The 144,179-nt window shown below is 33.4% G+C and overlaps 2 protein-coding genes across 3 annotated transcripts; one reads left to right on the top strand and one right to left on the bottom strand.

Annotated features, from left to right (window-relative positions):
* The first annotated feature begins 52,140 nt into the window (after window positions 1–52,140).
* Window positions 52,141–97,421, top strand: LOC114344529 (gamma-secretase subunit pen-2). The gene is made up of 3 exons (XM_028295361.2): window positions 52,141–52,368; window positions 52,433–52,537; window positions 97,198–97,421. The coding sequence occupies exons 1-3, from the start codon at window positions 52,308–52,310 to the stop codon at window positions 97,335–97,337; spliced, it is 306 nt and encodes a 101-aa protein (XP_028151162.1). The 5' UTR covers window positions 52,141–52,307; the 3' UTR covers window positions 97,338–97,421.
* A 2,325-nt stretch (window positions 97,422–99,746) lies between these two features.
* Window positions 99,747–135,779, bottom strand: LOC114344528 (zinc finger protein 501-like). Of its 2 annotated transcripts, none has more exons than XM_050647175.1 (2): window positions 134,385–135,779; window positions 99,747–104,063 (listed from the first exon to the last, which is right to left on the bottom strand). In XM_050647175.1, exons 1-2 carry the CDS (start codon window positions 134,632–134,634, stop codon window positions 103,951–103,953), a joined length of 363 nt encoding a protein of 120 aa, XP_050503132.1. In that variant the 5' UTR covers window positions 134,635–135,779; the 3' UTR covers window positions 99,747–103,950. The 2 variants fall into 2 exon arrangements, with proteins under 2 accessions (XP_050503132.1, XP_028151161.1); XM_028295360.2 differs by lacking the exon at window positions 99,747–104,063 and adding an exon at window positions 118,611–123,216.
* Between the last annotated feature and the right edge of the window lie 8,400 nt (window positions 135,780–144,179).

Raw genomic sequence — 144,179 nt, 5'->3', positions numbered from 1 at the left:
AAAGGTTTAAGATATTTACAGACAAGAAATATATTGAATGTTTGTATCGGGACCGGAAGGCTCAACCTAAAATAAGCCGATGCCTTTAGTAATATTGGTTCTCAAAACTAACTGTAAAATTATGAGTCAGGCATTTCGTGTAAACTCAAGGGTTTTTGTTATTGCGAAGTTTAAGTATTTGTAATTGGTTGAAAGTAAACCATCATGGCGTTCGAGGGATGTCTTGAGAGTTTTTCTGACCATTTGATTGGTAGAGAAATATCTGGTATGATTCCTATTGGTCTAAGTAGGAAGTCACTTTTTTTTTGGGAGTCGAGTTCCACCAGGGCCACCATCAAGTGAAGTTGAGTGATGAGTTCTCCCAGGGCCATCATCGAGTTAAGTTGAGTTTTGGTTCCCTTAGGGCCATCGTCATAGGAGTTAAGTTCCATTGAGTGTTTCGGAATGTAGTTTTCCAGTTTCCCAGCCCGGCGAATGTGATGGTGTATCGTGAACTCCGGCGATTTTCCCGCTGTTTCTAAGCAAATCGTCGTTATCATTTTATACCAATTTTGGTATCCACTAATTTCTTTTAAGCAGTCAGAACCAGAAGTAGGAGAGAGGAGTTTCAATTTTCTCATTACTATGTTTAACAGTGCAGTTAAAACATGTAGTATGCTCACATACTTTATTTTGGTCAAAGTTAATGAACTTTCAATAATCACGTTCGAGTCTAACTAAATAATTTTATTCGAGTAAAAGTAAATTTGATCCAGTTTAACGAACTTTTAAACTATTTATCTTCAAGTGAAAGCTGAATTTTTCTATAATAATGTTTGTTTATAAACAATGTACTGTTTGCTGTAACTAACGACAGTGAAGTGTTTCGCGAATGCAATAGCGCCTTGGACTTTCGAATCAAGCTACGAGGAAGAAGCCAGGACACTAATTGTTAAGGTATAATTTTTATATTTGTAAAACTGTTCGTTTCATCTTTGATTAATTGGTAATCTGGTCTCTAATTATAACAGAGAGATCAGAGATTATTTTTTTTTGTTTTGAATAAATAATGTTTGATTTTCAACATATAATTTATTTTCTTCCCTTCTCTCTTGAATCGTAAGAACGATAAAACATTGACTGAGTATATAATTTTGAGTATAGAGTAAAGGAGGTAAGTTACGTTATAATATTCTGTATATTATGTATATTTTTTTATTTGACTATTTTCTGTTTCATTTTGATTTAATACCATTTTTCTTTTAATATTTGTTTTTTTTTGTATAAATTCTGGTTCCTTACGTAACCAGTGGCGCCCAATATTTTATTTTTTTTTCTTTATTTTTTATTTCACATCCATATTCCGATTTTTCTATCTTTCTAATTGTTCTAAGCTAATAAGAGTATATCATAACATCTATTAAAGAATCCACTCCCTTTAAATCTCTTGATGACTTGAGCAACCGAGGTACTTAATAAATTTATATATATATATCTTCATGTTTATCTAATTTGTCGCGTTACATTAAAATGGCTTCCATTCGTGGGGCTGTTTCATAAAATTAATCGTGCTTCAGTCCTTGTGATGTCAGAGCTGGTCCTATCAGGTTTCCTTGATCGTCTTTGATGAAGATTTTTCTATTGTCTACGAACTGAAATGTTAGATTTATTAAATCTATGGGAATGTTGAATTCTTGCATGATTTTGTATAATAGAAAAATGTTCACATGATCATATGCAGCCTTAATGTCAAGGAAAATTGCTAACACTTGATTTTTCTCTATAAAAGCTGCTTGAATATAGGATGTAAGATATGCAAGGTTATCATTTATACCTATGCCCTTCCTAAAAGCAGTTTGAAATAAGTTAAAGATTTTTCTATTTTCTACTACCCATTCAATTCTATTTTTTATTATTTGTTCTAGAATTTTCCCTATACATGATGAAAGTGCTATAGGTCGGTAGCTATCTGGTAAGGTTGGGTCTTTTTGTAATTTTAAGAAAGGTACAATAATTATCTGGGTTTTCCTAAAAGGGAAGCATTATACATATTCAACAAAAATTTAATACCGATATCTGGAAGGTTTTTAATCATTGAGTATGTTATTTTGTCTATACCTGGGGCTGTGTCTTTTTTATGTGAGATGCTGAATAGGAGTTCATGAATGGAAATTTCATTGGAATTTACATTGGGGAAACTTAATTGAAAAGTAGGATCAATTTGACATGAGGACAATGTCATTAGCAAGTTATTACATAGACTCCGTGAAGGTAGTTTTTTAGTTTGAGAAGTGTTTTTATTGTAGAATTTTTTGATGGTTGACCAGATATATCTCGTATCTGACTCCCTGTTTAGAGTACCACAAAACTCTTTAAATTTATATTTCTTTTTTTGTTTTAGAAATTTTCTTGTAGCGGCTATGGTTTTCTTTGCATCTATATAATTTTGTAGGTTAAAGTTTTGCTTTAACTTGGCTAGTGCTTGTTTTCTTTCTTTTACTTTTGCTGTGCACTCTGTATCCCACCAGATACAATCTGCCTTATGTGTATGTGTTTTCTTGGCGTTAGAGTTTAGATATGCTGCTTCTTCTATACTATTAACAAATGTTTCATAACTGCTGTTAAATGCAATTAGTGATTTTTCAATATTATTACGATAATTGTCCCAATTCTTTATTTTGAGTCTTGCGTTAGTGTTGGCATTTTGTTTTTTAGGTACATCAATATTTAGTATTAATATTGTCGGAAAATTATCGCTAAAGCCAACATCATTGAAAACCTGCCAATTAGAGGTCGATATAAGATTATCTGATATTATTGCTAGGTCAACTGCACTACGGTTCTGATTTGGGGGGTGCAACCTAGTCGGAGTTCCATCATTTAGAATGATTAAGTTATTTTCATTTATAAAGTCTATTATAACGTTGCCATTACGATTGTTTATGTCACTTCCTCATAGTTGATGATGAGCATTTAGATCTCCCATTATAATAATGGGGCCATGTAAATTGTTAATTATATTGGTTAATATATTTTGATTAATTTTATTTGTGGGGTGAGAGTATACATTTACCACATTAACATTTCCTATTTTTATTATTATTAATCTAAAACTTTTTGTCTGCCAGTTTTTGGTTGCAGTTAATTGTGTTATAATGTACAAGAATAAAAAACCACTAAACTCCGTAAAAATGAGTGGCGCATAAAATATTCCAGCTACAAAAGATCTGATATGAATGTTACGTGGCGCGAAAATGGATTTTCATTTGATGCAAAACAAAATTCTAGTTTTATTTTAAAAGATTTTTCCATAATATTTGCTAAATTTGAAGTAAACGCGCCACAAAAGAGTAACTTTGATACAGTTTGAATTTTGAAACTCTTTTGTGGCGCGTTTACTTCAAATTTAGCAAATATTATGGAAAAATATTTTAAAATAAAACTAGAATTTTGTTTTGCATCAAATGAAAATCCATTTTCGCGCCACGTAACATTCATATCAGATCTTTTGTAGCTGGAATATTTTATGCGCCACTCATTTTTACGGCGTTTAGCGGTTTTTTATTCTTGTATCAGGAGTTTTTCAAAGTTAGTTATAAATTAAATGTATGAAGTTGAATGCAATGTTCCTTTATTACACGTCAAGCTTTATAAATGGTCACCTTTGTTGCATTATCTCCCAAATGATCTAGTGTCCATCGAATGTACACTAGATTTTTTTCTATTCGAAATAGATTGAAAAAAAATATATTGAGATGGCAGGTAAATGAAGTCGGATTGCCCATTGCCAGATCAAATTTAGCGTCGTAACCACATAAACCCATTTAGCCTACATAAACCATTTGGGGAATAATCGTTAATTGGATTATACTTTTGTATCTTAATAACTTCTAAACGGCTTAACCGATTTTAATCAGTAAACATGAGTTTGAAATGTATTGACCAGTAGTAACTGATGGATCTAAGGTCAAGTATGATAACTGAAGCTATTACAGCAATTATTGAGCTTGAGAAACCGTTTTTTCCACAGGAAATAGATTTTATCATATTTATGAAGCCTATAACCTAAAAATTCGAATTTTCCCGGATATGAGGTATACACCGTTAGATTAGTCTTGAGTCCTTCTACAAACGCTAAGTTATTGGCGCAATAGGGATGTTCACAAAAAATTAAAAAGTCATTTCAAACATGTAAAACGATTAAGAAACACCCTAGGAATAATTGTCCAAAATTTCAACAAAATTGAAAAAGTCTTTCTATAAAAAATCTTTACTAGAAATCTAACATTATTTTAAATTTCAAGAACGCTTCTCTATTGGCCTGACGTCACTAGTTGCATACCCCAAGCGCGCGCCATTCTCATAGTGTTATTGTTTACCTGTTTGACATTTCAGGTCATTTTATTTTGTTCTCTTCTTGTTTTATCAGGGTTAAAGTGGAGTTTTATAGTGAATTTGTTTATTTTAAAGTGGATAGACTGTTTGTAAGAACATATTTTGGGTGGTACAAAAATAAACAAATAAAATGGAAGAAGGTTTTCAGAAAGCCGATTCGTATAAACTACTGACTGTAGTGTAGATGTAACAATGGTGTATGATTTATTGGCATCTTGTAAAAAAATAAATCTACCACAGCTTTACTGAGTATATATTCCATATAATTTTCCATGTCTTCTTTAAGCTAAAAAAATAAATGCTTAATACTCCACAAAAAAATAGAGAAAGTTGTATGCATGCATTGTACGCATGCATATTGTATACATACATTGGCTGGTTATTACCTTACCTTGGTTAGGTGTATTAAAACTATTTTTATTCTTCTTCATGTGCATTGTCTGTTGTGGACGTTGGCTATCATCATGGCAATTTTAATTTCAAATGCGGCGTTTCTGAATAACTCGATCGACTTTTGTCCAAATCATTGGAGTAAGTTTTTAAGTCATGAGTGTCTTTTCTTCCGGGTCCGCGTTTGCTCTCTATTTTACCTTGCGTTATCAGTTGGAGTATACGATATTTATCATGCCTCATGAGATGACCGAAATATTTAAGATTTCGTTTCTTAATTGTAAAAGAGATTTCTTTTTGTTTTCCCATTCGATGCAATACCTGTACGTTGGTGTGGGTCGCCAGGATATTTTGAGGATACGTGGGTACACACACATCTCGAATGCCTCTAGCTTTTTCATTAACGTTTCCATTATTGTCCAGGCCTCTGCGCCATATAGCAAGACCGGAAATAATAACATTTTAGCAGCCGCATTTTTAGTGAAAGAGATATTATATGTCGCAATGGGTGAAAATATTTCTCATGCATGTTGTTAAATGTTACTCTGTCCTTTTCAACTCTAGATCTTATTTCGGTTGTTTCGTATTTAGAGTTGACAACTGTTCCAAGGTAAAAAATATTTTTGAACTTGGGTATTATACATTTTCATTTCAACCAATCTTTTCACTAAATTATTAATGATTTTAATATAATATAAAGTCATACCTACATCCACATGTAGTTATTTCAAGGTTTACTTTTACTGTCTGTATTATTAGAGTCTCGTTTTTAGGAATATCCCAGTTTAAGGAATACAAATTTGAGGTCCCGAAACTTTTTCATTTACTCCTTAAGGGGGTAGGTGCAAAATCTTGGTCTAATGCTATTTAAATTCATTAATTTTTTTCGAATTCTGAGAAAACTAGTAAGTATTTTTGAAAAATGTAAATGCAGAAAGAACAATTACATTATTACCAAGGGCCGAAAGTCTCTGGAAAACTTGTATAGTGTTTATTTTATTAAGTTAGTTCTATAAGTTAGTTATTTTAAGATATAGCTGCAACAAACCATTTCTTTTTCTGTTTTAAATTGGCTGGAACGGTCTTAAAAATCTTGTCAGAACTGTTTTTTTGATGTATTTACACACCCAGGAACAAAACACCACTTATTTGGCTTCATTTTTAATAATCAAGTACGTAAAAAACTGCGCACATTTAAATACACTTCGTAAATAAGTATACAAAACTAGTCGTCGATCAAAGACGTTACGACTGCTGACGTCACAGACCGTAGCCTCCCTGCAGGGTACCGTTTTTCTAGCCTCCAAGAAAATCAACATTATGAACTCATTTATCTTAAAAAATATACATTTTTAAACAGTTTTATAATTGTTACGTTTTTATATACCTTGTAATCTATTGAATTTAACTATATTTAAAAATTAGTGAACATGCCTATTCGTAGGTTGAAATGTTGAGTAATTGTCGAAAAACCAAAATTTTCGAAGTTTAGTTTTTCAGTTTTTCGGCTATACTGAGCCGTGTGTATGTCTGATCCTGACGGCTTAAACACTATTTGAAAGCTTAAGTCAACATTATTGATTTGATGTATTTGCGGTTCTCCTGCCTCTTCTTGATCCGAATATATATACCCCCAAAAAATATGCCGTTTTGAACCTACCGTCCTATAGCTGGCTTATGGGTGGTCAAAAGTCACAAACTATACCGGTTCTAAATCGGCCTTGACCCCCTCTTTAAACACAGAGAAAAAATATCAAATCAGTTTAACTTTCAAACACACCTACATACATATCCACAAACATTTTCCCTTTTTTAAATAAAAATTGAGTCACATTTCTAAGCTCTATAACTTTTGAATGGTATAACCGATTTTCAAAATTAGACATGCGTTGGAAATGTAATGATCAGTTCTATTAGAAGCTGCAAAGGTTGGACTTAAATTTTTAAACTTTTTGGGAGTTTTGGGGACGAGAACGAAAAACAGACCCTAAATAGGAAGGGCCGTAAAATCTACACCCTTGGACCAAAATCGATGGTTGACATATAAATGGGTGAGTCTTTTTTTGAACTTTAAGATGGAAGTTGGCCCAATTTTCAATTCAGTCAGATTTAGAAAATCGAAATTTTTGTGTATATATAGTGTCGCGTGTAGGGGGGTGTGGGTGTGCGCCACTGGCGAGAACTGCCGTTCTCTGGTAATGTTCAAAATTAGACATTCGTTGGAAAGGTAATGATCAGTACTGTTAGAAGCCGCAAAGGTCGGACTTAAATTTTCGAAGTTTTTGGGAGTTTTGGGGATCAGAACGAAAAACAGACCCCAAATAGGAAGGGCCGTAAAATCGACACCCTTGGACCAAAATGGATGGTTGATATATGAATGGGTGAGTATTTTTCTGAACTTGAAGATGGTAGCTGGCACAATTTTCAATTCAGTCAGATTTAGAAAATTGAAAATTTCATGTATATAATAGTGTCACGTGTAGGGGGTGTATTTCTACGCCACTGGCGAGAACTGCCGTTATCTGGTAATCTTTTCGATATAAAACTAACAGCTTCGATAACTAATAAATCGAAAACTATTAATTTTATCAAAAAAATCTATAATGAACATTTTTTGCTAGTAATTAATATTTTTACCAGCATTTGCGGTCAAAATAAAAAAAATTTCCACCTTCGAGATGAGGTGGCAACCACCTCATGGTAAAATCGTCTTTCGGCATCATATAGATTTTGATCCTTGGACTATCCGCTACTTATTGTCACATTTTCAAGCAAATCTATCCATTCTGTAAAAATTGCGAAGTGAAAAATTTCAGTTCCTGGACTAATTATACTTTTGGAGCTCTATAACTTCTGAACGGCTTACCTGATATTGATCACTAAACATGAATTTGAAACGTATTGACAAGTAGTATCTGATGCATCCAAGATCGAGTATGATAACTGAACGTATTACAGGAATTATTGACCTTGAAAAACCGTTTTTCCCATAAGAAATAGATTTGATCATACTTATGAAGCCTATAACTTTTTCGAATTTTCCCAGATATAAGGTATATACCGTTAGAAGCGTCCTAAGTCCTTCTACAAACGCTCAGTTATTGGCGCAATTCGTAGGTTGAAATTTTGAGTAATTGTCGAAAAACCAAAATTTTCAAAGTTTCATTTTTCCGTTTTTAGCTATGGTGAGCAGTGTGTATGTCTCAGCTTGATCGCTTAGGCGCCATTTGAAAGCTTAACTCAATCCTATTGATTTGGTGTATTTACGGTTTTCCTGTCTTTCCTTGAACCTAAGATATATACGCCCAAAAAATATGCTATTTTGTATCTACCTAGCCCTCTAGCTGACTTACGGGTAGTCAGAAGTCAAAAATTAGACCGGTTATGAATCGGCCCTCACACCCTCTTGAAACACAGAAAAAAAATTCAGATCGGTTTAACTTTTCCACACACATACATACATACATACATACATACATACATACATACATATCCACAAACATTTTCCATTTTTTAAATAAAAATTGAGTCATATTTCTGAGCTCGATAACTTTTGAATGGTATAACCGATTTTCAAAATTAAACATGCGTTGGAAAGATAATGATATGTGCTATCAGAAGCCGCAAAGGTCGGGCTTAAATTTTTGAAATTTTTGGGAGTTTTGGGGACGAGAACGAAAAACAGGCTTTAAATGGGAAGGGCCGTAAAATCCACACCCTTCGACCAAAATGGAGAAGTAACATATGGATGGACGAGTCTTTTCCTAAACTTTAAGATGAGATTTGGCCCAATTTTCAATTCAGTCAGGTTTAGAAAATCGAAAATTTCGTGTATATATAGTGTCGCATGTAGGGGTGTTGTGCGCCACTGGTGAGAACTGCCGTTCTCTGTGGATATTTTTTTAAACCAATGTAGCAATATTCGTCCCTTGATCTATATCATTTCTTGTAATATGGTAGTTTTTAATTAATAGGTTATGAGTAGGTTTTAAAAAGGTTTCATTTAAAAGTATTACATCTGGTTCTTCATCCCTTATCAGTGAGATGAGGTTATTATAATTACTGTTTACACCTCGTATATTCCACTGTATAATTTTTATTGTTTTGTTATTTATTTTGTATGTATATGCTTTACATAAGATAAGGTATGAAGAATTTTTTGGATAGTTTTCTTTCTGAAACATTAATTAAGTACAATAAATAAAAAATATCAGAAACGACACTGTTAAGCATTGTTTGAACTGTCCAAATCTAAATTGACTTGAGACAATCCAAAGTGAGTATTGATGGTATCTCTGAATTGATATCTGAGTTCAACTGGTAAGTTTAAAAAGGCTTTATAACATTGTTCAACTGTGTTCGAATTTTCGTTACCTTGTATTTGTGTTAAGCTACTGTTATCATCTGTGCTGTAGTGACTAAATGTGGAAGGGCCTGCACGCATTGCTGGTGTTGAGTTTATAAAAAAAGTTCCATCCTTTATATTACAAATTCTACCATTTGTCAGACTGATCATTTCTGATCTGTTTTGTGTATTTGTTTGACTTCTTTTTTGGGGAGGATCATTTGTGGCGTTGGCATAAGTCCGCTTTGACCTTACTGCGAAATTACTTGCAACAAATCTTCTTTGACTAACTTCAATTTGGTTGTCATTAGATTTAACTTTGTTGGGTAGTGTAGGGTAATCTTTTCTATTGGTTATGAACTCATTGCTATATTCTCTTTCTCCTGATTTGTATGTTTTTTTTTTTGTTTAAGAGATTGGCTTCATATTGTGAAACGTTTTCAAATACGATTGTTCTTTTAACATTTTTTTGTCTTTCGTATTCTGGACAGGCTCTATCTGTAGCACAGTGATTTTCAGATCTGCAGAAGAAACACTTTGTTTTGCATGTGAGATGTTCATTTTCGTTATCATTTTTTGGTTCACCACATCTGAAACATCTGACTTTTCCCTTACACTGGACTTTCGTATGTCCGAAAGCTAAGCAGGCATAGCATTGGGTAATTCTTGGAATATATGGCACCAATGGAATTTTTAAATAGCATAACCTTATTTCTTTAGGTATAATTACCCCTTCGAATGTTAACAGCACTGTACTTGTGGGTTTGTATTCTACCGTGTTTGTTTCTTCATTGATTGTTCTTCTGTTTAATCGTTTTGCTTCAATAATTTTAAATGGAGTCTCAATCATTTTTAAAATGTCAGAGTCTGAGTAAACTAGATTAATTTGTTTAGCTATTGCTTTGCATGACACATAATTACGTGGAATATAAGTTTTGTATTTGCTCTTATCAAGATTGTTGCTGTTGTAGAATCTATTGGCAGCTTGTGCTGACAGAAAATATATTCCTAATTTGTTTTTTCCTTTTTCTTTCACATCTTTAATATCTTTTAAATTTAATTGAAACAGATCTCTTGCGATTTTTAAATGATTAAATCTTCCTATTTGATGACATTCTCCCAATCCTTCTACATTTACTACAAAAGGGCATATGGCATTTTCTTGGTATAATAAATTTTCAATTTTGTCGCCTTCATTTTCTAATTTGTCATTTTTTGTTTGGTTTTTTCCGTTTTCCATTTTTTGTTGTTCCATGTTAATATCATTAACTAGGGGCTTATTAACGTTCTGAATGTCGGGAGGTTTTACCTCCCTACCATCTGAATCATTATTCATTGAACTAACTTTTATCTACTAAGTTGTGGAACAGGAAAAATGTAAATTTTTACCAAAACTTGATTTGTTATTTAACTATTTAACGTAGTACGATAAATTAGTCATGAAAAACCTTTAATTGGTACTTTTTTGAAGAATAGGGCTTTTCATTCACAGTCATTTGTTTCGAGCTTCTGTCATGTGTCACATAATATTAAAATATCTACGTCATACGTTATTGGTATATAACAATGATACAAACCAAAGACGTATGGCGTAGATATATTAATATTATGTGACACATGACAGAAGCTCGAAACAAATGACAATGGATGAAAAGCCCTATTATCAAGAATTATCGAAATATTCGTCTTTTCTATTTGACGTTTATTTGACAATCTCTCCATTTAGTCGCTGATCAATTTGACAATCTCTCCAATTCGCTGATACATTTAGTCTTGTCCTAGTTGTCAATTTATTATCATTTTCTAATTTCGTTTTAATTATGTTTAAAGTTTTATCTAATTGCACATTTGTAAATAAATTGTTTATGTCAAAACTTACTAAAATATTATTTGGATTAAATTCAATATTTGATAATTTGTTTAAAAAATGTTGTGTATTTTTTATAAATGTGTCATTATTATTTGCAAATGGTTTTATAATATTTAATAAAAATTTTGATAATTCACTACAAGGAGAATTGATGGTACTACAAATGGGTATAAGTGGAATATTCGCTTTATGAATTTTCGGTACTCCATAAAAATGTGGTGTCTTACTGTAATGAGGTGTCATTAATTTTCTTTGATAGTACGTTAGGTCATTTTTAAATTTGAATAAAGTTTTATAGATTTTGTTTTCTAGTGTCTTCGTTGGATCCTTCGTTAATTTGGTATAATACGAGGAAAATATCAATACCATATATAAAAGGACTATCCGAGAAACTTAAAACAATAGGAAATAAATTCAACATTTCAACAACATTCAAAACAACACATTGAGATCTAAAAATGAATAACCATTTTCAATTTCGTTGCAAAACGAAAATACAGCCGAACCATATTCTAGTCCAATCAGAGAGTGCTGCAAGCACCCCTACCGGTTTCGAAACTTATTAGTCTCTCATCAGGAGGCACATATGCTGCTCTCCCTGATCCAACCAAAACAAACCCCAGCGTGCAGTCCCGGATTGCAACGAACGAAATGGCATAGATGCCCTAGCGGCAACTGCTAGCAAAAAGACTAAGTTTTCAGTCTAATGGAATATAAAACAACATAATGCTCTTTTACATCCCACCAGAGTGAAAACTTAGTCTTTTTTCTAACATTGAGATCTATTTTATCTAAAACTAAACCTAACAATGAACAAGATAGAACAAAGGATTGCATTTATAAAATACCTTGTGAATGCGAACAATTTTATTTAGGTGAAACATCAAGACCATTAACCGTTAGAATAAGTGAACATCAGTCTTATATTAAAAATAGAGAATTCGATAGATCTCAAATATGTCAACACGCATGGGATAATGAACATAGAGTTCAATGGAGAGATTCAAATATAGTCCTGAAAGAATCAGATAGTAAAAAGAGAAGAATCAAAGAAGCGGCTCTAATTATGCTAAATGAAACCAATTGTGTCGCAAATTCCTCGGTAGAATGCAGTAGGATGTGGTTACCCATACTGAAAGAGGAAGTCAATAGAAAGAAAATACCACGATTAGTAAGTCAATAACATATCGAGTTAGTACAAATTTTATATTTTAGTATTACTTATTGTATATCTATATATTATTAATATTATTTATAATTTAAACATATTAAAGTCAGAATTTGGTATTAGTTTTTTGAAAGTAAATTAAATGTAAGACCAAATCTTTGCGATGTCGGGATAGTATCACGAGGTTTTTTCCTGGTTTTCCCTCGTGATTTACTATGGAGTCTCTAACGCGAGAATTTTACTGTCATCGTTGCATTTGGTTGTCTTTTTAAAGACAGATCACATGCTATGATATTTTTTTGTGACGGATATTCTTGAGTTGGGATTGATTTCATGTAATCGAATGAACTATCTTTTAGTAAAGTCGTCCCAGGAACGCAACTCATAAATATTGACGATATAATTTTAAAGTCTTCTACTTTAAAATGTATAATATACGTCTAAATTGCCAATATAAATGAGTCAGATTAAATAAATTATTAGAAGAATTTTTTTACTTAGCAACAACATTTTTGTTTATTTTAGTAGTATTTTGTATTTTGACAACGAAACCCGATTTGGGCTTCGAAACGTTAATAAAATCTTTTTTTTTGTAAAATTGTGGCTTATTTCCCATTATAAGTAGTTGATTGTAAAAATGCCACAAGGAAATAGCTTCAGAACAATAATAAAACAAAAACTCTTGAAAATTACAAAAACTATAAAGAAAGCAACGTCTAAGAACATACCAAGAAAAAAAAAATAATAAAAAAACACTGGTTCGATGAGAAATGTAAAACAGAGTAAAAAAAGATCAGCGTGAGAATTAAAAAGTCTGCGATCACAAAAAAAAAACGACCTAGGAAAGTATGCGGAACAACGAAGGAAAGTAAAGAAAACTCTAAAAGCACGGTCAAGAAAGTATATGGAGGATAAAGTAAAACGTATTGAAGATCTCTCTCTTCAATCTTGACCCCCTGGAGAGAGTGTTGTGGTCGACGTGATGTCGTGTATTGTCCGTCTCCAAAGATCTCTGTCTCTGGTTATTTATTTTAACTCATGCATAGGTCTTTTGCATATTCCTGTAATTTGATCAATCCATCTTGTTGGGGATCTTCCTCGTGATCTTCGGCCTTCCACCTTTCCTTGTATAATGAGTCTTTCCATGTATTCTGTGTTTGCTCTCATAACATGTCCAAAGTATTTTAATTGTTGGAGATAGACTTTACTGGAGAGTCGTTGAATAACTTTTAGCTCTCTTAAAATTGAATTATTTGTCCTATGGTCGGTCGCAAAGGAATTCGTAGCATTCGTCTCCAACAGATCATTTCAGTGCCGTCTATCTTTCTTCTTTCCGAATTTCTCAGGGTGCAAGATTCACATCCGTAGGTCAGTATTGGGAATATTAAGCAGTTGATCAACCTCATCTTTAATGCTCTTGAAATTTGACAGTCCTTCCATATTGTGGTCATTTTCGCTGTGGCGACTTTTGCCAGATCACACCTACGTTTTATTTCTTCCTGTAGTGACCCTGGGTTTGTGATTAATGATCCCAGATATAAGTATGAGCTCACAACATCAAACCGATCAATTATTGTGGTTATGTGTGGATGATTGTTAAGGCCGCGTCTCACCATCAAATAATTTGATCAAACAGTTTGAGCAAACTCCGGAAGTACGTCAAAGTGACGTCATAATTGCAGTTTTTTTGAAATTCTAAAAATCTGTGCTCTCACTATCAGTCTAGTTTGATAAAATTTTTTGTATTGAGTTGTCTAACTTGTTTGTACTTTATTTAAAATTAAAAGTTTTCATTATTATCCACAATGAACACTCAGGATGTGACGTCACTAACTGTCACTTTCAGTTTACTCAAACCAGTTTGATCAAATTATTTGATGGTGGGACGCGGCCTTTATGTAGTCTATCCACTATCATGATGTTTGTCTCTGATATGTTTAATTGCAGACCAAATATTTGACTTTCGTTTCCAACCAGTCGTATAGGATCAATCAGCTCTGCTTGACTATTTGCAAGAAGAGCTGATTGATCTTATACGACTGGTTGGAAACGAAAGTCAAATATTTGGTCTGCAATTAAACATATCAAAGACAAACATCATGATAGTGGATAGACAATCATCCACACATAACCACAATAATTGATCGGTTTGATGTTGTGAGCTCATACTTATATCTGGGATCATTAATCACAAACACAGGGTCACTACAGGAAGAAATAAAACGTAGGTGTGATCTAGCAAAAGTCGCCACAGCGAAAATGACCACAATATGGAAGGACTGTCAAATTTCAAGAGCATTAAAGATGAGGTTGATCAACTGCTTAATATTCCCAATACTGACCTACGGATGTAAATCTTGCACCCTGAGAAATTCGGAAAGAAGAAAGATAGACGGCACTGATAGATACGAATTCCTTTGCGACCGACCATAGGACCAATAATTCAATTTTAAGAGAGCTAAAAGTTATTCAACGACTCTCCAGTAAAGTCTATATCCAACAATTAAAATACTTTGAATTATTTGATGGTGGGAAGCGGCCTTTATGTAGTCTATCCACTATCATGATGTTTGTCTTTAATATGTTTAATTGCAGACCAAATATTTGACTTTCGTTTCCAACCAGTCGTATAAGATCAATCAGCTCTGATTGACTATTTGCAAGAAGAGCTGTGTCATCTGCGAAACGTAGGTTGTTTATTTTATGACCATTTATTGGGATGCCTTTTTCTCATCCTTCAAGTGCTCTTCTCATAATATGCTCCCCATATATATTGAATAATTGTGGAGATAGTATACATCCCTGTCTGACACCCCGTTCTGGATGAAATTCATTTGAAAGTGTGTCAAGCACTTAAACTGATCCAGTAGTGTGAGCATTTCTACTGTTATCATATCTGGACCTGGTGCTTTATTATATTTGAGCTTACTGATCGCCAGTCTTACTTAATTTTCAAGTATATCAGGTTTTTCTTCCACCTCGTCAGGGATTTGGTTAACAGCTTCTTGGCGTTGATCATCTTTATATAGGTCCCTGCAATACGATATCCATATCTCTGCTATATCTTCTCTGTTTGTTCTCAGAGTTCCAGTGTTGTCTTCAATGGCCCAAGTTCTGGCTTTGAAGTATCTTGTTAAGTAGCGTATTTTTCTAAATAGATCTTTCGGCTGATTATTCTGATCATGTCTCTCAATTTCTTTGCATACACTTTAATAGTACTGTTTTTTATCTGACTTGCATCTTCGTTTTGTTTCTTTATTGAAGTTTCTTAAACTAGCTTTTTCCCTTTCAATATGCACACCACTTTGACAAAAATTTCTTCTATTCTCAATGATTTGAAAGGTTTTATCTGTAATCCAGTGATCCAATGTTTCCGTTTCACAGGATTATTTATCTTTGGATGATCAATTGGGGTTGTTACACAATGTTTAAAATTCTTCCATATTTTATATAGGTACTCCCTGGAGAAGGCCGTCCTTCTTTCTTAGTTCTATCCTATTTGTCTCTTTTTGTTTGTTGGGCGCTTTAAATTTAAGCTTTACTACACGAAAAAATAATATAAAAAATTGCTACAAAGACGTAAAATACGTTAAAACTGGGTACCAGGAAAGAGCCATGAATGTAAAAGATAAACAAGGAAACCTGGTGGTGGACGAAGACCAAATATTTGAAAAATGACAAAAATGACACTTAGAAAAACCATTTGTGCTGTGAAATGCAATGCTACAGTCTCAGAAAAATTCGAAATGCAAAAGGGATTCGTCAAGAAGACCCATTGTCAACTTTGTTATTCAATATAACTCTGGGAAAAGTTGTGAGGGACAGTGGGATAAATAGGTCCGGAACTCTGTTCTACAAAGAACACCAATGCTTGGCGTATGCTGATGACGTGGTGCTCATTTCAAGAACTGCAGAAAAACTGGCAAGTAGGGCAAGAAGACTGTTTCGGGTTAGCGCTATGATTGGACTAAAAGTTACCTAATAATAACAAATCAAAGTGCATGAAACATGCGAGGAAAAAAGGAATAAACACTAGGGGACACTTTTAAATTAGATGTGGAGGATGAATCAGAGCTAGAATTTGAGAGGGTGGACGAATATATTATGTATTTGGGTATATTTGTCGATCAGTTATGTAAGGAAAAAGGAAAACTTAAGACTGACCAAGAGTAATAGATGCGCTAGGTCTATGAACAAAATCATTAAGGCTAAAGAAATATCGCGTAATACAAAAATAAAAGTATCCAAGCCATGAAAAAAACAAATTGAAAGTCTCGGAAAAAAATGTTTCGCAGAATATTTGGCGGAAAAGTAGTAGAGGGAGAATGGAGAAGACGAACGAAGAAGTGTAGGTACCAACCCACCGATATCAAAAATAGTGATAAAACTCACACTAGAATGGCTCGGTCGTCTAGAAATAATGCGCAGGAGAGCAGACAAATCAAGAATATTGGTTGAGAGCACTTGAGGGCAAAAAAAGGAGAGGGGACCAAGATGGAAATGGAGAGATGCAGTGATGGAAGATGTCAGTGAGTTGGGAATAAGAGATTTATTAGAGCTGACAGCTAAGATTAGAAAAGGATAGAAATTTATCCATCCAACAATGAAAAGGCCTGTTAACGCTATGCACACATCACTATCGCTTGAGGCAAAAAAAGGAGTATTAAAAATAATTATCACAATATTACAAAAATAAGTTATTTTTCTATGTACGTTTTCCACTAATAAACAATTAGCACTAACGAGCTGGTCTTTAATTGATATTGATATCTCGAAAGTAAGAACGAGAATATATAACAAAGATAATTAAATAGATAACCTTCAAAATGATAGGTCACATGATAGGTACCTACCTCTTTCTATTTAAGATTTTGGGGATGCAAACGATTATATTATTTACAAAATATGTCCCCCTAACAATAAACATTGATTTTAGGATTTTTCTTAAGATAAAAATAAATAAACAATAGGTATTTGTAGATATTTCTATCTTACAAAACATTCATTGAGACCAGGATGTATCGTCGCCCCCGTTAAGTAAATTATTTGATTTTTTTGCACAAATTTATTAAAAAAGAGGTCCCTATAATAACAAATCCACAGGGTGCCGGGAGGTGCCGGGGTCGGAAAATTTTTTGAACAATTTTTTTGACACAAATTCAAAAAATCAATTTTTTTACTTCGAATAATTTTTTACGCCCGGTTTCATAATCAACTTAAGGCAAGCGTCCACAGACCCGCATCTGACGCATAGTACGCAACGGATTTTAGTTTGCCTTGTACAAAAACTTATGTAAGTACCTGCGTCCACTGATCCGCATCGTACGGATCGCATCATCGGGAATGCCGAAGGGTTGCTTCGAGAGGCAACTTTTGCGATGCGTGCCGATGAACCATTCAGAATGCCGATCAGTGGACGCACCCCACGCACTCTGTTCGGAATTTCGCTTGGCCCAGTGGGAGCTAAACTACGGCTATTTGAATTTGACGATTGTCTTCTTCATAATGAAACAAGTAAACTCAGTTTTAACTTTTATTTTATACAATAGGTACCTATACTCAGGTAAAAATATTACAGTCCATGACAAGTTGATTATGGGGATTAAAATATCACAAATATTACTCATTTTTCATGTTTATTGGTCTTTTTTAAGATATCTTGAGTATCCAACTATGAAAATTATTCTCTTTAAAAAAACAACACATTTTGCTATCTTAAATGCAATGAACTTTTTTAAAAAATATTAGAGTTGTTAATGATGTTCCTGAGAGAAGGGTAAAATTATTGATGCAAGACATTTCATTGTCCCTCACAAAAGATGAAAAAGCAAGCAAAGTGTGTTACAAGTACATAGTTTAAAAACACAAAAAGTATTTTACCGATTTCAGAAAGGCAACTTTAATTAATCTTTAAAGAAACTTTTACTGACGTAGTGACGTAGTTACTATTTTCCATTCAAATCAATTTGTAACAGCTTTGTGTATTCCTTTATATCCAAATGTATAATTAGTTAGAAAATGGGTGCTACTACGCAGTCTACCGTCGTGTTTCTGCTTGCGGTCTACCGATAGAATTGGTGCATAAGCTGTAATATTACTATGCCGATAAAGAATGTTTACAAATCATTTTTGAATGTATTTTTTTAAAATATGTAGAGTTTGTGTAAGGTTTTATAGGTCTAAAGTTAATAATTTTCGATATATTTAAAATAACATATGAGAGTTTTATCAGTATAGTGTCATTTTTAAATAATTTAATATCTTTGACATATATGTATGTATTATCAATATAATATACAATGTGATCACTATTTGCAAATACAATTTTTTTAATTTTTTTAAATGGTACACTCTGTATGTTGTATATTAGTAATGCATTTCGTAGTAAAAATATTACAGGCTTTCTTTTGATATTAGGTTGTATGTACCTAGCATGTTTCATTTTGTAGATATTTAAAAAAGAACTATGTATTTTACGTTTTTGCGGATTTTCTATTACTAAACAGATACATTAAATATCATACTAATAAATGTAGATAATATGCATAAATTAATCATTAAATTAAATAAATAACCAATTACTAAACAACCAATAAACAACCAATTTTAAAGTCTACCTTAGTAATTTTTCTACCCTAGCAGGTAGTGGCATGATACTATAAATAACGAGATAAGTATCTTTCCGTTTGCGCAAATACGTCCAAGTTCGCGCATGATTACGTAACTGGAGACCGGCAGTTGAATTTGAATTCTTGTTAAAGTTAAATAGGATTTGTATGCATTTTGTGATGAAATTATTAAATTAGCTAAATAACATTAAACTTCAATGTATTCTCAAAAAAATTTAGTGTCGAGATTCCTGTCAAAATAACTGTCAAAAATAAAATATAAAATACACTTAGCTTACAACCGCGAACAATTCAAACTAATCGGACATTACGAATGACTACGAACCATTACTAACTTGCCGGTCTCCAGTTACGTCACGACTTCCGGATGTGCAATACATTATCTTGTTATTTATAGTATCATGGGTAGTGGCATCGGCAATCCGATCGCTGCCGATACAGTGGACGCAGTATAAAAAATAAATCCGATGCGTACGATCACGGTACACAGAGACAGTGCCGGATTAACCATTAGGCAAAGTAGGCAGTTGCCTAGGGGCCTCGACCCCAAAGGGGGCCTCGCATTCCTCGCAGGGCCCAAAACGAAAACTATAAAATTGTTAAAATATAAAAATTTGCCAAATTTTTACCTTTACCCAACTGACAATATAATCTAAACAATATGTTTCTACGAGTTTTATCTGTTTTGAGTAATACCTACTAAAATATGTTTATACCTAAACCGTCCTAAACTGTTAAAAAACATTTCAGGTAACCTAGTAAATACAAGATTTTAGCAATATAAGTACCTACAATGGGGTAAGGTTATATCAACCATAATAAATTTATTTGAATTTGGACATTTGTCACGTACATTCTATGAAGTTTTATGATTCTATTGTATAGGTATACTAAAACTTAATATTATTGGCGTTTGTTGGTTTTATTTAAACATCGATGGTTCTTTCAATCTAATATTTATGTCGAAGTCATCTTTTCTTAGTTTGGTTTTGTTCTTTGGAAGAGAATAATTGTTATCGTGTAGTTAGGTGCAATAGTTGATTTTATAAATTTGCACATCAGATTGATTAATATTTTATTCTAATAACTCTTCATTTTAAAGCAGTGCCAGGGCACTTTTAAGTGATCGCCAGACACCTCAATTTTTGACTTAATGTATTTATCTGTTGTACTTGGTAATTTGTTTTGATCTCTACAATATTTAAATCAGGTAAGTTATTTTCAATAAAATGTATGTAGTCCAGGGTAATACCTAAGGTTTTTTCCATGACACTTCAAGAGCAAGGACACTGAAGCGTTTTTTCGACAAGTAATGCCTATAAGAGCAAATTGTAACTATTTCCTGCGTAGGATCTGGCGCCCATTTTTATTTATAAACAATTTAGGGCATTTAGCAAAACAGTGAAACTTATGGGTTTTTAGTACAAACATCTTCGAGAGTATGGAAAAAGATTTAAAATGAATTATTACAAAGTTTGATACACTCAATTGATACTCAAAGTTTGATATACTAATGGATTATTACAAAGGTTAATATAATTGCGAAAAAGGTCAAAATTGCAAAAAAATTAATTTCGCATAACTATTGTAAAAATGAATGTACAGCTTTGAAATGATTGTCAAATGAGGGTTCTTTGGTGAGCATTCAAAAAAATGTGACAATAATTTCAAAGCGATTCATTCAATTGTTTAAATTTTATTCAAATTGTTTATCCCAGAGAGCATTTTTTTGCAATAACATGTCAGAAAAAAAAAAGATGTTAGAACCAATCCACAATGAAAGAGCATGAGCTATATTTTCAACTTGGTTTAAAAAAAGTAAATAAAAAATGCATTTATTAGTAATAAATAATTATGCAAAAGTATCATCAATCTTTCCTTATAAACTTTATTTTTTTACAGAATAAATTATATATATTTATTAAAATTTTTTATCAATTAGGTATATATAAATAATATTAATTATTAGTTGTGCATCTAAAACAGAGTAAAAAAATAGATTTTTTTAAAAAAGTTATTCAAAAAGTTTATAAGGAAAAATTGACGATACTTTTGCATAATTATTTATTAATAATAAATGCATTTTTTATTTACTGTTTTTAAACCAATTTGAAAGTCTATGTGTGTGTGTGAGAGAAAAAATGGCTTGGATGCGGGTCCGTTAGCCACCTTTGAAAGTCTAGCTCATGCTTTTTCATTTGACACCTGTAAAATTTTTCACCTACTTATTAAGCAAAAAAGAACCCTCATTTGACAAAAATTTTAAAACTGTACACTAATTTTTATAATAGTTACTGTGAAATTAATTTTTTTGCAATTTAATTTTTTTGCGCAATTATAATAACAATAATTAACTATTTAGATGAGAAATAAGCCACAATTAAATTGAAAAAATAATTGTGGCTTATTATTATATTATGTTATAATATTATAAAAAATAATTTATTAACAATAAATGAGCATATCAAACTTTGCAATACGTCATTTTAAAGCTTTTTCCATGCTCTCGAAGATGTTTATATTAGAAAAACCATATTTTCTATTGATTTGAAAAAAGGAAAAAGGCCGTTTCTTGACACTAAATTTTTTATAACTAAAAATGGCCGCCAGACCCTACGCAGGAAATAGTTACAATTTGTTCTTATAGGTATTACCTGTCGAAAAAACGCTTTAGTACCTTGGATGTTAAAGTGTCACGAACATGGTATATTTTTGTCTTATTACCCTGGCCTAATATACAATCCCTGTAACGCTAATTACACACGCCGATTTTGGACGGTTGATTTTTATATCGACCTTCCAAATTCATATAGTGAACCACATGTGAGAATGGGACATTACACACACGCACGACCGTCGATGCCGATATAAAATCGACCGTCCAAAATCGGTGTATGTGTGTAATTTTCACCATAACTTGCTTAATTTTGATGTTATTATTAAATCTTTTAACTCATTCATTTCATAGGTATACCTGATTACTTTGACAAGTGTTTAATAAGTATATTTTTTTATAAAATACATCGTGTTCCCGATATTTAAGCTTGAATAGGGTAAAGGCACCAGTTGTTGGCCATGTGCTAGTTATTGGCCTACTAATATGTTTTAATTATAATTAGGAAAATGTTGGTATTTTGTTAATTCTAACCACTTTTTTAAGTTTGGCAACATGTCTCCTAGAGTATGACATATCTAGTTTCAAGGTAACCATTACATTTCAGTCAGTATTCGATGTTGAACGAGACACTGTTCTGTGCCGCTAGTTTACAACCGAAATTTTGTTATTTACCTAGAGAAACTTGTGTTGGTCGGTAAGTACTATATACTGCAATTCACTTTCTACTTTAGTTTTATGTTTTTGTGAGAATATAGTGTATGTCCTGCTCCAAACTGCATAACGAGTATAACGTTATTTATTCAAATAACGTAAATTTTAAGGTGGCCAACTACTAATGCATGAAATTATCAATGTATCAGTTATTGGCCTAGATGGCCAATAACTGAAACATCAGATTTTGTAAGAATCTAGTGATTGACATATTGTTAATAACTAGTGTTTTATGTGTGGCCAATAACTAATTATTTTAAATTGTTTTAGAAAATATGCCAAAACGATCTAAAACTGAAAACAATTATAAAAAAAGTATTCCGAAGACGATGTTAAAAAAGCGTTAGAGTTAATTAAAAATGGTATGAGTGACCAAGAAGCCTCAAGAATTTTTAATATTCCCAGAGCCACCATAAGTTACCGGAAAAGTGAAAAATTTCATAACAAGATTTCGCATGGACCAGATCCATTTCTTTCGAAGGATGAAGAGGAACAACTGAAACGCTGGATTTTTCATTGTCAAAATAGAGGATTTGCTGTTCGTGTTGACGACATTAAGGACTCCGTTAAATCATTTTTAGAGAGTTACCCTAGAGTTAATCCATTTGTTGAAAATAGACCAGGTAGAACATGGCTATCAGCATTTCTAAAGCGCAATCCCAACATTTCGCTAAGGACTTCAGGGGGAGTGACATCAGCAAGTTCAAACATTAACCAAAGAGATATTACCAAATGGTTTGACAACATAAAATCGTATCTAGATAAAAAAGGAATTTTAGACGTTCTTCAGGACCCAACAAGAATCTTTAATGGTGACGAGACATGTTTTTATTTATATCCCAAAAATAAAAAGGTTTTGGCTATGAAGGGTTCCAGAAACGTCTATGAAATTGAACATAACCCAAAGGTTAACTTAACAGTTATGTTCACATTTTCTGCAATAGGCAATAGTTTACCTCCTATGATAATTTATCCCTATAAAAGATTGCCAAATGATTATATTAAGTGCTGTGTCGAATTCGTGGGGTATTGGTTTAACAGAAAATGGTTGGATGGACAACAAAAACTTTTATGAATATAAACCCATTCATTATTTTATGAATATATTGGAAATATATTTAACCCTTATTTAGATCGAAATAATATTACACGTCCGGTGATACTTTTTGTTGATGGGCATAAAACCCATTTAACTGTACAGACAAGTCAACTTTGTACAGATTTGAAAATTATTTTAGTAGCTTTATATCCTAATGCCACGAGATTAATGCAACCAGCGGATGTGGCTGCATTTAAGCCTTTAAAAACTTTTTGGAACAAAGCTGTGCTTCAGTTTAGGAGATAACCCCCAAAAAGTGTTAACGAAAGTACAGTTTGCCTCTGTTTTAAAATCTGCTATAGATAGGTTAAATCCAGATGTTATCAGAAGTGGGTTTAGGGCATGCGGTATATTTCCTAGGAATTCTTCTGCTCTTGACTATTCAAAATGTCTTGGGAAAGAATTTGAAACTGAAGATAATCTGGATGAGCACAATGATTTACCAACACTTATTGATCCAAATACAACAATTTCTTATAAACAATTTTGTGAAATAATTGGCAATGACAAAATTAAACATCTATGTCGAAATAATTGTAAAACTCAATCTGATGATTACCAAATATTGAAACAAATCTTTTCAGCATTTACAGAAAAATCCTCGGTAGAAATATCTACAAAGGACGAACAAGAAAAAATTTTAGACGAAGAAGTAAAATTTTTAGACATACATAATAATAGATGATACTGAAATTGTAAACATTCCTGAAATGGAGAACGAAACCTTGATAGTACCCGAGAACGAAATTTTCAACATGCAAGGAATAGAAGAATATACAAATCAAGCCGAATCAAGTGTGACGAAAACGGTTAAAGAAGATCAAAAAACCAAAAAACCCGAGAAATCCCTAAACATTTCTGAAAATTTATCTGTAAATGCTATAAATAAATCTATTGCGACTTACTTAATATGGCCAGATACTCTAGCACGAAAAGGAAAAAAGCAAACTCAAAAGCTTCCATTTGTTCTAACTTCATCAGATAGAAGAAAAACAGAAAAAGAAAAAATGGAAAAAAAATTAGAAGAGGAGCGTAAAAAGGAAGAGAGGAAACTTAAGAGAAAGGAAAAACAAAGTATTAAAGAAAATCAAAAGAAAATAAAAAGCTCTAATAATAAAAAACCCAAAAAATTAGCTAAAACTTTTAATAAGTCTGAAGAGAAAAGTAGACGACCCATAGAAATGACCTCAACAAAATTAAAAAAGGGTGTAAAAGTTCACTTTCCTATTGAAAAATATCCAGAAAAGACAAAACAAGCATTGAAAGTGTTTTCTCCTCTAAACCAGGAAAGTAGAAGTAACAATACTGCGGTTTTTGAGCCACCACTACCTGAATTTGTCAAAGTTCCTACACCAGAATTTCATTCTCACACAAAATTATCAAGCTCTGTAAATAACCAAGATAATACTGACATTTTCAAGCATGCACCTACACCAGAAGCGAATTTGAGATTATCTCCGAAAATATTTCTCGCCCACACTAAATCTCCAAGCCATGAGAAAAAAATTTTACCCACACGGAAATTATTTGATGATAATACAAATCAGTCCTCAACAAAAATTACAATTTTATCTGATAATTTATTATCAAATATTCCTTCACACTTCGAAAATCGAAACTTGGTATCAAACGTTCTTCCGCGTTTTAAAAATACAAACATGGTATCAAACATTCCATCACATTTTAAAAATCAAAAAGTCTCTAAAGGTGTGTGTTATCTATGTGTACTAAATATTACAGAGTGTAAGGAAGGCATTAAATGCCAAATGTGTCTTAGAACATATCATGTAACTTGCATAACAAGATTCTATGGCGACACAGATCAAGTATATGTTTGCGAATCTTGTCAGAATAAAAAATAAAAGTTTACTTTGACATATCGTTTTTTTTTGTGTCCACACTCATCACAAAATCCTTGCTTACCCAAACACCTACCTATCTACTTATTTTAACTTAAGGATTATTTGGTAACATATCACTTTAAAAAATGATGGCCAATCACTAACACATATGGTGTCAATAACTAGATCAGGGTGGCCAATAACTGGTTCATTTGCACGTTTACAAAAGAACACATATAAAATATTTTCAGACATGAAAGATTAACATAATAAAATTTTGCAATATGTAGAAATAATAATAAAATTCCATGATGTTAAAAATAGTTATAATAGGCCACAGTGACAAAACATTCCATATATACATCGACGTGCTCTCCTTAAGAGGCCAATAACTGGTGCTTTTACCCTATGTACCTATAATCCGTTTGAAAATTATTGATTGTACAGTTTTTACGTTTTTGTACCTATTTACGGACAATAGATTGTCTACTGCAAGTACTTGCAGGAAAAAAATAGACTTTCAATTAACTATAACTTACTTTGAATTAATATTATTATTAAAAGGTTTTTAATTAAGGAATTTATTGTATTTTTTATTCAATAGTATTCAAATTAATTTTTTTCACAAAAAATTAAAATCTTTGATCTTTTTCAAAATAACTTTAAAAAAATGCTCTTTTTCAAAATAACTTAAAAATTATTAGAGTTACCAAAAATCTCAAACCATAAAAAAGTAACTTTTTCTTAAGGGGCCTCATAGCTTTGGTTGCCTAGGTGCCTCAAGATCCTTAATCCGGCACTGCACAGAGAACCGGTATGTTCGCACGCATGGAAGGCGAACGCGTGACGTCATATGGGAACCTTAACACGTTGACGGACAGTGCGCCAAATGTATAAGCAAGTGTTGTGACACTATATGTATTTTTCAAAGTAGAATAGGGCAAAATGCAACGTCTATAGACGTTGTGTCACATTACATCAATGGAAATTAGACGTCTATAGACGTTTTGTCCGTCAACGTGTTAATTTTCATCCGGCAATGCTAAATAAAGCGGTAATATTGTTCGAATTTTAAAAATTATGTACCTACCTATCATCGCTTTTTAAGTAAGAAATTGTATTTTATATTTTTTACTGTCATTTTCCAATATGCATTTAATTTAAACATGAATTTTCATTGAAAAATAAAGATTTTAGGTATCTGTTCTCCAATATACATTTACCATTATATTAAAAAAATAAAACAGAAATAATATAAACATTCATACTTCTGGGTCTGTAAAAATGTTTCACATAAAATTGTGTCTACTTACTGTTATTCTAAATTGTTGAAAAATATTTGACTAAAAATAAAAACTTAACTACAAATCAATTAAGAAATTTTAAGTTTTAGACGAAGTACTTAGAACCAATTACTTGATGACTTTCAAATTTTATTTATAAAATATAAAACGCTGTGTCTAGGTACACGCTAACGTGTACGCAAGTAAAAAAGTTAGGTACAAGCGAAACGTCATCAATTCAGTGACGTCACTATTTAGCGTGCACTGTTACGGGTTTTTTGCATACACGCTAACTTGAGCCGCGTGTATGCTGTGGTAAGTATATACCGCGAGTGTCAGAGTGTTGGAATTTGTCTAATCGCGTTGTGTTCACATTTTAATATTGAATAGTAAAGAATTTCTTATTTTTTATTTGTTTAGTATTTTTTAAAATTAACTATGGAATGTGGACAATTATTTAGTTCTTTTAGGCCCGGTCTTTTCACCTCCGAATAACTATTTATTAGGAAGTTTATCCGGCAGATTACATGTAAATCTGTCAAATAAACCTCCGAATAACTTTTATTCGGAGGTGAAAAGACCGGGCCTTAATGAGTTTAACATTATTTTAAAACAGTATGAAAAAGATAAGAGACAAAAATTCATGATTAACGGTAGCAGAAGTATTAAGATAAAAGATACAGGGCGATTGATTAGTGTGATAAAGCTCAGTATACCCGCTATAGTAATAGAGATAGCAATAAGTTAATAACAAAAATTGTAGCAAACTTTGAGCTTCATATTACAAAATTAGTTCAAATGTTACAGGGCGTTCGATAACATAGTGGCAGACCAAACTTATGTTTTTTTAAATGGAACACCCTATATTTTATTTTATGTTCCAAATCTTCTTAACTTCCCCATCACAAAAATATAAAGGTTTATTATGTTATATAGGGTATTTACAAAGGTATAACATATTTTCTATGACAATCGTAACAAGTTCAATTCCCTGTATAAACAGAAATAAACACAACAGCATTGGTTTATAGTTTATAAACTGGTATAATTAACTTACGTAGTAAACCAATATTTAACAATATTTTGTATATTTCATGTCAACTAAAATTTATTTCGCTAACGTGAATATAATACTTTTATATACACATTGATTTATTACATTATTAAGTTTGAAACATCTGAATAGTTCTGCTTCCCGTCCCCTCTCCTTAATAACAAATATTTTTCTATCAAACAAACAATAAACATATCAAAATAGCGTGTACCAAAACATAAAGTCACTGCGTACGCTAAATAATGACGTCACTGGCTTGATGAAGTTTAAGGCCCGGTACTTTATGTCTCGATTAACACTCCGTTAGTTAACGGAGGTTTAATCGGGACCTCTTTAGGGTCTCTTGCGTTATTATACTTATTTATAATTATAATCCTTGTAATTGCATTTATTACAACGCAAGAGACCCTAATGAGGTCCCGATTAAACCTCCGTTAACTAACGGGGTGTTAATCGAGACATAAAGTACCGGGCCTAATTCGCGTGTACATAACTTTTTTATTTGCGTACACGTTAGCGTGTACCTAGACACAGCGTTATTTAAAAACACTCTTTTTGCAGAATGGTAAAAAACAGTAAATTGTTATTCTGATTTAACAATAGGGAGTTTTTGTTGCTACGTAACGTAACGCATCTCCGTATACGTAAAGCAACTAACGTGTCGTAGAGGATGAATGTTAAAATAGGTAGTTTTTGTAACTGCCTTAAGGTAACGTAAAGCAAATCGTCATTTTTAAATTCCGTTGACATTAAAAAAATAAAACAATGTTCACACAATATACAATTACATAATATACAAATGTAAAAAAAGATAAATGAATGATGAAATTGTATGGTTTTAATTGCTTCTATTTAAATAAAAAAATATTATTTTTCCTTAGGTTAAAATTTTTTATTTTTGTTTATACCTACTTTTTAGTTGTAAATTATTGTACCTACATCAGAATTTCCGTATAATGTAAATAGTTTGGTAATATTTATTTGAAAATTTTACTGAAACTAGGTCATTTGTTTATCTAGTTATTAATTGTGGTGATCACTGTATTTCTTAAATTAATACAAGATTTGTTTGTTTTGCTTTATTAATAGACAACTTAAAAACAATAAAATTTTAAATCTATTAATGAAGTTCCAATTTCCAATTACAAACAGAATAATTTTACTCAAATAGACTAAACCAATATAACCAGGGCCGGACTGGCTCATAAAAAAGGCGCCAACCCAAATTATAAAAAAGGCGCCAGCCTAATATCTAAACAATGGCGCCAGACCTCCCTCTTAAGCTTTGGCATCAAACTTTTTTGAAATCCTAACGCGTGTAAAGTAAATCATTATTTCTAATTTTAATTTAAATCCATAAAATAATTTACTATTTTTATTTGGGAATAGTAAATTATATTAAGATTCCACAACAATATAGCTTCAGTTTCCCAGTATCCGTCTTTGATACTCTCTGAAGACTTCAAAACAATTTTCGAAAAGTGTGAGTAATTTTCACTTGCTACTACAAAAGAATCTATTGATTCAAAAACATTTAACAAAAATCATGATGATTTGTGTTCAATAGAAGTCACCTTTTGAATTTTTTCAAATTTTTTACTAAATTCCATATAGCATAAGAGTAAACCTCGATAAAAAATCCGCAACCACACACGGTGTCAGGCGATCCATGCCTAAGTGGTGAATGGCCTAACGTCAGACGGTCGCAAACGAAGCCCTCGGAGAACTGGTGAAACTCCTTTGTAATTCAAGCCTAAGCGTTGGCAAGGGCGCACTGCCTCGCCAGACAGTATAATTCGCCCCTACTCGTGGAAACTATATGGATAAGTATTTAATTTAATTAATTTAAGTAATTAATTTAAGAAGGGGATTAGCGTTAAAAGCACTAAAGAAGGCATAAGAGGGGACCTCATCCTCGAAGTGACAGAGAAAGAACAGACCGAGCGCCTGAAGAAGACTTTCGTGGCCCGCACGGGACGGAGAGAAACGCAGTAGAGGTTGTCCGGGGCTATCAGGTCCAGGTGTACCTATTTGACATAGACGGAGGAGTCCCAAGGTAGAAATCCTGAGACAAGTTCGGAGGTATACCGGCAGCAGGAAGCCTGACGACGTCAAACTCATTTGTATAAGGGAAAATAGAGAACACAAACGTCACGGTTGGACTGACACGTATCGCAGCCAAGAAGGCACTGGAAAGAGAACATATACCTATTGGCTGGCATAGGCGTAACCAGGATGATCCTAAGGGGGGGTTACATCTACCTGAAAGGGGGGGGTTACAACTACTGGAAATATCTGAGGGATATGATGTTAAGCGTATAGAGCTGAAAGTACATCCCAATGGGGGGGGTTACAACCCCCAAAACCCCCCCCTGGTTACGCCTATGTTGGCTGGAACTCATGCAAGATACGGGAGAGACTGCGTGTTCAGGTGTGCTTTAGATGCCTGCATTTCAGGCATAGTAAAACGGACTACAAGAGAGAAAACAGGGAGGACTCCTACTACATATGTGATAAGGAGTGGGCACCAGTCACGAGAGTGCAGTAGTGAGACGACTTTTTCCCTCACTTTTAGAGAATCCGGTCACAGTGCCCGGAGTGTAAAAAACTGATCCTGGAAAAGCGGGGCCTCAAGAAACAACATCCTGCCACAAGCGATGAGAAAAGGATGGGTGAAAACATCTAGGGCCAGGAATCAGACAGCGTATGGGTAAGTAAGTTAGGAAGATAAGGACCATCTAATACGCAGTTCCTTTAAATAAATGTGGGAAGGGCGAGGGCCGCTCACGACGTTGCAGAGGCATTCGCACGAAGGAAAGGTATGACATTTGGTCTTTCGACAGAGAATCGTTAAAGATAGGGGATGTGACGTGACGGTATACGTAGTGAACGGAGGTATTGGAATCACCAGACACTCTGTTAAGAATGTTAATAGATATGTTAAGGCATAAGTTGTAGACCGCCTGGTGTACAATTGTTATGTTTCACCAAACGTCCCGCTTCGAGAGGGGAATACCTATCAGAATGGATCCACGCCATGGGGCTTACCGTGCTAAATGACCTACGTTCGTAAGAAGTAATAGTGAATCCTTTCTGGACCTCTCGCAGGTTTCAACATTACTTCTAAACAGTGCCATAAGCTGGACTGGTTTGGAAGAACAATCGCTCAGCTTACATAAGTATGTGAGTTTTGAACTAAGGAGCAAAAGGAAGAAACGGAAAGATGAATCGATCTAAAAAGATTTTCAAATCAGGAAGCTTTTGTGGGTACTCTTGGCTTGATTGGTCCGATATGCGAGGATTTGAAGGAGTTGATCGAGAGATCAGGTATCAGATAACCAAATAGCTTAGATGCGACGCGTAGTGCTTTCGCGTATAAATATCCATTATTTGATAAACAGCGGAAATTGATACCCATGAAAGGTGCTCCAGTCGTAAAAATGGTCTTCGAGGGCGCCGCTCGTTGCATCTAAGCTATTGTTTATAATAGAAACAGTGGAAATTGATACCCACGAAAGGCGCCCGAATCATAAAAATAGTCTTTGAAGGCGCTGCGCGTCGCATCTAAGCTATTTGATTATCTGATACCTGATACAAGTTGTATTTTATTGTACCCACTGGCTTTATTATTTAGGAGTTTGGGACACAACAATCCTGCATGTATAATGTGGTTTTGGAGCACTGAAAACCAAACCTGTATATTTTAGTCCAATTGTGGAATGTAACACTCTTTGTATCAGGTATCAGATAATCAAATAGCTTAGATGCGACGCGCAGCGCCCTCGGAGATCATTTTTCGATTTGGGCGCCTTCCATAGGTATAAATATCCGTTATTTGATAAACAGTGGAAATTGATACCCACGAAAGGTGCACCAATCGTAAAAATGGTCTTCGAGGGCTCCACTCGTTGCATCTAAGCTATTTTTATAATAGAAACAGCGGACATTGATACCCACGAAAGGCGCCCGAATCACAAACATAGTTTTCGAGGGCGCCGCGCGTCGCATCTAAACTATTTATTACAATAGAAACAGAGGATATTGAACCTACGAAAGGCGCCCGAATAGTAAAAATGGTCTTCGAGGGCGCCGCGTATCGTATCTAAGCTATTTGATTATCTGATATCTGGTATTTTGTTGTACCCACTAGCTTTATTATGTAGGTTTCTGGTGCGCCTTCGGTGCCAAACGGCGAAATCAGAAGCAAGTAAAAACATTTTTTAGGCGAATGAGAGCTGCATCATTTTTGTGTAAAGGTTCAAAAAAATTTTTTTTCAGCGTTTAATTTTTTTAATGGATAGATACTAACCAAGGCAAAAGGCGCACCGGCCCGTGGGCCGGTGGGCCGGCGGCCCAGTCCGGGCCTGAATATAACCTTAAAATGTTTATAAACGGGTAGTAAATACGCTGATGAAATGTTCATTTGGTAGTGGTAGGTAATCGGGCAAGATCCTCGTGTGCATTCGGTGACTTTCGTCTCGATAGGGATGCGTTCTCACGTACGTATCAGAGCGTTTAGGGAGTTTTTGTTGCTACGTAACGTAACGCATCTCCGTATTGGGACCGTGCAAGTTCGGCAAAGCGACCCCTATTTCTACGCTCTATACTAAAATTCGCACTTTTAATTATATTGGCCAATTATATTAGTCCTGGTTACTGGATAATTGTCAAGGCCAAAGTCCAAAAAAATAATAAGAAGAAAAAATAAGATTCAGGTTATGTTATGAAAACGTCAACAATTGTATGTAGTAAATAAAATTAGTTATTAAAATGCAGTACTGCAAGCAAAATAAAATTAATTAAATTTACCTTTATATAATAATTGCATATCATATCAATATTGTGGAGCAATATATATTTTTTCTGCTTCATTGACAGAAGGTATGAAATATACGTCAATTTGACAATTTCAATTGACAATATGAATTATTTAAGATAGTTGCAATATTTCTCCGCGACTCGCGCACGGTCGTTTCTCGTTTCCCCTTCCAAGTACTTGCACACCGCGAATACGTAAAGCAACTGACGTGTCGTAGAGGATGAATGTTGTGAAGTGTGTGTGTGTGTGTGTGTGTGTGTGTGTGTGTGTGTGTGTGTGTGTGTGTGTGTGTGTGTGTGTGTGTGTGTGTGTGTGTGTGTGTGTGTGTGTGTGTGTGTGTGTGTGTGTGTGTGTGTGTGTGTGTGTGTGTGTGTGTGTGTGTGTGTGTGTGTGTGTGTGTGTGTGTGTGTGTGTGTGTGTGTGTGTGTGTGTGTGTGTGTGTGTGTGTGTGTGTGTGTGTGTGTGTGTGTGTGTGTGTGTGTGTGTGTGTGTGTGTGTGTGTGTGTGTGTGTGTGTGTGTGTGTGTGTGTGTGTGTGTGTGTGTGTGTGTGTGTGTGTGTGTGTGTGTGTGTGTGTGTGTGTGTGTGTGTGTGTGTGTGTGTGTGTGTGTGTGTGTGTGTGTGTGTGTGTGTGTGTGTGTGTGTGTGTGTGTGTGTGTGTGTGTGTGTGTGTGTGTGTGTGTGTGTGTGTGTGTGTGTGTGTGTGTGTGTGTGTGTGTGTGTGTGTGTGTGTGTGTGTGTGTGTGTGTGTGTGTGTGTGTGTGTGTGTGTGTGTGTGTGTGTGTGTGTGTGTGTGTGTGTGTGTGTGTGTGTGTGTGTGTGTGTGTGTGTGTGTGTGTGTGTGTGTGTGTGTGTGTGTGTGTGTGTGTGTGTGTGTGTGTGTGTGTGTGTGTGTGTGTGTGTGTGTGTGTGTGTGTGTGTGTGTGTGTGTGTGTGTGTGTGTGTGTGTGTGTGTGTGTGTGTGTGTGTGTGTGTGTGTGTGTGTGTGTGTGTGTGTGTGTGTGTGTGTGTGTGTGTGTGTGTGTGTGTGTGTGTGTGTGTGTGTGTGTGTGTGTGTGTGTGTGTGTGTGTGTGTGTGTGTGTGTGTGTGTGTGTGTGTGTGTGTGTGTGTGTGTGTGTGTGTGTGTGTGTGTGTGTGTGTGTGTGTGTGTGTGTGTGTGTGTGTGTGTGTGTGTGTGTGTGTGTGTGTGTGTGTGTGTGTGTGTGTGTGTGTGTGTGTGTGTGTGTGTGTGTGTGTGTGTGTGTGTGTGTGTGTGTGTGTGTGTGTGTGTGTGTGTGTGTGTGTGTGTGTGTGTGTGTGTGTGTGTGTGTGTGTGTGTGTGTGTGTGTGTGTGTGTGTGTGTGTGTGTGTGTGTGTGTGTGTGTGTGTGTGTGTGTGTGTGTGTGTGTGTGTGTGTGTGTGTGTGTGTGTGTGTGTGTGTGTGTGTGTGTGTGTGTGTGTGTGTGTGTGTGTGTGTGTGTGTGTGTGTGTGTGTGTGTGTGTGTGTGTGTGTGTGTGTGTGTGTGTGTGTGTGTGTGTGTGTGTGTGTGTGTGTGTGTGTGTGTGTGTGTGTGTGTGTGTGTGTGTGTGTGTGTGTGTGTGTGTGTGTGTGTGTGTGTGTGTGTGTGTGTGTGTGTGTGTGTGTGTGTGTGTGTGTGTGTGTGTGTGTGTGTGTGTGTGTGTGTGTGTGTGTGTGTGTGTGTGTGTGTGTGTGTGTGTGTGTGTGTGTGTGTGTGTGTGTGTGTGTGTGTGTGTGTGTGTGTGTGTGTGTGTGTGTGTGTGTGTGTGTGTGTGTGTGTGTGTGTGTGTGTGTGTGTGTGTGTGTGTGTGTGTGTGTGTGTGTGTGTGTGTGTGTGTGTGTGTGTGTGTGTGTGTGTGTGTGTGTGTGTGTGTGTGTGTGTGTGTGTGTGTGAGATCCTGGCATCAGACAAAATCTATTTGCCACAAAACATGTAAATTCTTAATTACACTAAATGATTTCATATTGTCTATTTCTAAACTATACCGCTATTTTTGAATTTCTGATAAAATTAATGATGGAATCTAGTACCGCTTTATCTGAGGAAGAAAGGAGAGCTGTAATATTTAGTGGCAATGGACACTCGTGATGAATTAGTTCTTGATACAGAATTGAAGAAGATTGAGAGTTCAGAGAACATTCTAGAAATATATGATTTAGATCACCAATGGATATATTGTCACAACTACAGACAGGGGAGTTAAGTATTCCGATTTTATATAAGTGAGATGGAAAGCGAGCATGGTTCAATTTTAAACGAGTCAATACTGACATGTGTGCTCTATTATAATTAAAGGTGAAATGAGGAATGTTTTTTGGAAGTGTAGGGTGAATTCTGAAATAATGGTTTGTAGATTTACTTGCAATTCTTTTGTAATCAGTTTCCCATTTCCTTCTGATATTAGGTTTGAGAGCATTATTCAAATCTTTTAAATTAAATACTTTGTCAATATGGTGGCAACTGTGACTACTTTTTGCGGCTATATCCGCAATTTCATTACCTTCGAGTCCGTAATGTCCTTTCGTCCAAATAAACGAAACAGTTACATTATTTTGTTTAAGATCCATAATTAATTTTTTAATGTTCAAAATTAAGGCATTTCGGAATTGGTTTATTGGGTGACCGCTATAGCTTGTAATGCTGATTTTGAGTCTGAAATTATTGCCACATTCGTGCATGTTTGAGTTGCACACCATTTTAGTGCCTTTTCAATAGCAAAGGACTCGGCGGTAAAAATGGAACAATAATTTGAGATTCTGTACTTTTCAATATGATTTATGTTTGAAACAAAAAATGCCGAACCTGTATTTAGCTCCGTTTTTGACCCATCTGTATATATTTTAGTTAAGTTCGACCCGAGACCATTCACAATGGATTTTATCTATCATGGCTTGGTTTAAGATATTACAATCTGAATACCGAGGGAATATGATGATAGGTTTGTCAATTATAGAATCGAAACTGTGTGCATACAATGGTATTTTATTAAGTTTAACAATATCATTTTGAAATAAGTTTGTATCAATAAATGCATCTGCCAAAGGAGGAGAGTTTTTCTTTTTCCAATAATGATTTGTCAAATTCTCAATTACAAGAAAGTTAATTTTTGCGATCAAATCACTGTTGTAACATCCATATTTTAATAGACTTTTATTTGCTAAAAACTGTCTTCGAAAACTAAGAGGAAGTTCTTGAGACTCTGCCAGAATGGCATGATTTGGTGAAGATGCCATGGCTCCCAAACATATTTTCAGAGCTCTATATTGTATTCGATCAAGAGTAAGTTGGTTCGTATTGGAGGTAGAACCATAGAGAGTACACCCAAAATCCAAAATCGAGCGAATATAAGACTTGTAGAACATTAAGGAAATTTGTTGATCCGCGCCCCAGCTCTGTTTGGAGAGGAAGCGCAGAAGATTAATTCCCTTTTCACATCTTTGTTTGACATACTTAATGTGACTGGTCCATAGAAGTTTACTATCTACAATTATACTATATACTTTACTATATATATTTATATTCTTTTACGATAGGAATAGTGTATTTACCTATAGAGAAATTATCGACTAACTGATATCTGTGCCTTGTGAAACACATCACAGCTGTTTTTTCTGGTTAAACACTAAAACCCATATCGTCGAACCAGTTTTGTAACCTGTCAAAAGTACGTCTTAAGTCTATCATGCAGCGATCGTAGGTATTATGGGTGACATAAATGCATAAATCGTCCGCGTATTGAATAATTTGTATGTCATCGCTCATCAAATCATGCAAGTCTGCAGTGTATAAGTTAAACAAAAGGGGACTTAAAATAGAGCCTTGTGGAAGCCCGTTGTAAAGTACTCTTGGACCATGTAAAACGTTATGACTATCTGGCAAAAATATTTTTCTATTAGCAAACAAATTTAAAATATTTATAGAGACTCTTTTGTTGATACCAAACGTTACCATTTTTGAATATAATATTTCCAAATCTACCACATCCTAAGCCCCTTTAAGATCCACAAAAAGACACAACATGTAATTATTTTTTAATAGACACAATTGAGCATCTGTAACTAAATGGGAGATTGCATCAATTGTACCTATACCTCTATGAAATCCATACTGATTTTTTGGTAAAATTGATCTGTTTTCGACAAAATGTTCGAGTCTAAATTTTATAAGCCTTTCGAAAGTTTTTGTAATACACGATAACAATGAAATAGGTCGGTAGGACGAAGGTAAGTCAGGTGGTTTCTTAGGTTTCCCTAGAAGACACACAATTATATTTTTAAGACTATCTGAATACTTTTGTTTCAACCACCAATCATTAAAAATTTCTAATAGAAAAAGTTTACCACTTTCAGGCAATTTATTTATTATCGTATAAGTGAACCCGTCAAGTCCAGGTGCAGTATTTTTTGATTTTTTTAAGGCTAATTCTAATTCCGAAAAGCTAAAATTTTTTTGGGGTGTCTGAGTCTTGATGGAAGTGAAATTGATTAATGTTGTCGTTAAAAATTGGACCTGCAGTAGATGAAGGAGAAAATGTATCAAGAACTTTTTGAATAAGGCTTTCGTCTAATTGTGATTTTCTTTTTTGATGGTGTTTATTGCAAATAGATCTTACAGTGTTCCATATCTCAGTCAGAGGAGTGTTTTTATTTAGTTTATTCAAAAACATTTTCCAACTGTTTTTTGTTTAAGTTTAAACGTACGTTTGACATTAGCAGAAATGTTTTGATATTGTAGATAATTGATAAAATTACCTTGTTTTTTAAACTCGCTGAGAGCTTCTTTTCGTTTTTTAACAATCGCAGAACATTCCTCATCCCACCAATAAGGTCTTGGTACAGAAGGTGTGAAAGATTTCTTAATAGGCATAGATTTCGATGCTGCGATTGTGATTGCATTGAGGAAAAATTCGATTTTGTCTACTGAATTTGAATTCCTATCTAAATTATTGAGCTCACTAATTTCTAATTCAAAAATATTTCCAAAAACAGACCAGTCAGCACGAGAGTCATTCCATTTTGTTGATGGGTTGATGACAAAGGAGGAGGGATTGATTTGAATTTCTATATTGATTGGGTAGTGATCTGAACCTAATGAATCTGAATCTACTGACCAAGCTATACGGTCGGCTAAGAAGGGAGATGTTAGAGTTAAGTCAACGGCTAAATGATTACTAGTTGGGGATATTCTTGTTGGTGTTCCGCCATTTAATGTAATTATTTCACAATAATCAATGGCCTCCACTAATATTCTACCATTTCTGTCGTCTGCAATTGGCCCCCACATGCCGTGGTGAGCATTAAAATCTCCCAGAAAAATAGTTTTTGCAATATTAAACTGAAGGAATAGGTTGATCCAGTCATTTATTTCTATTCTAACATCTGATGATCTATAGATTGATACTAATGAGAGATTAATTTTGTTCAAAAAAACTGCGCATACTTGGTAATCTATTCCCTGTCTGATGAAAATACCTACGCCACCGTAACCATCTTCACGACATTTATTGATAAAGTTATATCCTTTAAGTCTAAAATAATGACCGGATGTGAGCCATATTTCTGATAGAACTATTATATCTGTATGGTAGTTGTTAATATGATGCATAAGACTGTCTTTGTTACTATAAATGGATCTACAATTCCATTGTAATATGGTTAGTTTTTCTGTAATATTTTTAATAGCCATTTTCACTATCTGTGAGAATGGATTCTAAATTATCTTCATTATTATCGAATATTGTAATGATATTGTCCCTGATCTTATTTAATTCAAATTTTCCTTGATTATTAATTATATTTGTAATTAATGAATATATCTGTGAGATAAGTTTATCTCGACAAAACATGAAATTATTCTGTTGTGGAGCGGGTGTATATGGGGGAAGAGAAATTTGTCTTTTTTGATGGGAATTTTCTAAATCTGAATTACTAGTGCTTGGAGTCTGAGAAGAAGTCTCAGTTCTTCGCCTTTTAATTGTTTTTGATTCTAATGCGGTTGAATTTGATTTTGGTTTATTTAAAGGAGCATAATAAATTGTTTTGTTTGCTGGTGCTAAATCGGGAAAGTTTTCAAGATTATTTAATATATCAAACCTATTGTTGGTATTAATTTTGGCATAAGCTGGATTGTTAATCGATAATTCGGCATCCTTAAAACTTTTATTTTCGAAAGCCATTACTTTTTTTATGTCTTGTTGTTTTTTATACATTGGGCAGTCTCTTGAAATTGAAGGATGATCAGAAGATTTACAGTGAACGCACATTTGCAACTCGGAATTACATTCAGCGGAAGAATGCTCATTTGCACATCGAGAACAACGTGATTTGTCTTTACATTGAACGATATTGTGACCGTAACGTAAACATTTTACACATTGAACAACGGGATGGATGTATGGTTCTACAGGAAAATTAACCATATTTATATTAATAAAGGACGGAATTTTATTACCTTTAAAATTTATTACTACCAATTGTCTATTGACAAATTCTTCTTTTTTGGTTTCAGCGTTTATAATTTTTCGTTTCATTCTTCTCACTTCCGCCACTGGAACTATGGAATTAATTGCTCCTTTCAAGTATTCTTCAGTAAAAAAGGTATCAACGCCGCGTATTATGCCTCATTTATGCGTGAAAAATTTTGGAATATAAGCAATCAACTTATTTTTTGTTAATATTTCGTGATTAATTAATAAATTGGCGATTTTGTATGTTCTAAAAATTACCTTAACACGTTTTAAACCTACAGAATGAATATCAATAACATCATTTCTAAATTCAATTACTTGTTGTAAATAAAAGCCAATTCTGATAGGAAAAAGACTACCAAGATTCTTATCGGTATGTTCCAAAAATACCTGATACGGACCTGCATCCGTCGGTTGATATTTATTATCAAAGTCATATTTTTCGAAATTTGAGGATACTGTATCCATTGAAGAAACATTAATTTGACTATCATTATTATTCATTTGATTATTAGTATTTAAATTAACCGAGGGCGGGCCAGGACCGCCCCCGTTACCTGACATTTTCTGTAAAACAAAGCTGTCTTCTAGTTTTCCACAAAGTACCACAAAACAGAAACTATTGATAACACTCTGCACGTGGAAACAAGGCCGGAATGTACCAAAACACTGCCAAAATTAATAATTCTTTGGGACGAACTCCAAAAAACGAACACGACTTTGACAGTTATTTTGACGTTGTAGGGGGATGAATGTTAAAATAGGTAGTTTTTGTAACTGCCTTAACGTAACGTAAAGCAAATCTTAAAGTCATTTTTAAATTCCGTTGACATTAAAAAAATAAAACAATGTTCACACAATATACAATTAATATACAAATGTAAAAAAGATAAATGAATGATGAAATTGTATGGTTTTAATTGCTTCTATTTAAATATAAAAATATTATTTTTCCTTAGGTTAATTTTTTTTTATTTTTGTTTATACCTACTTTTTAGTTGTAATTATACCTACATCAGAATTCCAGTATAATGTAAATAGTTTGGCAATATTTATTTGAAAATTTTACTGAAACTAGGTCATTTGTTTATCTAGTTATTAATTGTGGTGATCACTGTATTTCTTAAATTAATATAAGATTTGTTTGTTTTGATTTATTAATAGACAACTTAAAAACAATAAAATTTTAAATCTATTATGAAGTTCCAATTTCCAATTACAAACACAGAATAATTTTACTCAAATAGACTAAACCAATAACCAATATAACCTTAAAATGTTTATAAACGGGTAGTACGCTGATGAAATGTTCATTTGGTAGGTAATCGGGCCAGATCCTCGTGTGCATTCGGTGACTTTCGTCTCGATAGGGATGCGTTCTCACGTACGTATCAGAGCGTTACTTTAGGTAATACGTATCGAGATACGGGAGTTCAACCATTAATGCGCAAGTGTACATGTCAAAAAGATGCGTTACGTTTACGTATTTGTGTGCACAAAAACTCCCTACTTTAGGTAATACGTATCGAGATACGGGAGTTCAACCATTAATGCGCAAGCGTATATGTCAAAAAGATGCGTTACGTTTACGTATTTGTGTGCACAAAAACTCCCTAATGTTTACATTAATAATTTGACTTATATTTGACAGTTGACAGTTATATTGTACCTACTTGTTAGTTTTAGTTCTAATAAATTTTGTTGGTTAGTTACATAAATAAATTAAGTAAAAAATGAAAAAATGACAATATTGTTTTTTGATAATGAAATGAACAAGAAATAATTTTTAGTGCTACTGGCTGTGCTGGACTTGGCAGAACCATTGGATGATAATGAAGTATTCCCACCATGAATAAATAATAATTGTCACGACAAATATGAATTATGTGGAATAGATATTTGTATAACAAGGAAGGAAAGTGCTGCTTTTCCTCCCGAGAATGAAGTAATCATTCAAGGGAGGAAAATAGGCACTTTACTCCCATGTTATACATACCATGAAAAATACCATTCACCAGACTGAACGTAGTTTTAAAGCGCTGAAACACAGCTGTTCAGTTGAAACTTAAACCGATTGTACAAGAATTCATCTGTACTCATTAGATATCTTTAAAAAAACACCCTTTAATTATCTACGCTAATTTCTTTCGGTTATTTAAATGTCATCATAAACAATTCCAACCTTCTTTCGTTACATAAACATTGTTGACCTAGATCGTGAGGTGTAATTATACATACAGCCACTATAAACACTTTTCAGGGTCGACGCTGACTTTGCACTTTTAAATATATTTATACAACCAAAACATAATACGGGAATCCTCATTACACATTCCACATTCGTCATTCTATTTTATTAGATGTAAGATTATTCACATTAAAAGATAGTGTCATCTACACTCCGCGAGACGACGTTACGTAGGTTGCTACCAGCTTGTACTCATGCGAGTATAATAAAACAACTTCAACAGTGAAACGACTATTAATCATTCCACCCCTCGGATAAGGGTTAACCACCCTTACCGGGAGAAGATAGCCCTAGTAATCCTGGACTATCATATGGCGATCCAAGACCAGGGAAGAAACTGAAGTAAACTGGAACGAGAAATGGAAAGAAAAACGTCTATGGCTGAGGATCTGGTACCTCGACCACCCTAGAATACAGTGTGGTATGTAGAAAGGATGGAGACAGCAGGCCTGACATAGAGCTAAATGGACAATGGTATGGAGATGGAACATCGTGGGACAATGGACAATGCCATGGAACGTGCATCGAGAACTTTTGGTGATACGAACACAAACGTTTAAAGTGGTGAGTCTATATTTTGTTCTTATGGTATTTCCACGATATTTCTTAACAAATGAATGATATAGCAGTAATGTAAGGTATATTTCTAGTATTTTTATCTATTTATTTTTAATTATCTTTATGGGTATTATTGGAATTTTTTTTAACACATATTAAAGTTATTCACATGGCATATTACCATTATTATTTGAGGTATATATTATTTATATTATTTATTACGAGGGTACATTTTTGCAATTTTTTTATGATTTTAATATTTTCTATCGTAAATATATACTATCAATATAAATATACGATATAAATATATAACAAATATACGCTATATGCATAATACATTTACATTATTATTCTAACTACTTATTTACAAGGGTTAATATAACGTTATTTATTTTTGAACTATTATTTATTATTATTGCAATTTTTTTTTACATATTTTTACCATATATTGACGTATTATTTTATCTCGTTATTTTTTACTATATATCTATATACTACATATCTATATACACCGTAAGACTATCGAATTTATATTTTCGCTAAGAAGTGCAGGAACTGAGGATAGAAAATTATGTATAAATGAGTAGCAACAAAGTTACTTGGGAAGATTTTGTCAAAATAGTTGAGAAACTTGCACAAGAAGTAGGAAGACAGAGCAGAAGGGTCTTAAAGAAAAAAGTACCGAAATCTAAGGACATACAGGAAGAAGTAACGACACAGCTAATTAAATCCTATAACAAGTTCACGCACTTAACTAAGAAAAACTGGGAAGCACTTTCGGACAAACAGAGGGAAGCGTGCAACAAATATTTTGGAAAAATCAGAGACAAAGTTATACGCTCATTTCAAGCAGTAAATGTAAGAACAGTGGTTCCAAATTCAATACATCAACCAATCGACGAGGAAGTTGAAGAGGAACAAAGCGACGAGGAAGTAGAAGAAAGAAAAAGCGACGAGGAAGTAGAAGAAGAAATAATTAACGACGAAATAAAAGAGGAAAAAGGTGACATAAAACAAGATATAACAATATTAAACATGGCTCTGACAATCAATGAATTTTTGAATATCGCAAGCAAGATATTGCCCAACGAGTTCGATGGAAGCGCAGGGAAATTACAACCATTTTTGGACGCATTAGAACTACTTGGAAAATTGGCAGAAGGTCATGAAGACACAGCTGTAACGCTAATAAAAACACGACTTACCAATAAGGCTAGGAACTTAATAACCACGGAAGATACGATTCCACGGATAGCTGAAGCACTGAAGAAAGAACTAAGAGGTGATAATCCGAAGAATTTAATAGCCAAATTAGCCAAGAAAAGGCAAGGGCATAGAGATGCAGCAGTGTACGCATCTGAAGTGGAAGAGTTAGCAGAACAATTAAAAGTAGCATACATAGCGGAAGGAATGCCACTGGAGTTAGCGAAGAAATATACGACGGAAACAGTAGTAACAACAATGAAACGAAACGTTAATGCAGAGAAAGCTAAGCTAATACTGGAAGCAGGTAACTTTACATCACCGCAGGAAGTAGTATCTAAATTTTTATCGATCGATACGACTGAAGAAAATGCACAAGGAAGAGTCTTAAATTATAGGACAAACTACGAGAATAGGAGAGGACAGCAGCAGTACAGAAGAGGATACCATAACAAATATGACAGAGGAAGAAGAAATAACTTCGGACAACGGAACGAAGGAGAAGCAACGGACAATCAACGAAATTATTCGAACAGAAGATACAGACAATTTAACAGAGGAAACCAGAGAGGAGGACGTAACAGGAACGTAAGGTTACTAGAGATAGAGGACAGTCAAGAAGAACAAGAAAACCAGCAGTTGGGGTTTTGAATGAACAAGAAGTTGGAAGCACACAGGCAGAAATAAAATATAACATTTATAACTTCGACCTGAACCTAACGAACTTTGTACGAATGAAAACAGGAATCCTTGAAAACACAAGCACCTTTATCATAGACACAGGAGCTGATATTTCAATACTAAAATGTTCACAAGATTTTATGAAGAAACAGGTGAAACCAAACACAAAGGCGAAAATAAAAGGAGTCACTAAAGGAGAGTTGCAAACAATGGGAGAAGTTGAGACAACACTAGAAGTAAAAGGAACTCGATTCGAACACATCTTTCAATTGGTAGAACCTAACTTTCCAATTCCAACAGACGGAATCATTGGAAGAGACTTTATTTCTAACTTTCAATGTATACTGGACTACGCAAACCTTAAAATGCACATTAAAGAGGACAACGATTGTTACATTAGTACGAAAATTCTGGATAATATAGATAATGACACCATAATAATACCACCCCGATGTGAAATTTACAGAATAGTCAAAATTTTTCAAACGCTAAGGAACGACAGGATAGTGGAGCAACAAGAAATACAACCAGGAATATTCATAGCAAGAGCAATTATTTCAAGTAATAATCCATACATCAAAATTTTGAACACAACATACGAAACAGTAAATGTAGAGGCAAGCACAATCAGGACGTTGGACATTAAACTATTCAATATATATAGACTAGTCAACGACAGCAAGGATAGGAAAAAAGAATTACGAGAATCACTGAAATTAGACATACCAGAATATATACGAGATAACTTAGTATCGTTATGCGAAGAATATGCAGACATATTCGCCCTAAGGCATGATATGTTAACCTGTAACAATTTCTACGAACAGAAACTAAGAGTTAAAGACCAAACTCCGGTATATATCAAGAATTATAGGACACCTCATGCGCAAACAGAGGAATTAAATCGACAAGTACAAAAACTAAGAGACCAAGGAATCATAGAACCATCTACATCCGAGTACAACAGCCCAGTAGTACTGGTACCGAAAAAAGCTATAGATGGAGGAAAAGCATGGAGATTATCCATAGATTTTAGACAATTGAACAAGAAGATAGTTACAGACAAATTCCCATTACCAAGAATAGATTCGATATTAGATCAACTAGGAAGAGCAAAATGGTTTTCAGTTATAGACTTAATGTCAGGTTTTCATCAAATACCATTAGAAAAGTCATCGAGAAAATACACATCGTTTAGCACGGAAAACGGAGCATTTCAATTTACCAGATTACCTTTTGGATTAAATGTAAGCCCGAATAGCTTTTCAAGAATGATGTCAATAGCATTTTCAGGATTAACACCAGACAAAGCATTTCTTTACATGGACGATATCGTAGTAATTGGAATATCCGAAAAACATCACCTAGACAACCTGAAAAAGACATTTGAGACATGTCGAAAATTCAATTTGAAACTTAACCCAGGAAAATGTCAATTTTTTAGAAGGGAAGTAACATATTTAGGACATGATCTTTCTCAAGAGGGAGTATCACCCGACAAAGCGAAGTATGCAGCAATTGAACAATATCCGACACCTAAGACAGCGGAAGAAACAAAGAGATTTGTAGCATTTTGCAACTATTATAGACGTTTTATTAAAAATTTTGCGGAAATATGCAGACCACTCAACAGATTATCGAGGAAAGGAGTAGAATTTTTTTGGTCTGAGGAGTGTGAAAAAGCATTCAAAAAGCTTAAAGCATCTCTGACGAAACCACCAATTTTAAAATATCCTGATTTCAACAAACAGTTTATCCTAACAACAGACGCATCCAATGAGAGTTGTTCAGCAATCCTAAGTCAAGATTACAACGGAATAGACCTACTTATTGGGACCGTGCAAATTCGGCAAAGCGACCTCTATTTCTACGCTCTGTACTTTTATTCGCACTTTTAATTATATTGGCCAATTATATTAGTCCTGGTTGCTGGATAATTGTCAAGACTATAGTCCAAAAAAATAATAAGAAGAAAAAATAAGATGCAGGTTATGTTTAGCAAACGTAAACAATTGTATGTAATAAATAAAATCAGTTATTAAAATGCAGTACTGCAAGCAAAATACAATTAATTAAATTTACCTTTATACAATAATTGCATATCATATCAATATTGTGGAGCAATATATAATTTTTCTGCGTCAATGACAGAAGGTATGAAATATACGTCAATTTGACAATTTCAATTGACAATATGAATTATTTAAGATAGTTGCAATATTTCTACGCGACTCGCGCACGGTCGTTTCTCGTTTCCCTTTCCAAGTACTTGCACACCGCGAATAGCATATACTATCATATTTCTGGTGAACGCAGCCAATAACTCGGTTAAAAATTATTATTATGAAAGTTTATAACCACAGAAAGTGGCTAAATGAAAATTTAAAGCCCCCCTTATATGATGCTGAAGAAATGTGTGTCATATTAATATATTACTAAGTTACGCTCATTATTATCAATTAAAAATAACCGCTTAGTCGCGAACTCAATCGACTATAGGTGGCAGTACAGTTGCATGAAAAAGGCCGATGTAATTGGGATATCGTATTATTCTATAATTAATATTGTTATTGATGTAATTAATTAATATAAATAAATTATTTATTAAATGAACACATCCGACAAGCTTTCAAACGACGTCCATACATAGGTTAAAGGCGGGTTGACACGATCCAAGTGTACTTTGTCCAAGTCCACTTGGATGCAGCGCACGCAATACTTGGATGCTACTTTGATCGTATGCGCGGGTTGACACTAGAGATCGGAAACTATCGATAGTGCTATCGATAACTATCGATAGTTTTGACTATCGGAAACTATCGATTGTTTTGCTAACTATCGATAACTATCGGTCTATTGTCGTATGTCGAAGATTTGTTGCTGTAAACACAGATTACAGAGGTACAATCGTTGACGTCCTTCCAAATTCATGTCTCATGTCACATTTCATGTGTCATGTCATGTCGATTCTTCTTGGCTTGGGTGTGGTTCGATTAAGTTGTATTTTGTTGTTATTGTTGTTATTGTATATTATAGCGAGTCGAAATTATTTTTTTATTTTGTTAGTTGAATTTATTTTATTTCAAAGAATTTTTCCCTACTAATACATTGTCCAATTAATTACATAATAATGTACTTCCATATTATGTGGTGATTGATATGCATTATGGTATTCTTTAAATGGCAAAATAATTCAATTTAACATTTTTCTCTTTTCAATGATCTTATTTTAATTTTTATTTAGGATCTTATTACACCTCAAATTCAAAAATGTTATGTCATTTGTCAAAATAAAAGATTCTTATACCTGCGTTTGCAATTACGCATGCGCAGGAGTGACCATTAAAAAATACATCACTATCGAAAACTATCGATAGTTATCGATAGTTTGACGCCAACTATCGATAACTATCGATGGCACCGACTATCGATAGTTTCCGATCTCTAGTTGACACGTTCCAAGTGTTTTTCATCTTCATCCAAGTCCACCCTCCTAGTCTACTTGGATGCTGCGCGCGCAACGCTTGGAAGCTCCTTTGAACGTGTCACCACCCTCGTCAAGTATATTTCCATCAACAGGTTCCATCCAAGTCGCATCCAAGTCTAGTAGGACGGTGGCCAACTTTCTTCCAAGTAGCATCAAAGTATAGTTACAATGGCGTGGCATCGGAAAATATACAACGGGATATAAGTACAAATAGAAGAATATATATAGTTAAATACAGCACCTAGAGACTTGCAGTTTTTTTGCATTATGTTCAGGATGACGTCAGGAAAAAGTCTACTATTAAAAAATAAATGGAAATGCATAATTGCACTGTAAAGTGCATAAAATGCACCCAAAATTGCATAAAATAAAAATAAAGTCAAAATCAGTATACTAAGGAACAAAATTTATTATTTGGGGGCGTTTTTGGTGTCAAGGCCCCGTCTCACCATCAAATAATTGACAGTTATTTGATCAAACTTGACAGTCAAACTTGACTAGTGACACAAACTATACATACTAACTGTCACTCTGTGTCACTAACTGTCAAGTTTGATCAAATTAACTGTCAATTATTTGATGGTGAGACGGGGCCTTCACTGAATACGATTAAGCCATCAGAACTGAACCCTGGATCACCTGGTGCCCAAGGTCACGGCAAGAGACGTCATCTTCTGGAGTTTCGATGGTTTTCGGCATTAAATCGATGCAAACGGATTACTAACGAGTTTTAGGGGGTCGCTAAAATACATTGTCAGATATACATAAAGTTTATATAAATTTGATATATACAGCTGGTTCCTAAAAAAACTGATACGACTCTTAGTAAGATTTGATCATTTTGAGCAGTGTATTTGATTTTTCTGACATTATATTATATTTATTATGACAGACAAATAATAAAATAAACAAACAAACAACAAACAACTAATTACATAATATGTTAATTCAAAATTGTAATAATTATTAAGTAAAAAAAAACAAAAAATTGTAATAATTATTCATAAACAAGTAATTTTTGCTGCAGTTCGGTACCTAAGATCATAATAGACGAGGGCATTTAGCACAAAATTAATCAATTTTTAAATACAGCACCTAGAGACTTGCAGTTTTTTGCTTTATGTTGAGGATGACGTCAGAAAAAAAGTCTACTAATCAAAAATGGATGGAAATGCATAATTGTACTTTAAAGTGCATAAAATGCATCCAAAAGTGCATTAACATGTCAAAATCAGTATACTAAGGACCAAATTTTGTTATTCGGGTTTTTTTTGGGCCACTGAACACGGGTACGCCTCAAAACCGACCCACGGATCATCTGGCGCCCCAGGTCCCTGCAAGGGCGTCGTCTTCTGTAATTTCGAGGATTTTTGGCACTAAATTGATGTGAACGGATTACTCATGGGTTTTTGAGGTCGCTAGACACGAATATGCGATCAGAATTTATCTCCGGAGTACCTGGTGCCCAGGGTCGCTACTAAGGCACGTCGTCTTCTGGGGTTTCGAGAATTTTCAGCATTTAATTAATGCAAATGGATTACTGGAGGGTTTTTGAGGTCTCTAAATACGAACATGTCATCAGAACCGACCCCCTCTGCACCTGGAGCCCAAGGTCACTGCAAGAGACGTCCTATTCTGGAGTTTTAAGGAATTTCGGCATTAAATTAGTAAAAATGAATTACTCGGAGGTTTTTGAGGTCGATAAACACGATTATGCCATCAAAACAGATCACCAGATCACCTGGTTCCCAAGGTCACTGCAAGGGACATCATCTTTTGGAGCTTCTAGGGCATTCGACAAATTGATGCAAACGGATTGCTTACTGGTTTTTGGGGTTGCTAAACACAAATATGCCATCAGAATTGAATTCCGGAGTACCTGGTGCCCAGGATCGCTACTAAGGCACGTCATCTTCTGGATATTTGAGTGTCTACGGCATTAAATTGATGCAAATGGATTACTCAAGGGGTTTGAAGTCGCTAAACCTGAATACGCAATCAGAATCGACCTCCAGAGCACCTAGTGCCTAAGATCATAGCAAGGGACGTCATTTTCTGGAGTTTCAAAGGTATTCGGCATTTAATTGATACAATAAATGAATTACTGAAAGGTTTTTGAGGTCGCTAAAGACGAATATGCTATTAGAACCGCCCCCTGGTGCCAAGGATCACAACAAGGGGCGTCATCTTCTGGAGTTTCGAGTGCCTTTGGTACTACATTGATGCAAATGGATTACTCATACGTTTTTGGGGTTGCTGAATATGAATACGCCATCAGAACAGACACCGGTGTACCTGGTGCCTAAGGCACGTCATCTTCTGTAGTTTCTAGAGTTTTCGGTACTAAATTGATGCAAACAGATACTCTTATATTTTTGGAGTGAATACGAATATGACTTAGATGAAATACTTTGGGAGTATCTAGTGACCACGAAGGATCACACTATCAAAATAAAATATAATAAATCGATTTTGAAATAAATGAAGGAAAAATGCTGTCAGATATAAATTGAGTTTATATTTATAAAGAATTAAAGAAATTGTATAGCACAACATAGTTATTTTAATAAACAGTCCAAGTAAAATATTACCAATTTGAACGTTTTCTTTGAACAGCAACTCAAAAAACTTCCGAGTACTCGGTGTGTACCAATTTAGTGTCGGAATGCCTCAAAATTCTAAAACATGATGTGCATAGCAGCCACTCTGGCCACTAGGAACGCGGGGGTCGGTTCTGATTTGATATTCGCGTTCAGCAAACCCAAAAACCTATGAGCAATTTGTTTGCATCAATTTAGCACCGAAATTTCTCGAAATTCTTAAGATGATATACTTTAGCCACCAGGTGCTCTGGTGTCTGTTCTGATGGTGTATTCGTATTCGAAATGTGTTTTCGATCGAAAACTCTCGAAAATCCAGACGATAACGTGCCTTAGGCTTATAGCTACTCCGATGTCTCTTCTGATGGCGTACATGTGTTCAGCAATCCCAAGAATCCGTTAGTTGATCCGTTTGCATCAACTTAGTACCGAAAACTCTCGAAACTCCAGAAGGTGACCTGCCCTAGTCGCCAGGTGCCCCGGTGTCTGTTCTGGTGGTGCATTCGTGTTTAACAACCCCAAGAACCCATGAGTAATCCGTTTGCATCAATTTAATGCCGAAACCATCCGAAACTCCAGAAGATGAGCTGCCTTAGGCACCAGGTGCTCTGTGGGTTAGATCTCATGGCGTATTCGCGTTCAGCCATTCCAAAAACCATCCAGTAATCCATTTGCATCAATTTAATGCCGAAGTCCCTCGAAACTCCAGAAGATGACGTCTCTTGCAGTGGCCATGGTCACCAGGTGCTCCGTGGGTCTGTTCTAATGGCATATTCGTGTTTGGCGACCTCAAAAACCCCCGAGTAATCCATTTGCATCCATTTTATGCCGAAAACCCTCGAAAATCCAGAAGATGACGTGTCTTAGTAGCGATCCTGGACAACGGGTGCTCCGAAATTAAATTCTGATGACATATTCGTGATTAGCGACCCCAATAACCCAAGTAATCCGTTTGTATCAATTTAATACCGAAAGCCCTCCAGAAGATGACGTCCCTTGCAGTGACTTTGGGCACCAAGTAATCCGGTGGTCTGTCCTGATGGTATATTCGTGTTTAACGACTTAAAAACCCCCGAGTAATCCATTTTTATCAATTTAATGCCGAAATCTCTCGAACTCCAGAAGAGGACCCCCCTGCAGTGACCTTTGGGCTCCAGGTGCACAGAGAGTCGGGTTTGACGGCATAGTCATGTTTAGTGAATTCAAAAACCCGTAAGTAATCCGTTTGCATTATTTGATACCGAAAGCCCTCGAAACTCCAGAAGATGACGTCCTTTACAGTGACCTTGGCTCCAGGTGATCCTAAGGTCTGTCCTGATGCATTTTCACCCATTTTTGAATAGTAGACTTTTTTCTGACATCATCCTGAACATAATTCAAAAACTGCTAGTCTCTAGGTGCGGTATTTAAAAATCTATTTATTCGGGTGTTTTTAGTGCTAAATGGCCTGGTCTATTTACACTTTGTTTATTGTTATGTATGTACAAATATCCGTTACTTGACGTTACATTACGTGAGTTACACTACATGATAATTGAATGATTTATGCACATGTTCATACAATTTTTTTTCTCTCATATTTGTATCAATTTTTTAAATTTTTGGATTGACCATTTGCAATAGTTGTTCAAATTATTCGGTAGTTATTTTTAAATAGTTTTTAATTGAATCTTAATCATCATTTTTACTACTTCACTTAGAAAATTAGACGAAGCTCCAAACGCCTCACGTATCCAATTAAGAATCCAAATTTTCCTTTTTTCTTTTTAATTTCTTTTTTCTGGATCTGAAGCTCATGTATTAACATATCAGCAGTACTTAACCACTTGAGTACCCTCCATAATCACTTTCGCCATCTTTGCAATAGTTATTTGTTATTTTATTTGACATCCAAGTAATTTACACGATCAAAGTAGCTTCCAAGTAGCGCGCGCAGCGTCCAAGTTGACTTGGACTAAGTACACTTGGATGCAACTTGGATCGTGTCAACCCAGCTTAACGAATGATTGGTTTATATTTTGATCCCAATTCCTCTAGTTCCAAATAAGCGGCAGCACCCTCGCTTGAGCTCGCGACAAAATACAATAATGACACAGACACAAATTTCTTCAGGATCATGTAGGGAGGCCTTTAATCTTTGATGCTCTACGCTCTATGTCATTACGCGCGAACTCAGACGTATTTACGCTACGGGAAGATCGTATTTACGCTATCTCGTTATTTATGTATCATTGGTGTAAATACAAAAAAAATGTGTTCGTATTCAGTTTATAATGCACAAATAATTACGGGATCTGGGATTTCAATGTATATTTTTTTTATAATATTCTCGTCATAGAGTTATATATTAGCATAGAGAGAGTGTCATTCAAAGCGAAGTGACGACACCATCTTTTTTATTTGGATTAGTGCTGTTTCACTCTTACGCATAGTAAAACTGCTACAGTTGTCCTCCTCTTCCGTGCCTATATTCACACTGAATGTCATCATAGATTTTCGATACAATGTGTTAGAAAGAGATGCAGCAAACCAGTCCATGAGATCTTGTCGTCAGGAAGCGCGGAAGGTAGGCTCCCTCTATGTTAATATATACCTCTATGTATTCTCGTATCAAAGTTCCGCGTGAAGTTAGGCGTATTAATGACAGTTAGGAAGCTGCGTGTCAAGTCAGTACTGTCAGTGTCAAGTGTCAGGTGTCAGTCAGTCAGAGTTGCTCTTGCACTTTCTCCACAGTACAAAGCAGGATATTGTATTGTGACTTTCTCTTTTTGCTAACTTTGCTTTGATGTTGATTGTTGATGTTGATGAAAACAACAAACTATTATTTTGATTCAAAACCAAAATATTTGTTCCAATTTATTAACAATGGATTTAGCCAAAGTACCAAATGATCAAAAATTAAATTTATGTAAATCATATTATAGAAGTATGTTAATAAATTCATATATTGTATTTATCTAAATAGGTTTTCTTAAAAATTTCTTTTTTAGTTGGGTTTTTTTTCTTGCCCTTTGTTTGGTTTGTAAATGCAATTTGGTTCTTCCGAGAAGCCTTCCAAAAACCAGAATACCAAGAACAAAAGCACATTAAGAAATGTAAGTATTTTAATATAATATCTGAGTACACTGTGAAAAGTGACAGTCAGGTTTGTCATTCATCTTCAATGTCCAATAAATCACATAATTCAAGATTCAATATAAATATGATTCAAGATTCAATATAAATATGATTCAAGATTCAATAAACCTAAATATGTACCTAACACATACATCCATGAATCACAGCTGTGTAATATTAACCCTGCATTAGTGTACATGGCTAAATTAGCACGAGAGGTGTTCCGAGGTATGTCATACCCTAAATTAGGTAAGGCAGAAAGTTAAATTTTTAATCATTTAGAATGATTAATCTTGGTTTCTTGCTTATTTATGATTCAAACATTGTACTGTACAAGTCTTAAGGCTGTATGACACTATGCATTTTCTTGTATCATTTCTAATATCGTTTCTGATATCGATTCTGATATACATTTTCTTGTATCGTTTCTTGTACGTACATTTGTGTCCTGTATGACACTATGCAAGTTCTTGTATCGAAAATTGTATGAAATTCGGCACGTGATTGGTTGAAATTTTGTTTGTCACCCTGTTTCACGTTACATTGGTTTGGTAGTACTGTGTCTACAGCTGATTTTAAGGATTTTATAAAATTTATAAAAAATTTCCTCTATTTAAAAATTATGCAATATGAAACCGAAAGTTATACATAGTTTGAACTTTATTAGGAGCTAAATATATGGTTATTAGTAAAACAGTAGTCCATACCAAACGGTATATTAAGTATCAATAAAAGATTTATAAATAATACCTACAAAAACACAAATAAATTCATCAAGACATAAATCATATGATCTCATTTTCAGCTGCCATTATGACATTTAGAAGTTTTACCAGTGATGTGGGAGGGAGTTCCCTGATATGGGAGTCAGCTCTCTCCCATATCACTGAGTTTTACCAGCAGGATTTACGTTTTTGCTCTTTGCACAGAAATTGGCGCAGTTCTTGTACAAGAATCTGTGTATGACACTATGCATTTTTTTGACATACCAGAAACGATATTAGAAATGATACAAGAAAATGCATAGTGTCATACAGCCTTTATATTTAAAAGTTACACCTTATTTATCCTACATATTGCAATTATGCTAGTTAAAAACATGGGTGAACAATAATACACCCAGATATTGTGAATCATCTTATTGAACACATAACTCTAAAGAATCTTATAGCCTAAAATCATAAATAAATAAATAGTTTATTTACGGCCAAAATACCATTTACAAAAATACCACATATCACAATAGATATAGGTAGTATCACAATCATAAATACATATTAAAATATAGAACAATATCACTATATAAAGACTGAAAAATCAAAAACATATACATATATATATATATATATATATATATATATATATATATATATATATATATATATATATATATATATATCCATAGCACTATATTGCATCCCTCTTATTACTCTGCACATAACATTTTACGTCCGTGACTATTTTGCAACCGTATATCGGAAGCAAAATAGTTTTTCTATTTTTCTCGCTTATTGTTGAAGATAAAGACATCGTTTATACAGAGAACTCTTTTGGATTATATTGTAATTCTTTTACACTTATAGACAGAAATCTCAACCATACCAAATAGCTGTAATCTTAAAACTAAAGGATGCAATTAAGTACTAAAAGTGAAAGATAATATTCACATTTAATTCGGGGAATATCCGCGAGGGAGCGCAAACCAATATACAGAATGTATATTTTTAATTCATTTAATGCATTATTTTGATTCCTCTTTTGAAACCACTGACGGCAACACTGTGCATCTACAAATAAATACTATTAAACTGATTTTCGAAGACTATTCCGGTTATTTGACTTGTGACTGTGGTTGTGAGACAATTTAAGGATGTTACCCAAACGAAGAACAACATATCCCTTTTTTTCAGGTGATGTAAGTATAAATTTTATATAATTTAAAGCTCATAATAAATTATGTATTAAAATTATTCCAAATTTTAAAATAAAACATGACCGAAAACGATACAGTAATGTACTAAGTATTTTAACTTTATACTAAACGATACAGTGAGGTACTAAGTATTTTAACTTTATTAATTTATAAATCTATTCATATTTTTGATATAGAGGATGCTAAAGTTTTTTTAAATAAATAATACCTACCAGAAATTTTAATTTTAAAAATATAATTTTGTGGAACTAAAACGTATCTATTAAATTTTAACTAATTGCTAAATTTAAAATTTTTTACAAACCTAAATTTTAAAATTATTACTAACTTTATTGTTAACAACGTTTCTTTATATTTTGTTTTCACCCAATTTTGAAAAGCATGCGAAAACGTTGAATTATCCACGTCCGTCTGTCCGTAAACACAACTCCTCCTGGATTTTACCAGGAGAATGACAAATGAGGTGTTGAATGAAAGCTTATAATCCAAGGATGGTCCTAAATTTGACCTAAGACTTTCGTTTTAGAAATGCAACCGAAAATACTGTTTTAAAGTCACCGTAATAGTACAAGCGATTTATTGTTCGACGCACCTTAGCAAGACAAGAACAAATATATACTTCCGGTTTCATGACTGTCTGTCCGTCTACCCGCGAATATAATTCCTTCGTCACTATACCAGGTAGAATGATAAATGAGATGTCGAATGAAAGCTTATAATCCAAGAATGGTACTAAAAGTGAGAAATTTGACCTAGGACTTCCAGTTTGAGAAATGTTACTGGAAGTACCTACTGTTTTAGTCACCGGAATAGTACAAGCGATATATTATTCGACGCGCATTCGTAAGACGAGAGCAAATACATACTTCTGGTTTCATGACTGTCTGTCCGTCCGTCCGCGAATATAACTCTTCCGTTATTAATACAGATAGTCAAATGAGGTGTCGAATGAAAGCTTATAACCCAAGGATCGTATAAAAGACGAGAAATTTGACATCAGACTTCCGGTTTGGAGTTGCAACCGGAAGTGCCGTTTTATAGTGATCAAAATAATATAAGCGATAAATTATTCGACGTGCCTTAGCAATATGAGATTACATATAAAGTTACACAAAAAGTTCAAATATCGACTTCCGGTTTTACTCTCGATCACTTTGGGTGAAAACTTAGGACTTAGGAAGTCCAATTACTTGTTTTCTTCTATTACGAAAACTTATATTATACACTAAGCGCCAAAATTAACGCACCACCTTAAAAATGGGACATTTTTGAAGTCTCGTATTTTCTAAACCTGTTGTCCGATTTTAGTGATTTTTTAGTATGTTATAGCTTTATTCTTCAAGAATATCGTTGTAAAATACTGTTGCTAACAGGTAAGTGTCATTGTATACCGAGCGTAAAAATGATAGTGGGTTTTTTCCTCAAAGTTCGGAACACCCTGTGGAATATTCTAGGGTATATAAAATATTGAAATTAAAACCAAACTATATACTTAGGCTTTCTTAACATTTTGCTTTTTGATTCATTCGCCTATGTTGCGTAATAAAAAAGTTGGGTACTTTAACAACTAGTAACGTAATTCATCATTCAAAGACTGTCATGGCTGGGATATGTTCAGCGACAAGAAGACACGAAGACGACAAAGAAGATGTTACAGTGGAAGCCGGTAGGAAGGCGGAAAAAGGGAAGGCCCAGGACGAGATGCTTGGATGACGTGGAAGACGACCTGAAAACCATGAATATAAGACAATGGAGGAGAAGGGCATAAGAGAGATCTGAATGGAAGGACATAGCCAGACAGGCAAAGACCCATCCAGGGTTATGATGCCAAAAGAAGAAGAAGAAGAAGAACGTAATTCATCAATACAGGGTGTTTTTAAATAAGTGCGACAAACTTTAAGGGGTAATTCTGCATGAAAAATAATGATCGTTTGATTTATAAACATATGTCCGCAAATGCTTCGTTTCCGAGATACGGGATGTTGAATTTTTCTTACAAACTGGCGATTTATTTACTGGTCTAAAACCAGTTGCGATATGTAAATGAAACTTGGTAGGTTTTAAGAAGTAGTGATTGCGCATTTTTTGGCTTACAATTAAGAATTTTGTATTCACCATTGGCGTGCATACGGGGATTATGACCGGGTAATATGACCCGTATGCACGCCAATGGTGAATATAAAATTCTTAATTGTAGCCAAAAAATTCGTAATAACTACCTCTTAAAACCTACCAAATTTCATTTGCATATGCCAACCCGATTTAGAGCACTAAATAAATCGTCTGTAAGAAAAAATTTAACATCTTGTATCTCGGAAACGAAGCATTTGCGGACATATGTTTATAAATCAAATGGTCATTATTTTTAATGCAGAATTACCCCTTAAAGTTTGTCGCACTTATTTAGAAACACCCTGTATTGATGAAGCACTTTGCTAGTTGTAAAAGTACCTAACTTTTTTGTTATGCAACAGAAGCGAATGAATCAAAAAGCCAAATTTTAAGAAAACCTAAGGCTATAGTTGAGTTTTAATTTAAATATTTTATAGACTCTAGAATATTCCACAGGGTGTTCCGAACTTTGAGGAAAAAACACACTATCATTGTTACACCCAGTATACAATGACACTTACATATTTAGCAACAATGTTATTACAATGAGATTCTTAAAGAATAAATCTATAACATACTAAAAAACTCACTAAAATCGGACAACAGGTTTAGAAAATACGAGACTTCAAAAAGGTCCCATTTTTAAGGTGGACCGTTAATTTTGGCGCTTAGTGTATTTCAAGAAACGTTTGAATTACACTAATAGTAATTAATAAGGGGTAACTCCTACAGAAATAATTCTTTTAATTTTTAAAATATGTACTTTGGAATTTTAATTAAAACTAAATTGAAAATTCAGTTTTTGCTAGGGCAAAAGAAAATTTAATCTTTACGAGAATAAATAATTATCTGATATGACCCCCTCCGTGGCTCAGTGGTAAGAGCGCCTGCCATTGGATCGAAAAAATCCGAAAGGTTGTGGGTTCGAATCTCACCAGGGTCAGAAATTTTTCATTTATTATAAATTAATAAATGAATATAGTTTCTGTCCTTGTGGGATCGGTACTCACCGGAGGGACCGCAGACGTTCGGATACAATTAGCGTCTCTTTCCAAAGACAATGACGTCGACTTTGCAAAGTAACAAGACAATTACTCAACACACACACTACACATGACACTAGGTACCTAACTGTTCAAAAATTACCGTACCTACCATGCCAATGGCCATTAGTTGTCGAGGCATTAGCTAAATAAAAAAAAAATTATCTGATACGTAAAGTAGAAAACAAGTATCTCTTTAAAAAAATTGCAATCAAGAAAGCTACTTTACTATATTTATTGTCTAAAATACTTGCAATAAAATTATGGAGTTACAGCTTTTTCTAAACTGTTTTGGAGAACATAATTTATTATATATTTCTCTAATTAACGAGAACATTAAAAATTAAGTTTTAAATACATATACTTTTAGCGAGGACTCAAGTTTTTTCAAACGAAAAAGAAAGAAAGATGGTTCTGCAATAGGCCATTATCTCCATTCCCTGAAGAAAGGAAAATCACTGATGACGATATTGGAAAAATAAAGGTATATAACTTTGTGTTGCGAATATCAAATAAAAAAAAATATCACAATATAGTCACTACAGACAAAGTGATTTGTATAAATTATTTTCTAATATATTTAAAAAACTGCACATGTAATTACAAATTTGTAATAATTACAGGATATGAACAGATCTCCAGACTCTCCAACATACGATAGCGATATTGATCCAGAATATTTTCCAGAATCGGATAGTAGTGAAGACGAAATAAAGGCAAGTAAAACTATACATTAAATAATTTTTTGTAAAAACAAATATGTACAACAATTTTAATCTATATTTTTAAGACGTTCACAGTTTATATTGTTAATTTTAATAAATATTATCGGAAAATAATATTTAAATATTTAAGTACAGCGGTTCTGTAGATTTAAATATTATTTTACCTTTTTATTTAAAATAACAGTCCAGCACAATTCAAATAATTTTATTTAATTTTAGGAATATTATAATCACGAAGATGAATTTCTAGAAATTACTGAAAATATCCCTCAGAATTCTAAATATTTGGAAATAAAAGACAGCAATCAAACACATATTAAAAAAAATATTCCAAAGGTAAGTTACCTAATAGTTTAAATATTAAAATATAATTTATAATAATTTCAGATTCTTCAAAATTTAATCATAATGCCGCAAAACTTTATCACTGAAAGTACAGAAAGGCCGCAAATGTTAACAGTAAGTGACATACCTACTTTGTTTTAAACAAAATTAAAGTTTTTAAGAAAACATATTATGTTGAACTAAATTTTTATTGCAATTTTACATATTTCTTCCTAAAGTTTTTTTAATTTATCATACTTACAACATAAGGAAACGTGGCATATTTTATTGACTAAAGTGCTTATAAATCAGATTAAGTTTGTGTATAGAATAGTAATGAAGTAAATTATATTATAAAACTGGATTCTATACCTACATTTCTTCAAGAAATTAACGCATCACCTTAAAAATTGGTCATTTTTAATGTCTCCAATTTCCTAAACCTATTTACTAAGGATATACTAAGGATTTTCACAGTTTTCACTGTATTCCTTCACTCAACAGTTCTCTCCAGCTCTTTCTGTCTTACCAGTCCCCTTCCTGCAGATTTCTTCTCTCCATTACTTCGTCCACTTTATCTCTGAAGGGTCTTCGGGGTCTGCCTCTCTTCATTTTTCCTATCGGGCTCCACTTTGTTATTCGGTTTATCCAACGATTTTACCAGGTTAATCTCTTTTGTTCGATGTAGCCTATTATGTCTGAGTTCACTCCCATTCTTCTGTTAATCTCTATGTTACTTATTCTATCTCTCCTTGTTATTCTGCAGCTTCTCCTTAGGAGTTCCATCTCTGTTGCTCTTATTTTATTTTTGGTTTTCTTATTTATTGTCCCATTTTCACACCCATAAGTGAGGATACTTCTTGTTATGGTATTATATTATATTCTTCTCTTTGTTTTATGCTGATACTCTTATCCCACAGTATCGGGTTCAATTTTCGTATGAAGGCTCTGGTTTGTCCTAGTCTATTTTTTATATCTTCCTCAGTTGTTTCTTTTTTTGATATAAAACCTAAATACTTGTACTTATCTGTTCCTCTAATTTGTTTACTTTCGTTTATTTCCAGTTGTTTTATTTCTGTATTCTCCGTTGTTAGGTATTCAGTTTTCTTTAGGTTTATTTTCATCCCATTCTTTGTATATTCCTGTTCCAGTTTCCTCATCATAAAACTGAGGTCATCTTCGTCTTGTGCGATCACTATTTGGTCGTCAGAAAAACTTAGGGTATATAGATATTTGTTCCTTACTGGTATACCCATTCCTTCGCACTTTATTTTACATGGCTTTACGGTTTTTTCCAGGAATATTTTAAACAGGGTAGGGGATGTGGCCCTGTAGTAGTCCCTTTGTCGTCTTAAATGGACGACAACCTAAATTTCCTAAACCTGTTGTCTGATTTATGTAATTTTTTAATCATCATCATCCAACCAATTCACGTCCACTGCTGGACATAGGTCTCCCCCAATTGTTTCCACACTTCACGGTTTTGTGCTGAATGTTGCCAGTTTTTACTAATCCGCCAGATATCATCGGTCCATCGTCTAGGCGTCCTTCCTCTACTGCGTTTATCTTCTCTTGGTCTCCATTCCATCAGCTTTCGTGTCCATCTTGAATCTTTCAGCCTGGCGACGTGTCCTGCCCAGTTCCTTTGAGCCTGGTGATACGTTCTATAACATCTGCGATACCGGTTCTTTGTCTGAGATCTTCATTTCTTATTTTATCCCATAGGGTTACGCCCAGCATGGATCTTTCCATACGCCTTTGAGTATTCCGCATTTTCGACGCTGTTGCCTTGGTTAGAGTCAGTGTCTCTGCTCCATATGTCATTACCGGCAGCAGACATTGGTCAAACACATTGGTCTTTTTAAACCGATCGGTATACTGCTCCTAAATATGTCTCTCAGAGCTCCGTAGGCTGCCCAAGCAAGAGTTAAGCTTCTTTTTATTTCGCATGTTTGGTTAATTTTTTAATGTGTTTATTCTTATTCTTTAACAATATCGCTGTAATAATATTGTTGCTAGACAGCTAAATTGTCGTTGTATACCGGATGTACCAATCAAACTGTGATTTTCTCTCTCAAAGTTCGTGTCACCATGTGGAATATTCTAACATTTATAAAATTCTGAAATTACAACCCAACTATAGCCTCATGTGTTCCTAACATTCTGATTTTTGATTGATTTGCTTATGTTGAATGATAAAAAAAGTTGAGTCCTTTACTAGTATTCTTTTTCATCAATACAAGGTACTTTTAAATAAGTACGGCACACTTTAAGGTGTAATTCTGCATTAAAAAATAATGACAGTTTGCTTTATAAACGTATGTCCGCAAATGCTTCGTTTCCGAGATAGGGGGGTGTTGAAATTTTTCTTACAAACTGACGATTTATTTATTGCTGTTAAACCAGTTAAGATATGCAAATGAAATTTGGTGGGTGTTAAGAGATAGTAATTGTGCATTTTTTTTATATAAAATTAGGAATTTAATAGTCACCATTGGCGCTCAAACGGGTAATATGCCCCTTATGTGCGCCAATGGTAAATATTAAATTCCTAATTTTATATAAAAAAATTCGAAATTACTATCTCTTAATACCCACCAAATTTCATTTGCACAACCGGGTTTAAGAGCAATAAATAAATCGTCAGTTTGTAAGAAAAATGTTAACATCCCCTATCTTGGAAACGAATCATTTGCGGAAATAAGTTTATAAAGCAAACTGTCATTATTTTTTCATGCAGAATTACCCCTTACAGTTTGCCGTACTTATTTAAAAACACCCTATATTGATGAAAAACAAAGCTATGTGTCAAAGTACCCGAAATGTGAGGCTATAGTTGGGTTTTAATTTCAGTATTTTATAAATGCTAGAATATTCCACATGGTAACACAAACTTTGAGAGCAAAAATCACAGTTTGATTGGTACATCCGGCATACAATGACAATTTACCTGTCTAGTAGCATTATAATTGCAGCGATATTGTTAAAGAATATGGCTATAACCTATTAAAAAAATCACTTAAATCGGACAAGTTTAGGAAAGTAGAGACATCAAAAATGACCCATTTTTAAAGTGGTACGTTAATTTCTTGGAGGATTGTATTATATTTTAAAAAAATCTAATTGTAAAATTTTAATTTTAGGAGCAAACTTCAAGTAGCCCAGGAGAGAATATAAGTACTGAAGTTTACAATAATAATGAAACAATCAATTTTAAAACTGAAAAATATAAAAGAAAAAAAGATATCTGTTATTACTGTGAAACGGATGTGAACAATTTTGTAAGACACTTACAGAGAAATCATTCTTGTGAACTAGAAGTCCAACGTATACTATCAAAGGAAAAGAAATCCAAAGAAAGGAGAGAATTAGTTTCACTTCTAAAGAAAAAAGGAAATTTCATTAAAAATTCACAAGAATGTGTAAAGCCGGTTAAGCAAGGACTTCAACCTTCTCAGTCATTTCTACCATGTTCGAACTGTCTAGGGTTTTACCGATCTAAATTTTTATATAGACATAGAAAAATATGTTTAGGTGGTCAATCATCTAGACATTCTCAAGCGGAAGGCCAAAATTTCTTGTTAAAAAATGTTAAAAAAATTGACCAGCGTTTAAAAGATGAGGTCTTCCCAAGAATGCGGCCAGATAAAATCTCTCTAGAAGCAAAAAATGATTTTCTTATATGTGCATTTGGTGCTAGATACCTTAAGATTCATCGCGAAAAACATCACATTACTGTTACGAGTCGAAAGATGAGAGAGCTATCTAGGATTTTAATAGAATTCAAGAAAATTAAGGCTTGTACAAGTAACCTATTTGAAGCTCTCAAACCGAAATTCTATGACGACTTAGTAGACGCTACGAAATTGGTATCAAAATATGATACAGAAAAAGATTTATTTTTTTCTCCCACCTATGCATTAAACATAGGAACGTCCTTAAAACAATGTTGTGACATTGCGTTACACATGATCTCAAAAATGGAACCAACCATTGAAACAGCTAATTGTGAATCAAATCTGAAAACATTAATAAATTTGTTTCAATCAAATTGGCGATTTGATATATCAAACCGGGCTGGTAATGACCTTAATTTAAAGAAATTTAATAAAATTACTATTGTACCTCTCGCCAGCGACCTAAAATTACTCAAGCAACATTTAGTTACAGAAGCGGATAAGGCATTACAACGACTCAAAATAGATTCACATAATGTTGCTGCTTACAATACTCTATTAGAAACGATATTTTGCAGAGTTATACTTTTAAACAGAAAAAGACCAGGTGAATTGCAAAGAATGCTTTTGGATACCTATGAGAAATCTGAAAAGAAAAATGACAGTTATGAGGAATTTAAAGAAGTTGTTACCGAAACAGAAAAAATATTATTAAAAAATATGAAGCGAATTGTCATAAGGGGTAAACGGGGACGAGGTGTTCCGGTTATATTTAGCACTGACATACAAAATCACATCAAAGAAATATTAAAAGTTAGATCTAATTTTGTAAAAGATGACAACCCTTATTTATTTGGCAGATCAAGTCACTCTACGCCTATCTGTGGATATAAAATAATTGCCAAATATGCTGTTTCTTGTGGTGCTAAAAATCCTCAAGCCATAACTTGCACTAGATTACGAAAACATCTAGCAACGCTTACACAGTTATTTAACTTAAGTGATAATGAAATTGAACAATTGTCCACATTTATGGGACACACATCTGCCGTTCATAAAAACTCTTATCGATTACCAGACGATGTGTACCAAACGGCGAAGATTTCTAAATTACTAATCTTAATGGAAAAGGGTGAAGCCGGAGGGCAGAAAGGAAAAACATTAGACGATATATCTATAGATTTGGACCAAAATCTTTTAGAAGATGAATCTTGTGAGGAAAGTGATGATCCAGAAAAAAATGATTTTAACGATTTTAAAAAAGTTAATGTAACGGAAGATATAAAAAAAGACGAAACAATAGAGACAATACCATTTGTACCCAAAAAGAAAAGACTACTAACTCCCTGGACAACTGAACAAAAAAACATTGTTAAAGCTTACTTTGTTACACCAAAACGGTATGAGTGTGAAGAATTAAGATCTTTGCATCCGCAATTATTTCTTAATAAAAATTGGTTAAAAATAAAAGTGTTTGTGCAAAATCAATATTTAAAAAAAGGTACATAAAAATATGAGTGTAACATGTTTTTGATTAATGCCATTAAATAAATTTTTTTAGCTTATAGTGCTGTTTTTAATTATTCCTAAAACACTTCAAATTATACTTGCTTTAAATAACATAATAATAAAAGAGTACCTACTGTATCTGTATCTGATATCAAATAATATAGATATTTAAGAAATAAGTTAATTTTAAGTTGGTATGTAAACCTTTGTTTTAAAAATTATTGATTAATTACAGTGGAACCCCGATAAGTCGGCCCCCGATAACCCGGAAGTCCGGCTAACCCGGACCGATTTTCATCAGACAAAAATTTAACAAATAAACAATTTAACAATTTTATCAAATAAAAATGTATGTAGGCCAAATAATATTTCAGAGATAATGTGTATTTGTGTAATTTGAACACATAAGTACAATAGTAAAAATGATTCATGCACACGGCGGCAGCCAGAGCGACCGTCTCAGCTTATCGGAAAGAACAGACACCTGTCTGTATTCCTTTTTCTTTATTTATGTCAAACTGTCTTAGCATTGTTTAAAAAAGACGTGACTATTTAAAAATTCTTGTATTGTGTGTAGTACAGCCTATTAATCACTTCCGTTCTGTAATGTAATCGTGCTTCAGATTGTGTTTGCTTTGTCTACGTAATGGTAACAAAACGTAAAAATGTTGCAGTGACAATGGAAAAGAAACTAGAAACATTAAGTAGGATTGATAAAGACGAATCTTTAAAACAAATTTATTGCAGCATCATAATATGATATTATGCTACCATAGGTCTGGATCCCGCGTATGAAAAAAAAGTTGATTAATAGCAAGCTAAAAATTTATTAATAGCTTAAGGGTCTCTAGTCGGATAAACTTTGATATATGAGAACACTGGAACAGGGGCAGTTTTAATTGTGGAACAGGTCAAAAATTTGGAACACAGGTCAAAAATTTGGAACGGTCAGAACACGAAAATGGCACATTTGTTTTGTCCGACAGAACAGACATAAACTCTCCGAACAGAGATTAAACTCTCATGCAAAAATCAGACTGCTATTTATCACCTGTCATAATTCCTGTCATTTGACATATTCTACATGTTCCACTCATTAAAACGCCAATTTGGTGATAAATAGCAGTCTGATTTTTGCATGAGAGTTTAATCTCTGTTCGGAGAGTTTAAGTCTGTTCTGTCGGAAAAAATACATGTGCCGTTTTCGTGGTCTGACCGTTCCAAATTTTTAACCTGTTCCACAGTTAAAACTTCCCCTGTTCCAGTGTTCCCATATATTAATGTCTGTCCGACTAGACACCCTTAAGCTAATAACAAATTTTCAGCTTGCTATTTATCAATTTTTTTTTGTACGCAGGATCCAGACCTACCATATTATGGTGTCGGTACATCTCTACAGTATGACTGAGTTTTTTACCAAGAAATGAACAAAACTCTACACTCTATACAACTATACGTAATTTAGATGTGTACTGTGCATATGTGTTTCATGTTTTTGTAATTGTAATGGAGGTTATTTATTAATTTTTACTATATTCTCCGGCTAACCCGGATTTTCGATAACCCGGATCGGCCGCGGTCCCGATTAATCCGAGTTATCGAGGTTCCACTGTAATTTCATTCAATTGCCTTCTAAAGTCACTGCATTAAATTTTTTCTGGCATCATCCTATTTAATTTTATCTCCTTCCAATTTTTTCTGACACCCTCCATTTTTTCTGACTCTTTTTTTATATATATTTTTATTTGATAACTCGAGAAGGACTGGATTGATTTGGGTACATTTGATTCTTAAATATTTGTAGAAGTCTAAGTAAGAAGATCTTTACAATATACCATCAGATGTAAAATTTTATTAATTGTATAGGAAGTGTGTAAAAATGTGCTCCTTGTTCAAGAATATCTCTATTTTTGACAATAATGAAAAATAATACACAGAAATAGTATATTGTACAACAAGAGAGAAAAAAGACATATTTCTCACGAGCGCAGAAGTTTGTTGACACGAGCCGAGCACGAGGCGAGTGCCGCAAATCAAGCGAGAGAGAAATATGTCATTTTCTCTCGTGTTGTACACTGTACTTTTTCTATGGATGCGTTTTTGTCAAGAGTTCAAACTTCAAAATTAAATAATTTAGGTGCTTTTAGCTATATTATATGCCTAAATTGAAATAAAATACATATATACACATAGGTATTTAATATTCTTAATATTTATATAATTTAATTATTTAAAATTATAATTCACAGTTGAACAGTCTTAAAAGTAGTTTTTGATATTTTGATAAGTTTTGACTAATTGTTTGACATTTTGTTTGAAAAAAATAATTGTGTTTGTATTGTGCATGTTACCATGGAAATGGCGATCGTGTGTATGTAAACCGGCGGTGAACCCGTGAGAAAAAATATTTCTCACTGCAATGGCCGACTTTCACTGCCTGAGAAATTGTTCGTTTTGAATGTATGTAAGTAGTGAGAGAAGTTGCACATTGTATAGCATCCATAGAAAAATATATTTATAATTAAAAATGATTTTAAAACAATCTTTACAATATTATAAAAAACTACTTTTCAATATTTTCTCTGCGATAAAGTTGGAAATTTAAGTTTGTGCATTAATGCAATATATTTTAATAAATATAAATTTAATGAAGCAATTCTAAATTAAACACCATATTTAGATCAAACAAAGTGCCAAAAGCAAGGATTTCGCAGGAAACGTAAAAAAGTAAATCGATGCGAAGTTAGCCGCAGTTTTAGTGACGTAACTCTAATGGAGTATAACGTCTGTGTCTTTCTATGAAATAATACCCCGTAACCTTAAAATCACGATTGTTCAGGAGGCAAGAAAAACTGTTTTTAATGTTTGTGAAATGGTTGATGTTTGATTTTTTATATTGATAAAGAATAATAAAGATACATATTTTACGATTTGATTTTTCCTCATTATATCCAAATATGCCTCGTTATAGAGGTGTTCAGTTCAATAGGAATTTCATGGGATATCTAGTGTACCTCGTTATAAGCGCAACCTCGTAATAACCGTGTTCGTTATAGAGAGAGTCTACTGTATTATTTTGATGTAAGTATGATATCCATATAACTTAAAAAGCAATAACTAAAACAAGTTCGTTATCGCGGCCCGGCCCAGCAACGAATAATTAAAAATGTATCCTTTAAATTACTGTCGTAGTTTAAACCTGTTTGTGCATTTTAACTTGGCAACAATGTTGGACGTAAAATAAATAGAAAAATGAAATATATATTCATATGTGGATGTAAAATAGTAGTGTATATATACGAGATGTATATAAGTGGACTCATATCAGATAATAATATAAAAGGAAGCAAAATAATCTTAAAATAAAAAAATTGAATACATTTTTTTTTCAAAATAATAAAAAGAAAAATACAGTATACATTACCAAATTTTTCATAGATATAGTATACTTCGTTATTTTTCTTCTAGGATCATTGCTTATGGGGGATGCAAAATGTTTGCTTTCTGAACGGACGCAAATTTGTGCCCAGATGTAAATATATATATATATATATATATATATATATATATATATATATATATATATACATATATACACATATACACACATATATACATATATTAAATACAATTTAGCATTTTTTTTTTCAATTTTTTCTTAAAACTAGGCAATGAACAGTCAAAAAAGTCAATATCGATATTATTGGCCCCCTTAGACATTCTTCCAATTGCTTTGTTCTGTGCATAATTGGTGCAATGAAAGTCTACAAAAAATAGTTCTTTACTACGAGTATTACATTGAGGAACTCTATATTTTATCTTCTCAAGAAGTGTTGAGCAATCAACCAATCCATTAGCAATCTTATATAAGAAAACTAAATCAAGAAATGATCTTCTATTTTCCAGTGATGATAAATCTAATAAGTTGAGAATTTCACTATAATTGATGTTTTCAGATGGTATATTTAGTTTATATGCAATGAATCTTAGAAATTTTTTTTGGACTTTCTCTATATTATCGATGTGGCATCTGTAGTAGGGTGTCCATATGCAGCTTGAATATTCTAATATTGATCTAACTAATGCACAATAGACAGATTTAAGACAATTTATATTATTAAAATCAGAAAGACTACGTTTTACAAAACCAAGCATCTTCAAAGCTCTATTAACAACAAACTCAAAGTGCTTAGTAAAACTCAAAGATGAGTCAAAAATAATGCCTAAATCTTTAATGGATGTTAAAATTTCTAAGTTTCTGTTGTCAATCGAATAGTTAAAGAGTGTAGGTTGTAAGATTCTGTGATATCTCATTATTTTACATTTATCAATATTTAAATTCAGTTTATTGTCACAACACCACCTGAAAAAATTATCAAGATTCTCTTGTATTAGAAGACAGTCATTTATATCTTTAACTACCCTATATATCTTTAAATCATCAGCATACAGTAACATTTTACAATCGGAAAAACAGTTTAAAACATCGTTGACAAAACAATTAAAAAGCATTGGAGAGAGATGACTTCCTTGAGGAACTCCTGATAAGACTTTAATTTCTGATGATAAGCAATCATGAATTTTGACAAATTGTCTTCTATTTGTTAAGTAACTTTCAAGCCATGATAATAATGATCCATGAATTCCTAATGCAGATAATTTTTTAACTAATATATCCTTATTCACTCTGTCAAATGCCTTGGAGAAATCGGTGTAGATCACATCAACCTGCCACCGGCTCTCCAAGGCCTCTAAAATGAATTCCTCCAATACAAGTAGGTTTGTAGATGTAGATCTACCTGACATAAAACCATGTTGTTCATTTATTAGTATGGATTTTATTTTTGGATATAATTTTTCAGTTATTAACATTTCAAAGATTTTAGCAAAAATAGAGATTTTTGAAACTGCTCTGTAGTTCTCAATAGATTTCTTATCGTTATTTTTGTGTATCGGGGTAACATAACTATCTTTCCATTTATCAGGAAAAACACCTTGAGACAACGACAAATTAAAAACTTTACATAAAACCTGAGAAAGGATGAATCTACAATTATAAACAAATATGGGTGAAATATTATCAGGGCCGCATTTTAGATTAAGGTTTATTTTTTCTATGCTATTATATACATCTAGTTCACTAATATCACAACTATTAATATCGACATAATTATTATATAGAAATGATTTTGCTGTATCTAAACTAGAATTCGAAATTGTATATGCAGAGGCAAAAAAACTTCCAAAATAGTTACAAATTTGTTGAGGATCATCCGTTGAAATATCTCCATAATTCATAGTACTAGGTAATTCATAATGATTCCGCTTACTATTTACAAATTTCCAAAATTCCTTTTTATTTGACACAATCCCTTCTAGATCCCTAACATATACATTATAGCTATTTACTGATTGAGTTTTACATTCTTTTCTAAGATTTGAAAAAATTTTATAATCTTCAGGTAATTTTGTTAACTTATATTTTTTGTGAGCTTGTTTTTTAGAAAAAATAAGTTCTTTCAATTCGGGTGAGTACCATTTTGGAAATTTGCGGTTTTTACATCTATGTTTTGGTATAAAAACGTCTATAGCATAATGTAATATTTCATATAACATGTGTATAGCTTGATTAATATTATTACTCATAAAAATATCATCCCAATTAAAAGAACCTAAAAATTCATTCACTTGGATATAATTAGCATTTCTAAAATCAGTATAAACATAGTCAAATTTTAGCAAAGATATCTTATCAAGATTTAGATCAAAAATTAAGGCTGGATGATGTCTGTCACATTTAACAATTGGTACGGTCTTGGCTCGTGTTTTTATATTTTCAACATTTGTGAAAATCAAATCAAGGTAGTTACCGAGATAATTAGGTATAGTATTTACTTGAAAAAAATTTAAGTAAGCAAAAAGGTCAGATATGCATTCAACTTTATCCGTTAACATACCAATAGCTCTAGAACCAAATTCATCACTTTCCCATCTTATCTTTGATAGATTAAAGTCACCAGATAAAAATACTGACGAAAAATTCTGACTTGCCAATATTTCTTCCACTGATCTTGCATAGTCTTCATAAATTTCCAATGACGCATCTGGAGGAATGTAGACACACCCAAAAAGAATTTTCTTAGTAGCACATATGATTTGTACAAAAACATTTTCTATATTTGATATAGTAGATTTTAAAACTGAAGATTGTAGTGAGTAGTAAGATCATACAAGTTAAAGAAAAAAATGTTTTCCAAAATACATTGAAAAATAAAAGTTATGACTCCTCAAAATACGAAAAATTTGAACATGTCATTATTGAATGTTGCCAAAAAAATAGAGTATCAGATCGCATGCATATCGCCGCTTCTCAAGAACATAGGCTTAAGTCAAAATTTGACGAAATTGACTTATTAATGCAGATCTACTAAAAATAAAAGTATCGCGTGAATAAAGACCTATGATGCTAATAATAATAATCGCTAAGAGATGACACCAAGTGTATATTTTTTAGCACGAAATTAGTTAAATACTTAACATTTTCGTATGAATACAGACCCAAGCTAGTTACAAAGCAGAATGTGAAGCAATTTGTGTGTTTACTTCTCGTCAAAGACTACTGATCTTATACTTACGATTAGTTTTTGTGAAAATTCTATCTAAAATAAGGACCTTTTTGTAGTTAGGTCAGCGTTTTAACAAAGTTGAAGTAAATGTTTCTGAGGAAAAAAGACTCAAATGTAATAGGGGTTAACAAAAACACTTTATAAATTTATCTAGTTATCACAGTTTGTATTTAGATATATTTCTAACAAAATTGTATAGGTAATTTCTTTAAAGTAACAACTTGTTCGGAGTTATGCTCATAATCATATCCATAAAATTTTAAAATGCCTCTCCTCTAAGATCATCTTTTTTGACTTAACCCGGGAGTAGTTACGCTCACTTCTGTAACGTGAATAGTTGCGTGTTAGATTCTATCTCAAAATACGAATTTACAACAAATTTTTATTTTATAGTATTTTTATTTACTTGTTATGTTAGAAATATTATTTCTAACAATTATTAAAGCTAATTGGTTCTCCCCAAAGCCATAAATTCTACAAAAAAAAGAAGAAAAAAACATTCCTACGCATTACTACACCCTTCCTCGAGGCACTTACGAAATTTTTTCAAAATTGCAAAATTTTTCATCAAGTTATTGCGAAAAAGGATAACATGTGAGATTCTGTCTAACGGCGCGACTACTCGCGGGTTAAGCCTACGTTCTTGCGAAGCGGCGATATGTAAAATGTCCTATCTCTATTTCTTGGACAAACGTAACATCTACTGCTTGTCTTACGTCTCTTAGGTCCCAATTGGTGTACTTATGGTTGCTGATTATCACGTAGTGATTGACGCAAGGAAGGGTTATGTCTTCATTTTTTCAAAAACATTGGTATTTTCAGGTTAAAGCTTTTTGTATCTGTTTTATATATAACTTGAACATTCACTCCAGATGTAAGTATTCAAAAACGAAAAAAAAATAGTGTCAAAATCCAACGAAGTCTGCGGCTGTTTCTTGATATGCTGTAATTAGCAGATAACTCATCCAATGTGCCTACACTGCCTTTGATTAAATTTTAAAAGTTTATTTATTTATTTATTTATTCACGGGCAAGCCCTATTCAGATATAAATGTTACAGTGTTCTAAATTATATAACATTAATATTAACCAATTATATAACATAAATTATCATAATGTAACATAACAAAGTGGTTTGAGAAAAAAATAATTCTATGATTCTTACAAAAAAAAGAAAAAAAAAGAATAAGATAACATATAGGTCAGTACAATTACAAACAGAAGATATCACCTAAATCAATTCAGAAATGTTCCAAGGTGTAACGGTTTTGAGTTATCTAATACATACAGGTCATGTAACACTAATCACAATACAAAAGCTCTGGCCGAAAGTATTAAAAAGTTAGGGAAGAAATATGATTTTTAAAGCGGGAAACTGATATATTAAAAATTTCGAGATTATTTACTGATTTAGCTAATCGAAGAGTTCTAGGAATAAATGTGTTGTAAGAATAATTGAATCTATGAAAAGAGACATAAAAGGTTTGCACCTGCCTAGTCGAACGACTGGGGACAAATAGAGATATTTTGGAGAGAAGCTCGGGGCAATTACACAGCTCGTTGATAATTTTAAATAAAATTATTAAGTCTCTTTGTTTTCTGCGTACCTCAAGAGGTGGTAAGTTCAGTATGCGCTCTAATACAGAATAGTCATAGTATACATGCATCTTAGTAGCAGTATATCGCAGAAAATTGTGTTGGACAGCCTCAAGTTTCAGTTTATGAGTAAAGTAATAGGGGGACCAAATTGTGGAACAGTAATCGAAATGAGATCTAACCAGGGAGAAATAAAGGGATTTAATAGCTGAGATGTTTGTAAAGTCTCTGGTGGTTCTTTTTATAAAGCCAAGCATCTTCATTGACTTCTGTATTGTACTGGAAATGTGTGATTTATAGCTAACGGCGGAGTCAAGGATCACACCTAGATGGAAACGAAGAATATGGCATTTGGATGCATTCAAACACATACCATTTTGCATACACCAGTTAGATAGGCGATCAATTGATAATTTCAAATTATCAAAAGTTGATAATTTCAGGCAATTTCGTTTCACCAGTTTCTTCAATAAATTATAGTATCATCATGATACCATGTAGAAAAGAGGATTACGTTTTTTGATTTTTTCAAAACAGAAATATATAACACAGTCGTCATAGGTATCGTCTTTGAAGGAAAATTTTGAACAGCAAATTTCTTTCTTGTGTGATCAGAAGTGTTGTTGGAGAGTGTGTGTTTAAGAAAAATAAAAATCATAGGACATCTCAATAAAACATCAAAAATATCATGTACTTTTCCTCCAAAAAACAAAACAACTAAAAGTTACAACAGTAGTGTACCGTGGTATGAGATACCCCAACTGTCTTTGACAAACTCTTAATTCAAACTGAAATTATCACGACAAAACATGTATAAAATACAGCTACTAGGCGCTAGAGTATGCTATTTTATCTACTTTCGATTTTATAGCAATAAAAGGAGTACCTGGGGTATGATATACCCCAGAACACTAACAGAGGGTTAAAATGGCATGATTCACTTGGTGTAAGGGTTCGAAAGATATTTATCATGCTATATCAAGATATTTATATGCTGATATATATCATGGATGTTTAAAATATATGGGACATGTTAGAATGAATGCTGTTGATTTATTAGCTCACATGATTGCATGCAAAAAGCAACAGTGTTGAAATATTTTCATCACATTGGAATCTGTTTTAAATACCAACCTATAGAAGCTAAAAAACATTTTTTCGGACGTAGAAGCATGGCCTTGGTAGGTGCTCATTTTTCGTTAATTTTTTCGAAATTATCGTTATTGTATTGGAAAGAGGAGTGAGATGGGGTGTGTACTTTCACGATTACTATTTAATATATACTCTGAAGAGTTATTTACACAAGCACCTGAAAACAGCACAGAAGAGATCAAGATAAATGGTGAAAATATAAATTACATTCGTTATGCCGACGATACAGTCATTATTATCGCTGAAAGTAAGAAAGACCTGCAGACGCTTCTAAGCACAATTTGTCATACTAGGGAACAGTTTGGTTTAACAATAACCAAAAAGAAAACAAAAACCATGGTGATAAGCAAGAGAGGTAAAGTCATAACAAGGATCCAGATAAAAAAATGAAGATTCCCCAAGTTTTTTTATGTATTTTGACCCGTAGAACACGAATTTTTTGGGTAACAGTTGATCCGGATGTCGATACGATTGTTATAAACAAAGAACTTGAGGAATTACATAACAGCGATTTTTCGCAAAACAAAACATTTTTTTTTATTTTTTAGGCGATTCTAAGCAAAAAATGTTCTTACAAGTTTTTTCGTAGGATGCAAGTTTTCGAGATAAACGCGGATGAACTTTCAAAAAATCGAAAAAGTGCAATTTTTTATCCCGAATAACTTTTGATTAAAAAATAAAATACCAATTCTGCTTACTGCATTTGAAAGTTCAAATCAAATTATATCGGTTTTGATTATTTGCATTGCTAAAAATTAATTTTTTTATTGTTAAACAAAGCTATAAACACATAGTGTTTCCCGTGTCCAATGCATGCGTTTTAATGTAGGTACTTAATCTACGTAGAAATTGTATGTATGCGCGCCTACTCGTTCGATTTCAAATGAGAAATGCATTAAAAACATCATTCAAGCACTATGTCTTTATAGCTTTGTTTAACAATAAAAAAATTAATTTTTAGCAATGAAAATAATCAAAACCGATAGAATTTGACTTGAACTTTCAAATGCGGTAAGCATAATTGCTATTTTATTTTTCAATCAAAAGTTATTCGGGTTCAAAAATTGTAATTTTTCGATTTTTTGACAGTTTTACCGCGTTTATGTCGAAAACTATGCATCCTACTTACGAAAAACTTGTAAAAACATTTTTTGCTTAGAATGGCCCAAAAAAGTGTTTTGTTTTGAGAAAAATCGCTGTTATGTGATTCCTCAAGTTCTTTGTTTATAACAATCTTATCGACATCTGGATCAACTGTTACCCAAAAAATTCGTGTTCTACGGGTCAAAATACATCAAAAAACTTGGGTCCGTCCGAATTAAGGAGGCCGTTGTACCCTCCCTGGCGACAGGACTAAATCCGAAATCAGATATTCTATCAAGAATAGAGCAATCAAGAGCAGCCTTTTTGAAGATGAGGACATTTCTGAGTAACGAAAGACTCAATCTGAAAATCCGATATCGGATGGCAAAAGGTTATATCCACTCTATTCTTCTTTATAATGTCGAAGCTTGGACTATTAATGTTGATCTAATGAAAAAGCTAGAAGCTTTTGAGATGTGGCTTTTCAGGAAAATTTTGAAAATACTGTGGACCGATCATATTATGGACGAAATGGTGTTGCTCAAAATGGGAAGAGACAGAGAACTTTTGTCCACTATTAAAAAGAGAAAAACAGCATATTTGGGCCACTGTACTTAAAAATTATAAGTATGAGTTGGTAAGCTGATTATGAAGGGTAAAAGCGAAGTAAAAAGGGGTCCAGGTAGACTGCAAATATCCTGGCTGAAAAACATTCACGACTGGACCGGGTTAAATACACAGACGCTTTTAAGAAAAGCAGAAGATAGAGACTAGATTCTAGGCGACTACCAATGCGGCTTTGGAAGTGGAAGGTCAACAATAGATCAAATATTTACCATCCGACAAATATTAGAAAAAAACTGGGAATTCAACCGAGATGTACACCAAATCTTCGTAGATTTCCAGCAAGCATATGACTCGATAAAAAGAAGCAGATTATGGCTAGCAATGCTAGAAATGGGAATACCAAGAAAATTAGTGCAGCTCACTCAAATGTGCGTGGCAGACTCATATGCATAGGTAAAGATAGGAAACAGAACATCGATGCCATTTAGTATAACATCAGGGCTTAGACAAGGAGACCCTTTATCACCATTGCTATTCAATTTGGCTTTAGAATACGCAATAAGTAAAATATCGTCTGAACTAACAGGGAGATTCGCAAATCGAGGATCAAAACTATTGTTGGCCTTTGCCGATGATCTAGATGCAGTCGCTCATTCTACAAGAGACGTAAGAGAGGTGTTTTCACAGCTCGAGGAGGAAACAGGTAACCTGGGCCTTCGAATAAATGAAGAGAAGACGAAATATATGCTGGTGACCAAAAATCCAAGACCAAGAGTTAGGCAGAACGTAACTATTAATGACCACAACTTTGAAGTAGTAAAAGAGTTTAAATATCTGGGAGCAGTAATCACAGAGGACAATCACATAGAAAAAGAGGTCTCAGCAAGAATAGCTGCGGGAAATAGAGCATTATACTCCCTATCATCATTATTAAGATCTAAGCTGCTGAAAAGACAATCTAAATTAAGACTGTACATGTCAATTATTCGCCCAGTTGTTACATATGGGAGTGAAACATGGACTCTACATCAGCGAGAAATAAATAAATTGCTGATATTTGAAAGGAAAGTCCTCAGAATGATATTTGGTCCTCAAAGAGATGAATTGACAGGAGAGTGGAGAAGGCGCCGCAATGCTGAATTGGTGACTATATATGGTACTGAAAACATCGTCAGACATATAAAAGCTAATCGGATAAGATGGGCAGGTCATGTAGTAAGATCAGAGGAAGACAGAGTGCTAAAGACAGTGTTCTTCGAGAGACCAGACGATAGAAGATCAGTGGGCCATCCCAGAAAAAGATGGAAGGATGATGTTGAAACCGATCTATCTAGGATTGGGGTACAACAATGGCAAATCGAAGCGCAAGATCGCAGACGATGGAGGGCCATAGTGGATGCGGCGAAGACTCACCCCGAGTTGTAAAGCCAGTCAAGAAGAAGAAGAAGATAGAGACGAATTTGCAATGGTTATAGCCAACCTTCATTAGTGGAGTCAGCAGTAGAAGAAGAAGAAGATAGAAATATCACGATATTTTCGAACCATGCGTGGGGTAAACACAGGGCCGTGCCGTGCTATGATACGGCGAGGCAATCGCATTAGGCGGCAACACAAGGGGAGCGGCAAAATCAGTAAAATAAAAAAATGTCAGATTGTGTAAAAATGTCAGAAACTATAGAAAAATGAAAAGTTACAGACAATATGGCTAATGACCAAATGAAAATTTAATGAAATTGCAGAAAATTTTGATATAAGTTCCAAATTTCCAGCTGAAAATGAAATTCGAGCCAGAAGAAAAAAGCGTTTATTTGACTACAAAAAATCTGTGGACGAGCTCTTAACAAATAAAGCTAAATTTAAAATAAATTTGTTCATCTATATTTTAGACATTGCCGTTAATTCTTTGATTGATCGATTTTCGCTTCTAGAAACTCATAATAAAAATTTTTAGATGACATTTTTAAATGGGAAATGATGAAACACTAGAAAAATATTGTATGAATCTTCATTCAATACTTTCAATAGAAAAAGAAAAGAAAATCAGATGATATAATGATATACTCCATGAAACCTTTAGAGGTTTTGAACTATTTGTGCCAAAATGACCTGATTTTTTTATACCCAAACGCAAATGTAGTTGTAAACTAAGAATTTTATTAACACTCCCTGTCTCTGTAGCTAGTGGAAAAACAAGTTTTTAAAAATTAAAAACTATTTACAAAGCTCCATAAGACAAAAAAACTAAAAAATTTAGCACTTATTTCTTATTTCAATAGAATTCTCATTAGCTGCTACACCTAGGGACCGTTCAAGTATTACGTAGGGGGGGTCAAAAATCTTCAAAAATTGCGTTACGCAATAGTTAAACTCCCATAAGAGTGCGTTACGTAGGGAGGGGGTTAAAAATATTCAAAAATCGCGTTGTGCGTTACGTAGGGGTGGGGGTTAAAAATCTTCCAAAATCGCGTTACGTAATACTTGAACGCTCCCCTATCTATCCCCACTAAACTACAACAATTTGATTGACGAGTTTGCCAAAATTAAAGTCAGAAGTGAGTAGATGATCTAAACGGGTGTCACTACAGATATAGGGAATTCTGTGTTAGAGAGAGAGGTATATGATGTCACAGCTGATATAGGGAAGTATGTGTGTTAGAGAGAGAAACATGGTATCTCTGCTGCTATTGGTCCGATTTAAACGTACGACGGCTCGTTGGAATGGGCGGGAGATAACGAATACAAAAAAACATGGCGGCATAGTGCCAAAAGGGCGCTTTCCGATGTGACGACGTCCGATGGGGCGCGTTCCGATGTGACGGCGTTCTAGCGCTGATCGATCGGTGCGCGATACCAGATGTGCGATCGGTACCTTAATTTTTCGCGGAACGCGAAGCAGATGCGCGGTCGATACCTTAAGTTTTTCGCGGAAGGATCTCGTAGATACGAAGCGCGCGGCTGGTAATTTTGGAATTTAAATAAAACAACAACATAATGCAATTTTTTTATGAAAAGAACTTAAAAGGAACACAGCACGTCAACGCGTCACGTAAAACGTCACATCAAAACGTCACGTAGGCTTGTGAAATGTCACGTGAAAACGTCACGTCAAAGCACGTCACGTAATCTTCTTGTCCGTATAGTGCCTGACAGTGCCTAACAGAATGTGACGTGTCTGGTCATCTATAAAAATGTGTCAGGTGAGGGATTCGAACCCTCGCACCCCATCGGTGCTTAAAGCCAACGCCTTAGACCACCCAACCTGACTTGCAAAGAAAAGGAACACAGCACGTCAACGCGTCACGTAAAAACGTCGCATCAAAACGTCACGTAGGCTTGTGAAATGTCACGTGAAAACGTCACGTAAAAACGTCACGTCAAAGCACGTCACGTCAAAGCACGTCACGTAAAAACGTCACGTCAAAGCACGCCACGTAAAAACGTCACGTCAAAGCACGTCACGTCAAAGCACGTCAAAACGTCACGTGGGCTCGTGAAATGTCGCGTAGGCCTTATTGTCATGGGGAGCTCAGTCGCAAGAACTTATTGTCACAGCGCGACGTGAGGTAGTAACATCATGTCTTTGAATGAGTATAGACGTAAATTAGCAGAATTTAGAGAAAAACTGACACAGTTAAGAAGTCAGGTTTTATTTTATGAGGATAAAAATAAGGTTATAAAACAAATAGAGAACCTAACACTGGGAAGCAGCATAGACTGGACACCTAAGGAATTTAGCCAGCAGCTGCGACAAGAATATTCAAGTGCTGCGGATTACTTATTTAGGGAAACTCCAACAAGGCGAATTCATCCAATTACTATTAATGATGTTATCGACGCCGGCGCCAACAACGATGAACAAAGAAAGCATGAAAAGTGAAATAGATAATGTTTTTGCAATGACTTGTATAATATTAGCTTCAGTGTTTATTTTAATTATAAAGATTATATTTAAAATTGTTAAGAGAAAATTTGAATCATCATGTAATATAAGACTTGATCAATAAATAAGGCGTTTAAATAAAAAACCCATAACTTTAAAAAATATTTATTTTGTACACAGAAAAATTACATTGGCATTATTTTATTGACAAACCAGTCACGCAGGCGATTCACATTTGTTTCTGCACATGAAAATAATCCAGCGGCATGACATGGGGGGTTTGCAGTAAAACCAAGATTTCCAGCAGCACGAGGCGTACCATCGAACTTGCAAACATCAATAATATGAGGAAAAATTCCAAAAACGTGGCGTTTCTTATCCAAATATTCTGCTTTTTGTTTCCCTCGAACGTAGATACAGTCAGCTGTATATAACAACTCGGTTTGCAGTATCTTATTTATTTCAGATAGTTCAACTTCTCCATCAGAGTACCGGATGCCTAGCAGATTCTTCTCCACGTATGATGCGGTCTTCTTATCCACATTACTTAGCGCATTGAATGGTTTCGGAGGCAAAAAGATGTAATGACTTCGTTTATAACCTATTTCAATGGAAAGTTCTTTAGGAACAAACCACCCATCCACAACGAATCCCTGAATATCTACGAATGCTATTCTCATGATGATTGCTCGTGTACTACTGACACCTCATGCATCTAATTTAGACTTTTTACAATTTCGGTGAGAGGGAAGTACTCCATTACACAGTCGTGAATAATAATACAATAGGCCTTGGTATTGTCGGGAAAACCGTTATTCGCTTCAATATCGAGTTTTACGTCAACGGTGGATGCTTTCATGCTTTCTTCTTGTTTCGAACAATCGATAACGAACAATGCACGATTCTTAAAAGCTGAGAAATCGAGTAGAGGTCGTTTTTGTTGGGAATGTATGTAGCTAGGATAAAATTCGGTATAGTTAAAATAGGCTTCATTGTAATCGGTTTTGCTAAAATCCAATTGCATTCTCTCGTTTGGCCAGTATTCTCCATTTAACGATAATCTAATACTTTGGATGTTGACATTGTCAAATAAAGTAGGATCAGCTGTAATCTTGTCGCGTTTGTTGGTTTGAAAGAAAACAATAACATAACGAGGTCTTTCAACTGATGTGCTAGTTTTAACAGCCCAAACTTCACGCCTGGCACCTCTCGTAATAGCAGGTAATTCATGTAATTCCCACTTTCTAAACGGAATAACTATAGGTTGATCTTGTTGAATAGATTTCATGAGTTCCAATTTAATATCATCATTGGGGAATATGTGCTTCACTCTAAGCTCAATATTGGTAATGTTAATCTTAGCGGTTGTAACAGTTGTAGTTTTGTCAGCGTTTTGTTTTTCTGTAATAACTATGCAATCGTTATCATTTCGAGCTCGAACTAATCTTATTGTTTGACGACCACACGTAATCAATGGATAATCATTAAAAATGTTGAAAACATGCTTAAGAGGCATCTGTATGCTGAATGAATGATCTGCAGCGTATAGAATTGGATCCTTAGGGTAATTCCATCCAGCCATAACCATATAATTAGAATCTTCTTGCGTATAACATGTCATGGCACGTACAGCACTTACGATGCCAGGATCCCGCACTGTTTCCATCTCCCTTGCGCTTTCGCTGTACGTACACGAATCGAAAAGGAAGGCACCCACATTATTTGCTAGTTTGACGCCACCATTTCCAGTTATTTCGAGTGATCCTTTAATGCATAACAAGGTTTCGCTCATTGCAAAAAACGAGTCAACTTGATTAATGCTAAATTCGACAATATCATTGCAGTTGAATGATTTGATGAATGGTGCATAAGTTCGGTATTCAGCCTTTCGAATCGATTCATCAAATATTGGCTTACGATAAATATCAAATATTGGAGGCATTGTGATGTTGTTTGAACGCGCTCTCTTTCCATACATTGTAGTCATTTTTTCAGTTTAAAACCCAACGTTTGTAAAAACAATTTGTTTGCGGACGTAAGATGTTGCTGCTTAGATGGTTGCACAACTAATGGTGTTCTGTAGGTAGATTGTTTAAGATATTGCTGCTGAGATGGTTGCACAACTAATGGCGTTCTCTGGGTAGATTGTTCTATTACTAATCCCATCTGCTTTTTGATCTAAGTTCCAGCACCAATGTGCTCTCTTCTCCTCTAAAGTTCACAGGTCGTCCTTCTTGATCGACAGCCAACACAGTGATATTGGTAATTTCACGCTGTGGCACAACAGGTAAATACAACAAATTGTGAGGGGTTTCGTCAATTGCGTACCCAGGATTTGATTGTATGACAAATTCGTAGAGCGTGTGAGCAGGTCTGTTACCGTCAAAGGCTCCGGTACTAATGTTGCATTCAAAGCGTATGCTAGATACTTTAATAATCCTAACAGGTAGATCTGAAGAATGTGTCTGTCTAGGATTTAGTATTACGGGAGAAAACCCTAATATTGTACCAAGACTGTCATTTGGTTGAAATGAAATTTTAAATTGACTGAAGATTTCGCACTGCAACGTATTGTGGTTAGGTTTTAGACTAAATATCATGTCAGGTTTAGATGTATTGGCAGCCCCCAATTTCTTTTGTATGTATTCCTCAATATCGATAATTTCATAACATCCATCAGGGAAATCAAAATGTTGCACTCGGTTATTGACATCGTAGTAATAAAACTTGCAATTTTCGATGTTTGGTATACTGTTGTAAGAATGGAAAAATCGAAGAGCTATTTCGTAATCTTTTTTCGGATCTAATACGATCGGTGTGGGAGGTTGAAATGAGAATATGTAATTGGTGCTGTTTACTCTCAACAACTGCGACATGATGACTGATTCAGGTCAATAGATTAATAGGTTTATATACAGTAAAAAACAAATTTATTCACATTTTTTTATTTGTTCTAAAGCAAGTTTACATAAATGACAAGATGCTTGAGAACCGGGTGGGCCATCCCAATGAGTCCTCCAATCAGGTCTGTTGTAATGCACGAAGCAGGGAAGTAGTATCTGCAGGTTAAATTCTTGTCGATATTCCCCAGGCAATTTATGCCATATATATAACAATTCTATAGGTTCTACAGTTCGTATAATATAATCTAGCGGTATTAATTTTAGTTCTTCTTCACTGAATTCTTCAAAACGTGTTTTGCGAAATATATGATCCAGAAGCAGTTCCATGCCTTTAATATGCTCCATTATATAAAAACTTTAGGCATAAATGTCCACAAATGATTTGATTGTAGGTTTGATACTGATGGTTATTATAGAAAATTTTTGTATGTGTACCTAGATATTTAACAAGTTCTTTGGTCGGCTTCAAATTACCAAATGAATCGAAATACTCTACGTCGTTATTTATCTTTCTATATGCTACCCAATGTGTTCCGCTGTGTGTTGATGCATCTAGATTAACTATTGCGCATTCACGTTTTCGAGGACCGTGTCTAGGCAGAGTGTCATTCATGAAAACACCTCGAAAATGTGGGATTTTAAGTGTTTTCGCGTAATGCGCAATCTCTAAGTCGTACAGCGGACGATTGGGTAGCTTTATTGGAAGTTTTTTTTCAGATACAAACCGAATCCGCCTCTTGGTTTCTTACGCAAGTACAGACCTGAGCCGATGTGTTCCATCGCCTTATTATGGCGCATATCCTCTTCCAATTTCTTTTGGGCGTTCTTTGCGTCAACCACAGTCTTCGCCACCCCTGCTGCACCACCGGCTAAAGCCCCCAATGCAGAAAGACCTGCAAATAGGGGTATGAGGGGTAGGAAACCTCCAGATTTTAGTGGCAACACTCGTGGAAGATCAACTGTTTTTCGTCCACCAAGTTTTTTAATTACCGATTTTGCTATTCGTACAGCTGTCAAAGCAGTATCTCTTAACGATGCTCCTCTCTTCATGGACTTTGCAATTTTAGGTACCACATCCCGATTGAAAGAATAACGTCCCTTTCTTCCACGACGACGAGGACATCCCATTCCCAACTTTCTTTTCGTTTTCATTCCACCGGTTACAAGTAAAGCAGCACTTTTTTCGCCAAAGCTAGCGTCCTTAGACTTGAATCGCTCCCAAGCCCTATCTTCCAATTCTTTATCGGCCTTGTGACGTTCTTCGAGAGATGTATGATGCGAATAAGCGATATCGTGTTGTTTACAAGCTGCGTCTAAAGGATTAATTCCTGGATCTCCGCGTGCAAGACGTTTTTTTAGTTTTGTTCCAGGTCCACAATACTGATAACCAGGAATATGAAGCTCAACTGGAAGTTTATTAATTAGAGAGTTCAAAAGACCTTCCCCTTTGAACACCAACATTGGACTGATGGTCATGCATTTGGTGACATTGGTAATATATTGTTCATATTTTTACTATGTTTAACACACGATGAGAGTCATTCAACAAGAGCAGACGTTACCAATTGATAATCTAGATATTGTACAGAAAGCAACCAACAGTAAACATGGAAAATTATTACCAAACTCATTCAGAGCCATTATTTGTGGTCCAAGTGGATGTGGAAAAACTAACGCCATGCTATCACTTTTATTTAGTCCAAATGGCGTCAAGTTTAAAAATGTCTATGTTTATTCAAAATCCCTCTTTCAACCGAAATACCAACTATTGCGAGATGCATTAGCGCAAGTCAAAGGTGTAGGGTATTTTCCATTTAAAGACAATGAAGAAATTATTGATCCCAACAAAGCTCAACCAAACTCTGTGTTTTTATTTGACGATGTCGCATGTGATGGCCAACACAAGATTCGTGAGTATTATTCCATGTGCAGACATAAAGATATCGATGCGGCTTACTTATGCCAAACATATTCAAAAATACCTAAGCAGCTAATAAGAGACAATTGTAACATGATTGTGCTGTTCAAGCAAGACGAGATAAATTTGAAACATATATTTGATGAACACGTATCGCCAGACATGTCATTTGATGAATTTAAAAAATGTGTTCAGAATGTTGGAGAGATAGGTATGGTACTGTGGTAATTATGAAAGATTTTGCTCTCAACAATGGACGATATCGCAAAGGATTTGATAAATATATAAAATTGTAAGGTGTTTGTTTAGTCGCCAGCAAAATGCCAGATGATACGGTCGCCATTGCCCTTCGCAAGAAGAAAGTTACCGAATTGGCTAGATCAATTCGCAAAAAATATTTGGCATTGAAGTTAGGTAGAACAGAGCAAGATGAGTCACTAAATAAACTTTTTAAACCAATCTCGAAGCCTCTCAAGGATATTGCTCAATCATCAAAAACGTTACATCATACTATCACTAACAAGTTTGGACATGTTAAAAAAGAAGAGGTGAAAAAGGAGGAGGATGAGGATGTATTTCTTGATGCACCCGAGGCATCTGATGAAAACATTCAAGAGCCAATCTCCGGTTCTAACGAGATTCCGATGGACGCCACAGACGAATATATCGACCACTATCCTCCAATAAGTCACAAGTACATAAAAGAATATTTGATAAAAGACGATAAAATCGATAAAAACTATGGTCCATTTTACGATAGTATTAGTGGCTGGATATTGGGAAAACGTCGAATAAACTTTGACAAAGACAATGGAGACATAGTAATAATTCGAGAACGGGATTTTGAAGAACGTAGGTTAAGTGGTACGCCAGGCCTATATCACCTTTTATTTTATGCCAACCCAAACCCAGAACAGTATAATGATGAGGATTTACAAAAGTATAAAACACTGCTGATTAACACAGAGATTCATCTGGATACCTTAGGACGCCTTAAAGGTTCCAGCGGAGAAAAATATCATTCTATTATTAAACCTCTATTCAAACCATCTGATGCAACAATGAAAAAGCATGCAACTCGTTCACAAAAAGAACTCGACCACAGAACGAAAACAGCTCGGTCAGCATCTTCATCTACGGTCAAAGGAACGGGGTTGGATGACTCTCGTTTAACATACAACGCTGCACCCTTAGAGTATATTTATTGGGATGACGTCAATGAGTTAGTTGATCGTCTTAAACTCTTGGTGGCTTCGAAAGACGCCGGCAACACATCTCACGACAACGAAATCGTGGCTATCATCAATGAACTAAAAGAAGCCAATATAATAGAGTAACTGAGAATGATGGCATCATTTCCATTATGAGTGTCGACAAATTCGGTCATCACTCTCGTAACAGTATCACCCAAAAGGCAGTACGAGTTACATTTCCACATACTCCTGCCGGAAACATTAATGCCGAAAATGTGAAAATTTGTAATGTTAAGGACCCATCAGAATATAGTGATGCTGCAACGAAAAAATACGTTGATAATCTAATAAATGAGATGCGTAGCGTATACTTTCCAATAATTAAAGCCCATGATGCGATATTAGATCAAAAATCCATTAATATAAAAGATTTAACAATCGGACTAAACGAAGTAAGAAAAGAAGTTCCACTGCTCGAGCAAAAGCTACAAAAAATAATCGCAGATGCTATGAATACACTAAAAAAGGATACGGAGAACAATATAAATAAGTTGTTGCAACAAAAAACTAATGATATACAGGATTTAGCCGTCGGACTAAACGAAGTACAAAAAGAAATTCATAAAACCACAGTTCCACATTTAGCGATCGAACTAAATCAAGTAAGAGAAGAGCTTCATAAAACCACAGTTCCACTTCTCGAGCAAAAATTGAAAAAAATAATCAAAGATGATGTGAATACACTAAAAAAGGATGCGGATAAAAGCATAAAAGAAGCTGCAGAAACACTTGCAAACCATACGATGCACGATATGAAGATGGAACAGAGGTTAAAACAAGTGGAGCAAACATTACAGGATATAGTACGTAATATTGATCTATTGCGCACACATGTTGTAGATGTAGATGCTGGAAGTCGTTAATAAGAAAATGTCTACAGAAAAGGAACAGGTGGTGAACGAATTGCATAAACCAGCACGAAAAATCTATCCTCGTCGACGAACAATAATCAAAGGAATCGATGACTTGTGGCAAATGGATTTGGCCGAAATGCGTCCTTACGCACACCAAAATAAAAATTTTAAACTAATACTAGTCGTAATTGATTGTTTTTCAAAATATGTGTGGACACGCCCTCTAAAGACCAAGACTGGCGAGGAAATTACTCAAGCATTTTCGGATATTCTCGCCCATACTCGACGACTTCCGAAGAACCTCCAATCCGATCAGGGAACAGAATTTTATAACAGAAAATTTCAAAATTTAATGAAAAAACACGAAATTAATCATTACAGCACCTACACGATTAAAAAAGCCGCCATTTGTGAAAGAGTCATTAGAACGTTAAAAGCAAAGTTGTACAAGTATTTCAGTTTACATGGATCATACAAATGGTTAGAAGCTCTACCTGTAATTACCGAGGAATACAACAATACAAGGCACAGTAAAACGGGATACAAACCATCTCAGGTCAACAAATCCAACGAAAAAGCTATTTTAAACAAGAGTTATAGTCATTTAAAAATTGCTGGTCCAAGAAAATATAAAATTGGTGACATTGTACGTGTCTCAAAGACAAAACATTTATTTGAAAAGGCCTACACGCCCAATTGGACGACGGAATTATTTAAAATTGTAAAAGTTAAGATAACAAATCCTATAACGTATTTGCTTGAAGACATGCACGGTATACCGATTAGCGGGGGGTTTTACGAAGAAGAATTACAGAAAACATTAAACCCTGACATTTACTTGGTTGAAAAAGTACTTAGACGAAAAGGCAATAAGATGTATGTGAAATGGCTCGGTATGGACAGCAAACATAACAGCTGGATTAACGTTAATGACGTAGTTTAGGAGGATCTATCTTTTAATCCGCCGCGTAGCAATACATTTTTTGCAAAGAGGTTGTTTTTACCACAAGGAGTAGGGGAATATAAAAGAACTCATGCTTCAGTATCAATGTCAGTACAAGTGAACATGAGCTCTCAAGATAGTGGGTATTCTTCAGGTGGCTCTCAAGATAGTGGGTATTCCTCAGGTGGTTGTGAATTTAGCATCGATATGCCTAGCAACGAAGACTATAATCAAGAATTAGATAGAGCTTTGGAAAATTATGAGGCTGCCGCCAAATCAGAAGTTTTCTACCTGCTTGCAACAAAATACACGTTATCGGGCTATGAAGTACAATGTGGTATAAGCCCTGCAAGATCATTTTCGCCTGCAGTGATTTTATCTCAACAATATAAACCTACCAGAATATCACTCAGCGCATACGAATGATATTCCTTTATTTCAATCATCACACAACAACTAATTGATTTTTTCCAATCAACTGATGACCTCATGCACCCAACTTTTCCATGCGAAGAATACTGCACTGTTACCCCGATAGTTTACGATGATTGTAAATTCATTATTGTTAAGAAGCATGGTGTGGAGTACTATATGGATGAAGAAGAAGTGAAGCAAATTGTTGAACTTAACACTAGTGTGCTATCGCCTCGTATGCAGTTGTTAGAAAATTTGAATTTTTGTGAATATTATTATAATGTTTTAGATTTTTGTAAAAATACTGCAGATAGTTTAAACCCCTTGCAAATATTGTATGCTTTTTGTTCGATAATGCCAGATGATATGACAAACAATGCTCTTAGGGAGTTCATTTATTTTTATAAAATTAAGGTAATTAATGATTTAAATAAATGATAAAAATTGCAAATTTGGAGTTTTATTTCACATAAAACGTGACGTTTTATCGTAAAACATATAAGATTCACATAAAACGTAACGTTTTATCATAAAAAGTATAAGATTTTTATTATGATGTGATAAGGCGCTCAGAGCAACAGTGGTCTAACCCACGCCCCACATTTTTACGAAAACACTCTTATTACGTTAAAGCCATCTCTTAATGGATAACTTTAATGTAATAAAAGGGTTTTGGTAAAATTGTGGGATGTGGATTAGGTCACTGTTGCTTTGAGCGCCTCATATGAGGGAAGTGCTCATAATAAAACAAATAAAAATGTTTACATATATCTTTATTATAGAATAAAATACAGAAAGAAAAATAACATTATATTATCTTTATTATTTACAAAAAAAGAGAGAAAGAGAGATAGTAGCTTATGGATATTCGACACTATCATTCGTCTCAAAAGAATCAATATTACTGCCTACTTCAGACTTCTGGTTCAGAATCATCAAACCTGTTATTTCTAGGCATTTCATGTAATGCATTAACGCAAGACTCGTAATCTTTTAAATCGAATAAAACGTGAGTAAAACAACTATTGCACCAATAATATGGTTGCTGATATACGCATTCAACGATATCATCAGCATCATAAACTTCGTGAGTATGGTCGTAACGCACCAGTAAAAATTTATTTAAGGTCTCATGAGCATTTTTGAATGCAAAAAAACATGATTTACATACGTTTAGGCGATGCTGCTTAAGATAATATCCATTAGCCCATACACAATAACTGGAGTGTTCATCTTCAAATATACTCCCCCAATCTGACTTTCCTAATACGACATTTCTTAAATGTGACGGTATGTGTTTAGAGCAAGCAATAAATTCTATTCCTTTATATGAAGGAATAGGATCATTTTTAGCACTGCTTATCATCGTTTCCCATTTATATAAAGGAAATTTTTTTAATATTATTTTTGTTAATGTCCACGGCAAGGGGGACTGCTCGATGAAATATGATGCTGATACTGTTGTTTCACAGATTTTTTTGATAGATAGGTCGGTCAATGATGGAACATTCATCTACAAAAAAAAAATCTATTCTAAAATACTGTAATGTCCCAATGGTAGGGTTCTAAAACTATTTGGAATTAAATATCTTTTATCGTCATAAGGACTTAGCGCAATTTTTGTTTGTTCTATACTATAAACGTTATGGCTATATGACCGAATGGAGTGTTGAGTAGCAGTTTGTTCCTTAAAATCATTTAAACAGTTTACATAATCATCGAATTTTATAACATTTTTTACTATATTATATTTAGTCCCTTTTGCTTTTTTAGTGATTCGACCAGATTGAACTTTAAAAGTATACATTTTTGATCGTAATCCCACAAATTTTGTCATAATTTCTCCTTTATTTTCATCCTTCATTACTCCTAAAACTTTTTTATTTACTCGAGGGATATTATAGATATTATCTACAGCGTAATCGGATGTATCAAATTTTGATAGATCTTGTTTTATTACTTCCTCATATGCATCATGACAGTACAGTTCATAAATAAAGCTATCGGTATCCATATACATTAAATTACATTTATCTGCGCCCAATTTTGGAAGCATATAGTCGTAATGAAATTGGTACATACATAATTTTGATATATCTAAAACAGTCATGCCAATGTACAAGGATTTATTAAAAACTAGATCTGATTTAATCAGTTCTATAGCTACTAAATTGTCATTGAATATTTTTCTGCTATGAAACCGGGCACTAGAAATTAAATTTTTAGCACCATATCGCCCATTCCATGATCTGACTAGTTTTACTATTCTGTTTCCTTATATTCTCCATAGTCTTTCCAAATACACTATTATTGGCCAATTTGTATAAATTTCTTCCAAAATCGTTCGTAGCTGCAGCTCTAAGTCGAGTATTTAATTCTATGTAGGGTCGCAGCCACGCAGACTGCTTAAATTTCAAAATTTTATGTATCTTTTTTAAAACTAATCCATTAGCCAGCATTTGTTTTAAATTTCTATAATGAACGATATATTCTTTTTTATTATAAAGTGTTGTCATTAGTTTAGTATGATTTGAACCCAAAGCTTTGCGGTGTTCGGCAGCGAATGGAAAATCTGAGTGCAGATCATGTAATTTGCGAGGATAGTCTAAGTCAACTTGTAACATGTACCCTACGGGAGAGTCATCTGGTACAGACATAACATCAATGTCTTTGGCATCCATCCATTCGAACCCTCCGTAGGGTAAGGGTTCTCCCATAGCCCACCCATATAAATTATTGACATCAAAATACATTAAGTATTTTGAGGGCTGTGCGGGGTCATAATTAGGCATGTACTTATTATTGGCCTCCGACATTCTACCGCTACATACTGAAATTCCTCCACGAATTGCTTTCTCCATAAATAGTATCATGTCAACGTCACGCAATAACTCGAGGTTACACCCCACGTATTTCAACATACAATCCCAAGAATAACCGGGCATTGTGTAGTACCAGGCTGGATCTAACCCATAAGTTATAAAGCATTTTTTGCGGAAAGTTTCAAAAACATCTGCTAAAAGCACAATATCGGTTTTTAAGTACAAATCTGAATATTGACCTAAATTTTCAATGTTAAAGGTATCCCAAACTATTTTAGCATGAGCATACTTCTCATCTGTAAGATTCGTATCGTTTAGCTTATTATAAAATGCCTCTATTGGAGGTAAATCGGTAATGTTTAATTTTTCCCAAGAATCAATAAAATCATAGCAAAATACCCCTTTTTTAGTTATTAATTTAAATTCATCGTCACTTAACCTGCTAAATTCTCGCTTGCAAATTTTAAAGTCATTTTTATTTAATGTTGAGACCAATTCATCTAAAGAGGCTCCTAAAAATCTTAATGAATCAATAAATCGAAATTTTATATTAGTAACAGCATCGTTAAGTGTAAATGAAATGTATTTTTCTTTATTGACTGGAAGTAGACTAATATCTCCTTTTTTGCTTAACTCTGAAATTATAAAATGACTGTCGTAGCCACTCATATTGTGAAAAATAACTGGGACGACAAACAATTTTTTAAAATTTAAATTACAGGCTTGGTGGGCGAAATTTCTGAACTCCCCCGTAAAATGGTCGTGGTCTTTAACAATGATATCTGTAGGAGAAAAACATTTTTCGCATATGTGACACCTTGTGGCTTTACTGGTACTCGGGTTTTCCTGCATTGGTATAATTTTCTTAATTTTCAAATGAATACTTTGAGCTAAATTTGGTAATTCATTAGCAAACCACTCCATGCAGTCAATGCCTCTATAACTCTTAAAAAAAGACAACTTTTCATCATAGCTACATTTTACATAGTATCCAGCACTATACGGAATATGTTTTTGATATTTTTTAGTACAACAGGATGTTTGGAGGTCTGTAACTTTTTCTAACATGCACTCAAAATCTGCATATATGACAAATGGCGTTGTTTGTTTATAAGTATAATTTTTAAAACTAACAGCATCATATTTAGGAAAAGACATTTTACAATTATTCATATCTGCACACATTTTTTCATGTTCCGACAATTTCCCTTCAGTTGAAAAATAATTTAAGCATCTATTGCAAAGAAATAATTTGGCCTTTCTTTTATTTAATTGACCAGCAACTAATTTAGACATATCCGTAATGTGGCAGTAGTGGTACTTAATTTCTGAATTATCATTATCCACTGGAGGTGCTTCATAATCGTTTAATTTAGGAAAATAGTGATTCTGAATTAAAAGAAGATTTACATGTTTGGCAACGACTGTTTTAGTTAATCTAGCTGGATATACTGTGAAAAATGACTTTTCATTATTTTCTATTAATTCTAAAGCAAATACATTGACTGATATATTATTTAATTTTTCAAATTTTGAAATTTGATGTAACGGCATTGGTGCCTCTAGGTCTTCTGTTTTTAGTACTGTACTGTACCATGGGTATGAGGATGGGAGTTCTTTATGTGCTTTAGCTGGATAGAGGGCACTAACTATTGCCTAATAAAAACATGCTTGATCAGAATTTTTTACATTAATACAAGCACGCTTTTTTTGAATACTCTCAGGAAGTTTAATATACGAGGAACCATTTCCAATTTCATATCGATTAATATTTACTTCTAAAGATACAATTCTATTTAATGCAAAACCGGAGTCCCTTTCCTGAAACTCGGATAATTTAAGATTTATTTTATCTTTAACATTCTCAAAAAACCACCGCTCTGTATCGGTAGATACGTCTAGTACAGCATTTTTTGTATTAAAATATTTAAAATTTACAATTTCCTCCTCCCCCGATTTTTTAATAAATTCTCCACAAAAACAAACATTAACTTTAACAACTTTATCTGCTTTTAAAATTTTTCTGATTTTATTTTTAAAAATAATATAACAATCATTTAGGAAATGTGCTAAGTCCTTATGCCATAAATTAACTATAACTCCAGTTTTAATTCGACTTTTAAACGCGGAAACTACATTTTCCCATTTAACTCTATGTTTTAGTTTGTTGTCTAGCCCCATACCGACATGTCTATTGAAAATAATCTGTTTAAAATGTTTAAAATGTCCTACATGCGTTTGCAGTTTTCTAATTGTACCTATAGGCAAAGTGCGTTTTTTTATTACTTTATTACAAGTTTTGATTTGTTTCGTTAAGCGTTTCACCCAAATTTCTTTGTCTTTAGCTGTGAATTTATCAAAAACTATCTTTCTGATTCTTTTGATGAATAACAGTAAATTTTTACATTGTTTAACAATATCCATATTGCTTACCTCTCTTTCTCTCAGTATTTTCGCTTAGATAATTTTAAATGATGTCATGGGCTGGTACTTTTGGCCGCAGTCCACCAGGCCGTGATAAACTATCGAATACTTCCCGCTCGAAAACTCCTCAATGACGGGGCTGTAGGTATCTGTCACTCTAGGCGGTAGAAACACCACCTCTTCCCCCAAATCTAACAGAACAGCTTGCCCAAACTTTGTCGTCACAATTTTGGCTCCCGTAATGGGTACTGGAATGTCGATCGGTAATTCTTTGAGTTTCTTCACGGGTTTCCTCGCTACGACAGATGAGGCATTAATTTTTGATAAATCCATCTGAAATGAAGGAGTGATATAAATAACCAAGCAAAAAACATTGAGTTGTATTCAAAATCAAAACCCGAAAAGATTTAACAAAGAATAATTACGAAGAATGACGAATAATTGACATTCAGCATGCTAACATTAAGTCTTTTTTGTTTGTAGACAATCAGATGTCGAAATAATAACTCTCATCTGGAATAAAGGGATAAATAGCAGAGTAGAAAACATTAATTAAAAAAATCAAAGAAAAACAGAACAGATTTAACAAAGAATAATTACGAGAAAATAAAAAAGAATAATTGTCATGCTGGCATGAGGTCTTGTAGACAATCAGGTGCTAAAATAATAAATCTCATCTGGAATAAAGGAATTTTATAAATAGCTGACCAAAAAACCGAACAGATTTAACAACGAATAATTACGAGAAAATAAAAAAATAATTGTCATGCTAGCATGTCTTTTTTGTAGACAATCAGGTGCTAAAATAATAAATCTCATCTGAAATGAAGGAATTTTATAAATAGCTGACCAAAAACTTGAAAAAACCGAACAGATTTAACAAAGAATAATTACGAGAAAATAAAAAATAATTGTCATTCAAAATGCTGACATGAGGTCTTGTAGACAATCAGGTGCTAAAATAATAAATCTCATCTGGAATGAAGGAATTTTATAAATAGCTAACCAAAAACTTGAAAAACCGAAAAGATTTTAACAACGAATAATTACGAGAAAATAAAAAATAAATGTCATTCAAAATGTCGACAATTAGATAATTATTTAATGTCGAAATAATAAATCTCAGCTGGAATGAAGAGATTTTATAAATAGCAGAGCAGAAAACATTAAGTTTTATTCAAAATCAAACAAGAAAAATAAAAAATATTTAACAAAAAATAATTAAGAGAACACTTACCTTGCAAAACTAGTTGAACCACAACGAGCGTACACTAACAGTAAGGAATAGACTATGGAATAGACCGTCCTGAGGTGCATTTTGAAATTTATACGGTTGCGTGCCCCACCCTATGACGTGTTGTAGAAAGTGTGCGTGTGCAAAATTATATTCAGTTTTATCATTGTCATTGGTTTTAAAAATTCCAACATTTTCTATGCACATGATAAGAAATATAACTCAATAACAAAATGTGGGTATGATAACGAAAATTGCATAGTAATGCGATTAGACCCTCAACCGCTATTTCCTATGCGATATGTAAATTATCTGCTAACATTTATTTTCATTATTTTCAACGATTTTTACTTCAAATATTTTCTTAAATAACTTTACCAAAAAATTTTGGGTTTAGTATAAATCGAGATGCTTGTCTGTTTACATGTCTTATTGTTGCTCTCTGTATCTGTGTATGCAGAGAATAGCACTCTGGAGTATGCTAGTTCTTTTCTTAAACGATTTGGATATCTAAATACATCAAGTAATGCTATTTCTAGTATCGATATGGCCTTAGTTGAATTTCAAGAAAGATACAATCTTCCGGTGACCGGAACATTAAATAATGATACTATGAATATGATGATGAATAAGCCTCGATGTTCTGTTGGCGACAATAACTATGCAATTCATTCGAAGTGGAATAAAACAACATTAAGTTGGTATTTTCCTCAAGCTGTTAGTAATCCAGTTTATATACATCTTGCTGAAGACGCTTTCGTTAGATGGGAGAAAATATCTAACTTAAAGTTTAAACGAGTAATAATACCTTCTTCAAAGCCGGATATTACTATAACTGTGGTGTCAAATAATCATAGTTTTCGAGCAAGTTGTCAAGGAACCTCTAAATGTCCATTTAATTTCGATGGTCCTGGAAAAGTATTAGCCCACGCATACTATCCTGGCGTAAACGATTGCATCGAAATCCATCTTGATGCCAATGAACGGTGGTATGCAGGAAATGGCAGAGCTCCTGATGGTGAAGCCAATTTTTTGGCTGTCCTACTGCATGAAATTGGTCATACCCTTGGACTAGAACATAGTAATAGCGATTCGTCTATTATGTATCCTTGGTATCAACAAGATGTGACAAGTTTTGATGATGATGATAAAAAGGCAATGAGCAGGCTATATGGACAAACAGAAGCCCCCACATCGATGTCAACAGCCCCAGTTACGCAAACAATACTTTCGAAAAATAGGATCTATTTGCCGACAACACCTGCAATAAAAAACATCTGTCTACTTCAGTATCCCGATTTCATGTTTCTAGCTACATCTCCACAGTTTCCAAATTATCGCATGTACGTTGGGTCTGACAAATATTTATGGAAGTTTGATTTAAATGAGATGCGTCTTCCACAACATCCAGAATTAATTACTGATTATCTCCCTAAAGAGTTGAGGTTTACGCAAGTTTCACATGTTTTTCAGAATTCCGAGGGACACTTAATAACTGTAAGCAATAATCGGTATTACGACGCATCTTTCCCTAATTTACAACTTCAAAAAAGTTTTGTTTCCTTCTATACCTACGAGAACCAAAATAAATGCCTTATTTCAAACAAACAGCGGTCAAACATATTTATTGTACAATGATAATTCATACATTGAATTTAATGAAGCTGGAGATGTCTTAAACCGCGGCCCAATAAATGATCTCTTCCCCGGAATACCAAATAAAATAACATCAGCATTCCGGTACACGGATGGGTTTATTTACTTTTTTCAAAACAATACCTATTATAAGTACAGCGAATACACACGTAAAGTTGTAGCAGCAGGAACGTTCAGTTGGGGGCTTTTTGGGATACCCTGCCCTGAAGACGGTCTATTAAAACAATTAAAAACTTTGTTAAACAAAATTGTAACTATATACGAATAAAGATTGCTGTGTTCCTTTTAAGTTCTTTTAATAAAAAAATTGTATTATGTTGTTGTTTTATTTAAATTACAAAATTACCAGCCGCGCGCTTCGTATCTACGAGATCCTTCCGCGAAAAACTTAAGGTACCGACCGCGCATCTGCTTCGCGTTCCGCGAAAAATTAAGGTACCGATCGCACATCTGGTATCGCGCACCGCTGCGCCGCTGTGTTCCTTTTTAGTGATAGTTCTTTTAATAAAAAAATTGCATTATGTTGTTGTTTTATTTAAATTCCAAAATTACCAGCCGCGCGCTTCGTATCTACGAGATCCTTCCGCGAAAAACTTAAGGTATCGACCGCGCATCTGCTTCGCGTTCCGCGAAAAATTAAGGTACCGATCGCACATCTGGTATCGCGCACCGATCGATCAGCGCTAGAACGCCGTCACATCGGAACGCGCCCCATCGGACGTCGTCACATCGGAAAGCGCCCTTTTGGCACTATGCCGCCATGTTTTTTTGTATTCGTTATCTCCCGCCCATTCCAACGAGCCGTCGTACGTTTAAATCGGACCAATAGCAGCAGAGATACCATGTTTCTCTCTCTAACACACATACTTCCCTATATCAGCTGTGACATCATATACCTCTCTCTCTAACACACAGAATTCCCTATATCTGTAGTGACACCCGTTTAGATCATCTACTGAAGTGTAACATAACAAGTAGCATTTTTGTAAATGTTACTTAAGAGTATAGGCGCAGAATAATTGGCTTGCAATGCTTTTTAAATGCATTCATTTTTTTTCGAATCCTGAAAATAATACTTACCTAAATATTTTTGAAAAATTTAAACGCGCTGATTAAAAGATTACATTATTACCGAGGGCCGAAAGTCCTTAGAATAAACAAAAGGTTTCTTTTTAATAAAATATTGGAAATTATGTACACTCAATTTTCTCTTTTTTTTACCCTGTAATTTATTCAAATAAACAATATAGAGATTTTCAGGGACTTTCGGCCCTCGGTAATAATTAATCTTTCAATCTGCGCGTTTAAGTTTTTCAAAAATACTAATTAGTTTTCTCTGGATTCGAAAAAAAAATGAATGCATTTAAAAAGCATTGCAAGCAAATTTTGCCCCTACCCATTTAATGTATGTAGTGTTAATACATATAGTCCGTCCGCTATAACTTTTCCCATGCGGTACGATTCATTTTCAATCAAATTAAGTTTAAACAGAAAGTGAAACGTACGCCGATGTGTGTAGTATATAATAATATAGTATACAGTTATACAGTATACAAAATGTATATTATATACATCGACGTTCGTTTCAATTTATGCTTTGACTTAATTTGATTGAAAATGAATCGTACCGCATGGGAAAAGTTATAGCGGACGGACTATATTTCATTTAATTTAAAGTATGTTTTGTTTTTAAAATAAAAGTTTTCGTTCATTTTGTGTAGGTAGTTTCTTTTAAAAAACTAAAACTTAAATTTCAACAGTATTATTAAGGGGCGGCATTTCGAAGACTTGCGCATCATATTGAAAATATGTACCGCACGGCTCTGGGTAAACATATCCATTGACTTTGTCACTTTTCACAGTATATCCACGATATGAGAAACCTTACACAAATTATTATTTTTGGTAGTATCCAAAAAATATTTATTTGGTTAATTAACTAAACACCTACGGGTTCTATTTTATTTTACCGAAGGTTTTTGTTTTGCAGATGTCATTTATTCAGCAATCGGATCTGCAGTATGGTTTCTAATACTCATTGCGTGGGTAATAACATTCCAGTTGAATAGATTTAAGTGGGGAGAGTATGCTGATTACATATCCTTTATTATACCAGTTGGTTCACCTTAAATTTAAACAAAATGATTATTTTTATTACCTTATGTGTTAAAACTTGCAAATATTGTACTTTAACAATTAAAGAATTTTAACCAATTTAAATACTTTAAGCTGCTGTGATATTTTCTATATAAACATAGGGATTCTAATAAAAGGTTTTAGAAGCCAAAATTATAAATTCTACTATGCAGTAAATTGTTCATGTAGCCTCTTTCTTTTTACAAACCCAGAGTACCTACAAAATTTCCAAACTAGCAATCGGTTTCTGTTAATTGTTCGTTCTTTATGCGGTTTATTTAATTTTAATGCTTTTTATCTGTCTTATTTCATTGATCTTTGTATGTATACATGAGTATAAATTTTTTATGTTTAATGTAAAATCCATGTTAATTTAGTCATTTAAGTAGTGATTTCGAGGTTTTAACTAAAAAAAATTAATGAAAAATCCTTTGTAAAAGGCATACAATAATTTATTAAAATCCCTCCAAGGGCTACATCACAGAAAGTTTTCGATTTTTACAAAATCATCATCAGTGTTAAAAAACAGGCTAATTGCAAGCTGTGCCACCAAAGAAATACCAGGATGAGAACCGTTTAAATGGTATATAATTTTATTATAATCGCATATTCTCTTAAAATTCCATAGTAGGATGGATGGTATTTAGAAAGAATTATGCCCTTCGACAAAGTATGACTTTCCCCATCACATGGGTTGCAAAGCGAGTTGATGTGTCTCTACATGATGACAGTTAGATGTCAACACATTTACAAGGTATTTTATAATAGTAATGCATTTATTATTTATGTTTTCAATGCAAGGATTAGTATTAGATAAAATAAATCTTAATGTATTTTTTTCCTCAAAAATGACACAGGATCTTTCTCTTTTATGATGCTCTTTTTTTATTTCTTTTTAAATTACTGATTATAAATGACAAATGATTACAAATGACAAAATTGTTTGTGATAAAATAATTTATTTTGGCTTTTTCATATTACCGATTTAACATTTAATTATAAATATTGTATATTCTTTTACATGAATTAGATCCTTCTAATGCAGAGCTTCCCAACCAGTGTGCCCTGAAGTCCCTGTAGGTGTGTCGCGAAATTTGATTATACTCACTATCACTATTATAGAGAATATTTACCCAAGTGTGCCGTGGCTGAACCAGTTTTTAAGTTAGTGTGCCTCGAGCTAAAAAAGGTTGGAAATCACTGTTCTAATGGCATAAAATGTTATATCCTAATGGGCATATTAACATCACCATACAGTGGGTTTTAAATTTTGTTTAAAAATACTTATTTCAAAGTGTTTTATGAATTATACATAATATTATAAATATATAATATACAGTATGGTGTAAATGAAAGGAATAAATTCGTTATTTCGTAAACCGGCGACATTAAGGAAAAATCCCGAAACAGGTCGATTTTTATTTTTAGATTATGATATTTTAGCATATACATCACACGCGTGATTTTTTATTAAATGAGAATAGGGGTCTTGTGCTAGCTCATTTGAAAGGTTATTCAATTCTCTATTCAGTAATGTAAACATTAACATAATTATTTATACAGGGTGTCCAAAAACAATTTTTTAAATTAAATTAATTGACAAAAAAAGAAGAATGTACCTATGTAATTTATTTAATACAAAATACTTTTTACTGTTATCAGAAAACAGAAAAAAAATGGTTATTTGAATAATAAACATTGCTTTTCGCTTAAATTCAATGTTCAAGCCAACTCCTGCTTGGCACCTACTTTTTGGAAGTTTGAACAATTAATTTAAGCGAAAAGCAATGTTAATTTTTTTAATAAACATTTTTTTCCTGTTTTCTGACAGTAGTAAATGTATTTTGAATTAAATAAATTACATACATTCTTCTTTTTTTGTAAATTAATTTAATATAAAAAAATTGTTTTTAGGCACCCTGTATAAATAACGATGTTAATGTTTATATTACTGAATAGAGAATTGAATAACCTTTCAAATGAGCTAGCATACGACCCCCATTCTCATTTAAAAAAAAGTCATCGATTACGTCATCACGCCCAGGGAGATGACGTCACTTGTGTGATATATCTGCCAAAATATCATAATTTATAAATAAAAATCGACCTTTTTCTTGATTTTTCCGTAAAGTCGCCGGTTTACGAAATACCGAATTTCTTCGTTTCATTTGCACCATACTATGTATATTACAAATATATATTATTATTATCTTTACAGTTAATAATTCCATTATTCGCTTCGTGCGTGACCATGGTGGGGATACACGAAACTATGCCAGCGCCCGTAGCGGCGAAATATGACAACTTTGGCGAATAATGATTGAATAAGAATTTTTTTCAATAGATATTTCGCTTACCTTATTATTGCAGTTTTGTTTTTATTATTTATATTTTCATACTGACTTTCTTTCCTTCCCCTATCTGATGGTATATTCCTATCGTCATCTCTTTCCATTTTGTGTTACACACACACCATAAAATTAATCGTTCAATAGACTCAGCTAATGTTAAAATCTGATAGGTACTAATAATCCACACTGCCTAATTTCTTTCTATGTACACTTAATTAATGTTAACACCGACAACTAAACTATAACGAAAAAAGTGAAGAAAAACCCTTAAAATTGATATTTTTTCAGAAAACTTCCTAATATCTGCTTTTTAATTTGACGTTTATTTGACACTTGAACTTATTGTTTGTATAATACATTTTATCAAAAATGGTAAATAAATATTACATTAACGTCAAATATGTCATATGTGTATCATATGCTTAACGTCAAATTGTGTTCGCCAAAAATTTCAGGCGACTAAGCTAGGTGTCGCGTCAATCATGCACGGAGAGAATAGCTAATGCATTTAATTCAATCGTAAAGGATCCCCCAAACCAACGCGAAACTTTCGCAACCGCAACCTACGCGGAATCGCGGCGAACCGATATTCACGGCGGATTATGAAGGTGTTCAGACCACTTTGCGCGGAATCCGCAACGGTCGCGGCAGAACAGCGTTCCTTTCATGAAACGCTGCATGCACGGTTTTTTCCGCTACCGTTGTAGTTTCGCGTGTTTTAAAATGGTTGTTACAGAAAAACTCATTGAAATTGTTAAACAATATCCTATAATATATGATTTAACGGACGAAGATTATAAAAATATAAGAAAAAAGGATAAAGTCTGGAGTAGTATAGGGTCAGAATTAGGAGAAAATGATAAGTTTTCATTATAATATTATTATTAATTTGATTGCATAGAGATTACGCCCACTTAAAAATTTGGTCATTTTTGATGTCTTGTATTTCCTAAACCTGTTGGCCGATTTAAAAATATAATTTGTTCACATTTGTATGGCGAATAGTCGCGTCGGCTTTCGCGTCAATATGGGGAACCCTTGTCCGCTACCGCTCCGCCAGCGAATGTTCCGCTACGGAAAATTCGCGTCGCAAAACTTTCGCGTCGGTTTGGGGGATCCTTAATGCATATCATTCTCCAATTTGTTCCATATTATTCAAATTGTATCTAATACCTAATTGATATTCAAAATATTTATATCATCAGGATTGAATTGTGTTTCTGATAATTATTTGTAGAAAATGTTTTATTTCACACTGTTTTATTTATGAGTTACTGCATAACATCTACAATTTTTTATTGTTTTGTGTTTGTAAATAATAATGTTTGGAATTTCTAAGTATGTAATACGTATATACTATAATGTCTTACATAATATAAATAAAAAATTGATTTTTTTTGTTACAATATTTGCAAGAATAATTTATTTTTCTGTATTTAATGAACATTAATAAATATTTATTATTATATTTAAAGTATAAAATAATTTTTATGACTTATTTAAGAATACCTAATAAAATAAATTGCAAACAGTTTTTGTATGGAGTTCATTTTAGCAATTTACACTGGTAAATATATACAAACTGTTGTCGGAAATTTTTTCACTAGTTTTCACAAAATACGACGACAGACATACCCATGGGCAGGGGGGCAGTGGCCCCCCTGGCTTTTCGGGTGCCTTAACCTATACAGGGTGTACCGGAAAATAGTGCGTTCTTTAAGGTATGGATAGAATACACAATTTATAACAAAAAAGTCCTATACCATTTTTTTCTAAAGTTAACCGTTTCCAAAAAAAATATATTACATTCCATATACCTGTATTTTAATGTTTAGAAATTTAAATTGCCTGGCAACATCGCGATCGTACGCACTACGGAATAATAACAGCTTAGATAGTAAAAGTAGTAGTAGTAGTAGAATAAGAACTTATTTGTGATTTACAGTCAACGAACTGTCAATACGGATGGAATGGCCCCGTCCCATTCAAACACTGAAGCGAGATTGCGGCCAAAATACAAGTGAGAGGTCCTAGAGAGAGAGACAGAGCATGCCAGGGAAAATTTTCTACAACTAGATACCACCAGAGTTGCCAGATGTGATTTTATAAATCCCCCACTTAGGCCAGCTGGCTCATTCGGAGTTCAACTCTAGTTCATCGCCATTACCGAGTTCAAGACATGAAGTGCGTACCACCGTACAACGCACTTCATGCCTTGAACTCGGTTATGGCGATGAACTAAAGTTGAACTCCGAATGAGCAAGCGGGCCTAAGAAACTGAAATTCCCTCAAATTGAAGCTCAAACCCCTTACATTTAAATTTTTGCCGCATTTTAATAAATTAGTGGTCAAATGTAGAGAACATTAAACCAAAATTGTAGTACTTATCAACAGAAGGCCCTGGAAATAATTCATAGGTCCTATCGTCTTCGATTATATGAGAGTATAATATACAGTTCTATATATATACGCAAATTTAATTTACCATGACCCCTTAAAATCCGTCATTATTGTCCCCCCCCCCCCCACCATTTCTGCTTAGAAAAATTCCTCTAGATGCTTTTAAATTACTCCATAATTATGGGAAAATACCCCAAGCTGGCAACCCTGACTGCCCCTATCAATTTTTTTGTTTACGAAAGATGGCGATTATCTTCTATCCTTCCCTGACTATACTCTCATCCTGGCCGCATTAAATTCACTTATTGCCCATTCCATCCGTATTGACAGTTCGTTGTTTACAGTACATGTATTTAAAATAATCCAACCTAATAGTACTTAATGTATTTACTATTTGTCTTTTTTGTTATATGTTTACTATAATTTTTTTTTAATGTTAAGAAATACCTATTGCACAATTTTAAACGCATTAAGTATACATATTTTAACATAAAAACACATATTTTAACTGAACTAGTTGGTATTATGTATTTAGTAAGCTTTAAATGTGTTGCCGAGGACTTTGACTAAATTACATAGTTTACAGTGGAAATTAAATACATCAGATTGATAATGTGTCAGTAATTTGTTTACTTGTGAACTAAAATAATTAAGTTGTACTTACTTGAAAATAATTATTACACTTTCACGAACACATTCACTCATACGACGAGAAATAACGGCAAAACATTGTGAAAGAAATTATAGTAAGCCTCTCCATTTAGTGATCTGCCATAACTAATCAACATAATAACATAATAGGTAATGAACTCACGATTCTAAAACATTTTCGGCATTGAGACTAAACAGGATTCTTCCAAACTATCTGTTGTATGTTTACTAAAAAGAAGTCTACGTTTAAATTTTCGTACCTCATAGAGTTGTCAGATTTTAATTTTCATACCAAAATGTATTTTAATTTTTTGGTCAAACGATCGCATTTAGAAACAATGTTTTAAGAGTTTTTTGCTTTACATGGTGCCCTCTACCCATACCTTTAAGGAACGCACTATTTTCCGGGTCATCCAAAGTATACAAAATGTAATGTGCACAACATACGAGTCATATTTTGTTAGAAAAAAAAAATCCGGATAATCGGTCTGTTTTTTCCCTTGTCACAGTAGACTTCCCCCTTAAAACAAATTGCACACTTGTTAGGTTCTTCTCCAGTGTGCACTCTCAAATGTCTTTTCAAATGATTTGCTTGATTAAATTGCTTAAAACAAATTTTACACTTGTAAGGTTTTTCTCCTGTGTGCAATCTTAAATGTGTTTTCAAATTACTTGCTTGAATTAACTGCTTCAAACAAATTTCACACTTGTAAGGTTTTTCCTCAGTGTGCAATCTTAAATGTATTTTCAAATTACTTGCAATACTAAACTGTTTTAAACAAATTTCACACTTGTAAGGTTTTTGCCCAGTATGTATCCTCAAATGCTGTTTTAAAACATGGGCTAAAGTGAACTGCTTAAAACAAATTTCACACTTATACGGTTTTTCCCCAGTGTGGACTCTCAAATGTACTTTCAAATTATTTACTTGACTAAATTCCTTAAAACAAATTTCACACTTATAAGGCTTTTCTCCAGTGTGTACTCTCAAATGTTTTTTCAAATCACTTGCTTCACTACATTGCTTTAAACAAATTTCACACTTGTATGGTTTTTCTCTAGTGTGACTTTTAATATGCGCATTTAAAGAACTTTTATGAGTAAACTGCTTCAAGCAAATTTCACACTTATAAAATTTATCTCCAGATTGAATTTTCTTGTGTTGATTGAAATAATTTTTTCTAGAAAATTGCTTTGCAGACATTTTACATTTTAATGGTTTTTTCTTCAAAAGATCTGCTCACAGTTTTTTGTTTATTACATAAATGTATGTCTATTGTTTCCGTCATTTCCAAAGTGTCATTATCTTGGGGAAAGCCTAAAATAAAAAAACCAAATTATATAAAAAAATTGTAAAGGTTGTACGACATTATGCATTTTCTTGTATCGTTTCTGATATTAGAAAGTTGTATACATTTTCTTGTATCGTTTCTTGTACGTACATTTGTGCCCTGTATGACGTATGACACTATGCAAGTTCTTGTATCGAAAATTGTATGAAATTCGGCACGTGATTGGTCGAAATTTTGTTTGTCACCCTGTGTCACGTTCACGTTACATTGGTATGGTAGCACTGCGTCTACAGCTGATTTTAAGGATTTTATAAAATTTATATAAATTTTTAAAAACATAAATTTAACATTTTAATGTTAACTAGAATTTTTACGTTGACTGTTGATTATTTGTGTTTTTTATTTTGTTTTGATATTTGTGCTAAAATATTTGCATTAGAATTATCTTCAGTTTTATCCAAATTAGGAACTATTGTATTTTCCTCTATTAAAAAATTATGCAACATGAAACCCAAAGTTATACATAGTTTAAACTTTACTAGGAGCCAAATATATGGTTATTAGTAGAACAGTAGTCCATATATTAAGTATCAATAAAAGATTTATAAATAATACCTACAAAAACATAAATAAATTCATCAAGACATAAATCATATGATCTCATTTTCAGCCGCCATTATGATATTTAGATGTTTTACCAGCAGATTTTACGTTTTTGCTCTTTGCGCAGAAATTGGCGCAGTTCTTGTACAAGAATCTGTGCCTGACACAAATTCTTGTATCGTTTCTTGTATCTGTGTATGACACTATGCATTTTTTTTGACATATCAGAAACGATACAAGAAAATGCATAGTATCATACAGCCTTAATGCATAAACAGCAGAAAGGAAAATTTTCAAAACTGAGTGGCTATTAGGAGAATTACTTAAGAGGCTACATCGGCGCGTCATCAAAACGGAAAACGCGTTCTAAGATTGCAGCTTTAATTTTGAATATTTTGTTGTTTTATTTTGCACACATATTCGTAAAACAGAAGATGAAAGAATGGCGGTACAGGTACAGAGCCTAAATTAAGAAATATGTTAGTATGTGGAAATTACTCTATAATTCAATAAAATATTACAAAAACGAGCCTGTACCGCCATCAAGAAGAACAAAAAAAATACACTTTCTACAAATAAACTTTTTTATTCCATGTCTACACATTGGAACTACTAAAATTGATTATCTATAACAAGAAATCGAAAATATTATAATTAATAACTGATTAGGCAACATAGAGAAATAGTCACTGTCATTTTGACAAACCTACTTCGGTTTTCAAATGGCTCTGTACTACCATTCTTTACTGTATTACGAATATGTGTAATAGCCATATTAAGGATAGAAAAGCATACTCCGCAAAGAAGTGTAACGCGCGGGCAGTCGATCGGTGGTCTATCTCTTTTAGCCAAGCGATCCCGTGCATGTGACAGACAAAGATGGCAGTGGCGGCTCGTGATTTTTACAATCGGGGAGGCTATACCTAACTGCAAAATATCTAGACAAATTTGCACTAGCAAAAAAATTGTAATTTAAGGCCCCATTTTTTGACCATTTTTTATTTACATTTCATAATATCATCCTAATTCATAATTTCATGATATCATATCATTTTAAAAATAGTTAGTCTAATTGTAAAAGTTTAATACCAAAGTTTGTGTCGTTTATTTGTTAACAATTCCATCTATTTGTAAATAGATACCTCGCATATCAAAATAAATACAGATTTGAAGTTTTGCAGTCCATACATAATGAAGCTTCAAATTTTTTAAGATACTCAACTGAATTTTTTTAATTCTAAACGCGGCCTACTGCGAATTCAAAAACACCATAAATTACCGATATTTTGCTTTGAGTTAGAGATATCGGAAAAAGTTATTTGAGCAAGTTGTTCCAAATATTATTATAACCCCACATACCAAATTTCATAACAAAATTTGCACTTTTAGATTTTTCATTATTTTTAGTCAGGACCCTAAAATTCGTTGTCCCGAGACGCACGCAACCACGCAACGGAGCCGAGAAGCTATGCTGCCTCCCTTGGTATATCTCCGGGCAGCGTGTGATGGCACCGTAGATGCCACTGTTAGGAGACCGGGTCTCCTTAAACGCCTGCTGCGCTGCACGGAGCATTAGCAACGGAGACTGTTGGGCTTCTCGGCTCCGTGCTCCGTTCATGCGTCTCAGGATAACCCAGGGTCCTGCCTACAATAATATGTAATAAAACTGAGACGCGATCATGCGTTCTAATGCTAATGCTCCGTACGTATGGATAATTAGTGATAATATGGAATTTACACGTTGTATAATAGTGAGAGTTGTACTTGTTGTTTTCGCGATTCATGATAAACAAAACAGTGTAGAGTGTGTAAAAAAAGAGTCTGAGCCTCCCTTGCCTCCACTGACGAGCCGCCACTGAAAGATGGCTATATCACTCAAAGTGAATTTTGACCAATGACGTCCTTGATATCGGAGCTACACCTCGATGCACAGAGCTGCCCATACCTTGCCTAATCTATTTTTATTATATCTATGGTAATAGCACGATTCTCTTATGTCCACTTTACATCAGCAATAAATTGAACAAGAAATTGACAAAGTTATTCAAGGCCAAATTTGCGTGTACAAAATGTATGGTTTGTAAAAGAAAATGAAGGAATTTGATGAAATAGAACAATTGGATATGTTTTATTTTGTCAATTTTCTTTATTTTCTTTTTATTCACGGCAAAATTGGATGTAGAATTGTGTTTTGTATAAGTCAGATTTGACCTTGAATAACTTGTTGTCAATTTCTTGTTCAATTATTGTTGATGTAAAGTGGACTTTATCTGTTGTTATCTATATCGATATCTGTTCAGTCCAGTAGCATAGCCACCTTTACTTTACAAGCCATGAAGAGAAAAAGGCAACGTCGCAATTGATGACGTCGGTAGTCTGACTTTCGAAACCACGATTTTAAATTACAAATTCAAGTAAAATTTATAGTATTTTTTGAGTCGAACAGGAAAATATATTAACTAGAAGCTATTATTTAATCAAATTAAAAGTAATTCCTTGTAAGTAACGTTTATTATACAAAAAAAGAAACAATGACAAGAAAATGTGTAAAATACTTTATTTTAAATAAATAATATCTTATTTTAAATTATATGCAAAATATCGCTAAAAATAACTATAAACACAATTGCTAATAATGTTTGATGTGCATTGTTGGGGTTTCGAGTAGATAACTTTCTTTTTTGTTATCACCCTTATCGTTATATTTCTTTTTATACTTTTTTGTAGATTAATTACTTTGATGGCTGCTATTTTTGTACAATTATTTAAAACAATATTACACATAATTTTTATAACAGCAGAATAAACTTTGAAGCCATTTTCCCTACATTCACACTAAAATTCAAAATTCAAGTGAAATCCTTCATGCTGTTGTAAACTTTTCATTACCAAAGATCATAATAACATCAAGTGACAATAATTGTTTTGCAAAAATAATTTTTTAAGATTGGGATTGTTAATAATAAATTCATATGTTAAACAAAGGTAATAATAAATACATTTTACTGAATTCGTTGCTAAGCACAAACCATCCCTTTGCAAATAAACATAGTAATCTGCTCCAGTTGTCTCGCTCCTTTACTGCAAAAAAAACAAGCTGTTTGAACTAGAATCATCTTAATAACATACCTTTTAAAGCTCTTTATAATTTGTAGCACGAAACATTGTAAAATTTTTCAGTTTCTCTGTAAATATGGTGAATATTGTATACAAATAATCAAACAAATGAGAACTAACAGACTTAGGGCCGGTTTCACAAAGTAAAGTTAACTTGTGGTTAAGAGATAACCAGAGGTTACCCCAAAATATGTGTTTTAGCTTCAGGTCAACGGCGAAGTATGGTTAACTCACAGAATTTTTAACCAGAGGTTGGAGTGGGTTACCCTTATGGGTATACCCAGAAAGGTAACAATTATGAAACTGAAACGCATATTTTGGGGTAATTTTGAGGTTATCTCTTAACCACAAGTTAACTTTACTTTGTGAAACCGGCCATTAACCGGTCTACCATTAGATGTTGCCAAGTTTCAACTTCATGGCTTGTTAAGAAAGGGTGGCTATGGCAGTAGTGTACTCTACTCTTTTCTAAGATAGGTTTGTTCTAGCATGTAGTTTTGTATGTTTTGACACCAGATTATTGTATTGCTTTACTGCGCATGTTAAATCCACAAACTGCTAACAAACTTTTTTTGCTAGAACGATTTTTTATTGGAGTGATCTTTTTTTTTTCTTTTTTGGCTTGGACTATGGTCATTCAGCCAGTCTCAATCAAAAGTAAATGTATTAAAGATATTGCCAATTAGTGAAACTTGGTTATTATAATATTATTACAATTTTTTACTTCTTATTTACCTACTCATTACAGCTAATGTACATACTATGTTAAAAAATATAAATATATTATACTACTTAATGTTTATCAAGAACACATAGTGTATACATTTTACAAATAAAAATATTAATATTAATATTAAAATAAATTCATTCTTTTTTGTATTTTATTTTAGTTTTTTTTTGTTTTGTTTTTTGTTGTTTTTTTTTGTCACTACGATAGGATGTCAACCCAGTTCAACCCCGCGGAGGTTTAAATCCTCTTAGTGATTTTTTCTTTAATTTTTTTATCTTTTATTTTCTTTTATTTATTTTTTTTAATTTTTTTTATATTTTTTTATTTTTAAAATTTTTTTTAAACATATTTTACAATACCTATAACTAATTACAATAATATTTTACTATCCGACAAGAAAGATACCAAACAGTCAAAAATTTTCTTTTTATTCAGTGACAGATAAAGAGAATATTTACAGGGAGTGGGATGTTCTGGTCTATAATTCTTTTAATTAGGTGATTGGTTAGGTGTTTATGCTTTTTGCATTCAAAAAATATGTGGTTTAAGTCACTTTTAACCTCACACTCTTGACAAATATTCGAATCTAATATGTTTATTTTAAATAAATGTGCAGGATAACGTGCATGTCCAAATCTAATTCTACTGATGGTGGATACGTATTTGCGAGGGAGGGTGAAATTCTTATACCAAGGTTTTTCCGGAATAATCGGTTGTATCAAACTGTATTGTGTTGTTGATATGTTACAGTACCTTTCCCAGTGTGTTTTCCAGCTCTTCATCTGTTCAGTTCTTAAACAAGCAAAAGCATCTAGAATGCAGGGCATTCTAGAATCCAGCTCTTCATCTGTTCAGTTCTTAAACAAGCAAAAGCATCTAGAATGCAGGGCTGATATTTGGTTACTGTTCCATGGATGAGGGAATTTTTAGCTAATTGGTCTACATGCTCATTATGTGTAAGTCTGATTATGGAGTAATGTAAGTCTCATTATGGAGTGATCTGAGTAAATACCAACATCAAATTGATTGATTTTATTTATAATTTTGAGGTTAGATTAAGTATCCAAACGTCAAATCAAACAAGACAGAAAAAAAATCATCGAGAAACTGTCAAAGTTGAAATACTTATATCAGAGTTCTCCGAAAAAGTCCGTTTCGTTGAGAGAGTGAAAAAGAGTACTGAATAATTTTTGTCCCGTAGCTCCAAGAACTGTATTACGACGTTAATTCAGAGAAAATTTGGACAAAAATAACTAATAATTTGGAATTTAAAATTTGATTGATTTTTTGACAAGGTTGTGGTGTCAGAATTTGAATTGCTGAAACGGCCGGCTTTTGAAAGTCAGGTATATTAATATAATCCTTCTTAAATTATATTTTTTAATAGCCTAAATTAAAACACTTTAATAGAATAATTAAAAAAAAAATTAAATAAATAAAGCAAAGTAGTTTAAAAAATGAGGGACACGTCTGGGGTGATAGGCCCCCAGATTTAAATTTAGTTGAAAAAAATAATAACTTTGATGTTCCAATGACTTCAAATACGAGTTATATAGGCAATCTAAGTAATGATAATAATTTAAGAAATAACAAAAAACAAATAATTGTGAATGATAAAAAAGAAACTATAAACTTAAATAACATCCCATCTTACATATGATATTTATGATAAAGGTCCGTTTGAAGTCTATGTAGAATCCAAAATTGAAAATTTAAATATAGTGGAACCTCGATTATCCGTCTCTCTATTAACCGTCACCTCTGTTAACCGTCAGGGTCCATACATAAGTTATATTGACTACATAAGTAAAAATTAAGTCACCAATTCATTTTGTTTGAGCATTGCGATAAGCCAAACGAAAATCGTTAAAATGTACACATGCAGTTATGCCACCACCGCATTTTTTATGTAAATAATTTTTGTTCTTATTCAGGGCTCTGGATTAGATTTCAATTTAAATAGGTAATGATTAATGATAAATGATACCGTGCTTTTATGCCCGGTTGCACCAACAAATCTTAAGCTTGTGGAGAATATCATAAGAATTAAAATCAATGGGAAAATCCCAGTAGCTGGCTGTATACCATAATTAAAAATCATACAGAACAAGTAAAAACATCGTTTGTATAATGTTATAAAAAGTTTATTGAAAAACTATTAAAAAGTCATCCAAGAGGATTCGAAAAACGTTTTCGATCTGGATCAGATCATCCTCAGTGCGTTCTGCTTAGTACATGAAACTAGCAACTTTTTGAAATTGGTTACATCGAGAATTATGGTTTACATAATAATTGTATGATATTTATAGCGACTCCAAGTCGATGTTACAAGACTAAATGTGTTAGGAGTGCTCAAAGGGCAACATGGTTCCCTGCTCGACAAGAACTTGTGGTTCTTGCCAGTTCAATGGACACAGACCAACATCTAACATCGACTTGGAGTCGCTATAAATATCATACAATTATTATGTAAACCATAATTCTCGATGTATCCAATTTCAAATAGTTGCTATACCCTATTCCACGAACATACGCCTGTTTTGGATTACTTCGACAACGAATATCTTACTGTGCAAAATAAGAAGAACGAAAGTAAATTGCAAATTACATTGTTGTTTATTGGAATAATTATTAGCGCCATTTACTTTCGTACTTCTTATGTTGCACAGTAAAATATTCGTTGTCGAAGTAATCCAAAACAGGCGTATGTTCGTGGAATGGCCCATAGTTTCATGTACTAAGCAGAACTTACTGAGGATGATCTGATCCAGAAAAAAAAACGTTTTGCAAATCCTTCTGGATGACTTTTAATGTTTTTTAATAAAACGTTTTAATACCATTGTACAAACGAAGTTTTTACTTCTGTATGATTCTTTATCATAAGAATTAATATAATATAAAATTATAATATATTACAATAAGAATACCATAATATTATAATAATATATATAATTGATAATAAGCCAAGAATCTAAAATTATGGTGCAACGTAAGTGATACTCAAGGAGGCCCTATCTATAAGTAGAGCTTAGCTAAGCTGGAGCTTAAGATCTGTTGGTGTAACCAGGCATTAGTGTTCTATTTTTAGAATCGCAAGGCGAAATAAAAACGCACAGCAAAATAATTTTTACAGTCAATATCTGTGTGTCACCATAATTCAGTTTGATTCAAATTCGAACATTGATTGTGTCACTTAGTCGTTTGATCAATTAAGTTTTTTTTAATGTTCTGTTAACCGTCTTTTCGATTATCCGGCATACCCTTGGTCCGGAGCCCTGACGGATAATCTAGATTCCACTGTATCGGTAAATAAATACACTTGCGATTAGGGCTTACAATACCGAGCCAAAATCTCAATACCGGTATTTGGTATTTAAAATTTCAAATACCGGAATGCCGGTATTAAAACCGGTATTATGAATAAAAAATATTCACGTTATATTTATAATATCCTCAGTTGTTATATCAACTTGTTATTAAATAATATTTGAAACCTATTAAATTTTGTTTTGAAATGAGTAGATGTTGTTTATACATAGATAGATACAAAAATGTGCAAATAGAAAAAGTATATATTTGATTCTAGGATAAATTTTGCATATAATAGGATAGTACTTTTACTTATGAAATTTGCTATTTGTAAATTAATTTAACTTTAAAATACAAAGATTAACTTACTGTGACAAATATTTTATATGGATTACTCTATATTTAGACCGCTATATAGGTATTTTCAATTATTATTATTTATAATTCATAAAATAAGTGAGCCTAATTTATACACCACAATACACAAAAAAATTAAAAATTGGTCTGAAAATGTAAAAACAATTCTGATTAATAAATCTTACGGCTTATTTATAAAATAAAGTAGTCTAATTTTAAATATTTAAGAATTTTTATATAACTCATTTTATGTATTTGTATAGACGAGATTTATTAATTTGGTTGTAGAAGCTGATATAACTCTTCGCCTTAAATTTAACGACATTCACACTTTTAGAAAGCTTGACTTATATGTGTAATAAACGTGTTTAATAAATATTTTTTACAATGATATTGGTTGTTTATCCTTAAAAATAATTTCTTGTAAAAGCAAAAAATATCTTAAAAGAAAGTTTATTGTGCATCAATTCACTTTTTATATAATATTTTTATTATAAATACCGGTATCGAATACCGGAAAAAATCGTCGGGGATCCCGGTATTCGGGATCCCGGAAATCCGGTATTGTAAGCCCTACTTGCGATCATAAAAAGAGGGTCACTCGATGAATTATTCAAGTTAGATGTCTCGAATTTTCTAAACCTGTTGTCCGATTTGAGTGATTTTTTTAGTATGTTATAGTCTTATTCTTTAATAATATCACTATAATAATATTGTTGCTAGACAGGTAAATTGTTATTGTATACCGGGTGTAACAATCATACAGTGTTTATTCCTCAAAGTTCGGAACACCCTGTGGAATGATTTAGCATAGATAAAATATTTAAAACTCGATTGTAGCCTTAGGTTTTCTTAAAATTTTCTTTTTTGATTTATTTGTTTATGTTAAACAATAAAAAAGTTAGGCACGTTAATAACTAGCCATGTTCTTCATCAATACAGGGTGTTTCTAAATAAGTGCGACAAACTTTAAAGGGCAATTCTGCATGAAAAAATAATGACAGTTTGCTTTATAAACATATGTGCAAATGCTTCGTTTCCGAGATACGGGATGTTGAAGTTTTTCTTACAAACTGATGATTTATTTATTGCTCTAAAACCCGTAGAGATATGCAAATAAAATTTGGTAGGTTTTAAGGGGCAGTTATTGTTCATTTTTTGACATACAATTAATAATTATATTTTCACCATTGGCGTGCATACGGGTATAAACATTTTAGATACATCCCGTATGCACGCCAATGGTGAATATGAAATTCTTAATTGTATTTCAAAAAATGCGCCGTAACTACCTCTTAACACCTACCAAATTTCATTTGTATATCGCAAGCGGTTTTAGAGCAATAAATAAATCGTCAGTTTGTAAGAAAAAATTCAACATCCCGTATCTCGAAACCGAATAATTTGCGGCCATACGTTTACAAAGCAAACGGTCATTATTTTTTCATGCAAAATTACTCCTGAAAGTTTGTCGCGCTTATTTAGAAACACCCTCTATTGATGAAGAACATGGTTAGTTGTTAACGTACCTAACTTTTTTATTATCCAACATAAACCAATAAAGCAAAAAAGAAAATGTTAAGAAAACCTAAGGCTACAATTGAGTTTTAATTTCAATATTTTATCTATGCTAAAACATTCCACAGGGTGTTCCGAGCTTTGAGGAATAAACACACTATGAGTGTTAAACCCGGTATACAATGACAATTTACCTGTCTAGCAACAATATTATTATAGCGATATTGTTAAAGAATAATAATTAATAATTAATATAACATATTAAAAAAATCATTCAAATCGGACAACAGGCTTAGAAAATTCGAGACATCTAACTTGAATAAATCATCGAGTGACCCGCTTTTTATGATCGCAGTGTATAACTATTTGGCCATAGCTAGAGAAATCTTTGATCTGAAATTAAATGAAATCTTTAAAACTCATAAAAATGGGATAAATAGACTCAGTGTGGAATTTAAAAACAGAAAAGCGGCAAATGATTTTTTGGACTCAAATACGTTAAAATATCAAGGATATGACTTGTTCATCCCTAATAAGTAACATGTAAAGGTATTGTGAAATTCATCAATAGAGACTTCACAGAGGACACCCTGTTGAAATACAGAACCCAATACAAAATTTTTTATTTCAGAACAAACAATCTTACAAATAATAAACATTATCACATGTATGACAATAATATTGTATGCAGTAAGAAAGAAACCATAATTTCCTGAATTAAATATATACTGTGTATCAATTTGAAAAGTTGCTACCCCCTATAATTTGGTCCCTATAGAAAATCTAAAAATATGCAAAAACACGTCGAATTTATTTGTGAGGGGGACATTTTGTAGACCAGTTTTCAACTAAATTACATCAACCCTATAGCGGGGGCGGACACAACCCCCAAAATCTTTAATGGAAAGATAGGACACAATACTCTAAAAAATTTTGGAATTCTGAACTCTATACTTAATATCTTTACGGTTTTACTTGATTTTTCCAAAAATACTTCAAAAAAATACTCTAAATACTTCAACACCCCAAAAAAATTCAATTTGGAGTTCAATACTCCAAAAAAGTTTTTGGAGTTCTGAACTCGATATTTAATTATTAAAATTAATTATAAAAAAAAAATTAAAATTACTGAAAAGAAATATAATGTATGTGGTATTTTTGAAAAGGTAATCGAACGACCTTTAAAATGAGGTATCACTCAACCCCCCTTTCCATTAAAGATTTTGGGGGTTGTGTCCGCCCCCGCTAGAGGGTTAGTGTAATTTAGTTGAAAACTGATCTATAAAATGTCCCCTCACAAACAAATTTGACGTGTTTTTGTATATTTTTAGATTTTCTATAGGAACCAAATTATAGGGGTGGCAACTTTTTAAATTGACACCCTATATATGAATTTAATGTAATTAAGATAAAAGTAAAATAAAATTTTGGGAATTTTTTAATTGTGTATTAAGTTGCATTTTAGTAAATCAATTATACAAGAGGGTACAAAAATACAAGTAAGAACAGTGCAAATACTTTAATTTAACAATATTTAAATGTTAATACAGCGCAATAATCTAAACATACTTTTATAATTACCTACATACTTTAACTCTCGATCACTAATTTTCGCATTAAAGTAGATTTTTGAGCAGATTCGTCGATAATTTCATCATTTTTAAGCTCATATAAAGCAAAACTTCATTATCACTTATATTAACAATATTATCATTCTTCATATTGTCAGTAGAGTGAACTTATTCATCATTAACTCGATCTTCGATAATTTCAATATTTTGCAAAATTCTGTTTTTTAATGCAATCAATTTATCAAAAAATTCCACGAGTTCTTCTTTAATTGCAGTAGCAGATATGGCAGAATAAAAATTTCTTAATTTTTTAGTAAATGATTTAAATGCCGTTAAAGGTATACAATTTTTTATTGTATCAACATTTCTAGGATGTAGAGTACTTATATCATTATAAAACGAGGTGTTTTAATAAAATCGTTTTTCGATAATTTCTTCGAACAAAGATGTTTTTCCATTTTTATATTCTGTAGAGTACATATTAGATGTTTGAAGGAAATTGTAAAACCATAAATATACTTGTATGTATGAAAATAAATACTATCTGTAGCAAATCATTTATATGTGTAGTCATTCATTTATTTATCTGTATTTTACAATTAAAAAAGATTTATTTTTTTTTAAATGTTCTGTTAATATTATTCGATTACAAATTAAATTTTGTTATATGTATCTAAAATGTTTTGTGAAAAAAACTTATTTGACCGGCCTCAAAAGGCCGCAACCTCGGTGATTGCACCGATTCGTTTATATGGCCAGCATGCCACTGTTGAGGAGAGGGCACTTTAACCTTTCAGAGATAACGTGGTATGATGGTACATAAATTAATATCGTTCGCGGTAACGATCCTGAACTAGTCCAGGATTACTTCGCATGCGCACTTTAAAAAAGAGCGTTCGCGGTAATCGAGTACTGAACTGCTACTCCGGGATTTTGTCAGATTTGTCGTTCGCAGTAACCGAACTGCGAGTTCGGAACCAGTCCAACCGATCCTTGGGATCTGAAGCGAACTCGGAGTCCGAATATGCGCAGTAGGAATTTCAAAATACAAACATTTCTATAATGTGTTGTGCTTTAAACAGCTGATTTGTAGCGGTGTTTATTTCATTTGTTTTTAATACTGTGGTTTAACTCAAAAGTTTACAAATTTATTGATTGTGATTGTCAATAAAATCGTTTTTACATACTTTGATGTATAAATTTTACAGTAATATGATCATAAACAAATAAAACATTTTTTAATATGAAGGTATGCACTAAATACTGTGTGTCTCTTTAAAGTTAAATATTTATTATATTTGTAATACAAAAATAACCAATGTTATGTAAAATGTACTACTTGAAAAAATTAATAAAATAACTACGTATTTTTTATGGGAAATAAGCCACAATTTTACTAAAAAATGAATTTATTAACGTTTCGAAGCCCAAATCGGGTTTCGTTGTCAAAATACAAAATACTATTAAAATAAAACAAACATGTTGTTGCTAAGTAAAAAAAATTCTTCTAATAATTTATTTAATCTGACTCATTTATATTGGCAATTCAGACGTATATTATACATTTTAAAGTAGAAGACTTTAAAATGATATCGCCAATATTTATGAGTTGCGTTCCTGGGACGACTTTACTAAAAGATAGTTCATTCGATTACATGAAATCAATCCCAACTCAAGAATATCCGTCGCAAAAAAATCATAGCATGTGATCTGTCTTTAAAAAGACAACCAAATGCAACGATGACAGTAAAATTCTCGCGTTAGAGATTCCATAGTAAATCACGAGGGAAAACCAGGAAAAAACCTCGTGATACTATCCCGACATCGTAAGTATTTGGTCTTACATTTAATCTACCTTCAAAAAACTAATACCAAATTCTGACTTTAATATGTTTAAATTATAAATAATATTAATAATACATAGATATACAATAAGTAATACTAAAATATAAAATTTGTACTAACTCGATATGTTATTGACTTACTAATCGTGGTATTTTCTTTCTATTGACTTCCTCTTTCAGTATGGGTAACCACATCCTACTGCATTCTACCGAGGAATTTGCGACACAATTGGTTTCATTTAGCATAATTAGAGCCGCTTCTTTGATTTTTCTCTTTTTACTATCTGATTCTTTCAGGACTATACTTGAATCTCTCCACTGAACTCTATGTTCATTATCCCATGCGTGTTGACATATCTGAGATCTATCAAATTCTCTGTTTTTAATATAAGACTGATGTTCACTTATTCTAACGTTTAATGGTCTTGATGTTTCACCTAAATAAAATTGTTCGCATTCACAAGGTATTCTATAAATGCAATTCTTTGTTCTTTCTTGTTCATTGTTAGGTTTAGTTTTAGATAGAATAGATCTCAATGTGTTTGTTGTTTTGAATGTTGTTGAAATGTTGAATTTATTTCCTATCGTTTTAAGTTTCTCGGATAGTCCTTTTATATATGGTATTGTTATTTTCCTCGTATTATTTCTTGTGAATGTTGTAGGATCCCGTTCTAAGTTGTTCTGTTCCATTCGATCTAATCTTGTCAATTCCTTATTTATAAACGATAAAGGATAATCATTTTTTAATAAAACAGATGTTAACAATTGTTTTTCTTCTAAAAATGAATTTTCGTTAGAACAAGTAATTTTGGCTCTATCATATAAGGATTTAATGATTCCCTTTTTAAAATTCGCAAATTCCTCGGTAGAATGCAGTAGGATGTGGTTACCCATACTGAAAGAGAAAGTCAATAGAAAGAAAATACCACGATTAGTAAGTCAATAACATATCGAGTTAGTACAAATTTTATATTTTAGTATTACCTATTGTATATCTATGTAATATTAATATTATTTATAATTTAAACATAATAAAGTCAGAATTTGGTATTAGTTTTTTGAAGGTAGATTAAATGTAAGACCAAATACTTACGATGTCGGGATAGTATCACGAGATTTTTTCCTGGTTTTCCCTCGTGATTTACTATGGAATCTCTAACGCGAGAATTTTACTGTCATCGTTGCATTTGGTTGTCTTTTTAAAGACAGATCACATGCTATGATTTTTTTGCGACGGATATTCTTGAGTTGGGATTGATTTCATGTAATCGAATGAACTATCTTTTAGTAAAGTCGTCCCAGGAACGCAACTCATAAATATTGGCGATATCATTTTAAAGTCTTCTACTTTAAAATGTATAATATACGTCTGAATTGCCAATATAAATGAGTCAGATTAAATAAATTATTAGAAGAATTTTTTTTACTTAGCAACAACATGTTTGTTTTATTTTAATAGTATTTTGTATTTTGACAACGAAACGCGATTTGGGCTTCGAAACGTTAATAAATTCATTTTTTAGTAAAATTGTGGCTTATTTCCCATAAAAAATACGTAATTATTAAAATGCCACAAGGAAATAGCTTCAGAATAAAATAACATATACCTATGAAATCTTTATTAGACGAGGATACCCTAATATATCATTGATAAACAATACATAATATGGACGTTAATATTAAAATATGTAGGTATTAGAAATATTAAAAATACTCCATGTAATTAATAAAAATTATACAATACCAGTAACCATTAGAGAACAAATTTTTTTCTTATAAAAAATATTTGGAGAATGTTTTTATATCGTCGCCTTAATACTATAACTTGATAACTCGAAATTAGTAGTTCTGAGATACCTAAACGGGTTTAAAGATATTTGTGCTGTGCTACCATGATGTTGGTAAATACGGAATTAACTCTGCAGCTCTAAAATACTGTTCCTTAATTTTTTGGCTACTGATCTATTTAGGAATACGATGCAAATGTGTTTTCCAATATGGAAAATAACAAAAAAGTAAAGTTATCAACTTTTAGCACTACCATAATTCTAACATTTGGTAATGTCGAGTGTCGTACCAAGTTGCATCTAAGTGAACTTTTTAACAAAACTAATATTTTAAGCATTATTTTGGTGAAAATTTGCCCTGCGAGATCTGCTAACAGTTCTCGAATTTTTGCATTAACATGAACCGAATCAACAGATAGCAATTACGTGGTAGGCTCAATGGTTTCAGAAAAACACGTGCTACAACTAGATAACTAGAGTTAGCTAGTTGTAGCATTCGGTATATGTCCCATTAACGATTATTTAGATTAAACAATAACTTGACAACTCATCTTGTCAAGTTTTAGCACTGAATATTAGGGGCATTTGAGTTTTTTCGACTTTCGTCAATCATAAATAAATACTTAACCCGTTTGAAGCGAGTTTTTACACAACATGGGCACAAATAAAATACATCTTGTGAACTAGTTACCTCATAAACGTCAATTTTGGAGTTATCAAGTTATAGTACCTACTATGGCGACGATATGGTCTCGTAGCTTATTAAAGCCACTAAAACTTATAACAATAAAAAGATTTCATTAAACCTTAAACGCCCAACCTTTTTTAGGTTCCATGTACGCCCAAGGGTGGGTAAAAAATGTCCACGAAAATAGCTAATATATTTATTGAGAGTTGTTGGAAATGGATTAAACTTAAGAATCTTATTCTTAATAAACACAGCATCTTCTAAAATATTAATATAAACAATTTACAAACCTTACAACAAAATTACAATGTACATCAAAATTAACATACCAGTAAAAGCCAGTAATTCAAATTCGTCGATTTTCTCCACATTCTTCCTTTCAGCCTCCTCATTGGCGGATAATTATGTAGATTATGTAATTATACGTCGATAATTATATGAATTATCTTCCTTCCAACGAGAAATTATATAGAAACCTTTAGGAACAAGTTTTACCAAGGGTGTACTTTTTATGCCCACCCATATTTAACTCAAGATGCTACTTTTATTTTCAAAAATATCGGTAGAACCAAATTAACATTCGATAAAGGCCTGTCTTTTTAAGAATAAATAATTTTTTAAAAATTTTTAAACACTTAATAAATATGTTACAAGGGAATACGCATTAGGTGGACATTTTTTACCCACCCTTGGGCGTTTAAGGGTTTTAAACCATGCCTATTCATACTACATAATATAAACATAATATGTTTATTATATCTGGTTGTATATTATATTTGGTTGATCTGATCTAGTAAAATGTTAATGCAAATCTGAATTATGAATTGAAATAACAAATTCATCAAAATAAGATGGATACAGATACATAAAAACTAGGTTATAATAGTGTTATGGACTAGTTCCAAATTCGTTCGCGGTGTAAATCAATCCTGAACTGATTCTGAACCGCGCTTGCGTACAACCCGAGTACTAAGAGTATTCGTAAGTTACCGCGATCGAAGCTAATGTAATGTCGGACTCAACAGTCCGCAAATCCAGAAAAGGTCCAAAAAACAAATATTTTCGGAAAAACGGTCTGACAACTTGTCATATATTTAAAATAAACAAAAAAAAAAACCATTTGCACAAAAATTTAGTATTATTTGTATATAAACTCTTGCTTTGAAAATAAAAGTTGACAGATATTTTGCACATTTTGGGTACTATAAAACACAAAAACCCAAATTATACAAACACAAAACAACTATTTCTAAGAAATTAAACACAGACTTAATAAAAAACAAATGTTTGAGCCGTATAGTAGATACCTATACGTGTAATGAAATGTGACACTCTTTGTGGAACATCCAAGGCTTCTGAGATTGGCTCCTTAATTTTTTGTTCCATGTCAGCGACGTGGCCCTGTATCTCTTCGAAATCTCCTTCCAAACTAGCATCGTCATGGACAAGGTTCAACTTCTGGCTCAGAATCAGAGAGAAATTCCGCATGAAGCTTTACAAGATATACTTGTTGCTTTTCAAAACTCATATTCAAAAAATCTGTAAAAAAGAAGTTTATATCATTCACATATACATAACACATAATCAGTATATCACTCACAATTATTATAAATCACACAAATATTTTTATTTACCCTAGAAATACAATATTTTATAATTGGATCTTACCTGAAGATTTGTTACAACTTGTATAACGTGCGGACCCACACTCCGTAATTCAATATAGCATCAGAACTAAATGCACTCGACAACTCTCGCATCCCCCCCCCCTGAATAAAGTGACCCCTTGCTTGAAGCTATCGAGCACCCCACGACCGAGACCGTAATTAATCGTCAGAAATCGACCAATAATTTGATAAGCGGACTCATAGTCCGCACGTTAACTCTTGAAAGGTTAAAAAGTAGAAAGTTATTCTTCAGTGTGCGTCCTTAAATGATTTTTCAAAGAATTTATTTGAGTAAATTGCTTAAAACAAATTTCACACTTGTAAGGTTTTTCGCTTGTGTGTAAACTCATATTACCAATGCTTTTTCAAATTACCCTTGTCAGTAAATTGCTTAAAACAAATTTCACAGTTGTGAGGTTTTTCTCCAGTGTTCACTCTCAAATGTGTTTTCAACTTATCTGTCCGAGTAAATTGCTTAAAACAAATATCACACTTGTACCGTTTTTCTCCAGTATGCATACCTCAAACGAAGAAGTGCTGCATAGAATAATTATATGTGAATAAAGTAAAGTATAAAATAAATATAGAACAAAATTAACCTTTTCATTTGAACTGTTTGTTTGCTTTTTACATAAATAGAGGTTCGTCAGCAGATCTTCAAAGTCGTAGAAAAAATTCTATGTACTTACACATTTCACATGGATGAAGGTATTATGTCCGCGATAAACGCGACTTTGGACATAATACCTGTATCCACTAGAATTCGAAAATCTAGTGGGACATATTGCTTTAATACCTTCTTGTTATGTTTATTTAGCTAAATATAGGTTATTTTAAAAGGTTAAACAGCATATTACAACAAAAACCTAATAAAACAATTTTCTCAAAAAATTTGACATACGACCTTTATCCACTTATGTCTTCAATTGTAGTAGCCAACTTCCATTGAGGAGAGGGCACTCTAAGAAGAAAGTTTTTCTTCAGTGTGCACTCTCATATGTGTATTCAAATCACCTTTGTGAGAAAACTGATTTAAACAAACTCGTAAGGTTTTTCGCCTGTGTGTAAACTCATATTATGCTTTTTCAAATTACCTTTGTCAGAAAATAGCTTAAAACAAATTTCACACTTGTAAGGTTTTTCTCCAGTGTGAACTCTCAAATGTTCTTTCAACTTATCTGTCCGAGTAAATTTCTTAAAACAAATTTCACACGTGTACGGTTTTTCTCCAGTATGTATCCTTAAATGTGTTTTCAACTTATCTGTGCGAGTAAATTGCTTAAAACAAATTTCACACTTGTTAGCTTCTTCTCCATTGTGTAAGATCATATGTTGTTTTAAATAAGTAGACCGAGAAAACTGATTAAAACAAATTTCGCACTTATAAGGTTTTTTTCCAGTGTGCGCCGTTAAATGATTTTTCAAAGTTCCTCTTACACTAAATTGCTTAAAACAAATTTCACACTTGTACGGTTTTTCGCCAGTGTGCACTCTCAAATGTTTTTTCAAAGAACCTCCTTCACTAAATTCCTTAAAGCAAATTTCACACTTGTATGGTTTTTCCCCAGTGTGCACTCTCAAATGTATTTTCAAAACACCTGCCTGACTAAATTGCTTAAAACAAATTTCACACTTGTATGGTTTTTGTCCGGTGTGACTTCTTACATGCTTAGTTAAAGAATTTTTATGAATAAACTGCTTCAAACAAATTTCACACTTGTATGGTTTTTGTCGAGTGTGACTTTTTATATGCGTATTTAAAAAAATTTTATGAGAAAACTGTTTAAAACAAATTTCACACTTGCAAAATTTATCTCCAGTTTGAATTTTCTTGTGTTGATTGAAATCAGTTTTTGTAGCAAATTGCTTTGCAGACATTTCACATGTTAATGTTTTTTCTTCGGAAGATCGACTCATAGTTTTTTCTTTATTACAATGTATGTCTATTGTTTTCGTCATTTCCAAAGTGTCATTATCTTGGGGAAAGCCTAAAATAAAAAAACCAAATTATATAAAAAAATTGTAATGCATAAACAGCAGGAAGAAAAATTTTCAAAACTGAGTGGCTATTAGGAGAATTACTTAAGAGGCTACATCGACGCGTCATCAAAACGGAAAACGCGTTCCAAGATGGCAGCTTTAATTTTGAATATTTTGTTGTGATATTTGGTACACATATTCGTAATACTGTTAAGAATGGCGGTACAAGGCCCAATTTGAGAAATAGGTTAGTATGTGCAAATTACTCTATAACTAAATACAAATTTAAAAAAAACGAGCCTGTACCGCCAATTAGAAGGAAAAATAATACACTTTCTTCAAATAAACTTTTTTATCCCATGCCTAGATTTTGTGTCACATTGGAACTGCTAAAATTGATTATCTGTAACAAGAAATTGAAAATATTATAATTAATAACTGATTAGGCAACATAGAGAAATAGTCACTATCATTTTGACAAAACTACGCCTATGTTTTTTAAGTGTAACAACACGATTCTCTTATCTCTTCTGTTATCTGTATCGATATCTGTTCAGTGCCGTAGTGTACCTATTATTTTTTAAGATATTGGAATTCGTTAGTGTTAATCCATAGGGAAGTAGTGTTTATTTATAATTAATTTATATTGTTGTGCAATAGAACTAAGTTGTCGGACTATTTTAAAAAAATCATAATTACTTGTGAGTTTTGTAGGTAAGTATATTTTACGTAAAAATATTTCGAATTCTAATGCGAGTATATAAAGTTTTAGGAGGATGTATTATTCTAGAAATATCATCAATAGTTTAAAATTTAAATCTTAAATTTAAATAAAAAACCAAAATAAACACTTTTAATAAAATTTTCACCTATTTTGTTTTATTTTTACAAATATTTATTTACTTATACTAAAATTGTTTTCTTTTACTTAATTTAGCGCGCCTATGAGTATATTGTAGCAATATTGAGCCTTCATCTTAGTTAATGTCACATACTGCCGACGCACTGTTGCCAATATTTCGCAGATCTTTCGAAAAAGGGTGTGCTACTATCTCCCGAAGTAATACTCATGACGCGCTGATGTGGCCTCATAAGGCCATCGGTACATAATTCGCAAATATTTTACGGCTATCCCTACTTTTCTGTCTTACTTCTGTAATACAAGTATTACTTCTGTAATACAAGTGATTTTTTAATAATATATTGTTACTATGAAACGCTTACAATTTTGAACATCTTTAACAACAAAATACTTGGATCACTGAATATATCCTTGTGTATTCTCTTCTTGGATCTTCCATAAATAATAAACAATAAATAACTTTTTATTAAGTTCACGTCTTAAATCAATTATTTGTCAAAAATACACTATCAATATTATTTAACCAACAACTCAAAATATCCCCGATGTCATGTCAAATATTTAAAATTGTCACTGTCTGACTGACAATATGCTGAGAATATTCTATTACTACGGACATTGTGTTAATTTTTTTTTGAATCCTGAAATAACCAATAAATATTTTTGAAAAATTTAAACGCAGAATGAAAGACTAAATTATTACCGAGGGCCGAAAGTCCCTTAGAATAAATAAAAAGTTTATTTTGAATGAGATATTTGAAATTAAAAATCACACTAAATTCTCTCTTAGTTTTTCACCCCTCTAACTTATTAAAATAAACATTATATAAGTTCTCATGGACTTTCGGCCCTCGCTAATAACGTAATCTTTTATTCTGCGTTTAAATTTTTCAAAAATATTTATTAGTTTTCTCAGGATTCGAAAAAAAATGAATACCATTTGAATAGCATTGGAGCAAAAACTACATACCCATCCCCTTAAATATAATGAGAAAAAATGTTCAAAAATGTGTTTTGGGCTTTAAGTTTGTGTAATTAAAAAAATTACAAAAATTGGATTTTGTTATTTTTTTATATAGAAGAACGAATGGTGCGTTTATGCACCCCTGGTAAGTGAATGGTGCGTTTATGCACCCTTGGTAAGTACCTGCCTTCAATTTTTTTATTTTTTTTTAATTAATTTTACATTTTTATATAATATTTGATGTGGTCTTCCATCGTCTATTCAACAATTTTTTTAAAAATAAAATGGGTTCATAAGTAATCAAGAAAATATCAGTTTATTTTTTACTTTTGTTAAATTAATCAAGAAATCATTAAAGCTAAAAGGAACAATAAAAATAAATGTAATATAAATTACATGAAAAAATAAATAAAAATAACAATTAGGTAACTAATTAATATTATTTACATTATTTAGATGTTCGATTTGTAGTCCACCTGCTGTAATACACATTTTGAATTGTGCCAGATTTCTGCAATTTCTGGTATGTAGGTAAATCGTGCTCGATTTGTAAAATAAAATAAAAAAATCCCGCCCAAAGTTAAAAAAAGAGTAAAACTTATTATTACAAAAATGTCTTTCAGGTGACTTTAAAATAAATGTAAATATTCAAATATAAAGAAAATAAACAAGCCAGGCGATTTGCGAGTGATTTTAACTCTGCAAGATGCTTGCATAGACGCCCCAGGATTATTTTCAGAGGGTGCATCTGAACTTCAGGGGACTGCACCTGAATCTATACATAGATCCAGTTTAAAATATGCAACTATACATATGTATAGCTATGTACTTTCTTTCCGGACAGTGTTTTTTAATAATAAAAATTAATATTCTAAGTCAGGTTTTTTTGGTGAGATGTTCTACCCACCAGGTAATCAAATGTCAAGAAAAAGCGCTATAGGTAAGCTGCGGTGTGAGAACGAATGTAAGTGTGAGAACGAATCGTTCGCAGCGATTCCATTCGCTCGAGCAAAATCACGTGACCTGACGATATCCATGTTATTGTGCGTCAAAATGTTGGAGTTATTATTATATCTTAGATTTCTCAGATATCTTTTTATTAATTAAAAGAAGATACTACATGCTATAAAATAAATTTTGCAAATATGATAGAAAAAGATAAAGGACCCCGCAACACTCCTTATGGAAAAGTGGCCCCGGTCAAATTTAACGAAAGTTTGGTCAATGATACTTCTCGATGTGTAGATTTTAAAAGTCCATGGGACCTGGGTCTGAATAACTACTATTTTCAAGCTACAGCCTTCTGAAGTTATTGGATTCGAGTGCAAGGTTTACGTTAAATGCACTAATTCACGGTCAAGTGAACGAAAATATTTATTATTGGAAAAAGAGAGACTCATTTTCTTCATGCAAACTTGCGCCTTGTATATGAATTCCTGGTCAAAAATATATGTATCATATTTTAGTCTTCAGAAAACCTCCGAAAATTCCTCAGAAAACTAAAGAAGTTCAATATAAAATGTGCTACTAGAGTGATATAAGAGTTATAATGTTTTCATGAATGCTTTTCAGTTATACAATATCAGCAAAGCTGCAGTTCCGCCATATCTTTAGAATACCTCTGAATAGTGGTGGATCTACTTCGTAACACGGCCCAGAACTAAAGAAAAAGTTATCGAAACATAAAAAATAAATTAGCTGACATGAAACTTGTCCCGCATACCTGGTAGTCAGTAAACGCTAAATGTTAATTACAATTGTCTATGGAAAAATCGGGTTTAAGTCATCCTCGACTACCTGTACATTAAGATTTTGCTGATTTCGGTTAGATGCATCATATGTCGTGTTAACTAACGACCTGCCAGGATACTTAAAATTGGGTTGATGTCTTGCAAAGCCTAAAAACCATAACGCACTGGTTATATGAGCACAAGTACCCACAGTTCTCGCACCAAATTGACAGGTACAGTAGTACTCGCTAAGCGGTTCTTTTGCAGGCTCATCTTCATCACACGTGTAGAACATGAATATTTGGTGTTTTGTAGCTTGCCGAAAGCTAGAAAATATTCGAGCTCTTATGAATCCCGGTTCACCCATATTCTCATCAATTTAAAACTCTTCGTCATTGTCTCTAATTATTTTACCTTGTAAGTATGTAAGACGGTGCCAGTTTAATTTGATATATCTCAATCGTAAGGTCTTTTAGGTATTCTAAGTCGAAAACAGGAAAGTTGGCAATATCATGATTACGAAGCCTTCTCCATTGACCATTTCTTCTAATCAGTCTCAACTCTAGCTTGTACAACATTGAGAATTAATAACCTCTGTAATAATTGTTGAGCATCTTCAGCTATAACACCTTCCATTGCACAATATTTTGTATTAAAATGTTCATCATCACTGGCTCTAGAACCCCTGGTGGAGCTCGGTGTGTTAAAGAATCAGCTTCCATTCCTTCCTATCCTTCGCCTTGGTTTTCCAATTTTTTACTCTTAACGCCCGTAACTCGTCTTCCACCTGGTCCTTAAATCATACTTTGGACCAACGTATTTTCCTCACACTGTCCGATCTTTGGTTATAAATGTGTTTTTACGGCTTCATCTCGTTCATTCTCGTTAAATAAAGAACAATTTTTTCTTTAGTTCTGGACCGTGTTACGGGGGGAATTCCCCCATTCCCCCTAGACCCGCCACTGTTCAGTAGTATTCTAAAGATAAGGCAGAACTGCAACTTTGCTGGTACTGCATAACTGTGAAACATTCGCGAAAACATGATAAGTCTTATATCGCTCTAGTAGCACATTTTATATCGCACTTCTTTGATTTTCTGAGGACTTTTCGGAGGTTTTCTGAAGACTAAAATACGATGCATCTATTTTTGACCACGAATTCATATAGAACACGCAAGTATGCATGAAGAAAATGAGTCTTTCTTCCAATAATAAATATTTTCGTTCACTTGACCGTGAATTAGTGCGCTTAACGTAAACCTTGCACTCAAATACAATAACTTCCGAAGGCTGTATACTGTATAGATGTCGAGAATAGTAGTTATTCAGACCCAGGTCCCATGAACTTTTTTAATCTACACATCGAGAAGTATCATTGACCGAACTTTCGTTAAATTTGACCGGGACCACTTTTCCTTAAGGAGTTTGCGGGGTCCTTTATTACGTGGCTTGTCTTTTTAGTTTTGCATATAGCCTCTTAGAGGGCGCCACCAATAAAACCTTCCAACACAAACGTAACCTCAATCTTTTGTTGACATAAAGCGAGAGTTTCATTGTGATACAAGTCGTGTAGATACAGTGAATTTTTGAAATTAGCAAGTCGAATCTAAAAATGGATCTTAGCCGAGAACATTTTCGAGTAATAAATTTTTACAATTTTTGGAGAGAATTATCCCAACAGCAATGTCACCCTGAAATGGTTTCTGTGTTTGGGAATAAAGCATCACACCAGTCAACTATTTCCCGCTGGTATTGCGAAACTTGGTCGCTCCAGTCTCAGCGACGAATCCAGGCCACGTCCACCCAAAACATCAGCCACGCAGCAAACAAAACATTGATGCGGTTCGTCAGCAAATTAAGTATGACCGCCTTGTAACATCCCGGGAGATAGAGGCATCTTTGGGCATTTCAAAGACCTCGATCCAAAAGATTCTACATAAAGAAAGGGATGTTAGGAAATTGGTTTGCCTCATTTGCTTACTGAAGAGCAAAAAGCGGCTCGCGTCAATTGGTGTCGAAAAACATTGGAATGTTTGAGGAAGCTCAAAAAACGTTTATAGTATTATTAGTGGCGATGAATCTTGGATTTACTCCTACCAACCGGAAAATAAACGCCAATCCGTTGTGTGGGTGTTTCAAGATGAGGAAAAACAAAGTCTTCGAAGTGTGTCAAAGAAAATGGTCGCAACTTTTGTGTCAAAATCTGGTCATGTGGCAACAATTGCTTTAGACTTTAGAAGATCAAAGAACGGTTACTTCTGATTGGTATAACCGTTTGTTTACCAGAACTTATTGCGAAACTTCGACAAAGCAACACACATCGGCGAATCATCCTACATCATGACAATGCAAGTACTCACACTGCCCAAAATAAAATAGAGTTTTTGGAGCTTCAAAATATCGTGAAGAAGTCGTTGGGACTTAGGTCGGGGCTATAAGGTGGATGGTTTAACAATTCGATATTTTGAAGCTCCAAAAACTATTTTATTTTGAGCAGTGTGAGCAATTGCATTGCCATGATGTAGGATGATTCGCCGTTGTGTGTTGCTTTGTCGAAGTTTCGCTGACTTTTGTCGACTTCTGATTTTATTAAATATTATCATGATTATTTATACAGGGTGTAAAAAAAAGTTTTTTTTAATTAAATTAATTGACACAAAAAGAAGAATGTATGTAATTTATTTAATTCAAAATACATTCTATTGCTGTCAGAAAACAAAAATAAATGTTTATTAAACAAATAAACATTACTTTTCACTTAAATTCAATGTTCAAGCTGCCATCTGCCTATTGGCAGTTTGAACATTGAATTTAAGCAAAAAGCAATGTTTATTTGTGCAATAAACTTTTATTTCTGTTTTCTAACAGCAGTAGAATATATTTTAAATTGAATAAATTACATACATTGTTCTTTTAGTGTCAATTAATTTAATTAAAAAAAACTTTTTGGACACCCTGTATAAATAATATTAAGGTTTATATTACTAACTATTTAGATGGGAAATAAGCCACAATTAAATTGAAAAAATAATTTTATTAACGTTTCGACGCCCAAATCGGGTGCCGTTGTCAAAATACAAAATACTACTAAATTAAACAAAAATGATGTTGCTAAGTAAAAAAAATTCTTCTAATAATTTATTTAATCTGACTCATTTATATTGGCAATTCAGACGTATACCCTATTCCACGAACATACGCCTGTTTTGGATTACTTCGACAACGAATATTTTACTGTGCAAAAAAAGAAGAACGAAAGTAAATTGCAAATTACATTGTTGTTTATTGGAATAATTATTAGCGTCATTTACTTTCATACTTCTTATGTTGCACAGTAAAATATTCCTTGTCGAAGTAATCCAAAACAGGCATATGTTCGTGGAATGGCCCATATATTATTTTTAATATACGTTAATAATAATAATATACGTCTGAATTGAATACTGAATAGAATAACCTTTCAAATGAGCTAGCACACGACCCCTATTCTCATTTAAATAAATAGTTGATTACGTCATCATGCCCAGATGGATGACGTCACTAGTATGATATATAATAATATGTCAAAAAACCATAATTTAAAAATCGAATAACTTTTGTATTTTACATTTGTTTCTAATTCTGTAATTAAAGCAGTTTACAAGGGGGTCAAAATATAGTGAATAACCCTGTACTGACTTTAGAGTGTTTATAAAAATAACATGTGTCTTTACGTAATAACAGGCGGTATATGGTTTGCCTTTAGTTTCATACGTGGAAGACAATGATGCTAGATAAAAAGTATGTTTTATCTCGCCAGGTATTAATGACGCACGGGTAAAGAAACCTGGACTCAAGTGTAAATGCATGCATTTTTTTCAAATCCTGAGAAAACTAATAAGTATTTTTGAAAAATTTTAAAAAGCAGAATGAAAGATTACGTTATTACCGAGGGCCGTAAGTCGCTGAAAAGTTCTGTAATGTTAATTTTAATAAATTACAGGGGTGAAAAAAAAAGAAAATTTAGGGTGATTTTTAATTTTAAATATCTCATGCAAAAGAAAAATTTTATTTATTCTAAGGAACTTTCGCCCCTCGGTAATAATGTGGTCTTTCATTCTTCATTTAAATGTTTAAAAAATAGTTATTAGTTTTTTCAGGATTCGAAAAAAATTAACACCAACCAAGCAGAGAATACACCAGGATTATATTCTGTGATCCAAGTATTTTGTTGTTAAATATGTTCAAAATTTATCTAAGCGTTCCATAGTAACAATATACAGTGATGAGCGCGCTAATAACCGGCAAAATAGCATAAAAAATGGAAAACGTATTAGGTTTTGAGATGAAAAGAAATAAACCTAGTCGAGCTGGGAAATTTAGCAGACGAGTTTGGCAAATGCCACTGTCACTGCCATTTTTTCGTTGACATACTCCTCTGATACGTGTAAAGCTGGGAAACAATCAATATAATGTTATTTACATTTACAAAAGGATACTATCGCTAAATTTCCCAGCTCGACTAGTTTCATTTCATTTTATCTCACAACTTAATACGTTTTCCATCTTTTGTGCTATTTTGCTGGTTATGAGCATGCTCATCACTGTATATTAAAAAATCACTTTATCACTTTTTCTCTTTTTATTAGATTTTATTGCGTAGTATATAAATTATTGTAATCAATGAATACATAGTGAGTGAAAAAATAATCATATTAATTAATTAACTGAATTAATTTTTTATGTGATTATACAAGTAACGGTTATCCAAGAACATTCAAAAGAAATCTCTAAGTTAATGATGACAATGTCATTGACAAATAATATTTACATCTCCATACCAAAAAGAAAGAAGAATACATAAAGAAAGAAAAAGTAGGGATAGCCATAAAATAGTTGCAACTATGCTCTTAATGAAAGTCAAGAAATGTGGTGGTGGTGGCAACAAGATGAAGATTCTCCACACAATGCAAGAATAATTAGCGACCACCTACAAAACCCTTTAGATCACCACTGGATAGCAAACAACTCTTGAGAAATTATGTGTTCACCTGATTTGTCCCTTCTTGATTCTTTCTTTTGGGGAGTGATAAAAGATATTGTTTGTCAATCAGAACCTCGAAAGATAGACGAATTAAAAGAAAACATAAGACATGTTTGTCACCAAATTATACAATGCTTCAAGCCACATGTGCCAGAAATCTTGACACGATTTGAAATGTGTTGCAGCAGGTGCTATCTATCTATCTAATTAGCCTTCTTCGGTCCATCTTTGGACATAGGCCTGCCCAATCCTTTTCCACTCTTCTGTCTGTCGCTACCAGGGTTGGTGATAACGGACCTGCAAGAGATGCAATGCAGGCCGGCGCTCGTATTTAGAGGGCGCCAAAATAAAGTGTTTTTTGCTGTTATGGTACAAAATACTAATTCAAAAAAGAACTAAAGGGTGTATATTTTTGCTAGTTTTGCAGGCGGAGCCTTATACCCTAGCGCCGGTACTGGTCGCTACAGTCATCCGCCTAGACCACACAAGCTTCTTGATAAGTATCATCTGCCCGTATCATTTTGGCCCGTATCTGCTTAGTTTATATTGCCACGGTCTCCAATTTATAAAAATTTTGTTCCATCAGTTTTCTTTTTGTTTTACATTGTGTCCGACAAATCTCCATTTGAATTTTGCAACTTCTTGTCTAACATCCCTTTTTTCTCTCTTATCCACTATTTGAACATCTAATGTAAATAATATTACAAGCAATGATTAGGTAAAGATTAATTAATTAAAATAGGAAATGGTTGTTATGTGTGTAGTTATATCGCCTAGTGAGAACAATAGTGGCGAAACACAAAAATCAACGTTTTTGAGTTATCAACGTTTTTTGAGTTTTTGAGTTTTTGAGTCCATCAACCGACATCTAAATATCTCTTTTATGTGCAACATCGGCTAACAATCATTTAATTTGCTTATTACTAGAGGGCGCCTACAAGTCTTTATGGTATTGTGAATTTGTCAAATATTTTGATGCATTAATGACGAAAGCACACCAAACTTTATATCAATACTGGCGAATCTGTAATTACGCCGTGCCTGCATGTATTTGAAATATTAGATATTTTATTAAAGATAGTAATACAATGTGCAATAGTGGCGAATGAGCACTTTTGTCTGTGTGGTCGTTTTTGCTTTTGTGTTTTCTTTTATAAAACTTCTCACAGAGAAACTCAGTTTCAATCGTTCTTAGGTACTTAGAAATAGCAAATCAAGAAAGCGTCTACCACTTTGGATCAGTATTGTTTAATTCCACACTATCGAGAACCAATATTCATTCCTAAAAAGAAGTCTTACAAAATAATCAATTCCTTCTACTCACAATCATTTTTTTAGTAGTTTGAAATACGAAACATACGTGAGTGAAATGATGAATTTAATTTTACTATTCATAGTTCTTTTGATTACTTTTTATCTTTTATCATGTTTATCGTTTTCTTGTTAACAGACATAATGTTAATAATTATTACTTAAGATCTTATTTTGTTATTTTTCTATTTTACTTTCAGTTTGCGAATAACTGGTGTCTACAATAAAATATTTTATTTGATGCGTTTAATTTCTTTTTAAAAGTAAATTTTTTAATTATTTAAAACAGAAACTAGACTGTTGTTTTATAGTAGTAGTAAAGTATGTATAGTGGCGAAACATCAAATTAAACATCCTCGATGATGCAATAATGGCGTAACACAGAAAAAAATCAAAAATAAATACACTGTCCATCTTTTCTTCAAATAAAAGTACTGCTAATAATTGGTTTAAATGACTAGAAGCATATTATTAGAAAAATTCTGCAAAATGATTACCTATTAGTCAGTTATACTGTTTAGCAGTTTCATCAAAACTTCAAATACTTCAAATACAAATCTCTAAATGTTCATTTTGAAGTTTCGTCACTATTGTTCTCACCAGGCGATATTATGTTAATTTAAGTTGCCACCAAACTATTTATTTCATATTAAATGACATTCGAAGATAATACCTTCTTTTTATTGACGAAGTAAGTCAAAAACGTTATTGTACTTTTTTATCACACCACCTTCGATTTTCTGTCGAAGTTTCTAACTTTTTCTTCCTTTACAATGGTGTTTTCTTTACTTATTTCAGATGCTCTAGATAGCGAAAGTATACTTGGGCAAGATTAAATAAATTCAGTGATCGATATCTGCCTTTGGCTTCATTAATTAATTAATTAACAATATTTAATAATTATTTAATACTTCGTTTAGTATTTGTGTTGTGGTTAGGATACTTTATTTTTGTTAAATATTTGTAAAAATACATCCCATAATAAATAAATACTTTTATTTTAGTTGTCGTTATGTTTATAATACAAGGGCCTGCAAAAATTGTCATGGTCGGGCCCCAAAGCTTCAGCTACACCACTGCTCAAGCGCATGATGCAAATGTGACAGAGACGGAATTGGCAGTGGTCAATAGAAATGAACAAAAGAAGGTTTTGTCAAATACCGCAACTGTGATAGTCAGTGTTGTAAGAACAAAGTCCTGAAGAAGTAAGTTTTGAAAATAGTCACATTCATAAGGGTCCTAACTTAAGTATAGGTCCTTATAGACTATTACCCTTGTTATACTTACCCTTTTCGTTTGTTTGTTTTTCTTCAAATGGCAAATTATTTTCAACTTCTATTTTAGTCTTTAAGGAGAATTGATTTAAGTGTGAATGATCAAATTTACTATGTGTATTATCACTAAGGTGCTCCTCTTTAATTTCATTTTTAAAGCTTTCTAAAAGAGCATCATCCAGATCATTAGAAAATATTTCTATTTCACAGTTGTCTTCACTAAATTCTTGTTTTACTTCCATCATGAATTTACATTTACACATTACATTACCATTACAACATACAACGATACAAAGTCCGGTGTCAGTGTCCAGTCCATGATTACAATTTACAATTACTTAATTACAACATACACATATAACATACAACAACAACAAGGGAACAACAGTTTTTTTGGTTTTTTTTTACATAACACCCATAACCTTTAATTTCTTCTTCTTCTCTTCATTTGAATGGCCTTAGCTGCCAGGGCTATCCGGCCAGGATCCGTGAATATAGACTTGAATATTCAAGAGCCGTACCTGAGGTACATCTGGGCTTAAGCTCATGCTCATAGCTCCTGAATCTGAAATATTAAGAGATAAAAAAAAACTTTGTAATTGTTTATAAGTTTCATAACTAAAGTTCTACTATTAATGGTCTAGTTCTAGTACTACCACGCAAAACCGCACTAAGCACAAAGCACATGCATTGCAAGCAAGCATAAAGTCATAAAGTTTTTAAGCAAGCTACACACGAGTCATTGTTGATGTTAAAAACTTTTGCACTGCGATTAATGTCTTTGAGTTTAAATTTTTAAACAACACATCAGTTAATGTCGGATCTGTTGTATTAATGAAACCAAAGAATACATATCTCCCAAGAACCGACACAAACGGATTATCTATGAACTAAATTTTTATGCGCATGTGCCAGATCGGCCATTTCTCAATTTGTATGAATAGCAAATAATTTTGGTGACATTTGTCTTGTACAGGATCGGCGTTTGTTGTCACAGTTTTTTGTTTGGCTTGGCTTGGCGTTAGTATTTTGTTTTTGTATCAGTTTGTAGCTCATAATATTTTGTATAGACTTATTTTCTTATATAGCCTACAACTATTAATTGTTATTTTCCAACATTTATACAATTTAATTCTTTTTGAGATATCTTGATTATGTGAATTAATTATTTTAAGCTTTTTCATGAACTATAAACTAACGTATAAAAAATTAATTTTGTATTTATTGGGATTTCACAAAGAATTTGAATCTAAAATATCATACAAATTCTCTAACCTTTCTTTGACCTCTACTGTACCAAATGCATCTGCAGGAAGAGCACAAAGTCATATTTTATATGTGTTCATTCCACAAGCCACGTGCTGTGTTTAAAAAGTTGAGAATCCAATACTCACAAAAACTTCCATAAAGTACTCTTATCAGAAAACCTAAATTAAATTTAATAAACTATGTGTCATTAAATTGTTTCTGTAGTTTGTATAAAATAATAACTTAGGTCAAATATATAAAACAGTTTATGACTGACTACTTGAAATTCAGGATTTTCAGGAGTAACATTATATAATTTAGCTAATTCAAAAAGTTTGATCCAATATCACTTGAAATTGTTTCAACATTCAAGTTAATGCTTGATAATTGACAATACACTCTTCATAATAGGTTTACATTATCTTGATTATACTTGCGATCCAACAAAAAAAGCTAAAGGCTGCTTTCATATGGAATATAAGCTTCTGACCATAATGATCAAAACGTTTCCATATATATATATTAATTAAAAAAATTACTTTTTCTCTTTTCTCGATTGCTTATTAGTTTTTATTGTATACTATATATATTTTTTCAGTTATTACATCTTTATATTTATAGAAATAAAATAGTACAATACTTATTGGTTTTTTATTTATTTACCCCGATATTCGACTTTAAAGAATGTACTGGCTGGTTTTGGCTGGAATGTACGGAATGTTTTGGCTGGTTTCCAAGACAATAAAAATTGAAAATATTGACATTCGATTTTAACATACAGTTTCTTGTTGTTGATCACGAACATTTGTCATCCAAAAAGAATTGGATTCCGTGACGGTTACAACGGCTGTTATTTTTCGATTATTTTACGAAATAACGAATATAATGAATTAGGAAATACCTCGACAAACAAGTAATTGGTCCTAGGTTTTCACCCAAAGTAATCGAAAGTAGAACTGGAAGTCGATATTGGAACTCTTCGTGTAACTTTGCGTCGATTGATCTACGATTTTACTAATTTTGTCATCTTGTTTTACATTCATATCATATTTTGAGTGACTTTAAAGCAGTACCTACGGTTGTAACTCTAAAACCGAAGTCCGATGTCAAATTTCTCATCTTTAATACCATCCATGGGTTATAAGCTTTAATTCGACACCTCATTTTTCATTCTATCTGTATTAGTAACTGAGGAGTTGTATTCGCGGTCGGACGGACAGACAGTCATGAAACCAGAAGTATATATTTGTTCTCGTCTTGCGAATGCGCGTCGAATAATATATCACTATAAAAAGAGTACTTCCGGTCGCATTTCTAAAACCGGAAGTCCTAGGTCAAATTTCCCACCTTTAGTACCATCCATGTATTATGAGCTTTCATTCGACACCTCATTTGTGATTCTACCTGGTATAGTGACGGAGGAGTTACATTTCCGGTCGGACGGACAGACAGTCTAGGTCAAATGTCTCACCTTGAGTACCATCCATGGATTATAAGCTTTCATTTGACACCTCATTTGTCATTCTACCTGGTATAGTGACTGAAGGAGTTATATTCGCGGTCGGACGGACAGACAGCCTATTAGGTCACACCAAGTCGTTCAAATTCTCACCAACTTGTTCACACTTTTTCAAAATTGGTGAAAACAACAAATTATATTTTGTATCGTTGTATCAATATAAGCCAAAAAGAATAATTAGTGAATGTCACGCCACTATAATATATTTTATTATTTGTCTTTCAATGCTAAAATCAGGATAAAAAAGGTATTTTATCCATGGTTTTAATCAATATAATTCTCACCATTACTTTGTGTTGTATTTGCAACCTTTTGTAAATCAAAAATAATTCCACCATATTAAGAATGTCAACAAAAGCCGGCCCTGCATGCAACCTTTCTCTCAGTGCAACTAAAATTTTATTGATACACGCCAGAAATGTGCGAGACTTTTCTCAGTGTACTCGCGTGTACACTTGCCAACTCGATACTAAAATTAAGTACATGCTAACAACAAAAGAATCGCCGTCCGTGTCGGTTCTTGTGAGAGATATGTATTCTTTGATGAAACTTAAAAGCATATTGGAGATTTATAGATGCATTTATTATACAATTCTTGTAGATACAACCTAGCATGAGCACGCTGTGATCTAGGGCTTCTTCTTCTTCTCTTCATTTGAATGGCCTTAGCTGCCAGGGCTAATCTAGGGCTTCCTAACCGCTAACCTCTCAAAACCCCTCTGTCATCCTCCTAACCTCATGGCCTCTACCAACCAAGCCAGCCAGGAACTAACGTGCGGGGTGTTGCCTAATGTAGGAATACCTAACACAACATCCTCCTTTTTAAGATTATAAAAGTAACAACATTCTTAATACTAAATGATACAATAAAACACATTATGTGATATAGTCTGAAAACCAGTTGGGACGTTTTTTATTTCTCTTTGGAGTAATGTTTTCGGATGCACTTGGAGCTACACTGCTTGGTAAAGCTTCTGCACTCTCACTGATAGATATTGGTTTGTCACTATACTGTACACTATCACTTTCTACAATTTTCTCCCCAGAAGATGAATCTTTAGGACTCTCTGAATAATTAGCCCTTACAATAGGCAGGGGAGTAACATTATTGGCGTTCGGAACATAATATGGAGCAGCTATTAAAAACCACCTATTTCTACGATAAACAGTACCATCATTAGTTTTAACAATATAAGCACGAGGTTCTGAACATACCTCTGATACCACTCCATATTTCCGAAGGTCAGTAATCCACACCGTATCACTGATTTTTAAATCAGACATCTCCTTAGAATTGTGTCTTCTGTTATAATTGTTTTCCTGAAGAGTTTTATGTTTTTCTTCAGTGTTAATGAAAGATTTTCTAGCATTAACCACTTCCTCAAGTTTACTAGGAAGCATAGGCAACAATGTTTTTAATTTACGCGACATTAGCAATTCTGAAGGACTGAAGCCACATTCTAAAGGAGTTGATCTATAGGCCAATAGACCCAAATATATATCCTCATTTTTCTTCAGCAAAGATTTTGCGACCTTTACTGCTGCTTCTACACAGCCGTTAGACTGTGCATAGTAAGGACTGCTAGTAGTGTGAATAAAATTGTATTCAGCAGCAAATTTGGAAAAACCTGAGCTGAATTGAGGACCCTGATCCGATCTGACAACGTCAGGTATTCCATATCTCGCAAATTGTTCTTTCAACTTTTCAACAATAACACTTTCAGTTAGACTAGTCAAAGGTATGATTTCAAAAAACCTAGAATAGTAATCTGTTAGAATTAGAAACCAATTTTTTTTCTTTAAACAAATCAACAGCTACCTTTTGCCATGGTCTAGATGGAATGGTATCCTTGACAAATGTTTCTTTAATATTTGTGCGTTCCTCAACACAATTCGGACAAGACCTAACAAGATTTTCAATCTGAGAAGAAAGTCCTATCCACCAGACAGACATTTTTGCCCTTTCCCTGCATTTTACAATGCCTTGATGGCCTTGATGAAGGTATTCCAGGGTTTGTAATTGTAAGGCAGGAGGAACAATTAACCTGGAATTTTTTGTAAGAAAGTTCTCATTAAGACTAATCTCATACCTGTATTGAAAATAAGGGCACATTTCTGGCAATATATGTTTTTGTCAGGCCAGCCTGAAATACAATATTGTTTAAGATTCCTACAAATAGGATCTAACTCTTGTTCATTAAGAATTTTATTAAGAAAATGATTTTTTATAGGCAAATTTTGTATAATTAGACGAACATGTGCATCTACTTCTGAAGTAAGTTCTTCACTATTGTGTGACACCTGCAATGGATTACGACTTAAAGCGTCAGCTACTTTTAAGTCTGTCCCTCGAGTAAAAAGTACAGTATAATTATATCTCATAAGTCTGAGACGAAATCTTTGTAGACGAGGCATTTTTTATCATCAAGATTTTTTGTCTGTAATATTTGTAGAAGTGGTTTATGATCGGTTTCTAAAATTACAGAAATTCCTGTTATGTATTCCTGAAATTTTTCACAAGCCCATGTTAAACTCAAACACTCTCGCTCAATTTGAGCATAGCGACATTCAGTAGGAGAAAGTGTTCGAGATGCATATGCTACTATTTCCGTTTCATTGTTTTCATTAATTTGCATCAGAGCGGCCCCTAAACCAAATGAAGACGAATCTCCACTGACAATTACCTTTTTAGTTGGGTCAAAGTAAGAAAGACAGGGTGCGTTGATCAATGCATTTTTTATTTTTGAAAAAGCTGCAGTTTGATCTTTACTCCACCGAAATAAGACATCATTTTTTAATAAATAGTTGAGGGGCTCAAGAATATCGGACTTATTTGAAATAAAACGACCAGCATAATTGATCATACCTAAGAGCTGTTGCAGTTCTTTTTTACTTGTAGGGTTAGGAAATTCTGTAATAGCTTCTACTCGAGATGGATCAATCATAATACCCTCACCTGAAATCACATGGCCTAAAAATGCAATTTTATTTACACCTATTAGACATTTCTTTTTGTTGAGTGTAATACCTTCTTTGCTGAGTCTCTGCAAGACTTCCCTAAGAATACGATCATGTTCTTCTACTGTGGGTGCATGTACTAATATATCATCTATGTGGGTAATGATACCTTTCAAACCTAGGAATAACTTAGAAAATTTCTGACTGAAAAATTCAGGAGAACAGGATATACCGAAAGGTAACCTTGTAAACATGAATCTGCCAAATGGGGTAATAAAAGTAGTTAAAGCTTGAGAGCTTTTTGAAAGTCGGACTTGGTAAAATGAAGAAGTAGCATCTAATTTTGAAAATATACGAGATCCCCCAAGTTGTGCCAATGAGGTTTCTACTTTAGGTATAGGGAAATAGGGTCGTAGAATGCTTTTATTTAAATGAGTATAATCCCCACAAATGCGCACCGTTTCCCCCTTTGGAACAACTACAATTGGAGCTACCCAACCTGTATGTTCTTCTACTGGTTCTATGATCTTTAAATCTTGAAGCCTTTTTAATTCTTTCTCTAATTTACCTAGTAAAGGTATAGGAACTACACGAGGAGTAGTCTGTACAAAAGGTTTAGCTTCTTCACAAACTTCAATGTTAATTTCATCTTTGAAGTTGCCTATTTCATTAAATATATCTGGAAATTCTTTTTCTACCTGTACATTAGTGCTAGAAGTTTGATTAATAGAATTTATTGAAAAGTTTAATACCTCGAGACATGAAATACCCGGCCTCCCCAGAATAGGCATTTTTAGATCTTGAATTACAAATATATCAAAAGTACAAGATTTGCCTTTAGAAGGATATGTAAGTCTTTCAGTAATTTTACCCAGAACTTTTAGTTTGGTACCATCAGGGCCTGATATTGTTTCAGAACAGTTTTTTAAACTCTTTAATAAGATTGAATCTAAATGATTTGATGGAATGCAGACAATATCAGCTCCTGAATCAACTAAAAAGGGAACTAATTTCTTATTATGACTTATTTGTAAGTTAACTAGCCATTGATTATGGTTATTTGTAAAAACATTTCCTAACATATGTTTAGTCAAAGTAACATTACCTAAGAAAAGAGGAGGATCCTGAATTTGAACACCACCTTCTGAAGAGGTGGTAATATGGTGGAGAGATCTTGAGTCCTTCTCCTTGGACAGACATACTCTATCCCAGTGACCAAATCTTCCACACCCTCTGCATGTAGATCTTCGAGCAGGACAGATTTCTCGTTTATGTTGTGCCAAACCACAGTATTTACACTTTACCTCAGGATGTTGGGGACGTTTACTCGTAATGACGCTTTTTGGAGTGTTTTCTTGTTTAGCTATAACATTAAGTGATGACTGTTGTTGTTGTAGTACACTGTTTTGCTGGGACTGCAATTCAGCTTGGCGTGCATATAATATTGCATCTGATAATGTAAGTTTGGCCTCTAATTGCATTTTTTCACTAGTCTTCTTGTCAAGCATACCAACGACAATCCTATCTCTTATAAACTCTTCTTTAAGTGCACCCAAGTTACAATTAGCTGCCAGAGCATGCACTGCTGCTATAAAACTATCAATGTTTTCCCCTGGTAATTGGACCCTAGAGTTAAATTGAAATCTTTCGAATATGATGTTTCTCCGTGGTATGAAATGGCTTTCCAGCGCTTGTATCATGTCATCATATACTGTAGGGACCTTCTGCATTTGTAAGAGGATTTCTTCACTCTTCTCGCCCATTATGTACAGGAGAGCATCTATCTTCTCTAAATCAGGCTTTGTTGACAAACCACTTACTTTTGCATACCTTTCAAACCTCTTTCTCCACTGAGACCAAGAAGCTGGATTTGAAAAATTGAATGCTTCAGGAGTTGAGACATGGAACCCTGATGAGCTTCCACTCGACGCTCCCGACAATTCCCCAGGATTAGGCATCGTATTATTATTTGGTATTTATAGTATTTTACGTAGCTCACCTTATTTCCTGCAGAAATTTGTTTTAATCTTTATTTACCGCTGCCACCATGTTGTATTAATGAAACTTAAAAGCATATTGGAGATTTATAGATGCATTTATTATACAATTCTTGTAGATACAACCTAGCATGAGCACGCTGTGATCTAGGGCTTCCTAACCTCTCAAAACCCCTCTGTCATCCTCCTAACCTCATGGCCTCTACCAACCAAGCCAGCCAGGAACTAACGTGCGGGGTGTTGCCTAATGTAGGAATACCTAACACAACAGGATCACCTTCTAGTTCCCTTCTAAGCAACTGGGACTCTCTTTGGAACCTAGTACATTCCAATAAAACATGTTGTAAAGTTCCTACACTGCCACATAAACACTGGTTTGAATTCACTACCTTCAATCTAAATAAATGTACAGGAACACTACAATGTCCACTTCTCATACGACACATTTGTGTGATTATACCTCTCCCCAGGTTGGGAAATTTTGTAAACCATGCCTTTTTATATGGAACTGTAACTTGTGAGCAATAAGTAATTCCTTTTGCCTGTCCTATTTGTTGGAATCGATTTTCCCAACCGATCCATAGGTTTTCTTTATATTTAATTTGAAAATCTTTAAAGGAGGCCTTTGGTTCTTCACTAATGGGCAGCTTTCTTCCAAGATTCGCAAGATGGTCAGCTCTATCATTCCCAATAATTCCAGTGTGACTTGGAATCCATGCAAATTTAATTTCTCTATGTTGTTCATCAAATTCACATAGTTTTTGTTTTAGTTGGAGAGTTTGTGAGTCTATTGCCGCCTTGTAGCTTGATCTTGTGATTTTTTCTAGAGCACTCTTAGAATCACTACAGATGAGGCACTTTGTAAAATTATTCTGTTGGATTAACTCTAATGCTTTTTTAATGGCAAATACTTCTGCTGAGCAAATTGAATTAGCGGAGGGTAATCTTGCTGTTAACTGTGTTCTCTCGTTAAGGTATATCCCAATACCTACATTACCTTGTTTACCTTTGGATCCATCTGTGAAAATAAGTTTATATTCCGACCAGTTATTGAGGTACCATTCCATAAACTTGGTTTGGTTATTTGCTTCTTTGCCCATATTGACAGTTTCATAAGCCATAGGAGAAATCTGAATATTAAGTGGAAAGGAGTGACAAGGAAATAAGGAGCTATGTGCTACCTCATGAATTTCATGTAAAGTATTCTGGAAAGCAGCCAGTATTGGTGGGAAATATTTTCTTCTCCAAAAACTAAAGTAACCCAGAAAGACATTGTGAAATTGCTCAATTGAGGCATATATTGGGTTGTCATAGGCTACTACTTTTAAAATGAATTTAGATGCTAGCCATATTCTTCTGAGATCTAACGGTGTTTCTCCACACTCTGACAAAATTATATGAACTGGAGAAGACCTCATAAATCCCCCCACCACTCTAAGAGCTCTATACTGAACCTTATCCAATTTTGCAAGTAGAGAACGTGCACAACCTCCCAGAAAAATGGATCCATAGTCAAGATGTGATCTAATGTATGCCTTATATAGAGTGAGTAAAGTTGCAGGATGTGCTCCTCACCAAGTTCGACACAAACAACGAATAATATTGACTCCACTGGAAGCCCTCAATGCCATCTTTTCAATTTGACTTCTCCAAGAAAGGGAACTATCTAGAATAACTCCCAAATGAGAAACTTCTTGTTTCCAATCTAAACGTGTGTTATTCACTGATATTAGTAAATTCGGAATATTATTCCTATTTCTATCAAAAAAATTGCTTGACTCTTGCTAGATGACAGACACATTCCCATATCATGAAGTTTATTAGAAATACTTTCTACTGTACCATTCAATTTTTCCACAACATCCACCCAGCTGTTGCCGGAGCAATAGAGGGCAACATCGTCTGCATACTGAGTAATTAGAACATCCTCTGGCACACAAAATGAAATTATATTGATGACAATATTAAATAGTACTGGACTCAAAGGGGAACCCTGAGGAAGGCCCACATTGGTAGTTCTTGGTCCTAGCAGATTTAAGGAAATAGGATCACGAACAGACACCAAACGATTAGTCAATAAATGTTT

Source organism: Diabrotica virgifera, chromosome 3, assembly GCF_917563875.1.
Source record: "Diabrotica virgifera virgifera chromosome 3, PGI_DIABVI_V3a".
Classification (NCBI taxonomy): domain Eukaryota; kingdom Metazoa; phylum Arthropoda; class Insecta; order Coleoptera; family Chrysomelidae; genus Diabrotica; species Diabrotica virgifera.
Note: the sequence above shows the minus strand (reverse complement) of the source record. Positions and strands in the feature narration are given on the sequence as shown.

Excerpts from the sequence above, each read along its gene's own strand:
- LOC114344529 (XM_028295361.2), top strand. The coding sequence starts at position 52,308 with ATGGATTTAGCCAAAGTACCAAATGATCAAAAATTAAATTTATGTAAA. Across the intron at positions 52,369-52,432 it reads ATGTAAATCATATTATAGAA|TTGGGTTTTTTTTCTTGCCC; the intron begins GTATGTTAATAA and ends TTTCTTTTTTAG. Across the intron at positions 52,538-97,197 it reads ACAAAAGCACATTAAGAAAT|ATGTCATTTATTCAGCAATC; the intron begins GTAAGTATTTTA and ends TTTGTTTTGCAG.
- LOC114344528 (XM_028295360.2), bottom strand. The coding sequence starts at position 134,634 with ATGTGTAAATGTAAATTCATGATGGAAGTAAAACAAGAATTTAGTGAA. Across the intron at positions 123,217-134,384 it reads AAAACAAACAAACGAAAAGG|GCTTTCCCCAAGATAATGAC; the intron begins GTAAGTATAACA and ends TTTTTATTTTAG.